A 144,179-nucleotide genomic window follows, 5' to 3' on the forward strand; every position below is an offset into this window, starting at 1 on the left:
GCAGAGACAGGCGGATCATTGTGAGTTTGAGGCCAGCCTGGTCTACATAGTAGTTTGAGGAAGGCAGGGCTACACAGCGAGACTCTGTCCAAAAAAAAAAAAAAAAAAAAGGAACAACAACCCCAAATTGATAGATATTTGCAAATTGTTCCCAAATATAATGGCACCAGTTTACTGTCCTGCCATGAATACATGAATGTTTCTATTTCTTCATAGGCCCGCCCCTCTGAGTTTGAGTGCCACCCTGCTTCTAGACCTTTGCTTATACGATAAACAAAAATATGATTATTTTAAGGTACACCAGTTTATTTGTTAATTAAATGTACATTTCCTTATTTATGGAGGAAGTTGGCCATTTTTCGTAGCTTAAAATTTATTTACTTATGTTTTTATCTTTTTCTAGGGACTGGTCACACATAGTTATCTTATGGGTTTTTCTTGAAGGTTTCTGGCTTTGGCATCTTGCAAAGAAACATTTTCTCAGCACCAAGGTGTAAAGGTAGCTTTCTACCAGGATGGAGGCTCCACCGCATCTCTGAAGTAACAGTAGCCAAGGTGACTCCATCTGCAACCGGGTAGCTTGTTCACAACTTTTCAGGGTTGCATTTCTCCCATTCATGTGTATGATTTTCCCACCCACAGACCTGCTTAGAAAGTTTGTTTATCCTTCCATGGGGCAATTAAAGATGGCTTCATTTCTGATTGTTTTGGCAGAGGGCAAGGTTCTTGACAGCCCTAGGCTGCCCAGGGTCTGGTGGAATCCCCTGCAGGACTCCCACTCTCTCCTTGATGTTGGTTGTCTCCCTCCCCGGCACCTAGTTGATCCTCTGAAGGCTGAAGGCGGCATTCAAATGCCAGCTCCACTGGGTCTTGTTAAAATACCTTATCAATGGCCATCTTTCTCCGCAGGGGTGACCTTTGCCTCAGCTTCCTGTCACTACCTGACTTGGATAACCTCCAAGGCAGGTTGCCATGGCGATTCTCATTCAGCCCAACCAAATCTGGCTTCTGTGTCTTATTAAATGTTCCCTAAAAAGGAAATCACACTGTGTGTGGAAAGAGGAGCGGCATTCACAAGGAGCAATAATGTCCTCCCCCTGTGTCCCACTCTGGGGCCGGTCTGTCCTTTGCCAGAGTTGACAGGTTGCCCCAACTTGTTTCTGTTCTTCCTAATCGCCGTTGTCATGGTAAGTACTTAGATTTTAGGGGTGAGAGGATGGTGGGGGGGCTATGGCAAATGTCAATCAGCCGTTCAAAAGACACTTTTACAGTTCCGTTCCAACAGCACTAACAAGCGTCAGGATCAGGTGCATAATGAGACCGCGCTAGCGACACTAATTGGAAGGGTCTTCTTTTCTTCTCAGTCTTCATTTTGTTGTGATGTTTCCCCCATCTTCTCAGAATGCAGTTTTTACAGTGACTCTCATTAAATCTGAGCAGATAATCTCCTTCAAACTACTGCTCCTTGCCCTGGAAGAGAAGTGGGCGGACCCAGTGGTTGCTGGGAAGTTCCATAGGGTTGCTTTGTGTATCACCCCTGGTTAGAATAGAGGGGAAGGTGAGAAACATTCCACACCCACAGCCTGCAGACGGGGCTGCGCTCTCAGTCCCCCAACAACAGGCTGTCTAGGGAAAGGGAACACTGGATGTCAGAGATAAAGTCACTTGTAGAGTGGGTGGGGGCTGCCACAAATCTCTGGGCATGTCAGTGGCCCTGATCTCTGTAGGCAGAGACCCAAATCTGCTCTGAATGGAGGGGAGGTCTGACTGGCATTCACTCACGACGGATCGTCCCTTTTTCAATTAAACCTCTCTGGAAATGCTACCTCAGGCATGTTGCAAATGCATCCTCTAGGTGATTCTAAACTGGTCAAGCTGACAGTGAAGATTGGCCATCACAAGGCATCCCTTTATGTGCACAGACCAGTGGGACCTTCTGAGCTGTGTGGACCATACTGCTTGATCCCGAGTTGTAGCTGCTGTGTGAACCTAGACTGCCCCCAAAAACCACTCACTGGACTACTCTGGCCATCTTCTCCCTTCTCTCCAGATGGCCGGGGTCCCGGGAGATGGTTCTTCTGTATGAATTTTTAACTCTCACACCTTGGAGGTCAAGATTGCTACAGAAAAATGACTTATCAGTTGGCCATACTCCAACTCCCCAAGTTGATAGAGGGACCCCAAGAGCCTTGGAGGGCCTGTCCTGCTGGTAGAGGAAAGTACCAGCAGCAAGGATTGGGGGTGTCTCAGAAGGCACAAGTGACTACACACTCAGACACTAAGAGAAGGACAGCACTGCAGTGAAGTGTGTGTGTGTGTGTACGTGTGTGTATGTGGGTGTATATATGTGTATTTGTGTGTATGTGTGTGTGTGTGCTTGTGTCAGGGTGTGTATGTGTGTGTATGTGTGTGTGGGTGTATGTATGTGTGCTTGTGTGTATATGTGTGTGTGTGTTTGTGTGGGGTGTGTATGTGTGGGTGGGTGTGTATGTATGTGTGTGTGCTTGTGTGGGGTGTGTATGTGTGTGTACGTGACTGTATGTGTGTGTGTGCTTGTGTGGGGTGTGTATGTGTGGGTGTATGCTTGTGTGGGTGTATGTGTTTGTGTGTGTATGTGTGTGCAGGCTTATATGTGGTTGTGTGTGTGTGTGTGTGTGCGTATGGGTGTGTGCTTGTATGTGGTTGTGTATGTGTGTGTGGGTGTGTGTATGTGTGTTTGTGTGTGCTTGTGTGTGGGTGTGGGTGTGTTTGTCCATGCAGGTACATATGTACATTCCTGCCTCTCATTTCAACTCTCATTTTGCATACGAGGGTGGGACCCTGGTTATCCCCACTGTGACCAGCTTCCTTGTCTACAGCTGGTCTAAGCTTGGCCCACCTTCCTGAGACTGAGTGAAAGCCAGTTTGTCACCTGGGCTCCTAGGGCCTCTCGTAGTGTGGCACCAGGCTTTTAAGGGCCAGGAACAGTTTAAATCCTTGCTAACTCCTGCTATCGCTCCCGCACGCCCGAGGTCATCCCAATCCTGCGGCAGCTATGAACGACTTCCACCCACAGCACCTAGCAAAGCCTGCCTGGATCTAACTGCATTTTCAGGAAGGGCAGGAATACCAAGCAGGCAGCATTTTAGAAACGACTTGGTTTTATTTTAGTTTGTGTGTGTGCATGCATGACAGTCGGCTTCAAGGACAAGATGGTGTCCCCACTACTATACATCATGTGGTCTTCAGGACTGGAGCACATCCCTGAGGACGTCAAAGAATTCTATACTGACTCAGACCGACTTCTCTTTGACATCCTTACAGTGAAATATGGCTTCACACCAAAATAAACTTGGCTTCTGATGCCGTGAGGCAATCTTTGTGACTAGTATTCACCATCGACAACTGTGATTCGGGCTGCACGCCTTACGATCAAGTTCTTTCCTTCAGAAGGCAGAGCCCCGGGCTTGTTTGCCAATTGGACATTGGAAAAGTGGGGAGCAGCTTGTCTTATCTAGAGATTTGGGGGATACAGACATGTATGGGGCAGGGGCAGAGTGTGACCAGAAGAAACATGCAGCAGAGGCTACTGTTTGGCCCCTCATCCCTGGAAGGGAGTAAGCAGACTGCTGTCAGCGTCTCAGCATAGGGTAAATTGCCATGGATGTGGGCTTTCTGAAGCCAATTTTCTTTTAAAAGAAAGAGATGGCTCTGAGTGTGGGCAGCCAGGCCCTCTTTCTGGGACCGGCCTGGCACTGTGTCTCCGACTTCACATTGCTTCTTTACTTTACTTTCACATCCATGCCTAAGCCACCTGCCTACATTGGCACTTGTCGGGTCAGTCACTGGCGAATTACTTCTCCGTGGAGAAGTGTGATACATGTGGGCTGATACAGGGGAACCAGAAATGAATTGTGCCAAGCTTCATACTGAGTGAGAAAATGAAGGACGAGAAACAACACACACACACACACACACACAGAGAGAGAGAGAGAGAGAGAGAGAGAGAGAGAGAGAGAGAGAGAGAGAGAGAGAGAGTTTTCTAGAAAGTCCCTGGTCCACTTTCTCATGGAATCCGCAGTTCATTCATTGTTTTTCCGTTTGGAATTTCTGAGTCAGGGTCTCACTGTGTAGCGCAGGCTAGCTTCAAGCTTGCAATCCTCCTGCCTCAGCCTCCTATGTACTGGGTAACAGGCCCACACCATCACGCTCAGCTCTCGTGGCTTGTTCCTTGTTTCCTGAGTGTGCACACGCCTATGTTCCCATCCCACACAGGACAGAGGTGAATGTCAGGTGTCTCTCCACCTTTGTTGCTCTCCACCTCACATTTTTGAGATAGGGTTTCTCATTCAGTGTGGGACTTGTTGATTCATCTAGACCAGCGGTTCTCAACCTTTCTGATGCTGCGACCCTTTAATACAGTTCCTCATGTTGTGATGACCCCCCCCCCCACAATAGTATTATCTCATTGCTACTTCATAACTGTCATCTACTGTTACGAGGCTGTCTGACTGGTGTGTACCAGGAATGACCTTGTCTCCACATCCCTAGTGTTAGAATTACAGGCTGTATCACCATGCCCAGCTTTAGATAATTTTTAAATCATGTATCTGGAAATCTGAGCTGAGGTCCACATGTTTATGTGATGAGCACTTTGCTGACTGAGCCATTTCTCCAGCCCCTCTGGTTTGCTATTTTACTCACCCTTTAATACACTTCTCCTTTCCTGTCCCATCTAGAAAGCAGCACAAAAAAAGTTTTTCACAACCTCCTGCAAATTCAGCGGTAAGTGAGGCACAACCACCTTTTGTATACCATGTGGTCTGCCATGGAAGAAAGTCCATGCCTGACTAGAGGTTCCTCTAACACTGCTTCTTAGAAGTGCAGCCTGAACTCCCTTCCACCCCTGGATACTACATATCATTTAATGCATGCCCTTAGGAAGATAATGTTTAACAGCAGGCATGGCGGGTCCCCAAAACAGCTCTGCTGTCTTAGAAGAAGCTGAGCACTAGGTGGCCGCGACGGAGTCTACCAGAATCTTTCCACATGTAAGGTGAAGATGGGTCTAAAATAGTGGGTTTCTGGTGATGATGGTAGGTGTTCTTAACTTCCTCAGAGTCTTAAGTGTTGGTTTTAAGTTCTGTTTGCCAGTTTCATTTGTGCAAGAAGGTTGCTGAGATAGGTCTAAACACCATGTAAAAACAAACAAGCAAGCAAACAACAACAACAACAAATCAAAACAGAAAAAGCCAGGTGGTGGTGACGCACGGCTTTAATCCCAGCACTCGGGAGGCAGAGGCAGGTGGATCTCTGTGAGTCTGAGGCCAGCCTGGTATACAAGAGTGAGTTTCAGGACAGGCTCCAAAGCAACATAGAGAAACCCTGTCTTGAAAAAACAACAAACAAAAAACACCATGAGATTAAACAACCCACAATGACCCCTAAGAAGCAACAGGCTTCACCCCTTAGGGAAGGAAGATTGGCAGGTTGGTGTGTTGTGCAATCTGGCCTGGTGTGGGGTTTTAGGACACTAGTATATTGGTCTGAGTCCTACCACAAGCCATTAAGGCCACAGTGCAGAGACCGTCTTCTCAGTCCTGACCCTGCTGGGACTAATGACACTGGACTTGGGGTGGAGCCCCATCCGTTGTTTTCCGCCAGTCCATCTGGGCTCGCTAGTAAGTCTCACATCAGCCCAACCTGTGTCCTGAGGAGAGATGAGGCAGTTCCGGTTGGTGGCATGCATCAGGGAAACCACGTCATCCTTTCCTGTCATCTCAGCATGGGCTTTGCGGCAGGGTCATCATAGTTTACGTCCTACCTTAGCGGTGCAGTTTGGACAAATCTGAATTCCAGCATCTTCTCCGTCAAGTAGAGTGCATGGTGCTTAGCTCCTAAGGGCGTCACAAGAATTGGAATCAGACACTACTTCACGTCTTTTGTATACCATGTGGTCTGCCACGGAAGAAAGTCCATGCCTGACTAGAGGTTCCTCTAACACTGCCTCTTAGAAGTGCAGGCCTGAACTCCCTTCCACTCCTGGATGCTACATATCATTTTTTTGGTTTATTTTTTATCTTTAAAAATTTCCATCTCCTCCCCATTCCCTCCCCTCCCCTCCACCCATACCCCCCTCCCTCCCTCTGCAGGCCAAGGAGCCATCGGGGTTCCCTACTCTATGTTAAGACCAAGGTCCTCCAAACTCACCCCAGGTCCAGGAAGGTGATCAGCCAAGCTGAGAAGGCTCCCACAGAGCCCGTCCATGCAGAAGAATCAAAGCCCAGCGCCATTGTCCTTGGCTTCTCAGTCAGCCTCCACCGTCAGCCACATTCAGAGAGTCTGGTTTGGTCTCATGTTCCATCAGTCCCAATCAAACTGGAGTTGGTGATCTCCCATTAGTTCTGTCCCACCATCTCCATGGGTGAACGCACCCCTCACGGTCCTGACTTTCTTTGCTACATATCATTTAATGCATGCCCTTAGGAAGATAATGTTTAACAGCGGGGGTCTCTCTGCTTTAAATTACCACAGCCACCATGATCGTCACCACTCGTGACTGAGCCTGGTGGTTACGTTCAGAGTAGTCCAGCCACCTGTTAAGTTGGAGCTGCATGTGACATTTTAGTGAAATATGCTACATGGAAGCTCAGTGTTGTCTCTCAAAGATGAACTCTCAGCTCACTTCCTTGCTGCACTCAGGAAGGGTGGGTGACAAGGGATCCTTGAAGGTTTATGGCTTTCTGCTAAGGCGTGAACTGGCTTCCCACTCACAAGGTGACTCCATTTGGTAAGTTTAAGAATGTTTTCTTGGGTTTCCTCTCCCAACATGAATGCTGTGGGCCATGAAGGAGGAACCAGCTCTGCCCGGTGTTGTGAACCTCTTGACGCCTGGCCCGTTAGAGAAGCCAGAGTGCTTATTGGATTCCCTGGGAGAATGGCTCCAAATAACTTAACAGAGAGTGACTTGAGAGAAGGGGAGAAAAGGCGTTTTGTTCTCTCAAGGAGCCTACCGAATGCTCAGTCCAAACACCCCTATAACTAGTTCATGACTTTGCACCACACAGACATCTTTTAAATCAGGCAGAATACAGATAAGTCTTGTTTTGTGCCATTAATTTCAATGGTTTTACACAATATTTGAATCACTGGCTTTTCTTCTTCTTTGGAGGCAGACCAAATCGGGCTGAGTCTCCTTGCATTAAAAGCCATTCACGAGACCCAGCCAGCTCCGTCTTGCAGATGGAGCACCATATGTTTTGGCTCAAACCCCATATGGAGCGGCAATATGCAATCCAGGGATAGAAAGCCCCGTTTCTTCCCGTTCACGCTCACGGTCACCTCTAACCCGCAAGCTCTCTCCATTCTGCACAGAAGTAGGCACATTCATCCCCAAGGGAGCCAAAAATATGCAGAACACTGCAAGGTCTGGGTTTTTGTTTTCTCTTGCCCTTTTACACTCAAAGACATCCGTACATCTGGTGCTTCCATGAGGTGGCACTTGGGAAGATTCCATTTTCGCGTTTCCAGGAATAGGTTAGGACTTTTTGCTTGAACACACAACACATAACTTTTTTTGTAAACATTGGGAGACTCTAGAAATAGTGACTTAGGGGTCTGGACCGTGCTAAAGCATTTGGATATAATCTAAGGCTTCCTGGAAGGGGTTTAGGGTGGGATAAAGGGTCTGTTGTCTGGGAGAGAGGAGTCAAATGGAATCTGGGCTTCATTGACAACTAGAATAAAGGCTCCAGGTTTTGGATCGTCTTCTAGGGAAAGTTGGGTTAAAGGTTATTGAGAAGTAAGGGCTCCTTTTCCCACGCATCCAGGGTGAGGAGTCCAAAAGAGCTGAACTGAGAGTCTGGCCTTTTCTCCATTATTAAGGAGCTTTTTGACCTTGATCAAATGCCAGTGTGACATTCCTTTACTTGTAAAAGGGTTTAGGACGATCTGGTGATGGCTACAGATCCCATCTCTCATCCCATCTTACACTATAGGACACAGCTGTGGGGAGGCTCAGCGGTCAGGGCCGTGACATGAAGTCGAGGCTGATTGGATAGTAGATGCGCTCACCACGTATTCAAATTGAGACGTCCCTCCCGGCAACAGCATTTGGGGAACCATGAACCTGTGTGCTGTTACTAACTCAGGAAGCGGATCTCAACTTCCTGGCATGTGGGCACACCACAAAAGCCTCTGTCGGCACTCTGTATCCACCTGCCTTTGGCAGTTTTACTTCCTCACTAGGGAAGAGTTAGCAGCAACGCAGACCCCTGGATGCCACAGAAACACAGGTGCTTCGACCCTGGAGTTTTGATTTTGATGTGATTGTAAACCGCAGGTAAGGAGACAGATAGCAGAATCTCGCCTTGTTTTGGCCGGCGAAGGCGAGGCCCACATCTTCTAGGTCTTTATGTCTCCATAAGCTCCAGTTGTGACTGGAGTTGCTAAATGTCTTATGCTCTGGGACCCTGGAGACTGAGTTCCAGGAAATCTAGACCTCTGAGATTTCCTGAGCCTTGTTAAATGAGTTTCCAAGCAGCCACCCATGTAGTTTTCTGTGACTGGAGGTTGCAAGGGGATGCTCTGAATCTCTTCTAGCTGAGTTATCAAAAAGCAAGGGCGAAAGAACAGCTATGAGCCCTCCCATTTCAAGCTCTGAAACCAAGCTTCTGTGCAGAACTTCCTCAGATTGACCTGACACCAGGGTCCCGACTCTTAGCCTACTAACTATCTCTTCGGTATAAAGAAATTGAATTTAGAAATTCAAGAAACAAAGGGTATGTGATGGGCAGGTTTGTGTGTGGGGTGACTCAGCCCCATCCGCACAGCATGGAACAGGAGGCATAAGGAGAAACACCCGGAGTTGGAGGCACAGCAAGCTCCCTGGGGTCTGAGCCATATCTGAGTTAGGCACGGGTTCTCAGAGAACTGGGGGTGCTGGAAGTCAATGCTGTGAGTTTCCCATGATTCAAATGGACCCGAGGAAGAGAACTGACCTGGAGATGTCTTAGAGGGAAGTTTGGGGAAGATGTACGGTTGGAAAAGTCACGAGCCCCTTGTTGAGAGTGTCCGGAGGGTGAGCGCTGGGTCCTCAGGGGCTAACACTGGAGACATCAGCCAGAGCAGCCATCTGCCTCGGCTGGGCTTGGGGGAGGTTGTGGAGAGCCAGGAGTGAGGGACATGGGAGAGAGGGATGCTGAGTGTCCCTTCTCTCTCCATTTCCTCCCAGTAGGCTAGTTCGTTTATAGTTTTAGGGTTAGAACCCAGAGTCTCTCCCATGTCTGGCAATGCTTTTCCACTAAGTGACAGCTCTAGCTCACACGAAGACTTGAAAGCAGTCAGGATAGGAAAGGACACCTCTAAATAGATTCACCTTTTTTTAATTGCACAGTTTTTTTTTTAATTGCAGAATAGCCTTCTATGGCAATGCTAGTTAATAATTTGCCTGCCCGCTCCCCTATTGATTAAGACACGGATTGTTTCCAGCTTGGGGCTATTAGGATCGGAGCTGCCAAATCCGAACATTCTTGTGCTAGTTCACCGTGGGGACACAGGTCTCCCTTCCCCTTGATGAGGTACCCTGGAGGGCTCTGCAAGTAACTGTTTCACTGCTCAGTGCAAAGGCCAAGATGTTTCACCCCGCCTTGTCCCATCTCAGTGCACACACTGACAGAGTGAGCTCTGCTTGGTTATTCTTGACTGCTCATTTTCTGGAAAACTTATTTGCAGAGAATCTTTTCTTTAATCTTTTCCAGACAAGAATGAAAGTGCCTTGCTTTGGAGAATATTTACTTAGGCTGTTGCTAGGGGCTGGGGCATGGGGGACCCTGCCAGCCTGGGATCCCTTTCAACTTCACTGTGGCTGGAGGTTTATTTTGGACACTGTCCAGGTGGCGCACATCTGGGCTAACCATCTTGTAAAGGCCAGCTGTGGTCACTCCACTCAACTCAAGGAGGGCTTTTAGATTTTTGTCTGTTTTGCTTCACTGGGCAGCAGGGTCTCTCTCTGCAGCCCTTAGGCAAGTAGGAATAGGTTTCCTTCTACCTCTGCCTTAGCTGGTTGGCCTGACCTTAGTCTGCTCACGAAAAATGGAGCTCAGTTTCACTTAGCATGACAAATAGCTTCAGGGAGAAGGCAACTTGAATTCACTCCCTCTGTCTTTACCTTTGACTTTACCGCTTCAGAGTGCTTTCCTTTAGGCTTTGGGGTGGGACATTTGCTACTCTCTCACCCCTGCTTGCACGAAGGTGTTTCTAGTGTTTTATTTAGGTTCTCTGTGATTTTTGTGGAGAGTTGGTTCACATCACAGTTGGAATACAAAAACACAGTAGACAGGTGAAATGCTGTCCCCTGGGAGCAACAACCACTGCCATCTTCACCTCAGCCGTCAGTCCTGACTCTGTGAATACCCTCAAGGTCACCCATAGAAGGAGGGGGTGGAGGCCCTTCCCTCACCTGAGATGTCAACCGCTTCATCTCCAATCCTGTTTCCACCTGGTTCCACCCAAGCAGTGTGTGATCTTGTGCTAGAGTAGAGAGGATGTGGAAGGCCAGCTGAAGGGGATATGCATCTATGTATGCTGGGGTGAAGCCTTCCATTGCTGCTGCTGCTGCTGCTGCTTTGGGGACATCCATACTCTTGTAAGTGACCCCTCACTCATTCTGTGTATGAGAGCTCTGTGTAAGTGACCCCTCATTCATGCTGTGGAAGTGAGCCTCATTTTGGTCTGTGGAGCTAGACTTGGTGACTCTGTTTGTCCGGTCTGTCATAGGTGTCTTGGAGTGAACAAACATTTGTCTGACCCTCCCAGAAAAAGTTCGCACAAGAGAAGTGTGTGTTAGCTCCTTTGCTGAGCCTTTTTTAAAGTATAAAGCTTTCTTCTATTTGAAAAATTATATTGAGTTATGTATTTCATAACTTTTTTTGTTTTCATTTTCCTTCAGTTTTCTCCAAAGACGGTGGAGATAATTATTTGGAAGATTGGCCATTTGTATCAATGCTCTAATTTTCTTGTTTTGTGTCCTTTCTTCCCCCATTTTGATCTTTTTGCCTCATTTTCTGGGAGAAATTCTCAATGCCCATTCAATGATTTTATTGAATTTTTACATTTTGCAATAGTGTTTTTAATTCTAAGAGCATTTGTTCTCATGGTTCTCTGAACAGTTCCCTCTCATCTAGCCCTTGTGGTCTGGTTTTCAGAGTGAGATATCTACTACTTCAGTGGTTTGGCTTCCCTGGCTGAGTCACTCTCGCCACAAACTGCCGTCTTCTACCGTCTCCTCTGTACGTAGGAAAGGACCCTTACGATGCCAGGTCTTCAAATGCTTATATTTTATACTAGGCACCAAAATGGTTATCGAAAACTGTATGTGTATGTGTGTGTGTGTGCGCACTTGCATGCACGTGCACATGTGTTTTTATGTATGCACAAGTATGTGTGTGTCTGTATGTATGTGTGCATGTGTATAGATGCGGACATGTGTGTATGGATATGTGTGCTCAGCCATGTTCCCCACCATGAGGATAACAAACTAAGTAAGCAAGCTCCAGTTAAATGCTTTCTCTCTTTCTCTCTCTCTCTCTCTTTATTTCCCTTCCTTCCTTCCTTCCTTCCTTCCTTCCTTCCTTCCTTCCTTCCTTCCTTCCTTCCTTCCTTCCTGCAGGGCTGGGGATTGAATCCAGAATTTCATGCATGCAAAGCAAGTACTCTATTGACTAGACCACATCTCCAGCCCTTCTACTATTGCTTTTATGATGTAGGAGTGTTTCTATCTATCTGCTGTTTCATTGGTTAATTAATAAAGAAACTGCTTGGCCTGATAGGTCAGAACATAGGTGGGCGGAGTAGACAGAACAGAATGCTGGGAAGAAGGGAAGTGAGACAACCGCCATGAAACAGTTGCCACGACTCTCCATGGATGCAGGCTAGAATCTTCCCGATAAGCCACCACCTCGTGGTGCTACACAGATTACTAAATATGGGTTAATCAAGATGTGAGAGTTAGCCAGTAAGAGGCTAGAGCTAATGGACCAAACAGTGTTTAAAAGAATATAATTTGTGTGTTGTTATTTCGGGTGTAAAGCTAGCCATGTGGGAGCCGGGCGGGATGAAAAGCAGACCTGCTCATCATATCACTACACTTTTATGTCTATGCTAGATAGTTAATAGGCACCTTGGGCCTATCCCTACATACCCAATTTCCACATTGTCTCCCCCTTGTCGGCAGAGGAGCATGGAGCCCCTCTTCCTGTGCAGACTTCCAGGTGCTTCTTGGAGAGGGTCTTGGACTCTATCCTGGCATAACAGAAAGTCTGTAATTTTTCTATGTTTCAGTGTGATTGTCTGTGTACTTCTGCTTGTGAGTCCTGCTGCTGCTGTGCTCTTTTATGCGGGTTTAGGGAAAACAGAGTCTGTTGTCCTATTTTTTTAAACAGGATCAGCTAGCTCAATAAGGGAATAACCATGGAGAGACTTCACGCAGTGACAGGGAAATGTCTCTTCCGTTGTCTCTTGACGGCCACTTGAATAGGGGTAGAGAGACTCAATGTCTGTGTTAAGTGTTCCATGGTCATTTCTCACTTCTGAGCTGTTGCTTTTCTTTGAGGTTTGAAGCACTTGCCTCTGCCCTAAGCCTGGTTAAAGATAGAGTGACTAGGAGGTGGGACCCAGGGCATTCCTATCCCTGGGTTTCCTAAGAAGAAAATGCTTCGGCGAGACTTGCGATGAGCCCAAGACCTGCCATTCTCTGGCTCATTGTACTGTTTCATATGGAAGAGAAGTTTCCAGAGAAGACATACGTTAAGACGGGACACGTCAAGTGAAGTAGAGGAGGAGCAGGCAGGTGGAGACCTTACGTCTGAAGATGAGCTCTAGTGAAGCAGTGGCTAAGGAGCTGGGAAAGAGTGGGCTCAGAGCTCAGAGGGCCTGAAAGACTACCAGAGACAGAGCTACTTGGTGCCAGGCTGGGCTGCACTTTTTGTGTGGCTTTTATTCATGGCCTTGGGTTCCCATGCCAGACTGCAGGCTTCCATCTTTAACTCCAACTCTCCACTGCTCGGTAGAGTTGATGATGATCTGGTATTTTGGAGGAATCATGCACAGTAGGATAAGTAACAAACATGTCTCTGCTTAGTAATGATTTAAGGGATTTGCGAAGGTGTAGTATGGTCTTTATGTGCGGTCATCATTTTGTCTGTTATGTGGTTAGAATAAAAAAAAAAACTTACATAGACCCGGAAAGCAAGTCCTGATCAATAAGGACTAGCAAAAAGGGAGGAGACTGGAGGGTGTCACAGAGCATAGCCACGGGTGAGGGAGTCCAAGAGCCCGGGTGTACACTGATTGTGGAGAATGTAGCCAAAGTCCCCCTGAGCGGGCCCCACCCACCCTGCACCCCATTACTATTGTTAGAGAAAGGGCAGGGTCCTTCTTAGAAATTTATGGAGCACCTGCTCCTTTCCCCACCAGATTTCCCCTTCTGGACTGTTGACTCCTGTGAGAATAACTTCCACCTTCCAGGAGAAAGACCAGGAACAACCCATGTGTGCATACATCAACAGACCAGGCAGTTGCCTGCCGTCCTGGGAAACTGCAGCATGTCCTTAAAGACAGACCTGGAGTCTGATGCTACAAGGAGAAGGGCTGGGAGGAAACCAAAGGAAGCTGATATGCAGCATTCAAATTCCTCTGGTGGTACCCTGAGGAAAGGGCCATTAGAAGAAGGACAAGTGTCATGGGAACGTCATCCGGTCAGCCAATGACATTTGGGGGTGACTTGCCATGGGCGTGGTTTTCTCTGAGCACATGACCTGATAAACTGGGGAAGGAGCATGTGGTCACTCTCTTGGTGTGGTGGTAGCTGGAGGAAGCTGTAGTTAGTGCTCTTCACCCCTGGGCAGAATGGCGGGACGAAGGCAGTTGGATCAGCTCATTGTCTGCTTTGTTCTGTATTTGTGAGTTTGTCTTTTCATTGCACCTTTTAATAAATTTGTTAATAGACTTCTGTGGATTCCTGCATCAGACAAGGGCAGGAGAGACAGTCTCAGAAGAAAATTTGCAGAAAGTGAGGATCTTGTGCATGCCACATAGGCACCTGGCTGTCTTTCCGTTTTGGAATGGCTGAGATCACTCTCTAAAGGTCCGGGGTCATATGAATCCGGTGCTGTGACCTCAGCTGGGGCATCATCAAGATCTGTAGGAGAGAATATATAGGTGATAGCGGGGCTAACTCCCTTGGTGGCTTTTGAAAATTGGTAGGAATTAGCTTCCGTGTGATAGCTGGCTGCTTGATTGATTTTCTTGTCCACTGCTGCTGCTGAGGAGGATAAAGCCTTCCCAGAGGGAGCTGGCTAGAGAGTCCAGGTCCAACAAGCAAAGTCCCACTCCATCTTCCAGGCCTAGCCCATCGGTCACCTCTCCCATGAATCCTTCTCTGAATATTCCCAGAAAATGGACCTACATTTCCTTTTTATTTTGTTCTGCCATCCTTTGTGTACCACTGTTCCTCCCATTACATTTAAGCCTTTCTGAGGCTGGAGCTATGTGTGTATGCTCCTCAGAGATAGCCTTAGTGCCTTGTGCCTTTCAATGAGGTCTGTAAAGTTGGATGAACAGACGTAGATATTCTAGAACACATAGAGACTCCACCTTCCCCTGCGTGGCTCACTGGTGTTTGCGGTTAGTCCGGAGCCCCATATGTGGAAAGGTGCCTGATCGTAGGGGTGGTCATGAAGACCAGGCTACCACAGTCTTCTTTCCCTTTGTGGTCATTGTGTCTGCAGAAGAGAGGAGAGGAAAGCTGCCTTCGAGGAGACATGGAGCTAATTTTTTCTTTACACGTTTTCCCTCTCTGGCTCTCTCCCCTCTGCAATGTCCCTAACATTGCCGTACCATATATCCACTTTCCCGATCATAGAAACCTCACCCACTCCAGCTACCGGACTATGGACCTTGCAAAAGCCAGGGCCCAGTGTTATGTGGCATGTCCTCCAGTGGCCATCCATTTTCTTGAATGAATGGCGAAAGAGAATTCTAGACGGAACAGTCTGTCCTAGTAAAACTTATGCGCTGAACTATTCCAGTACAGTTGTATGGAGGTCAGGCCTTTAGAGGGTAATTCTATCATAAGAGGACAACTTTTCTGATGATGTTAGTGTCCTTATAGAATGGCGCACGAAATCCAATTTCTCTCAATTTTCTCTCTGCTATGTAAGGGCATAATTGAGTGGTGTGTCAGTCAGCTCTCCACTGCTGTGATAAAATACTGGAGGTAAATCAATTTTGAGGAGAAAAGCTTTATTTTTGGCTTATGAGCTTAAGGTATCAGTCCATAGCCAGCTGAGTTGCTCTGCAGCCTACTGTGAGGTAGAACCTTGTGACGTTGGGAGAATATGTTAGAGGAGGGACCATTTCATAGGGGGCAGGAAGCTAAAAGGGAGAGAGAAGATGTAACTGAGGAAAAGATCCATCCTCCAAGGGCAATTCTGACGCCCTACTTCCTCTAAGTAGGTCCCATCTCCTAAAGTCTCCACTGTTTCTCATTAGCCCACATCTCAGTTACTTTTCTACTGTTATGACAAAAACACCAGGACCAAGACAATTTATAAATAAATGGAAAAAAGCATTCAATGTGAGGGCTCACAGTTTCAGAGGGTTAGTGGCCCTGGTTTTCATGGTGCATAGCGTGGCTGAAGGCAAGCAGGCATAGTGCTGGAATGGGAACTGAGAGCTTACACCTGTCTGATCCACAAGCAAAAGGCAGAGATAGAGAGAGAGATAGAGAGAGAGAGAGAGAGAGAGAGAGAGAGAGAGAGAGAGAGAGAGAGAGAAGCACTAACTGGGAATGGTGTGGGCTTTTTTTTTTTTGGACTCACTTCCTCTAACAAGGACACACCTCCTAATCCTTCCCAAATAGTTCCACCAACAGGTGGCCAAGCATTCAAATAGAAATATATGAACCTATATGGGGACCATTTCGATACAAGCCGCCACAGTCCATTAAGCTCCAGATCTACAAACAATGAACCCATTCCTGAGGCTTGCCTCATCGTATTCCCAGACCCTGAGTCAAATGGCCATTGTTCATGGAGGAAGATGGGAAGACGATGTTCAGCTTCTGGCCAAGTCCAAAGGCAGCAGCTGCAGTCATGGCGTCTGTCACCTACGCTGCACTAATGAGCATCTCTACTTGGTGCTTCTGGCTCAGCAGTCAGGAGCAGGAGGGGCTGGAAACTGAGCCCGGGGCGGGAAGAGGACTTTGGGAACCAGCTGCATCAAGTCATGGCCAAAGCTGATGCAGCCCTGGGGACCTGCGCCACTCTGGGATCATGAGAACTTGGGTTTAAACTATAGCTCAACCTCTTCCTAGGGTTTTGGCTTTGCAAAAGTTAACCAACCCCTCTGTCTCAGTTTCCTTGTCGATGGAACTGGAAAAACAACAAGCTACATGAAAGAGGTAGTTCTGAGAAATCGGAGTTAGTTTATGGGACCCATCATTCAGTCAGTACACAATTAATGATCACCTACTCCCGATCCTAGCCACTCCATCAGTTTCCAGTCCCCCTCCAGCACTCCCCTGTGTGCCCCAGATAGTATTTGAGGCAGCCATTCACCAGTTATCAGTCCTGACACACTGTCAGAAGATGCTTCTCTTTTTGTGCCTCTCAGTGCTCTCCTAATTGAATTTGTAACCTGTGCACACATGAGCTACACAGAACATCTGCTATGGGTCAAGGCTGTGTCCATGCAAAACCTGAAAGAGGAAAGCCTCTTCCTTCTCCAGGCATTTCTATCACAGAGACACCGTGGAGGGATTCTCTGGATTCCTCTTCCACAGTTCAAACACTGCCAAAATCCCTTCTGTCTCCTAACTTGCTTATAGGGCATGAGGGATAAATAAAATATTTGACATCCCAGTATGGCCTCGGATATGAGAATAGACCATGCCTACAGTGCTGGAGCAAGGATCCTGCCTAGAAAACACTTTCACACACATGCTGTGCATGTGGGTTCTGAATCTATACCCAGCACACTAGCGGGAAGAACCAAATCGGAACAGAATCTCGGAGACTAGGTCTGAGTAGTAGAGTCCCAACTTCTTCCCCTTCTGGTATGGGTTTGTGTAATGATCAAATATTTGAGAGGCGATGCAATTAGGTGGCCTTTGATGGCTTTGGGTAGGCTGGTGTGAACGGTGTTGGCAGATGGTGTGAACGGTGTTGGCAGATGGTGTGAACGGTGTTGGCAGATGGTGTGAGCAGTGTTGACGTGGCTTTCAGGCTATGCACTCATATTTATAAACTTTGGCATCTTGGACACATTTTTCATCTCAGAGGACCTTAGTAATCCAATCCAATTACAGCACACAGAGCTGTTGATAAGGTTGAACATTGCAGGAGGTTCTATGATTTGAGTCTTAAATGTCTCCAAAGGCCCAGGCATTAAAGACTTGGTTATCAACCTCTGGCATTTTTGGGAGGTAATAGGATGTTCAGGAGATGGGGCTTAGCTGGAGGAAGTTAGGTCATTGGGGGTGTGCTATTAATCGATGTGGAATGCTAGCCCTTCATCTTCTACCATCTACCATGAATGAGCGTTTTTTTCTCTGCCATGTGCCACAATGTTCTTTAGTGCTAGGCCAACAAGATTTGGTCAGGTTTCTATAAATTGAAGCTGGAAATTGTGAGCCTAAATAAACTTTTGGGTTTCTTTTTGGTTTGGTGTGCACGTGTATAAGCTCATGTTTGAGTGTGTGCACATGTGTGTGAGGGTAAAATGGATACATATAGTAATATAAGGGGCCAGAAGACAACCTTAGGTGTCATTCTTTAGACACTGTGCACTGTTTTTTTGTTTGTTTTTGTTCGTTGTTTGTTTTGAGACAGGCTGGCTGTATAGGCTAGGATGATTGGCTAGGGAGCTTCCGGGGCTCACCTAAAGCCAAATTTCCAGTATAGGCATTACAAGCACAAACCACATACCTTTTTCTCTTAGTCATCGGTTCCAGGGATCAGTCTCTTCATCCTTGTGCTTGCAATGAAAGCAGCTTATCCACTGAACAGTATACTGTCCCAGCCCAATTTTTGCCCTTTATAAATTATCTCAGGCATTTTGTAAGAAAGTGGAACTAATTTTTTTCTCCTCTTGAGGAAGTTCTGGCATTTTTTTTTCTAAAGGTAGGTGTGGTGGTTTGAAAGGAAATGGCCTCTATAGGGAGTGGCACTATTAGGAGGTGTGGCTTTGTTGGGGGTAGGTGTGGCCTTGTTGGAGGAAGTATGTCACTGTGGCGGTGGGCTTTCAGGTCTCCTTCCTCAACCTATGCTCAGAGTAGCACATAGACTGTTTCTTTTGCCTTCAGATCAAGATGTAGAATTCTCAGCTCCTTCTCCAGCCCCATGTCTGCCTGCATGTCACCATTAATGGACTAAACCTCTGAACTGTAAGCCAGTCCCCTTAAAATGTTTTCCTTTGTAAGAGTTGCGGTGGTTATGGTGTCTCTTCACAGCCATAGACACCCTAAGACAGTAGGCTTCCTTTCTCCCATTTCAGGGGGTCCATATCAGTTGGGTCCATATCTTTTTTCAAAGTATTCACATCCATATTCCACATTCTGCATTCATGTAATTTTGTCCATGCAGTGGGAGTCTGTGAAGCTCTCACTATGGGCCAAGCATAGTTTGACTAGAGATACCTCAGTGAACATGCCAGTCAAGACCTCTGTCTTCACAGAGAGTCAGACAATATGTCAGTCCTTTATTCCCTCTGTAAGCACACATTAATCCAAGTAGCAGGAGCTGGAGGGATGGTTCGGTGGTTCAGAGAGTTGGCTCCTCTTCCAGAGGACTTGGCTTAATTCATAGTACCCAAATTGTAACTCATAACTGATTGTATCTCCACCCTCTTCTGGCCTCCACAGGCACCAGGCACATATAATGCTATACAGACAAACATGTAGAAAAAAAAAACACCCATATACATTTAAAAAAAATTCAAACAGCAGCAGTAGCAGCAGCAGCAGAAAAATGACCACATAAACCAAAGAAGGAAAACCCCAGTAATCAGAAAGAATGGAAAGACCTCAAGCCAGGATCCAAGGGGAGGCCATAGAAGAATCCACAAGAGTTCAGGAGGTGGCTCTGGGTAGTGGTTCCTGGTGAGAGTAAGGGTGTACCCGAGTGTTCCATGGAAACTTCTAGAGATATCAAACCATAGCTTGGGGCCTGAGGGGGGAAAACATCATCTGTGAGAAAGTCAATGTTTGCCTGTGGCTCTTGAGAGTAGTCAGGAAATGGTTACATCGGAGACAGAGACATGAGCTACACCTCAGAGGGGGCTACTTCCTCATTCAGGAAACAGACCTATGTGACCCCTCTCTCCACAAATCCCCAGAACACTTGAGAAGAGTAGCAGACAATAAACAAGGGAACAATTGACACATACTTGTCCTATTTTATGTTTAGCTGTTGTTTATTTCTTATTATGCATAATTTATAAATTAATGTTTGTCATAAGTTGGCATGTATAGAGAAACCAGTACATATAGGGTTTGTACTGGCATGTGTCTCACAGGGATATGGGTGCAATTGCTGTAGTTTTTGAAGCCACCTACTAGGACAATTGAATTTATAATAGAAAGTGATTAGCTGAGAAAGACCAGGACTCCCCAGCAGGTGACATTCAGTTTCAGTCCTGAAAGGTGACGGTGACAAGGAGGCCAAAGGTGGAGAGGAATCAGATCTCCAGAGGGAAGAGCGGACACCAAATCCCCGAGACCAGAATAACTCAGAAAAGCTACAGGAAACCAAAACGACTGGGTGTCCTGAATGATGAGTCAGAGGTAGGAGAGGTCAAGAGTGGTATAGGGCTTGAGATTTTCTTCCCCGGGTGGAGGAGAACCTAGAAGGTCTGACCTGGGCAGGGACGTGTTTAGGTGTTGGTAGAAGCCTGAACGTCAGTCAGAGCTTTGCTCCACAGCGCTGTACTTTCCGACTCTTCCTCATGCCATTTCCCTATCTAGTGCATCCTTAATTTGTATTTTCACAACAACACCACAAAGGAATCATTAGGTGTCGTCTCTAAGTCACAGTGGCCCAATTCTGATGAACAGTGAATCCTGCACCGGCTGTTGAGCGGCTTCACTGTTACAACCTCACCTAAGCAAAGGGAGCCGCATTGAAGGGTGTTTTCTTGCACCGGCCTTGACTTGACTCATCATTGCCGTCTGCTGTCTGAGAACCTGCTTGCCTCTGTGTGGTTTGCACACCAAGAATAATCTTCCTACTCATTGGGTCTTTGTTTTCTAACAATTCCCTGATGATTGACTGCTCCTACCTGGTTCTGCACCAGCTCTGTAGAAGCCTGTTTTATTATTTGAAGCCTTTGGATCTTTCTTGACAGTTCTTGGAGGCCTGTTTCCCTGCTAGGTTTCTTGCATGGGAAGGTGTAATGGCTCAGGAAGACAGGATGAGACAGGCCACAAAGGTCCTTACGTGTCTGGTTGGGTGACTCTCCTGGGCTTTGGCTGAAGGTAACGAGAATAACTAGACAAGCCCTGCCTAGCGGCTGTATATGCACCATGCATGAGGATTCCCCCACCACCTGGACGGCTGAGAATGAAAACGCAACTGTCCTTATAATGCCCAAAGGCGACTAACACTGACTGTAGATGGTAACCATGGAAACCTCCCATTGTTGTGAACAGCCCACCACCAGAACAGGAACTAGTTTTTTCCTCCCTGAGGGATGGCATTAAGTGCTTGGCCTCCTCTTTTCCTCACTGCCATCTCTCAACACCTCGGTTACGGTTCAGGTATCCAATAATAAAAGCTGACACTCAGAGCCAGGGAATGGTTACTACAGAGACAGAGACATTAGCTATTACCTCGGGGGGGGGGGGTGGTGGCTGCTTCCTCATTCAGGAAACAAACCTGTATGACTCCTCTCCACCCGCCCCCCCCCAACATTGGAGAGGAGTGGAAGAAGGGAAGAAGGGAGGTGAAAGTCCGGGGATAGAGATGGTCAAGATGGCGTCCAGAGGGCTGGTGAGAGACAGTGGGTGGGGGTGGGCTGTTGGTTAAGGGCGTTTATGAGGGAGCATTCATGTCTGGAGTCCCATCAGACTGGCATCAATAAACGTCTCTGTTCCATTCTGGAAGGGAAGCCTTAATTAGGCATGAAGAGATTTATCAAACAGCGGCCTCTTGGAGCCATTGGTTTCTCTGCCATCTGGATGGATGGTTTCCCACCCTGCAACCACGGCCGTGGGAATGATGAATGAGGTCCCACATCTCAACGCCCCCGGGGTCTGAGAAAACCCAAATGGTGTTTGTCCTCCCCACAAAGAGTGAAAATCTGCCCGTGTTGATGGGCACGTGTGTTGGCGTTCATACTAAGCTTCGCCCAGGGAAGACCAAGGCCACATCCAGCTAAAGTCAATTTTTAGTTTGACGATGAGTGCTCCAACCATATGGACTTCTAGAAAAAGCCCTACAGTGAGGGCGGAACTGTGGTGAAAATTCCATGTAGGCCTCTGCCTCAGTTTAATGACCTATTTATTCTGCTTATGTCCTACCCACGTGACTTTTTGGAAGGTTCTTGTGATATGATACGCGCAAAAATGGCTTCGTCCACTACAAAGGCCTCTCTAGACACCCAGGACTTAATCCAACAAACATTTATTGAGCAACCATTGTGTGCTATGCACCGCGCCTAGCGCTGTGATGGATACAGATGAACAAAACAGAGCCCGCCCCCGGCAAGCTTCCAGTCTAAGAACAGGCCTCTGACAAGTGCACAAGTAGCTATAATACAAGGCAGAGCATGGTAAGTGCCATGGGAAAGGGACGAATAAAGTGCTGTGGTGGTCCTATGGAGGGAGAGAGCCCAGCCTCGGTGGGTCAGGAAGGGCTTTCATGGAGGATGCGGTCTCTGCATGGGCCTCCAGAGGAACTCAAGAGTGATCCAGAAGACGAGGATTACAAGGTCAAAGGCACAGAGCCAGGAAGCATGACACCTTTTCCAGTAATGACAACTCTTCTGGACTGGCCAGTGCAGGGCATGAAGGAACCTGATTGGGTGCTCTGTAATGTCAGGATAAAGACGGGCACATTTTTGTGGGCCAGGGGATCTTATCTAGGTTTGCGAAGGGCTGCAGGGACTGACCATTGCGCATGCTCGGGGAGGTCTGGGAGAGGAGATCACTAAGGGGTCCAAGGGATGAGTAGAGGTGAGGTCAGGACTAGTTTGAAAGCGTAATGACGGAATGCACGGAAGAGTCAGTGGTCACCTTAGGGTCCCAGATTATGTTGAAAGAGTCATTGGTGTTCTGGTGGGAAGATAAGGGGTCGTGCAGGGAAGATGGTCTACTGAGCTTCAGATGTGTTGAATTCAAGATGTCAGAGCAGACAGTATGTTTACCAAGCAGCGTGTCATCCGGGGGCTGGAGCATGAGCTAAGCGGCTAAGGGGAGTGGGAGGCATTCTGTGGGTGGTGGTAGCTAGGTCTGAAGGGAGGCGTGGAACTGCCGACGCAGCGGGCATGGGCCTGCGGGGCGGATCTTATTGGAAGGAATGGCTACTTTGTGGTACAGGGAGAAGGGAGGGGAAAATGGGCAGATCTTCCTTGGGTCCCTTCTCAGCTCAAGGTAGGAGGGCCAATAAATAACTCATAAATACATAAATAAATATATAAATAAATGGTCATAGAGGTTGGGATTGGGAAAGGGGTAAAATCTTAAGAACAGAGTGTCTTGCCCAGGAGAATCCACGGGAGAGCTTTGCAGTGAGGGTGGCCTTTTGAGTTAGCACTGAGATGTTGGTTCCAGGAGTGGGCTAGGAGGGGACACTAAGGTGTGGTCAGGGGGGTTGGTGACAATAGGGCCTGGAGACCCTGCCAAGGTCTGATAGTGGGGAAATTAAATGAGGCTATAGGAATCAGACTGAATGCAAGAGAGCCAGTAGAGAGACTGAGCGTATGAGCGGGGAAACACCCTGGCCCAGAGGAGGGACCTCACTCACTCAGGAATGGGAGAATGAAGGTTATAAGTGGGAGGGAGAGGCCTAGAGAGTCTGAGGAAAGCTCTCATGTCAAATGCCTAGTTGTTTTGTTTGTTTGTTTTCTTTTGTTTTTTTAAATTTGGTGACAGCAGAGGCTAAGGGTGGAGTCACTGGGGGCTCAAAGTAAATGAAGGTCTGTCTGGCAGGCTTAGGTGGGTGGACGGAGGAGGTGACTGATAGCTAAAAGTAGAGGGGACCGGCTGAGGCTGATGGGATGCTAGGATTGACCACAGTGGCAGCAATCAAGTCAAGAGTGCAGGCTGTGCCTCTTGGGGGCCAGCCAAGGTCAGCCAGCCTCTGCTAAAGACTTCAATGAAACCCAGCCCCAAATGAGTTCTCAGCAGGCAGTCAAGGGCAGTTAGCTGCTGACTGTGAATTTGGCTGGAGGAGAACAAGGAGAGGGGAAGTTAAGGTTCATAGAGTCCTTGCTGCTCTATGCCCGGATCATATTGATAGCCAAGGACTTGCTGAGTCAGGGAAATGGCATATCCGGGTAGTCCTGGGATTGCTGACTTTCCCTGGGTAGGTTACAGCCTGCTTAAATCCAGTTAGACAACTGGCCCTCTACCTCCTCTGCAGAGAGAGGATGCTGGGTGGAGCTTGGGGTCAGCTCCAGAACCTGATCTCTGGGCCCCCACATGGACTAGTCTGACATCCCAGGGCTTTTACTAATGCAAGGCCCTGCTGGTGACTTTACTGGTTCCTCCAGGGCACCGCAAACTTTAGAAATTAAATGTCTTCTGGAGCCTTTGAGATCTTTAAGATGAAAGGCTCCAGAGACATGTAAAATATGATGCTAATTATTTCCACTGCTCATGGGGAGGCTGAAGCACTCAGTTCCCCGGGTGGCTGTTAGGGCTGTTGCTTTTTTAAATATTCATTTTATGATGCAAATCCCAAACCAAATCACATGCTTCGTATTACAACAGGAACGAAGAGAGGAACATGGAGATGTACAATCCTCATCCTAGTTTGGGGCTGGAGGATGATGCACGGGGTTAATGGTTCTAGGGTGTCTCCATTGTTTCTGTTCATTTCCCATCAGCCACTAATTTAGAGCAAATGTTGTGTTCTGAATGGCTGTTGATTAATTACGTAAGGCCTCATAGGCTTGGGGACGGCTCCTGATTTCTTTTCGTAACTCTGTTCACCTTCAAGATAATACTTTTCTTTCTTATCTTTCAAACATGTTTTTAAAAAACCACTATTTATCAGGCCAGGGACTGCATCTAACAAATCAAGCTGGATAAGGCTTTGCTGCGTGTGACCTGTAAGTCCAACCCCTAAGTTACTGGCAGTGAGCCCAGATTTCCCCCTGGAGATTATGTCCTGTGTTTCTGTGTTTGGCTTTGGGCTTTTACAAGAAAAACAAGTCTTACGTGCGAATCTAAATAGAGGGGGGGGAAGGATTTTTGCCAAAACTCTGCAGTCATTGCTTGTGTAGGGAGGTGAGGGTGGGCAGGTGTGTAGAGTGGAATTAGAACCTCTCCCAGAAGAGTTGAAAATCTCCACGGTGGAGCTTAGTGTGGGCAGGTACGACTGTCAAGATGGGACAGGGATGAGAAGGTGACACCGACATGGCCGTCTGACTGCAGGGGACCCTCAGAGTGCAGGATGTGAACAGCAAACAGAGAGTGACATAGAGACCTAGAGCCAGTCTTCCAGGTGTCCCGGTCTGGGTCTCCGTGTGGCGCCTAGAAAGGCCATGGTGTATGTTTTGAACAGGATGAGACCTATTGTGACTGTGCCCTTTCAAGCATTTGCTGTGTCTTTCTGGCGGTAGACAGGACAGTAGAGTTCTCTCGTGTGACAGTCTTGGAAGATGGGATGAAGGCTAACAGGGAAGTTGAAGTCCCAGGATCACTTCTTCCTCAGTGGGCCTCAGTTGCTTTAAAGCACACCCAACAAAACGACCATATTTTGGACACTCTTTTCTTGTTTTCTGAGGTGGAGCAAACCCCTGGAAGGTCTCCAGCTTCTAAAACCATGATTTATAACACTCTACCTGTTTAGGGCCATCTGCCAATCCACCCTACGAAGTCCTGGGTGGTCCTTGTCTAGGATATGGGGCTGTCCAGTGGGTTTCCTGCAGCCTGTCTCCATAGCTTACAAGGTCTCTCTGGGACACAGGTGCTACCCATGTGTACTGTGGGCACTTACACTCTTAAGTTCATGAACAAGGTCCTCAGCTCTGTTGTGACCTCCAATGTTTGGTCTCCTTGTGCCTCTTTGCCCAGCGGAACTCTCCAAGTCTCTCCTCCATGAACTGCACCTCTTCAGACTGGTTCAAACTGTTCTCTCTGGGTCTGGGCTACCCAGAATCCACATCACTCAGAGGTTCGGGGAAGCTGACAACAGGTGGCTCTCTATTCATCCATGAGCCCAGAGATCCGTCCAACCCAGGAGGCGGGTTGTCATCCAAAGTCATGGGACTGGCTTCTTGGCCTGTCAAGTCCTTCTGCCCGCAAAGGTGGACTGAGTCTCCATCTGGTCCAGGTGGGTTCTCCACACCTTCTTCCTGTGGCTTATCTGCCTAACGCTAGATGAACACCACACAGTTATAAATACTCAGGTCAATATATATATGCAGGTATAGATATATATATTCTGGTCACTGTTTTACACTTTAACAAAGGAAACCACTAGCCTGCTTGTTCTATTGTTTGTGCCACCCCGACTCCCATCTGCCTGTGGTGTAGCTGGCAGGAAAGTGAGCCACTGAGTCCCATGGGTTGCCATCCTTACGTAGCCCCGTCACACTGGCCGACCGTCAGTTTCAATGCTCCCTGCTCATGCAGGCTCTTGAGGGCCTTGAATTCCAAGGGCATGGTGTGGGGGCTGGCCTGGGAGGTGTAGCCGTACTTGAGGCTGTCATAATAGTGGTACTTGACGGGGTTCTGATTCTGATCCAGTGGAAAGGGCCAGAAGCCATAGAGGTAGATCTGATTGCAGAAGCGTGTGGCCAGGGTGTACATCAAGAGGCCAGTAGTTGGTCTTTTTATGTGAACTTTGTTGGTCAGCCAGTATCTGGATAAGAAAAAAAAAAGTTAAGAAAGGTGATAAGGGGGGGGGGGGCTGGAGACTTGGCTCAGTGGTTAAGAGCATTGCCTGCTCTTCCAAAGGTCCTGAGTTCAATTCCCGGCAACCACATGGTGGCTCACAACCATCTGTAAATGAGGTCTGCTGCCCTCTTCTGGCCTGCAGACATACACACAGACAGAATATTGTATGCATAATAAATAAAAAAATATTTTTTAAAAAGTTAAGAAAGGTGATAAGATTGGGGAAGATGGCTCAGCTGGTGAAATGCCTGCCTTGCGAGGATGAGAATCTATTTGGATTCCTCAGCACCTATGTTAAAGAAAGGCATGGTAGAATATACCAGCAACCCAGCGGTGCAAAGGTAAAACATACATACGTATGCAATGTCTTGAACACAGACCTATTGACAACTGAAGCAGTGTTGGCAAAACTGTAACAGACAGGGCGATAAATGTTTTGGGTTTGCAAGTCTATGGCTTCAATTATGACTATGCAACCACGCTGTAGTCAGAGCATGAAAGAGCCACCACCAACATACACAAATGTGTCCAGGCTTGGCCCTGACCGCTCTTAAAGGGTGTTTGTTTGTATAGTGCCCACTGCCTCACAGACAGTTATTAGTCTTCTCCACATCATATAGGTAGATTTCTTTCCTCTCAACGTTCCCAGAAGCCCCACCCTCTGGGGCAGCTGACCTTCCCTGACCATGTATATAACTTCTCTGCAGAGCCAAGAAGCTCTGGATTGTGGGGCTGGACTCTGTCTACACATTAGTTCCAAAGATCTGTCACTAGATCTTACTAGCCATCTTGAATAGGGAGCCAGTGTTTCCTGCCTTTGGGGCTCTGTCAAAGAGAGAGGGGAGGAAACATGGAGAAGGGCAGAGAGCAGGTTGTTAGATGAGACAGCGCAGGTCAGTGGAGTATTGTGTGTCTCTGTACCTTAGCCAGAACCAGGGCAGGGAATGGGCCATCTGTGCTCTGGATGAAGAGCCATGCCCGGAGGATGGAGGTCTATAACTCAGATGGCTCTGTTACTAGCTCTCTGTGTCTTTGAGAAAGTCACTTCTCTCTGATGGACCTTATTTGTCCTCACACACAGTCCAGATACCTCCAGGTTCAAACATTCCACAAGAACCTAGAAAAATCTCTGCAAGTAAGAACCCTTCTGCTTGTTGTTATTCTTGCTTCTTGCTGTATGGATCCAGAGCTCACTCTTGAATAGTCCCCACCTGTTTATTTGTAGTTAAAGCTCTGTTTGACCCTGGCTGCACGGCTCTAATAGCCAGGCTCCTGTTCTAGTGCAAAGGCAGATTTGCTGACCACTGAGCTGTGCCAATGTGTCTAAACAGACCCAGACCACGATTTTCTGTCTTTAAACAAAACACCTACGTGGGACTGCATCCCATGGGCTCAAACTTGCCACTCCTCCGCTGAAGGGAAGGCCAGTACCTCAAATGAGCCAAATAAATTCATGCTGGAAGTGGAAGGACACTAGAACAAAACATTTACTTATTGTTGAAGGGTAAGATGTGTGTGTGTGTGTGTGTGTGTGTGTTCTTTGCAGTAACTTTAGCTGGTGAGGAGGGGTGGGGATATAAAGGCTTCCAAGAAGTCCAAGAAAACCCTTTATACATCATGGCTCCTTCTGCAGCTCAAAAAAGGAACCCAAAAGATTCCAGCGTCAACCCTAGAGGAGTTCCTTACGTCTCTGTTTGGAAGAAGCACTGGCTTCTGGATCAGATGAAGTCACAGATGCCTAGAAACCCATGCAATTACAGTAAAGTATGCAATATTTCCAAGGTTTGCTAAAATAAAAGGTGTTTTGAGAACTGCCACAATCTGCCCCTCCAACAGAACTGTCTGTCTGGTGTGATCTCAAAGTCACTTTGAACCTTGTGATAGAAGGCAGTGGTCCAGACAGTCACAACCAGACCTATGATTCTTCTGGGCACAGCAGGAGCTGGGCAGTTCGTTGGACAACCATGGTTGTTCTGTAGGTCTGTCACTTGGAGATCCTTGTCCTTGTGTCTCCTCTTATTTTATGCCGTATGAACCTAGAAACTTCTTAGCAACTGATTTTCCAGCAGGGAATCAGATGGAGTGACAACATGAGCCGAGCAATGGCTCTGGTAACTGCAGGCACAACACAATTGGAAAACAGCATGGAGCAAGTCTGTGGACACAATACAGACCTGTCCTTTCTTCTCCATACAGCTCACGTTTCTATGGTGATGGTTGGCCACTGTCCTCCAGCTCCCTCTCATCTCACAGCCTCCTGGGCATCTCTCAGAAACCTCTCCCTGTTCCTCATGCATTTAAATTCCACAGTGGGTTCTCTGCAGGACCCAACCTGGCTACACCGTTAGCTTCGCCTTTCCCTTGCGGCACCAGCCTTCCCAGTATGATTGGCCACAGCTCTCTTCCAAGGCCCTGTGCCCTGTCATAGTGTGTGCCCCCCCACATCAAGTTGCTGTTGCTCTTTTGTTCTGGCCTCTGGGCTGTAGCTGAGGTCACCTGCATAATGGTTTCTTTCCCAGGCTGCTGAATTCTCATGGGACTGTAAGGCACATGCTTGCTTTTCCATTATATGCTGGGTTCTCGGGGGGGGGGGGGGGTCATCTGTCTTGCTTGCTGCCTCTGTACTGAGGCGCCAGGATTGCTGAAGAGGTGTATTATCACTCAGGAGGAGGGAGGGCTGATTTGAGAATGGCGGGGGGAGGGCTGTGTTTAGTCTTTCCTCTCCTCACTCTGAGATTCCACAAGGCTATCTCCTACTTTCTGTGGGTTAGGGTAGGGGCAAGGGTTGGGGTGCCACTTGTCTGGAAGAAAATATACTGAGAATGTGAGGGGCAGCCTATGTGTCGTGAGTCCCGCTGGGGTCCTGGATGGCTTAATTGATGTCCCTCAGTGCCTGGGAACTTCTTCCCTCTGGTCACAGGGAGGCCTGGGTAGATTGAACACAGAAGCAGTATGCCAGCCTTTTGTATCTGCTCTGCTCCCCATAATGCAAATGGGGTCTCCTCCCTAGTCCTCTTGAGCATAAGAGGCATCAGCCAGGCTGAATTCACATTAAGACCCACACCGTGTGGTCCTGGACGTATCTGGTTCAGAATTGATGGGGTAGGTAACATCAGCCATCCTTACTGTAGATGAGAGAACTCTATGGGGGACTATGAAGCTGGAGATCATAAACCAAGTGGGGAATTATTACCACTATCCCAAGAATCCACAGGATACCTGAACCACTATTGAGGTTACTTGGGTGTTTCTAAAAGGCTGTGTTTTGTGATGAGGTTTTCTTCCAGCTGCCCCACATTGCCAAGAACTATTCCGAGTTCTTGAGAAGAATTACATGCTTCAAAGTGTCCATCTTGTGACCCTTACCCCTCCTCAACTATGATGACTGTTCTCAGCTGTCAACTTGACTACATCTGCAATTAACTAAAAACTGGAAGAAGGTTGTTTATACTCTTTATCTGCTTGTTTTCCCTTTGCTAATAAATCCATTCCTTTGGTGGCATTACAGTCTACTTCTTCAGGATTCTGGTGTATGCTGAAGACCAGCTGAGACATCCAGCTTATGAATTGAACAATTACTAGATGTTTGGACCTTTTATTCATAGACAGTCATTGTTGGATTAGCTGAACCACAGCCTATAAGTCATTCTAATATTCTAATAATAAACCCTTCCTCCCTCTCTCTCTCTCTCTCTCTCTCTCTCTCTCTCTCTCTCTCTCTCTCTCTCTCTCTCTCTCTCTCTCTCTCTCTCCTCTCTCTTCTTTCCTCTCTCTCTCCCCCCCTCTCTCCCTCCCCCCCTCCCCTACCCCTCACCCAGGGTTTCACATAGTGAGGCATTAGACAGGTCTCAAGGAACAGGCAAGGTCTTACTTGGTGAGGACTTGAAATGGGGCTCCCCTGGTCAGGTCCTCTGATTCCATATCCACGGTCTGGTCCAACAGTACATGGTTGGCCAGGGAGGGGGCTGGTGCTAGGGTGGGGGGGGTGTGCTCGTGACTACCTATTTATTCACCAGCTAACAGGAAGGAAGCATGGTGAATGGCCTAGGGACGCTTGATACTGAGGCTGAGGCTCCTTGGCCACCGTGGTACTCTCTGTGCTCAACAAGGCTATGAGGTGGGCTTGGGAGGGTCCTGGGGGGCAAAGGCAGGGAGGCTGTAAAGAGATGACTCCCAGTGGGACTGCGAATAGGTACCAAGGGGCTTTTAGTGGTGATAAGCATCTTTAAAGGGGTTGTACTGGAGATTTCACAACTGTATGTTTACAATTCATCAAACTGTCGTCATAGTATGTGAATTAGTAGGCGGTTTTTTGTTGTTGTGTTTTTATTTTATTTTATTATTATTATTTTTAAAGATGACACCCAAAAGGACAGCCAGTAATGGCAGGTCCTCCTACACATCCTGGGGAAGGTTCATCTGCCTTAACTGACACACATTCATACTGGAGAGCTTGCCCTTTGCTAAGCTAGCCTATTATAGTTCAACCCTGATGCCACGTTTCTTAATTAGTTGCCCACTGTAAACACCAGGAACTTCAGCAGATGCCTAGAGCCCACTCCCAGGAGCCTGCCCACTGAGATCCCTACGGTGCTCTCCATTAAATCCTGCTCTGACTACGAGGTGGATCTGTAGAAAGAGCCAAATATGGGTTGTTACATTTGGAAGGGAAGCGGGGGGAACAGAGTCAGTGTAAGGACAGATGAGAACTCAGCCAGCTCAGCATCCTGGCAGAAGTAAAATGGAGTAAACTGAGAATTGGGCTATAGGTAAGAAAAATGGGTGTGCAGTCTCAGTGTTGTCGAATAAAAGGGGGCAGTGGCGACAGTGGCATCTCCAGGAATGACCAGTTTATGGTTGCACTGAAGGCTGACACTAAGATTTAAGAAAAAAAATAGCACTGATATTTGGATTTTTTTCATATACATTCTCCAAATTTTAAAATGTTGGTAACTAATTAAAATGCCTTTAGAACACCGAGTGTATTCAATGGTAGAGCACTCGCCCAGCATGCATGAGGCTCTGGCTTTCACTCCCAACACTGTCAAAAATTTATTTCTTTAAAAATATCATGTGAGACCTTATTGGGTGGGTCAGATAGAATAGATCTGAGGTTAAGATAACAGCCTCCTGAATTAACCTGGTCTTCCTCTTTTGGTGAACAGAGGCAAACATAGTGGACAAGGGAGGTTTTCTAGAACAAAAGCCAGATTCATAAGCACACAATTAGACAGGGTTTGGTTATTAAAATGTGTGTTTCCGAGTCTTGGCCTCTGGGGCATTTTTCACCCTGTGGTGATTTCCTATGAGTCAGGGTTAGGGCAGCATGGCTGTAGCTACAATTAGCGTTAGCCAGAGGCCATCGAACTGTCCCTGACATTTTCCAGGGACACTGGTGGTGCCCTGCGCGTGGGTTTATTGATGCTTACTCCCTGAGCTGAAACTGCCAGATGCCATCCTAGGGATTTGTACTTTGTTTACTTTCTGATAGTAGGGCCTTAGCAGGGGAAGGCTTTCAGTAATGGATTTCTTTTTAGGTCAGTAGTGCTATGTCCAGAAAGGGGGTGGGGGAAGAGGTGAGTCAATGGGACAGTCACCCAGCGAGCAGGGGAGGGTGATGTAGTCACGTTGGGCTCTCCCCCACCCTGTACCTGTCTCCACCTCCGCCTAAGCTTAGTTTCCCCAAATTAAGCGCATGCATTTCACCTTCCTGGAAACAGTCTCTGTTCCCTTTGTTCCTCTAGCTCCTCCCTGGCTCTCAACCTGTTAATCACCCAACCTGATCACCATGAGCTTCCCTCCTACTCCTTTTCAGTGCTTAGCAACTGGGGCAAAGGCTTACATTCCTTGTAGGATTCAGTCATCCAGCTCCCTGCCTGCTGTACCTGAGGACCTAGACAGAGACCATAGCACTTCCCCCCCCCCCCCCCCCCCCCCCCCCCCGACACATCCCAGCATCCTTGCGACTAAGCTGGGTCATACCACTGGTTCTGTCGACAAGATAGGCTTCTTCTGCTTTCTCTTTCCTGATCTGGAGATGGGTTGCCTAAACCAAGATGCATCCATCACGGATCTCCAGACCGCTGATTGGAAGAGCGCCTTGAACAACTCTTATCACATTCGATAAAGAGTGAGACACAGAGACCGCTGGGAGGCTTTGTCGTTGTAGCGGGTCTGGAAATGGTGGTCCTGAGGTCTCTGTGTGCCATATATCCTCTATACAAATGAAATTGAAAAGGGGGAAGATGTGGGGAAGCAGAAAGGGGACGCTGGCAGTGCTTAAAGCTTTGGAAGTGTAAACAACGGGGACAGGAAGAGGACACCCAGCTCCGAAGATCCAGTGCCAGATTTTCCACCCAGAATTGCTAACTGGGGAAGGTGTTAATGGCCCACAAGTTTCCAGCATAAATCGGAAGTGTGATGGCTCTTGGCAGAGGGACCCACTTACTTCCGGCTCTGCTTCTAGGGTAAACAAGAACTGAGCCATGTCTGAAAGGGACACAGGGGCTCTGTTTAGTGAGCAGCTTGTAATAGGAGCTGACTGTGTTATGTAGGAACAGATCACTCTTGATTTCCTTTCTGTCTCCTCAGTCGCTCTGGCCAATGTAGAGACTGCGCATGGCTGACTTGCAGGGGATTCCGTTCCTTGGGATAACAACTGGGTGTTAAAACACAAGCTAATTAATTTTGCCTTCCCAAATGAGGGTTAGCTGGGTGCATCCAGAGAGTTGTATTGACAATGCACCTTTAATATCCTAGTCTTGAGATTTTAATTAGAAGGCAAAGTAATCTCAAAGAAGGCAGTAATTATTTTTCAAATTGGCCACCCCAATGACTGTGACAGTTAAGCACTGTATTTTATGAGCATGGACGGCAATCAATGAGGATTGCCAAAATCTTTTAATCTTTAAAGTGCCTCCTTCTGTCCCTGGATTTTTGGGTATGGTATGTGGTGAAAATAGTGGCTGCCATTGGTTAGCGGTTGTCCCCGCCAATATGGGACAAAGAGGGCTTTCTCCAAGAAGCTAGTAACACTGTGGGACCGGGCCCATAATGTCCTTGGGGGGTAGGAGTGTCTCACATGGAGATGGGAAGGGCACTTGGTGATGCTTTGTGTAAGCCTGGCAGCAGAACATGGAAGGGAATTCACCAGCTAGGCTACTGCATCCCCATCTTCTTCCTCAGCACCTTCAGCCCTGATCTGAAGGTACCACAGCTCATTGCTGTCCTTTCCTTGGGTATACACTGAGGTTTCTGCTGCACCCTGGTTTATCTCAGGATGAACCTGCCCATTCCGCATAACAGATAAATTCTGGCTTTTATCTTAGAATCTGGGGCTGTTGTCAAGAGTTGGTAAAAAGTTCAGTTGGTAAAGTGCCTGCTTTGCAAACATGAGAACCTGAGCTTCAACCCCCCAAAACCTAATCTTTAGGTTTTACCTAGAGTTAACCTAATCTTTGAGTCTTGAGTCCTGTGCTGAGACATTCTCTCAAAAAAAAAAAAAAAAAACAAAACAAGTAGGTGGTTGATACTCGATGAAAGGCACCCAAGGTTGACTTACGTACACACATATGGATGCATATTTACACACACACACACACACACACACACACACACTACTGAAGCCGTGAAAATGAGGGGAGGCTTCTGGTCTCTAAGTGTCTAGGTATCCGGGCTTACTTGCACTAATGTTCTACCTAAGCTCACGTATACCTGAAACATGACTGGACTACCAAAAGTTTCAGTGACCCTATGAGTACAGGACAAAAGCAATGACTAGTCAGGTTGGATACACCAGTGATCTGGGCCTGCAAACCGTTCTCATCACGACTCTGTACTACTCAACTGCCACTGAGGCATCTTGATTTCAGACAAAGCCCTTTCCTAAGGTTTTTTGGTCAACTGTTCTTGAATGCTCTCAGTTGCCACGTGTCTTCCTGCTGAAGCCTTCGGAACCTCCCTGAATGGCTTTGGCTCTGTGTGCTGCTTCCCCTACCACAACACTATGTTTGCCTCTTATTTCCTCCCTTCTCAGTTCTGTAAGGAAGTTGATTGACTTCCTATGTCGGTGTCACCCTAGATCCCAGCATAAGGTATGCATGAAGTGCACACTTCCCAAATCTCCAGTGATGACTGGCAAGCTGAGCTCATGGGTCACTGTGGGGGCACTGCCAGGAGAGGTGTGTGGGCTCACTCAGCTTTATCTAACGCATCCGGGTGGACCAGGACTGTGCATGCGACAGGCTGACACTAGTGTAGACAACACATTGTCCCAACAAAGGAGTAAAAAGCATGATGCTGGTTATTTGAGGGGTCCTTCCTGTTACAGAGTGGGCGCCTTGGGTGTAGTGAGACTGTTTTTCAGACTTGACTCTTACCTGTGGCCCTAGAAGGCTCTGGAAAGACAATTTGTTGAGCTTAAATTTGTGGTCAGACTCTAGAGTTTACACCGATGCCACCTACAAACAGATTTTATTCAATCTTGTTTGTAATCAAAGGAATCCAGTTCCAAACAATAATCAGCTGCCAGTTTTCAGTGGCTTGGTAGAGACGACAAATGTTGATAGGACATAGTCTGGAGAGGTTCTGGGAAAGCAGGTACCTTCAACAATTGTATGTGAAAGTAAATTGGTACCTGCTGCTAGGGAGGAGACTTTGGCGCTATCCATAAAAATCAACAAGGCATGTATCCATCTCCCCGTTTAGAAGACACGTCTAAAAGCAAGCCCACAGATGAATAGGTGTTAGCAGAACTCATCCTAAGTGATGGATGGATGCCTGATTACTGCAGCCAAGACTGGGAACAATGCCTTTGCCTACACAGGTGATGGCGCCAGATGTACCACGTCTGGCCAGGCAGCTTTGCGGGACCGTGAGGTGGTGGGCATCCATATGGAATAATTTGGGGAGTTTAGAAAGGTGTGAGGGAACACACATTCCCCATGTGTGAAAAGAGACATAGATACCAAGAGCTGGTTTCACTGCTTGCCTCCTAGAGGAAGACAAGAGATGAGTTTAACTTCCTATCAACCAAACTTCTCTCATATAATTTAGATTTTTCTTTTTAATAATGTGCACTGTTATTTAACACACACACACACATGCGCACGCACACGCACACGCACACACACACACACACACACCATTAAAAATGAATGAGGCTGGGAGATAGCTCAGTTCTTAGCATGGAGATGTGAGCCTGATCTCCAGAACCTGTGTTTAAAAAGTCAGGTGTGGTGGGACATGTTTGTAATCCCAGTGCTGGGCAGATAGAGACTGGGAAACCCCTGGGGTCTGCTGGTCAACCAGTCTAGTTTAATTGGTGAGCTTCATTTTCTAGTAAGAGACTGGGTATGAGGAAAAAATGTGGATGGCTCTTGAGGAATGAGACCTCTGGTACACACACACACACATACACACATATACACACATGCACCCACATACTTACACCATCACTATGAACCACCACACAAGCATATACATGTACACAAATAAATGCCCAATACCACAGACTGTCTTTTTCTTCTATAGACAGTACTTCCAGAAAGGTAACTCTAGTTCGATTACCTGTCCATTGGAGCAGACTGGGACCAGCCGGGAGAAGGATGTGGACTTGGAATGCACACTCTAGCCTGGGGTGGCATGCCTGGAGAGAGTGTCATCCCTGTGCTGGGGTGTCCCTTTGTTCTCTGAACCTTCCACCCTCTCACTCAGCCTGCTCTCTGGCCTTCAGGCTTCTGTTCACAGTGACAGGTGGCAGGGCCTCCTCCGTTGACTGTTCCTTCTAAGCCCTGGCAGGAGGGGACCTGACTCAGAGCCATCCCAAGACCAGGCAGGCTCAGCATGGCTGGTACTTAATTTGGCACCAATTCACAGGGTGTCTGATGTGGGATTTCCCGCTGTATGCTGTGATTACCATTAATTAATAAAGAAAACTGCTTTGGACCTATAGCAGGGCAGAACTTAGGCTGGGAAAGCTAGGCTGAATGCTGGGAGAAAGGAGGCGGAGTTAGGGAGTAGCCATGCAGCCCTGCTGGAGACAGACACCGGAAATTTGCCAGTAAGCCACTGCCTCCTGGCGATACACAGATTAATAGAAATGGGTTAAATTAATATGTAAGAGTTAGCCAATAGGAAGCTAGAGCTAATGGGCCAAGCAGTGATTTAAATAATATGATTTCTGTGTGATTATTTTCAGGTCTAAGCAGCCGGGCGGCTGGGAAACAAGTGGTCTCTCTTTGCAACAAATTACTAGTGGTCTCCCTTACTACAGGTGTCTGCTCAGGACCAGCCCTGCCCAAGGGGTGGCCCTCTCTGTGGGCCACAGCCCCCGCTGTTGTTGTAATTAAATTAGAACCATTCATGACCAACTTATTATGCCACACTCAACTGCCTGGCTGGCTGTCCACTCTGCTACTCTCCTCCCTGACCAACGACAGCTAGCCAGGGCACTGGGCCACTCTGCTGGCTCTCAAAGCCTTTGGGAGAACTGCTCCTCCTGAATCTTTCTTGGTATTTGAAGGTGAGCTCTGGCAGCTCGGGGCTTTCCATAGTGCTCTCTGCTTCTTGCAATGCCGAGTCACTATCTCAGCTGGGCTGGCAGCTGCCAAGTGCACCAATTCATTGAATCAAAGAATTCTGGAGTGGGGCATAACTGTTAGGGACTGAATTGTATTCCTCAAGATTCGTTGATTGAAATCTGTCCTAGCTCTCAATACCTTGTCATGTGACCTTATTTGATGATAAGATCTCATAAAAGTATCCAAGTTAAAATTAGTCATTAGAATGGGTTTTAATCCAAGATATCATATATCCTTGTAGATGGAAACGTTTGTGCCACTGAGTGTGAAGGCAGCCTTCCTCTGACAAAGAAGAAAGACCCGGATTCATATTTCAGAGCCCTCACAGGGGACCGACCCTGCCTGCATTTTAATTTTTGGGTGTCTAGCCTCTAGAGCTTTGAGACAACCCATTTCTACAGTTTGACCGTCTCAAGTTGGTACTTCGACCAGGCAACCCTCAATGAACAGTGAACTGAACAATTCTGTGCCAATGACATGGATTCCCCTCTCCACAGCCCCAGAAAGGGAACTCACTCTGCCCAGACATTTCAAAAGCTACTGAATTCATCATTTCTTAAAGGAGCTACCTTGTTGCCGAGGCTCTCGGGTGTTGGGATGTTTTTACCGTGGGCCAGATGGTTTCCTCCGTCCAAGTCCTTTCCCTCACCTGCCCTGCAGCTTCACAGGCTCAATCTAGTGGTCCCTCAAGGGCTCTATTTCACCAGCCTAAAGCACCCTGGGAGCCTTTAAGTGTCTGATGAGAGCCGCTGACTGAAGGAAGATATTCTCATGCTCCCTAGCTCCTTCTCTCCCCAAAGCGTTTCAAGTCCTTGATTTTTCTGCTATTGTGGTCCTTTTGCAGTTGGGCACCCTCAAGTGCATGTGACTCTTCAAATGGGATCTGGCCACGCAGAGTAACAAAGCGATCCCTGACCTCCCTACCACGAAAAAGATGTCAAAACATCCTCGGCTGGGCCCGGAGAGCATGGGAACCTTTGGGGGCATCCATCCATCCACTCAGTTTCAAGCCACCATTGTTTTCAGCCTAGCTGGAGAGTTTGGGATTTGTCAGGATTCTCAGTTTCATCCCTCCGATTGGCTTAGGTTTCACTCCGAGACTCTGAATATTGAGACGTTTGTTAAAATCATCTCACTTGTGAATTTGCTAAGTGAGCCACTGGCAAAAATGGAGACAGGGTCTGAGCCTGGCTGCCAGGGTCACAGAGGTCTCGGTAAGTCCACATAAACATATGTGACGAATTGGCATCCTCGAAGGGTCGGTGGTCATTAGAGAATGGTTGGTCGGTCTGGCATGGCTATAGGGAGGTCGGGGTAGGATATGTAGACATCTCAATCTTACATAGGCAGAGACCAACTCTAGCTCCTCTCTTCTCATCTGTAAGAGAGACACTTTACCTAACATCTGAGTCTTGATTTCCTTCTGGGTTAAAGGTATCCTATCCACAAGGCTGTTCCAGCAGAAAGCAAACATTTGCCCCTTTTTATTCTCCTGATTGTTAATCAGGCCGCAGCTCTTTAAGCTGCCACGAAGAGCCTCATCACCACAGCTTACGGACACCCTGTGTAAATAAAGGGACTACGCAGATCGAGCATACCTGTCTGCCCTCCCTACAATCAGGAACCGTGGGACAGCACACCCTGATATTTTCTGGTGAGCACGCCTACTTGCAATGTTTCTTTCTACCTCTCTTATGAACCCCTGGATGGATACTCTTCCTAAACTGGGCTCACGGGTGTCTGTAGTTTTCCCACATCCAAAAACAAATAAGAGTCAAGATGACTGCCCCCATTGCCCTTCTAGTGCGGCTCAGTTGAGAAGAGGCCACGGTCAGCGGCTCGTAGGGCCTAATTGTTGTGTCCACTGGTCTTCATGTATTGATGGCAACGGTCCTGAAATTTAAGCTGTGCGCCAGAATCAGGCAGACCTGTTAAAACATAGATTGGTGTGTGTTTTCCTACGCCTTGCGGTTCTGTGCGTCTGAGGTGATGGGAGCCTTCTGCCTCTCTCACAAACACCCAGGTGATGCTGATGCCATTCATCCAGAGTTTACGTGGAGAGCCGCTGGGGCAGCAAATGGACCTGCAGGTCAGGGATCAAAGATCCCCTCACTTTGTCCAGGCCACAGATCCACCACCACCGTCTTTGCGGAGAAAACAGGAGTTGAGGGTTTTGTTTTACCTCTGCATTCTGTTTTTATTGTGGTTTTTGGTAGTGCTGGGGATCGAACCCAGAGTTTCACGTATGCAAAGCAAGAGTACTACACTCCCAGCCTATCTTTGTCTTTTGTAGCCTCAGTGCCATCTTCTTCTATTGTTTGCCTGTTTGTTTTGTTGTTAGCCTGAAAGATAATGCTTTCTTTTTTGGTGCTGTTATTGCTTTTCTTACTACTTCTACAAGCTGAAGCCCGTTTTGGCTTTGGTAGCCTTGACTTTCTTCTTCCATAGTCCCTTTGCCATTTCCTGGTCATGTGCACTAGAAGTAAGCAGAAGCCGATGAAGAGCAATGGAAGAGTCCAGAATCTTTCCCTTACGAGGCGGCCTTGGGCAAACGGGTTACTCTATGAGGCTCAGTTTTTCCATCTTTAAAATGGGGATAGCGGGACTAAGTCTAGTCTTGTGATTACACGGAACAAGGCTCAGCATGGCATCTGGCCCCTAAGCGTAACTATGATACCATGCGCACATCTATTTTCCCGTTTTTCATTTCGGTTCCGCCACAGCACATTCGGAATGTATGATGGAACTGTTGACGTCTAAGAATGTTTGCTTCTCTTCAGAAGGCTGTCTCATGTGCAAAGAAACAGCCAGGTGAGTCAGGGAAGACAAACCCTTCTGGTCCAGAGATAAGAAGGTTTTAAGAAGATAGTATCCCACTAGATGCTATGTGTGTTGCAACTCTGAAGTGTTTGGATGGTTCACCTTGTCCTGCCAGTTGGGAAAGCTGCCCCAGGCCCTGGATAACTGCTGTGTGAACACAGAATCTCTAAGACAGGACAATGCTCCCAGGCCCACTGAACTTCTCTGGCCCCTGCAGATCTGGACATGAAGAGGCACAAATCCCCACTGCACCTGATACACTGGGAGGCAGATGGCATGGTTCTATTCTTGGGTGTGCGGCTTACTGGCTGGGTCACCTTGTATGGATCACCAGACGTTCCTGAGCCTCAAAAGTCGCCTCTCCTTGGAGATCCTCACCAGCGGCGTGAGAGTGCCAGATTCTCTGGGTCCTCACAGCCGTGTGTTGTCTTCTGGCCACTTTATTAATTTGTTTGATGACAGCTATGCTTCTAGGTGAGAAGTGGTACCCCGCTGTGGTTGTATGCTCTCTGCAGTCATCCGTGAAGCTGAATGGCTTGTCACATGCTAATTATCCATTTGCGTATCTTCTGTGGAGAAATGTCTATTCAAAACCTTCTCCCATTTTCTGAATTGGGTTGTTTGTGCTTCTGCTGTTAACGCTGTAGGAGTTCTTTTTTTTTTTTTTTTTTTTGGTTTTTCGAGACAGGGTTTCTCTGTAGCTTTTTTAGAGCCTGTCCTGGAACTAGCTCTTGTAGACCAGGCTGGCCTCGAACTCACAGAGATCCGCCTGCCTCTGCCTCCCGAGTGCTGGGATTAAAGGCGCGCGCCACCACCACCCAGCGCTGTAGGAGTTCTTTACAGGTCCTGGATGTTCATCCCTCACCAAACTCACTACCTCTAAATATTTCTGACTATTCTATAGGTTTTCTTTTTCACTTCCCCCAATTGATCATCATTTATATACAATTGGTCCCCTGCCTTCTTCTCCACCATCCCTTGGACATTTCTCTCACGATTTCACTCTGCACCCCTTGCAAATATGTTCCTTCATTTTCAGTGAACCCCAGATAAGGCCAGAGATGGAGGCAAGTCCTTTCCCAGGGACACAAGCTGCCCACCTTCTCACTGAGCTTAGGACTCCAGAAGATCGAGGGGTCTGTGTAAGAAAAATCCACCCCAAGGCATCTCTTCCTTTCCCTCCTCTCCTGGCTCAAAGCTGGAGGTGGGGCAGCCCACCTGTTGCTCCTGCAGTATTCCCTCTTGGACTGCTGGCAGAGAGAGCTGCCTTCTTCCCGGGATCAACAGCCTGTTTGTTTAAAGGGCTCATTACTGCTGCTTAATGCTATTTTGACAGATGAAAGTGAGTCAATTATAGCTAAAAATAGCTCTGGCTGCAGAGGTTTCTTCCAGGTGGCTGCCTGGCCCATCCAAAGGACTTTTGCTCTTGTTGCCAAAAGGGCAGTTGTCTGCCCTAGGTTACCTCCCTGAATCTCCAAATCAACTCAGGAGGGGCCTCCTTCCAGGAATAAAAGGTCTTCAAGGCTTGGGGGCTAAGCCCTGGAGAGCAAGGTTACTCTGACAGGCCCACTCTGACAGAACTCAGTGAAAACATGCTGACGAGGTTCCCTGGGGCCTCTGTGTCCCTCTGGAACCGGGGTCACTCTGTCCCTCCAGCCTCGAATGTGGTTACCCTTGTGGTTTGTTTCTTGAGCTCTGTCTTGGGACCAGGATGTTCCCTGTGATCACACATAACAAAGTGCGTCCAATTTTGGTCATAGCCATGAATGTCTTAGGGTCACCTTTTTTCACAAGCATGGGTTCGATGAAGGGGATTCAGATGGCTTTCCAGTTATTATATTGAGGTGCTACCGAGGAGCATTGCCATGTGCCTCAGTTGGCAAGAAATCAGTTCTGGGGAGCTTCCACTGTCTTTGGAGTAGGGCTGTGATTGGCCCGTTGGTTGGGTGGACAGTTGGATAGGTCAGTAGGTGACACATATTCCTGACAGACATGTCAAATTTATACCTAGGCAAGTACCCAATTCCTCAGAATCTACTCCTGCCCCACCACCCAGGCTTCCGTAGGTTCTCTTATATGCCAGAATATAGTACTACCATCCACCCATTTGCTTAAGCTCTGACCCCAAAATGATGTGACGAGAGATGCACTCAATACCATCTGTCCCCAGTGCTCTGTCCCCAGCCACCATCTGACTGCACCTCTGCCCAGAACCGTCCAGACAAGCGATTCCTGAGTTTCTGACTAACAGCACTTAGGAAAAACACAGGTACTGTTTTTTCAGGCTTCTAAGTTTTGGGGGTGATTTCTGACCCTGTGATAGATAACTGGAACCAAGGGAGTGAGGGCTTACCAGTCAGCTCTGCTGCCCGCTGTGACCCAAGGTGTGACCCCAGGAAGTTTCCTGGCCCAGATCCTTGGGGGGTGGGCCTGTGCCTGGTCTCACAGTTGGGAAGAAATAAGCAGGAAGTTAGGAATTACCAGTCTGGCTGGGCTGCTGAAAAGCCCAACTGGTTCAATGTGGATTTAATCAATTTTTAAATTTTTTTTTTCTGTTTTGAGATAGGGTCTCATGCAGCCCAAGCAGGCCTTGAACTCACTGTGTTGCTTAGAATGACCTTGAACTTCCGATCCTCCTGCCTCCAGAGCTTTCAGTCACCAAACCCTGGTTGTGCAGTGCTGGGGATTGGACCCAGAGCTTAGTACAAGAATCAAGGATGGCGGTGACAACAGTGTTAACAATGACAGTGTATCTGTATTAGTTGCTGTCCAGATGTTATTTCATTTAGTCTTCACACTCCGGCAATGTTACCCTTCCCACTCTTGGTTACTGATGAGGAAATGAAAGTCTACAGAGCTTTCAGGTGACATGTTGAAGTCAAAGCCATTTGTTCCTGCTGGAACCACCTACCTGAAATGGCGGGTATGTGACATACCTGTCACCATCTTCCTCCCCAAGTCCATTGCATCTGTTCCCACCGAGCCTCAAAACAACCTCCAATTACTTTCTTAAGAGCACAGGGAGTAGGGAGCTCACCCAGATGAAACTCATCTGCCAACCGCCCTCATTGCTGATAGAGCCTCCAGAAAGGCCAGGAAGCTTGCTAAGAGCATTCAGCTAACGGTGTGGAGGTGGAAGCGCATCTGAGAGGCAGCCCTGTTTACCACACACACCCAACCCTCAGCAACGATGCCGCACTCACCCTCGGACTGCGTGCAGCAGGCGCAGGGAAGGGTAGGCCGTGCGGACGTTGACGTGGTGCTTCAGGATGAGAGCGTTGACCCACTCCACACGTTCTTTGCCACCCCGGGCCATAAAGGCAGGTATCCACAGGATGCTGCCGTTGAGGCCATGCAGCCGCTGCAGCAGCTTCTCCCGCCACGTGGCGTTCACCAGGTCCTCAAAGGCCCGCTGGATGACTGAGGGGTTCATAGTCACTAGGTCTGTCTTGAGGCCCACGTCCCGGGCATACTCCTGAACTGGAGCCAGGTTGCACCTGAGGGGTAAATGGCAACCTGGTCATTTGGGATGGTCCTTCTGACAAGAACTTTACCCTGCCCTCTGCCTCTTCTTGCTTCTTTCTCTTTCTCCTCATAGATGCATCATGGGCACTTGACTGGTCCCAAGTATTTCCCATCTCTTTCTTCCTGTGTCAAGGTTTACTGAACCCCTGTCATATCCTTAAACACAAAACGCCACTGGAGGACAGTATCTAAAAGAGGAAGCACAGTGCTGGCCCTCAGCCCCACAATGAGGTCGCTCTTAGTAGGTATGCCTTGGCCCATTAGATGACACCTTAGAGTGGAGACTCAGAAGACGGATTTCCAGGTTCAATACTCAGATCTGACACTCTCTACCTGTGTGGTGGCTTTCTCAGCCTCTCTGCGCTTCCCGCGAGCTTCCATGACTTTGGCTCGTTCGTGGCCGAGACCACAAGAACAGTGGGTGCTCAGGATGCTCCTGGACCATAACGAGAACATAGCCCGTGTTCGCTGCTGTCATCTTTCTATCGGGGGTAGGGGACTATCGGGCGTCAGAGCGGGGAGGGAAATCTAAAGGACGGATGAGCAAAAGAGCAGTGGTGGATAGCAACAGAAGATCTCGTCTCCAGTTTGTAAAGTCAGAAGACTCCCACAGAGACTTGTTAAAAATAGGATTTTCCCCAGTCCTGATTCAGCAAGCCTCAGAGCTTAGGAATTGATATGTATATATGTATATGCATGTGCATACATACACTTTCTAAAAAATCTCTTCCTCTTTGGGTTCCAAGCAACTTTAATAAAAACACGATGCTATGGAATTTGAGGCACAGGGAAATTGCCCGAGGGCAGCGAATGTGAAGCAGCATGGGTGTTTTAGAGGAGGGACATGAATCGGTCTGACTAGCACGGATTCCATCCATGAGACAGGGAACAAGAGGGAAGCCAGATGAGACATCAGAGGTTAGATATGCGAGGACTTGGCTGTGAAGGCGGTAGGAAGCCATCTGAAGGGTGCTGGGGGAAAGAGCAAAATGGGCCGATCTGTATCCTGCAATCTCTTGCTGAACCAGTCAGCCTGCCTATTCCCTGAAGGTCCACCTTGGGTCCCTTCCTCCAGAGATCTGGCCCAGGTGTCGAAGGGCCCCTGGGACTGAGTGTGCAGGCAGGAAGCGCTTACTCTCTTCCCTGGAGACCTGGATGGGAAGAACAATCTTTGGATCCGTGGGAATTAAGGGAGAACCCAGAGCAAGTATGTGCAGTGTGGAGACTGAAGGTGTGTTAGTGAGGGGCCAGGCGCCATTGCTTCACAGTGTAATGCAGACACCATTTGCCTTTAAGCAACAACCTCTCTTCTTTGCCTGGGAAAGAAAGCCAGTTAAGTGGATAGCACACTGGTATCACTGAGTCCTGGGCTACACTGGCCACTTGGCTAGTATTTTCTCCATCCCACCGGTCAGTTTGTTTTTATTGTGAACCTGTATTAATTAGCCCATTTTAGAGACAGAGGAAGGAAGTGCTCAGCTACCAATTAGCTTGCCCAAACTCCCTGAGCCAGGAAGGGAACTATTAGGATTTGGAAGCTTGTGATCTCTTGGAAGCCTCACCCCACCCAATACCTCGTCTCCATCCCTTGTCTCATCTTTGCCTTCTCCGGCTATGGCTAAATATTATTGGGACAAGAAATGCCGGGGACCTCTTCAGATGCCCCTGCTCCATGCTACAGCGAGTGGGAGATACTTTCAGCACAGTGGCCTGTCTGGGGCCACCCATATCTCCCAATTACACGAAGGCCAGCTGAGCCAGGCTTCCAAAACTTGGCTGATTAAATCCCCCCGTCAGGCTCACTGGAGATCACCATTACTAACTGTAGCCAGGCAAAGGAGGCAGCACAGGTTGAGTGGGCGTCTGGCAGATTCGAGGGCTGCTCAGGTTGTGGGGAACACACTGGCTGATTATTATCATGAGGACCAAAAAGACCTCCACTGGAAGAGACATCAGGGTATTTATGCCCTCTGAAGTCAGTGCCATTCACAGCAGTGGCTTCACAACCTACATGGGGTTGGGGTGGGGATTGGGGGGGTGTCTGTGGGACTCAAGCTTGCCCAGTGATATGTCTTAGTGAGGACATTGCCACTAGGCATGTGGGGGGCGGAGGTGAGCAGTTAAACCACATGTGGCCTCTGGAAATGTTCCTTCCCACTGACATAGAATACATGAATTTTTTTTTTTTTTTTCATTTAAGTGGGGTCAAGTCCTTTCTGACTTTGGCTCTGGCAGAGACGCTCTTGTTCAAAGAGAATTCTAGGCGAAGAAGCTGCACTGTAGACGGGCCTGGCTTCTGGCAGGAAGGGAGCTGGCCCCTTTCAGAAATAACTGTATCCACAGGTACATGAGAGTAAGCCTCAAGGATGAGGGGGAAGTTACGGCTTCGAAGCCAGGCTGCCAGCTCCACAACCTAACCCTACTGTGTAGCTAGTCACCTGGATCTGGGCCATCCGTGCCTTAGTTTCCTAACTGGGAAGGACAGTGCTGAGAGTTAAATAAACTCATAGGTGTGCACAGGACAACACCAAATGCCATGAGCATGCTATTACTAACACGCTGAGGGGACAGCCTATCTAAAGGGTCTATCACCATCAGGTGATTTCCCTGTGTGTGTGTGTGTGTGTGTGTGTGTGTTGCTAAGAAGAAGGAAGCTGAGAATGGCATCTCCTCCTCATCCTGGCATTGTAGTCTTGTGTCATCCTCTCAGGCCTAGCTGTCCTGGCCATCTCTGTTCCCAGAAGCTGGCGTGCCACCAGCATCTGCTCAATATAGTTTCCAGGACTTGCTTCCCCATCTTTCCTCTTGTGGTCTGCTCTTCCCTGTGGGAGGTGTGGGGCACACTGCAAGTTCACCGTGTTCCATGTGTCTTGTGACCTACCGGGACTCCTGGGGTCCTGTTCCCCAGTAGTTTTCTGAGAAAGTGGCCATGTCCTGTGTGTCCCTCACATGGAAGGGGGCAGAAACATAAATGAGGAAAACTAATTTTGCAGACTTTGAGAGATGGAGACAGGCATCCGTCAGGAGGGACTGTTTCAGTGTTTGGCATTGGCGTGTAGGCCTGTGGAGCCCTGCTGTGCGCTAGGCACACCAGGACCCAGAGATCAAGGCACAGCCACAAAAAACTCCTATCATTTCAGGAGCTCGCTGTCTGGGGGTGAGGTAGTGCGGTGGAGACACAGGGTTTATAGAGAATGAATACTCAATGTCCCATCGTGTGGGGGACACAGGGCATGCCCACGTATGTTATTTCACCTAACATTCATGGCATCATGTTCTTCTGATTGTGTGTATGAGTGGAAGTGTGCTTGTGGATGGGGGGGGGGGGGGTCAGCAGAGCATGCTGAAGCCTAGGCTCTCTCTGTGCATCTTGCATACATTCCTTGCTGCATGTTGCATACATTCGTTGCTGCATCATGCATAACAACCCACCCCTCCTTATGGTCTTGTGGGAAACCCCAGAGACTCAGGCTTACTTCATATCTCACACCTCTGTATTTCAATAAGCCAACAGGTATGTCCACATTTAAAGTGTGGAGAAAGCTGGCTTAGCATCTGGAGAGGCTTCATCATGGGAGGACCTTAGAATCAGAGCTGCCGCCACCCAAACATTTTACAGATGAAATCAAGGCCCAGGAAATGGGAGTGATCTACTCCAGATCACTTGACAAATGACCACTGGAGTCAAGACTGAGCTTCAGAACCCACACTGGGAACTACGGGCTGACCCTGGCCATGACTTCTAGGCATTCTTTTTCATTTAGTTTGGGAACCCAGCTCATAGGAGAAGGCCAAGCGTCTTCAGGGCGAATCTTTTCTCCTCAGTTAGGAGTGGGCTTAGTGTGGCTTGGGAAGCTGACTGTCGAAACACATTACTCTGCCTGTCCGGCGAGAGTTGTATGAGGTTGGAAAGACCTCTCCTCCCTGCTGGCTGCACCCTGGAGGAGAGCCGACCCTGGGAGGAGGCTTTGCCCTGTGTCCTCCAGTTTAACAGCCACGCTCCTACCCCTCACCTCTCTGGCTTCCAATCAGACAAGTTCCACACATTTTCCTTTCTTTTCTTTCCCAGACCATCTCTTTACACTGGAGGGTTTGGAAATGTAGGGACAGAGCTATTGGCTCTGCTAGCCACAAAAGAGACCCGGTCAGGGGGAACAAAAAGGAAGTAACTGGTACCCAGGCTATTGTGGTACCTCCAGTCTCAGGGGATGCAGGAGTGATTATACTTCATTTCTTCCCATGTCCTCAGGTTCAGGGAACTCACTGGTCACGATGCTCCCCAAACCCCAGAATGAGAGATTCTCTTTGCACAAGGGCAGTCCTAACAGAAACGTGAGATGCAGCACACATTTCTGCCAGGGCTGGGAGCACTTTGGGATGAAACTTGAGGCACCATGCATCCTACCTTTGTCTAGAAGACAGCAATACCTTGTTTCTGAGTTTGTATGGCTCGAGGGTTAGGTGTCAGGTCTATGGGTAACTGTCACAATGTCCCCAGTGATGGCAAAACAAGAGCTGATGTCACAGAGAAAATGACTGTTGAGTTTCCTTAACACTCTTCTTTCCCCAGGTTTTGACTACAGAATACTAAAGTTACAGGTGGAATACGCCTTCCAGAATACTGAAAAGACTTTTATGAACCCCGGCGCAGGAACTACCCATCCAGATTTTCTTAATCCCCTTTGTGCCAGGCTCTGTCTAGTGTTCAGAGAACAAGCTCGTTCTGTAAGGGCCAGACAGCAAATATATTCAGCTTTGCAGGCTGTATGCACTCTGTATTGCTTTAGCAAAAACATCCCAGCTTTGCCCAGAAAGCTAAAAGGATGAGGGTGGGCTTGAGTGGCTGTGTTATAATAAAGTTTTATTTACAAAGCATACGGAGGGCCATAGTCTGCCCACCTATGAACTCTTCTTTCTGACTCCCAACCTTAGATATAATCCAGAATCACCTGGACCCTCTGGGTCACACAATGCTCCTGTCCTGTCCCCGAGGTGACTTAATTGATTAGATGTACATTCTGATTGGAAATAAGGATCCCTGTGATGAAATGAACCTTTATTGTCAATCTGATTGAATTTAGAACCCCCTAGGAGACACACCTTTGGATATGACTTTGAGGAACTTTTCAGAGAGGTTTGACTGAAGAAGTAAGCCCCGCCCCGAATGTTGTTGTTCCATCCTAAGGGCTTGGTCTCCAGGCTGAATAAGAAGGGGAGAAATGAGCTGAGCACAGACATTTATCTGTTTCTTAACTGCAGATGTGGTCTCACCAGATGCCTCATGCTCTTGCTGCCATGCCTTCTCCATCATGATGGACCCTCAGACCACACATGTGCAAACAAGCCCTTGCTCCTTTAAGGTGCTTTTGTTAGGTGTTTGGGTATAGTAATAAGATAGACAACTAATGCTCCCCAAAAGCAAGTATGATAAGCAGTGGAAGTTGAGAACAGGATGCACCTGACAAATATAACTTGTTTCAGTCACCTGACTTAAATATACCTGCTACTTAGGGCCCAAACCCTTGCCGCAGATGGTTGGTTACCTTATGACGAAGCTGTGCGTGTCAATCTCCTGCCCACAGCCGCTGTTCAGCAAGACCCCCGAGTTGCCCACGATGGCACAAGTCTGGAAATGCTTATTCTTCAGGGGTGAGGTTCTGGGAAGGAGTTCATAGAGGTTCTGGGAAACGTTCATTGTGCTGTCTCGATCAAATATATAATGAATGATGTCTCCGGGCTTCAGGGTCCCCTTAAGGACAGAAATATCCTTTTCTGCATCCAAGAACTTTAAAATCTGCTTCCTGTGGAAACCAAATGAAGAAAGTCTCCATGCTGCTAGATGCTCTTAACAGGCTCAGATGTTCTACTCCATGTCACCCTACAAGGATGCTACCACCCAGGAACCAGGTGAGCACACCTAAAGGTTCAAATGCCTTCAAGGATGCTCTCTGGCTTTGCAGAAGACTCTAGATGAAAGGGTGCTATTCCAACGCCAGGAAATCTTCAGTAGTGGGCAAACCCAGCCTTTTGGCTCAGCCTACATCAAGCTGCCTGTCTTAGGGGAACTTTCATCAAATAGGGAGTCAGAGTGCCATTGGCCTCTGCTTTTCCTAGAAGGCTTCTATGGGTGACCATAGTGGTGATGGTCGGGGTGGGGGGGTAGCAGAGGTGGCGGATATATAGATGGGTCTGTGGAACTGTAATGGAGAATTACTACTTCCACTTGTAAGATTCTGTGAGTGTAACCTCCTGGCCTGTGCCCTGGCCCATTTTGTGTAATGCCTCTTATTTCCCTAGTGTTGTCTGGTTGGGGTTGTAAATCATGACATCTCCTTGGTCCTACAGAGATGGGATCCTCTGTGTCTGTTCAGAACAGCATGATCAAAATACATCACATCATTCTCTAGGTTCTGGGGTAAGTTAGACCTAGAGGGAAAATTCTAGAACAGCACAGGGAAAGGCTGGAAGACACTCGAGTAGGTGTCTTCATGAAATCATGAGAATTTAGCCAAACGCAGCCTGTCTTTAGGAGCCTGAGCACCAGTGTGGCTCTACTTATAGAAACCTAAGGACTGGCAAGAATGACACCCATAGACTTGCTCACATGGAGGGAAGGGAGAACTCTCACAGGGCCTTCGACACTAGACAAGCAACTACAAACAACCAAGGAATACTGAAAGCAGGATAGTCTCCCCAGCTGGTTATCCAATGCCAAGTGGTCAGTCCTGAAGTCATACACACATATAAGCAACATACAGACCAAGTAGGTTGTGTTTATATATTTAAGACTATAAGCATTCATATATAGATATATGTGTGCATGTAGACACACATATGTAACAACGCTGTGAGTTTGAAATGGCAGCAGACACATGAGGGAGGCTGCAGGGAGAAAAGGGAAGGGGAAAATGGTGCAATTATATTTTAATTAAATCTTAAAAAGAACTGATTAAGGAGCTAGAGAGACAGCCGAGTTGGCAAAGTGCTTGTCATGCAAGCATGAGGGCTTAAGTCTCATCTCAGGAACCCACATTTTAAAAAGGCAGGCACAGTGTCATGTGCCTGTCATCCCAGGCTGGGGAGGTGAAGATGCACAGATCCCTGGGGATCCATTGTGAGCCAGTCTAGCCTATTCAGCAGGTTCTGGGCTAATGGGAGACTGTCTCCAAGACCAATGTGGACAGCTTGTGAGGAACAATGCCGGAGGGTGACCTCTGCCTTCTGCATGCTCATGCCTACATACACACATGCACCCACAGATGTCAGACAGACAGACAGACAGACAGACAGACAGACAAAACGCCTAAGCCACGTTTTCAGACATGATGGTGATTGTAGTCATACAGAGAAAGGAGCTGGGTACTTGGGTCAGCTGGTCTAGTTGTATCTCCTGCAGCAAGTCCCCATTTCCTCTTTGAGAACCAAGCCAGGGAAGCTTGTCTTCCATCCACAAGTGTTTGTGTGGCAAGCAAATGTGGGGCTCTTCTTGGATGTGCACATGGTCACACTGAGTCCTGAACCTGCAGAACACCCTGAGGCAAGTCCTAGGAGGTCACAAGTCTGTATACTTGGAAAGGAGGAAGAATCTGGAAGCTGTGACTGACACCTGAGGAAACCTGATTTTGTCGGGGTCTGGGTCAGATGATTAATATATATATCTAGATTTGGGGTGTTCTGAGGCAGCCAAGGGGGCAGCTAGCACCCCTTGGGCATGGCATGTTCCATCCACTAGCCAGTGCCCATTAGTGACTGGAGTCTCCAGTTACTGCACAGGGAGAAGCCACCTTGGCTGAGGACTTCTTACTTCTTAGCAGGAAACAAAAGCGACTTATTTACTCTACTTCACGAAAGACTATACAACTTGACACGCTAATATACTTTGTAAATTGCTAATATCCCTTGCAATTACTTACCCCAAAGTATTTAAAAGCAAAGAGAGCCCCCAGAAAGCTCATAAATAAATACCTCTGTGAGGGAATTAATTTCTAACTAATTATGAGAAATTACAATCAATTATTAAATATCATTCCAAATCACTCACAGAATCTTTTATTGTGAATAATTTTGGGAACTAATTGAGTAGAGGAAGATTCCTTTTCCCTCTGGGTGGAGGCATATTGTTCCTTCTACAGTGGCTGCTGTCTACAGGCTCCTTACAGAAGCAATGGTTTCCTCTTCTACACAGACAGGGTGTGTGTGTGTGTGTGTGTGTGTGTATTATGTGTGTGTACACGCATGTGAGAGAGTGTGTGTGTGTGCATGCATCCACAACTGTGTGTGTGAGTGTGCGTGTGTACATATACACATGTGCACCCATGTGTGTGAGTGTGCATGTGTGTATGTGTGCGCATGCACTGATGTGAGTGTGCATGTGTGCGCATGTGTGTGTCTCTCTATTCCTCACTGTCTTTTCAGAGTTCCTACAGAAAAGGGCCAGAAAGAGCTGACGTGGGTGGGTGCTGGCAGTAGGATTTTACCCTCAGGTGCTGTAAATGGGGAACATGAAATATGGTGGCCAACCTGAATATATGGCCAACTTTGAATCCCTGGAACCGGTGGATGTGATTTTACTCAGAAACGGCATCCTGGCAGATATGATTAAGGATCTTGAGATGAGATCATCTTGGATTCCCTGTGGGCTCTAAATCCAGTGACAGAGTCCGGTGGGAGCTGGAGGAATGAAGTTACACCGACTCAGATGAGGAGACAGAATAGATAGATATGGAGGTGATACAGCCATGGGGGCTTCCAGGGCCCTCAGAAGTCAGCAGGAGCAGCAAGGAGGACTCTCCTGGAGCTGCTGGGACAGCACTCAGAACTGCGGCTTCTAGAACCATCTAGGGAAGAATAACTGCTTGGCTTTGGCCTTAGGTTGGTGGGGGTTGCTGCTCTGTTAGTTCCATGGTACCCAGAGTAAAGGACGTGACTATCAGATCAGGGCAACAGGGATGGGTCTCTCTTAGGGGACCCCAAAAGAGGTGCTGAGAGAGACGGCCTGGTGGCAGCTCCTCCAGGTGGCCTCTCAGTTGTCGGGCTCCCAGATGGTAACGCGTTTTAGTCCCACACCCTTTTTCTCTCCCCATGAAGCATCTAGAGCTATGGGGTAGAGTCACTGGAGGGGACAACTCCCTGCTTTGTGCGATAGTGTGTGTGGTCCTTCACCCTCCCTGCACCATACTGATGGCCTGGGGAATCAAACCTTTCCTTACCTGGCCCTGGCTGCCTCATTCCCATTCCCCATTCCCTGTCTTCTCTTCAGTGCTCTTTCAGCCCTGGTCACAAATCACATATTCAGAACGTGTGGATGCAGGATGCACATGGCGCACCTGATAAACTCCCACTTACCCTTCATATTGTTATAGGCCAGCCTTACCCCGTAGCCTTCTTGGATCCCTTAGAAAATGAATGGCTCCCTTCAGTACAATCTCCTTAGCTTTACCTATTTGCAAGATATAGTACCGTCTGGTGTGAACATGCTACCGTGTTGTCCTGCCTCTGCTTATTTTTGTATTTTTCTGCCTAACTTGCCTATTTATGGGCCACAGATCAATGCTTGGAAATGAACAGCAGATGGGGCAGTCCTGACTGCATCTGAACCAAAGTCCAATGCACCAAAGTTATCATTGCTCTCCACGTCCACCACCCGAGGGTAACTGTTGTCTGAGGGTGCCAAGGCCGGGACAAAAACTTTTCTCTGACTTAGACAGAGCAGTCTCTTGGAGGTTGAGCAGATGTCAGGTCAGTTCTGTGTCTCTCAGCTGTGTTTCCATGCCACCTCCCTTTGCCCATATGGCTGCATATCCACATGGGTCAGGTGGCTGGGCTTGTCCCAGATTTTGATTTTTAATTGTCATTTAATAGATGGAACCTGCTTCCTCAGGAGGAAACATTCATTTCTTCTCCTGGCTTCTTTAGATAACAGAGAGTTGCAGTTTGGTGACTCATGGTACAGAAAGCAAGGCCTGCCCCCCCCCCCACCTCTCTCTCTTGTCCTGTAGGTAATGACCCATACCTGATCCTCAGAGAGAGCGTCTGGTTGTGTCTCCATTTGGATGAAGCCGGCTGGATGCCGTGTTTAATGCTCTCATTACTTCTGTCAACAACAGCTGGCAGTGAAGAGCCATTTATTACAACCTCAGCTCTGGAAAGGGGGAAAAAAAACACGAAGGTAGACATGATCTGTGAGCCTGCCCATGACAAGTCTAATAGCTTTGTTTTTGCACGGGCTTGAATGTAAACTTCACAAGAGCGAAATTGCAGTTATTACCTGAGAAGGGAAGTCTATTTATCTTCTAGAATGCACGAACTGGCTCCCTCAGGAATAGCCTGCAGACATTGGTTCTTAGAAGCAGGAAGTGGGGGCCCTACAACTGCTCTTCCCTCCTCCCATCTCTGAGCTTCCAGGGGGAACCGGCAGTCTCTGCCAGGACAGTGCAGTTTCCCTTCTCAGTACAGAGAGGAGCATCCGCAAGAGCAAGGTGCTAGCTGTTACATGGTGTCAGGCAAACAGAAAGAGATAGCTAAACCCCAGACAGGACAATGTCCTTTGAGCCTGTGGCTCCGCCCTCCTTCCTTCATTCCTCTCATTTTCTTCTTTGTAACACCTTTTCAAATACATTTGTGTTTGTATGTGTGTTGTGTGTGTGCACATATGCGTGTGTGTGTGCGCATGTGTGTGCATGCGTGTGTGTGTGGGGGGGGTCAGAAAACAATCGGCAGTAGTCCATTCTCTTTTTCTATTATGTGGGTTCTGGGAGTTAAACTCAGATTATCAGCCTTTGTGGAGTGTTCCTTTGATTACTGTGCCATCTCATTGTGCCCCCCCTTTCATTGCTCATAGGAAAAATACCCATCTATGACTGGATTATTAGTCTTGTATCTGCCTGTCTTACCAGGCTTCAAGTGTGGGATTTTTCTCCTATGTCTCTATTTCATAACGGTTTAGCATAGCAGGTGTCCTATAAGTAACCACTTGTTGAATTTGACGTTGAACTTGGTCCTGAGAAGCCTGGTGTGGAGGAAGGAGCTGGCTGGTTTTATATTCCTGAGGCAGATCCGTAGGCTGGATATAAACCATCTTCCTGTCCAACTCAGGGACAGCAGGCATGCGAGGGCTTTTGAACGCAGATACTTGAAATCTATGCTAGTAGGTTTCTAAGAAACCAGGCTCCACTGATAGCTTTGAAGGCAGTCTAGGAGCCAGCCTGCCTCCTGCCAACGCACACAGATATATGTGGGTCACGTCCCAAGTTCCTTTTGTCTAGCCGGCAGCACATTCTCTTGGCTAGAATGATAAGTGGCTTTGTAAGGCTGGATCCTAGAGCTTTTGAGAGTTCAAACCAAACACCTCTGTCCTCTACATTTATCTTGGAACAGCCAAGTTCAGAAAGACCAAATCCTGTTAGTGAAGCCCGAACTCAATACTCTGTTTTGCTTTATGCAGGCAGAGAAGAAATTCTTTTCAGGGGGCTATCCTGTATGGCACCCTCGCCGCGTCTGCCCACCTCCATCCCTCCGTATCCCTTACTCCTCTGGCTCTCAGCACTTGTAGCTTTGCAGGGGATAGACCAGGTAACTATGCAGAGGGACTTAAGGGATCTTATGGAAGAGAACAGAAAGTCCAAACTTTGGAATTGTTATGGTTTCATGGAAGGAAGCGGAATGTATGGTGAAGGTATTTCACAAACTGGGCATCTGTGGGCAAATCGCCTTACTGCTCCAAGCCACAGTCTAGGTATTTACAGAAAGAAGGGAGCTAAGAGGAAGGCACCAGGCCCTGAGGTTCTAGAGTTCTTAAAGGATGGCTATGTTTCCTACCACTTCTCAGGGGTCCAGGGAGGCTGGTATGGCTGCATCCTCTCTGGTACTGTTCCCTCTCTCTGTCTCTCTGTCTCTCTGTCTCTGTCTCTGTCTCTCTGCGAAGGATGTCAGGTTTCTTCCTCAATTATTCTCCTATTATTATTATTGTTATTGTTATTATTATTATCATTATTATTTTGGGTTTTTAAGACAAGGTATCTGTAGCTTTGAGACCTGTCCTGGAACTTGCTCTGTAAACCAGGCTGGCCTCGAACTCACAGAGATCCACTTGCCTCTGCCTCCCGAGTGATTGGGATTAAAGGCATGTGCCACCACCATCTGGCCTATCTTATTTTTTGAGATGGTGTCTCTCACTGAACCTGGAATCCATCTGGACTGTCTAACCAGCTGCTCCAGAGGCCTACCTGTCTCTGCCTTCCAAGTGCTAGGATTACAGGTGCACACCTCTGCACCTGGCTTTAATTTTGGTTTTGTTTAATATGGGTTCTTCAGCTTGAACACATCTCCTCAGACTTGCTCAGCAAACACTCTCCCCACTGAGCTATCTTACTGCCTCCTTCTGTGTGTCTTGAGGCAAGAACAGTAAACTCAGGACCATGAGTACAGTGGTCACATCCTAAGGCCTCCAATATTCACGGCAACTTCCATTAGTAGGGGTGAGTGACAGAAATAGTTTACTGTTTGGAATGGGACATGGTCTTAAGAGCATCATGGCTGCCATCTTGTAGTTTTAGGTGGATTTGGTCCCTGGTGGTGCTCCCTAAAAACTAGACATTTTGCATGGCATCAGGCATGCTCAGGAAGAAAGCATCTGCAGAGCTCTGGACCCACGGAGGCTTGTAATGGGGACCTGCTCGGAAATCTCTAGGTGGGGTCTCCAGGCTTCTCCTGGGCACAAGGTGGTAAAAGGAGGATCCAGGCACTGATAATGGTAACATGTCATTCTGATCCTGGCTCCTAGCTGTCAGTGAAATCTTGCATAGACATCCTTGGTGCTGAACTTCAACCCTGGCTCTGTGACTATCTGGCTAGAGGGCATGAAAAGGTAGCTTCAAGCTCCTGGCCTTCGCCTTCATGTCTATACAATAAAGCGGGCAGCTTAGCTATCCTCTTGGACGGCCTCTGTTTACAGGCTTCAGATATTCTGCGCTATCCAAACCCAGCTGGAGTACTGAGGGAGATTTGTTCTCTTCTGTGAATGTGCCCTTCAGGATCCTTCCCTCATCTCCCAAGTGCTACAGGCACATATTCGGATTGAGTTGCTTCATTTTCCACTCTTGAACTTTGCCCTTAGTCACCAATCTTCGAGGCTATCATCCAGTGACAGTGGCAAACATCTACTGAATGTCTTGGTCATCTCAGAGGATCGGCTATGTAGAGCCTTAGCATCAGTAGTTCAAAGCTGCTGCTTTATCAATGTTTGAAAGGGTTACTAAGACCCAGAAGGTGAATGTGCTTGTCCGAAGCTCTACCTAGAGAACCCAAGGTTTGAATCCAGGGCTGCCTGGTTTCTGCTCAGTTCTCAGACTCAATCTGGCAGTGCCTCTTCAAGTTACCATGGAGACCTGGGCCTTGGGGACAGGGTCGCCTTTCTCCAAAAAGGGGCATCTTTCCATAGTAGAACAGAGAGAAGTGTAGGACATGTGACTTTATTTCTGCCTTATTTGCATGTTAGCCAAAAGATTCACTTTGTTTGAAATGCCTTAGGGTTGAGGCCACTAGCACTATAGAGGCGATGAGATCAAGGGTAGAGGGAACAGTTTCTCAAGCCAGTTATGCAAGGTCAAGATCAGACATACTTTACAGGTTGGGTATGGTCAAAAGACCTAAAAAAAAAAAAAAAACCACGGAAAAGTAAATAATGAAACTGAGTGTGGCAGCCTCTGGCTGTTGTGAACCTCTCATTCCCAACAGTAGCAAAACAGGATGTGGAGGAAGTAACACAAGAACTTCAGCTTGAACAGTAGCCTCTGTTCATGGCAAGCATCTTGGCACTTGCCTCCCTGCTCCCTATATGTGGGTTTTGAGACAGAGGTCCGGGCTATGGTACACTCGTCATTTTGTGGAGAATGGAGAAGGGGAAACAGGGGGTATCTGCAGCACGCCTTGCAGAGTGCTTGTACGGTTCCCTGCACCAGTCTCCCCACCAGCTGGGGACTGTCCCAAAGACTTCCAGTCCCACAGTGTTAAGAGTGTGCTTCCAGAATTGAGTCTGCAATCCCACAATTAGAGTTAACATTACTTAGTTGACTTCCTACATATTTTAAGATGCCTCAGCAAAGTTCTTGAATGCTTCATCTCAACCTCCCAGACAAGTCATCAACTACAGTGAAATTGGATTAAAGTCCTGGCTTGCTTCCGGGCTCCACTGCTCAGCAAAAAATGAGGGTTCTAAGAAAGTTGGTGGGAGTTCAAGCTCGACGAAGTGGGTGGGCTCTTTGCCAGAAGGTAACTTGTGCCCACCTCTGTTTAGCATCTCTGTAGCCTCTCTAGCCCCATGGACCGTTTCATGTGATCTCCCACTGACAGCTCCCCTCGAAAGTGATTAAGGAAATGCAAAACCGAAGTGAAATGAAACAGATCTATTTGCTAAGTAAGAAGAGCACCACCCAGCAAAGAGGAGAGGCAGATTAATAGCTGCCTTACAGCAAAAACAAATGAACACAAAATCTAATTTACAAACCTATTAGATTTGCTATGTAAGCTGTTCACAGCTGATCTGATTGTACCTCTGCCTCCAGAATTCCTGCAAGACAAAGGAAATGCATTATTTATCATCGCAGCTCTTCCTTGCAGAGCCCTCTTCAATCACCAGGAGACCCCAGAGCTCACCTGGGGGACCACAGAAAGAGGACAACATCTGACTCCGGACTTTCCTTAATGGGCCATGTCTCGTTCTCTGCCATAGCCCAGGAATCTGATGGGATATTTGGGTCTCTCAGAGCCTCCCATCTCCCAGATGAATGCTTCCAACTGAGACACCCATTTGAGATTGGTGAGAGACTGCTTTGGAGACGCCTCCCTTGGCTAATCCTCCCTTGGCTAATCCGTGTGATGACGTGATTCAGCACAACGTGGCATCGGCACCAGCTAACTCAGCAGCGCTCACTCTCGTCATCCCTTGCTTTCACTCACGGGTAGTGAGATGTTTTTCCTCACATTCACCAGAAACAGAAGCCGCCTGAAATTCAACAGAGGCAGCAGCACTAACTCGGCAGTGCCTCTAACCAAATGCGGCAGCGGTCTATTTTTTTCGTGGCGGGATACACACTATTGTCAGTGTTACTGTGTAGCATGGATGGGACAGGAGGCAGGTGGGCGAGGAATGGGGTCCTTTGTCCTGGGGAACAGGCTCTTGAAAAGCTCAAGACTTTAGGTAGATCCCGAGTGAGAGCATGCTCTTGGTGCCCCACTCTGTGCCCTTGCTGCAGAAAAGTCACACGCAAGGCTAACTATTTTTCTTCATTAAAAATTTCCCCCCGAATTATAGGTGATGTGAGTAAGAAGTTATTTTGAATTTTATTTGTATGCTAAAGTTCTACTGGTTAGTACAGGGCAAAGAAACAATGAACATCCCTGGGAAGCTATGTATTGGGGGAAACTGTCATTAAATGAGAAATCTTTGGGAAGAAGTTATAGCAAAGCAGCACAGTGGATTTATACAGATATCGTCATATATGCATCTACATGTGTATACATACATACATATGCATATATATATAATATTTTTCTGATCTGTTGAAATGCAATTTCAACATTACTCTCTAATAGTCATTAGTCTTCTGTTTCATAGTCAGATAATTGGAGGTGGCATGAGGGTCTCTAGGATGTCCCCACCCTCGAGTTTTACCCCTCCAAGCCTAGTTCTTTATGGCACAGAGTCATCACAGTTAACTCTCCTTTATTGTCTAATATTTAATTCATTTGGTTTTATAGTCTTTCCATTCTCTTTGGAAGGCAGAGCTCTTGACCTTCCGACTGGGATTCTGAACACCTCCCGGGTCCCAGTTCTGAACCACAGTCTGGTTGACCCTGAGGGCTTCCTTCGGTGTGATGTTCCCACGATCACTGTCCACGCGCACCCCTCTCTCAGACCCTAGGCATCAAAACAGCTGTCCTCAAGGGACGGCAGAGCTGCTGGGCTGGGTGGTAAGTCAAACACGATATTTAAAGTGCAGTAATAAATAGTTCAAGACTAACAAAAGGTTGATGAAACTAAAGAGATTTCTAGCAATACCGCGTGCATAACAACTGATACGTGATTTTTAAAGCATTTTCAAAGGGAAATTAAGTAAATGGTTTGGAATAATTGACTAACAATCTTGGAAGAAATAACTTGAGCACCTTCCTGTGGATAGCAAAGCGAACTTTAAATGGGTTTTAGCTGGTTATGCTAGTTTCACATCCCGTCGCTGAGATAAAACATTGGCCCAAACCAACAAAGGTGGGGAAAAAAAAAGATTTATTTCTTCTTACAGCTCCCAGGTAAGTCGAGGCAGGAACTGAAACAGAGGCCATGGAGGAACTCTGCCTACTGGCTTGCTCAGCCTGCTTTCTTATGTAACTCAGGACCACCTACCAGTCCAGGGGCAGCACTGTGCACAATGAGTTGGACCCTCCATTCCATCATTAATCAAGAAATGTACCACAAGCTTGCCCACAGATCAGTCTGTTGGAGGCTCTTCTCAATTGATGTCCCTTCTTCCTGGGAACTCTGGTTCGTATTATGTTGACAAAACACTAACCAGCATGCAAATGTTCCCCAAACCAGTAATTCTTATATCTCTATAACCAATTTTCTTTGTCATCTAGGGTACCATTTATTTAAATTTTAAAATGGGTTCCTCTTTAAAAAGGCACCTTTGTCCTAAACAAGACCACCCAAGAACCAGAGGTATGAAGTTGGAGCCATGTGCTCATTCACAAAACCCACAGAACCATTGCTAGGAAAGTATTTATTCGAAGAACTCCTCAAATTATCTCACATGACCATGGGGAATAGTGGGGATACTTGCATCTCCCTCTGGGAACGACCAGACAAAAGAGGAAAATGCTTAGAAGGAAAAGCAAACATGAATTTGGAAGGACACGTGGCAGGCGGGGTCCACCAGGAGTCGAGCAGGGAGCAGAGAACATGTTGTACCCACATATGAAAGTACCAACAAAAGAAAGGTGAGAAACAGGTTAAAAAAAAGGGCAGTGTATTTATGAAGTGTTTGATGAGGGCCCAGGAGTATATGCGAAGGGTAAGATGAGATAATAGATTCTGGAGAATGCTCTGCCTTCATCAGAATCTAAAACGCTGATTACTTAAAAGGCAAACCCAGCTCACGGGGGCTTCCATCAAACTTACAAGGGCTCCAGGTGAGGTGAATGCTGCATCTGATTTAACTTTTAAAATTTATTCATTCGACAAAAATATTTGAATAACATCATAGCTGAGTTGCTCGCAAAGCTGAACACATACAGTTCCCGCCCTCAAGAAGTACAGGGATAACGCAAGCGTTCTTCATTCCCCTCCCTCCCCCCCCCCCACACACACACAGAGAGAGAGAGAGAGAGAGAGAGAGAGAGAGAGAGAGAGAGAGAGAGAGAGAGAGAGAGAGAGAGGCTTTGTGTCCATGGATCCTACATCTGTGGATTCAACCAATTTAGGATAAAAAAATTCCTGATAAATTTTGTGTCAGACAGGTGGTGGTGGCACATGCCTTTAATCCCAGCACTCAGGAGGCAGAGGCAAGTACATCTCTGAGTTCGAGAGCGGCTTGCTTTACACAGTGAGTTCCAGGACAGCCAGGACTGTTACACAGAGAAACCCTGTCAAAAAAAAAAAAAAAAAAAGAAAGAAAAGAAAGAAAGAAAAAAGAAAAAGAAAAAAAATTGTGCTTACTGAAGCTGAACAGACATTTTTCTTGTTGGTACCCAAACACTACACCATAACACTTATAGTGTACTAGAAATTAGCAGTAACAAAGTATAAAAAAGGATGTGCATAGGTCACAGGCAAATCCTGCACCACTTTATATAAAGGACTCGAGCACTTGTGGAATTTAGTAGCCGTGGGAGAGTCCTACAGTCAATTACTGAAGACTGAGTGTGTCCATCATGCCCATTGTGATGTCTTGGTATATGTATATATACATATGTATTTATGTATATGTATATATGCATACATTGTGAAATGATTAAGATAATTCCCATACCTATTACCTCATATAGTTGTCTTTTTTGTTGTCGTAAGAACACAGAAGATGAACATGATAGCAGTTTTCAAGAATACATTATCATTGTTGTTGTTGTTATAATTATTTGAGCAAAGTCCCGCCATGTTGCCAAGGTGGATTTGGATTTGTGATCCTTCTGCATCAGCCTCCTGAATAGCTGGGACTATAGGTGTGAGATAATTGTGTTTGGCTACTTGTGGTATTAGCTGTGATCACTGTGCTACAAAACAGAGCTTCAAATCGCTTCACTGATATTTGTGCCTTAGACTAACATCTCCCTCCTCTCTTCCCAGCCCCTGATTGACAAGTTCCGGGGGACCAAACACTTTACCAACACCAGCTCCCAGCCTTACTCCTTTTCTACCTCAGGCTAGGTCCCAGAGAACCTATCCTCAACTTTCCTGACATTCAGGTGGGACAGCTCTTTGTTGGTGAGGCTAGGAGTGAGACAGCTATCTCTATATTACATCCCTGACTTTTTTTTTTTTTTTGAGACAGAGTCTCACTATGACTCCTGGGACTCATAATGTAGACCAGGCTAGCCTCGAACTCACAGAGATCTGCTTGCCTCTGCCTCAGTCTCTGTTGGGATTACAGGCCCAGATCCATCCTTGACTTCTGTCTACTGCCTTCTAACAGTAGACTTCTTCCTCATCTCCAAGGTGTGACAATCAAAAATGTCTCCAACTATCGCCAGCATCCCCTGGGATGTGGGGCAGAGACTTGCTGCTGGTCCAGAACCTGTGTTGTGACTATCGTTTTCAGTCTAGTGTCTCCCAGGCAACCAGATCATTCTTATCATGCTTCCATGCTAACCTCCAAGCCCAACACCTGAGCCTCCCTCGGAGCTACCTGGGGTTTGCATCTTCAGCCACTCTTTCCTTCTCCTTAGAAAGCAGCTGCTTCTTTCTCAGCATCTTTTCCCATCTGCCATCTCTGACCTCTCCTCTTATAGCTGAGCGGCCAAGGTCTGAGTCTTTGTTCCGGTTTCAGCTTCCTTGCCTTCTGCACCCACTGCAGTGTGTGTCTCGTAAGGATGAACAGCAACCTTGTATTTTATTGTCCATGTTCTGGTGTTTTGACATTTGGGTCTTGCTGTCTTTGCAGATAGCATCCCTCCTAAGGCTAACTAACCCTGCAGATAACCAAGGCTTGCATGGACATGTGCCCTTCAAGTACCAGCCAGCCATGACATGACCCACTTGCCATCACCTCATTTATGCAGGTCCCACTAGAGGTCATTATTTCTTTGTGCAATAACCCTAAGAACAGATAGGAGAATCCCAGGACCACATCCTATGCTCCACAGCCTGCAGACATTATTCACCCCAACCTGCTCACCAGCCTTGACCATCACCTTCTTACAGAAACCACACTAAAGGCTCTTGCCAATCTATTCCTCTTACTGTGTCTCCCGGCTTACTCAGTCTTTTCTGTGTGCCCACATGGTCTGGCATGTGTGCCCTCTCCCCGTGGGAAATATTACCATGAAAAGCTAAACAGGGTGAGACCGTGTCCTGTTCAGTCCTGCAGCTCATAGAGTGCCTTGCCCCAGAACTTGGTGAACTAAAGTTAGACTTTAACGATGAGATGCTCATCCGGGAGTTCTGCACGCCTGATCACACACCTTCATTACACCCATTTAAGACACTGTGTTGTCAGTATCCCTAGGGCAGGGCATCACTCTCAGGGAGTCTGAAGGTATTCGGCTTGAGAAGGAAGAACACAAACTGATGAGAGGTTTGTTTTCATTTTATGGTATTTTGCCTCAAATGTTATTAAAATAAATTAATACTTGCTTAGTTAAGGGAAAAAAACATGATGATCGAGCGAAAAAATTGCTAAAAATATTCATAAAGTGAATTACAAGACCACAGATGCTTAGCCTACCCAGATCAATAACAACGACAACAGCAGCCACCCCTGAGAAAGTACTTTGTGTACCATAAAGCCTCAAAACCGAGGCCGAATATCAGCAATAACAAATGTCCACTTGGTCTTTCTACAATATTCTCAGCTAGAATGTTAACATAGTGTGGTCACTTGGAAGTTTTACAGTTTAGGAAGTGTTTCCTGCGACAGCTGTGATGTCCTCTAGCAGACACGGTGGTGACTAAGACAAAGAGAGATGGCAGGTTAGCAAGACACAACAAAATCACATGCGGTTGGATCCGTTCTGCTGAAAGCAACTAGGAAGCACACCAAACGGAATTTCTGCCCAGCTTCTACATCAGAACCCATTTATTTTAATATATCTATATCTCTATCTATCTATCTATCTATCTATCTATCTATCTATCTATCTATCTATCTATACAGGGTCTCTCACAGTCTAGGATAGCCTTTAACTCATAACCTAGGTTATCTTGAATTCCTCATCCTCCCGCTTCTATCTCTTGAGTTTGGGATTACAGGTGTGCTCTACACACCTGGTTTCTGTAGTGCTAGTGACAGAACCCAGGGTTCACGCTTGTTAGCAAATACTCTGCCCACTAAACTACAATCCCAGACTGTAAGTTCTTAAATTTTGTGCTAGCTGTTGTTTTCCCCTATAGACAAGTCACAAACATATCCATTAGTGAGGTACAATGTGCTGTTCTGGTATGTGCACATCAGGCGCCGTTGTTTATACTCAAGGTCATGCCCAGCGTCTATCTGTGTTAGAATTTCCCGCATTTGCAGTTCCTCACCGGAGAGTTGGGCTCGGAAAACCAACTTTCAGGCGCTGACAGCTTTAATTAAGAGTCTGGACCCAACTTAAACAGTTGATTAATCTTGAGAGTAGAAGATTAAACTGAAGAGCCATTGCTGAATTTGTAGATGCTTCACATTGTTGGGAGGGTACTGAGTGCCTTTTTCCCACTTCCTACACGAAACCCACTGAGCTCCTACCTGCTGGCTCCCAGGGGTACACTAACATATGGTCCTAGGGGCATATGCTAGGGAAAGCGGTGAGGGAAGGGGCAATTTGGAATTAGTCAGGTGAGCAGACCTGGGGTTCCTACTGAGGGTCAAGCAAGGGTTTTGATTTAAGGACGCCCTTTCCTCTGTATACCTGACACTCACCATTTTTGTCATTTGCAGCAGCAGAGCAGGGATATTAAAGCACTAATAAGGTTACTGCCCATCAGCATCCATCCCCAGGACATTTTATCCCAAAGAGAAACTACAGTCAATAAGCAATCCGCACCGTTCCCATAGCTTTGATTCCACAGTCTGTCTTTAACAGTCTTGTGGATCTGTCTATTCTAGATAGTTCAGGTGGGTAGAATCACATTAACATCTTGCTTCTTTGACTTCATGCCATGTCTTCAAAGTTTATCCACCTACCAGTGTGCCATGGAGACCTGGCATTTCATGACAGAGGTCTGGGAGGCAGGACAACAAAAAGATGTTCTGTATAGGGGACAGTCCCACCTTCCATGCTTGTGGCTTCAACAGGAGCAAAGGTCCTACCTGCTGACTCATATATGATGGCTCAGGGACACCATTGCCCAGAATTTTTTGAATTAGTTGCCAAAAATTAGCTGCCTTTCTCTGTCTTCTGAAAGGTTGGATATCCTTGCTCATATGAGCAAGAGACCCCTGACTGATTGATTCAGTACAGGTCCTGAACAAAAAGTTAGCAAACATAATGACTTTGCTTACTCTGAGTGGGAGGAGGTTCGTGTGTGCTTGCCTGGAGCTTTTGTAGTTTGGTTTGGGATGGTATGTTAGGGTTTCTATTGCTGTGAGTAGACACTATGACCATGGCAACTCTTATAAAGGAAAACATTTTATTAAAGTGCTGGATTATAGTTTCAGAGGTTTAGTTCATCGTCATGGTTGGGAGCATGGCGGGGAGCAAGGCATGTGTTGGAGAAGAAGCTGATACATGTTGATAATGCAGAAAACAGGAAGCAGACTGTCTCACTGGGCATGGCTTAAGCATATATGAGACCTAAAACCTGCCTCCACAGTGACCACATCCTCCTATGAGTCTACATTTACTCTAACAAGGTCACTCCCTTTGGGGATCATTGTCTTTCAAACATCCACCAATGGTCACATCAAGAAGAACACCTCCATTGGATTATGGCTTGGACCAGGGAAGACTTTGCTCTAATCCTGGCCCAAGGCATCTTCAGTGATCACCGTTGGAGAATCTTTGATGAAGGGCGTGCATCTGTCTGCCAGCTTGACTATAGTGATATAACTGCTGGCATCATCAGGAGACAAGAAGTTCAAGGTCCTCCTTCCCAAACTCTTAACTGTGGAAGCTCTCGTGGCCTTGCCCTTCACTGCCTTAAAAGTGGAACTGGGGAGATGTATCAGTGGGTAAAACTCTTGGTACACAGCCATAAGGATCCGAGTCCGATCCCCGGAACACATACAGAGCCAGATGCAGCACTGCATGTCTGTGATCCCAGGGCTTCTACTGAGAGACAGAAGGTAGAGACTGGAGGATGTCCAGGAGCATGTAAGCCGGCTAGCTCAGGATAAGGAGTGGTGAACCAGGCACTCAATCTCAAACAAGCTGGAAGGCAAGGACCAACACCTGGGATGGCCCTTTGATCTTCACAGGTGTACTCAGGTACAGGAGTGGCCAGACCCACCTTAGAGTTGGCTTTTCTAGTCGCATTCCAAGTAGAGGCTACTTCCGAGGTTTTGTAGCCTCTAGGGTGTGAGACAGTTAAGATTTCCTTTAAAGAATTAGACAGTAAGTATTTTAGGCTTTATGAGCCAAGAGGAAAAAATTAAAGATATGCACACCCTTCAGAAATAAGAGAGAAAAATTTTCCACAAATGTTTTATTGATGACATTAAAAATATAATAATTCAGTAGAATTTTTTATTCAAACGTTCCATCAGTCTGCTGATGAGAAGAACGTAATTCTTCTGGGGGGGGTGGGGCAGAATGGATAAGGTTTTGCTTAATTAAAAGTTAGTGTTCCTGCCATTGTTAAGGGTAGGAGGCCTCGTTCTCCTACACTCTTTCCATGATCCTCTGAGATCCTTTGTCTTTCCTCTGTGAACTCACGTCACCTTAATCTTTCTGTTGGAACTTAGGCTCTGCCCTTCCAGTAATTTTCTGATGGGGGGAACCATAGATGGGAGATTCTTCTTCATCCTGCTGGTCCAACTGGATGGTTTCTCTCCATTCACCTGGTCCCTGCAGCCGCTTATAAAATAACCACTCTGAGGCTTAATATCAGTTACAATTGTTTGGCCAATGCCTTAGGCTTCTTACTGGCTAGCTCTCTCTTATAAATTAACCCATTTCTATTAATCTATGTATCACCACGTGGCTGTGGCTTACTAGTAATGCCATGGCAAGTTACTTCTTTGGGGGCTTCATGGCATCTCTGTGACTCTGCCTTCTCTCTCTCCCTATCTTTGTTTTGATTTCCCGCCTAGGTATATTCTGCCTGGCCACTAACTGAATTAGCTTTATTCATTAACGAATAAGAGAAACACATAGTCATACATAGTATACAGAAGGACAAGGACATACTGCATCAGGAAACAAGCGAGAAGAGCAAGCTCTGAGGTGAAATTCCAAGTGTCTGATTTCTCCATGAACTAGTCATTAGCTGTTTGATCTTAGAGCATCCCTTGACTATCTAGAAGCTTCTATGTGCTTGTATGTCTATAGATTGAGTAATAGAATCTGGTTGGTATGATTGTTGAAAAGGTTACGTGATCTAATGAAAAGATCCCCCAAACGCAGAGCACACTGCAAACCATTGAACATGAATGTCATTCTTTTGACTCTTTTCCATCCTCGACCTAAGGACCATGTGGTGGTTTGGATAAGAAGGGCCCCATAGCCTTGTATATTTGAATACTTAGTCATCAGGGAGTGGCACTACTTTAGAAGGATCAGGAAATGTGGCCTTGTTGGAAGAAGTGTGTTGCTGGGGGTGGGCTGTGCGGGTTCAAAAGACCAAGTCAGGCCCAGTGGCTTTCTCTTTTCCTACTGCCTGAGGATACAGATGTAGAACTCTCATCCATGGCTCCAGCACCATGTCTGCCTATGTGCCACCACGATGGTAATAGACTAAACCTCTGAAACTGTAAGCAAGCCCCAATTAAATCCTTCCTTTTATAAGAGTTGGCTTATTTATGGTGTCTCTTCACAGCAATAGAACAGAGACTAAGGCAGAAACTGGTACCAGGGAGCTGGCCAGATTTTGACCTGCTGACTGTAGAATGTTGATGATCCCTATTGTAGGATACAAGATGCTCCTTATAGTCTCAGAGACATCATTGCCACATTTCCCCCTGAGGACTTCCTTATGCTTACATGTGGCATTCACAGTTCTAACATAGGTCATGAAATCCAGCAAGGCCAGCTCATCACCAGTGCGGAACCATCACGATCATGCTGGAATTGATCAGTGGTCATTTCAGGAGGTAGAGTGACAGCATGAGACATTCCTCCCAACCGCTTCAGCTTCACACAAGGCAACACATTTTGTCCTTGGCGTTGCCCATGCAGTCTGGCAGTTTCTCTCACGGTTGGTTCTCAGGTCGGGAATAACAGTTTTACAATGTGCTCGCCAGTATTTGAGACTCCTTTTCTTGTAGTGAGATATTTAAACCCCATACGCAGGGAGGCTCCACTGAACACAGAAAAGCTGGAATGTGTGTAGGTGTCAAATTGACAGTGTTACTTCTGTAACAATTGAGGTCTCTGGCACTGGGCTTCCAAGAGTGTGGTTGAAGCCGAAGGTTAACTCAGCTAACGAGGCTGTGCCCTTGAGCTCTCCTTCCCTGCTTCTCCACATTCTCCTTGCCATTCTGTCTTCTATTTTAAATACTAGCTTGATTTGATTTATACATTCGCTTTGATTTCAGCCAACTTTTTTTTCCTCATCAATCAGTTTCCCTTGCTGTACAAAAAGGTACCAGCTCACTCCTTGCTCTCCCCTCTGCTTCAGTTCAGAAAACATCCCTGGGAACCCAGAGCTTTGATTATGCTCCAGCCAATTTCCCCAGACTTTATATAAAAAGTACTTCTAGGCATCTGCACATCAAAATGCAAGTAAACAAGCCTCTTGGATGCCAGCATGCCACGCCAGGCTTATTCCAGGTCTTTCCTCTTTCTTACCTCTAGCCAGGGGCAGACAGTATGATTTATCGCCCCGGCCAGAGTGATTCCAGAGCGAATGGAGGTGCAGACCTGAGAAGATGCATAAGCTGGGGTTACCAATTCATGTTAAAGGAGACAGACTTTATACACTGCTAACTAAAATAGTGCTGCACTCTACAGTCCCTGCAGTTCTGAGACCCAGATAACAGCACTTAAAACTCAAAGGTGGAGGCATCTGTATTAATAATTGAGCTGAAACTGGTGAAGAATGAGAAAGGCTTATAAAAACATTCTGTTTTTACTTACATGTATGTGTGTGCTAGTTTGCACATTCACATGCCTGCGGGTGTCCACTCAGGCCAGAAGAGGGCACTGAATCCCCAGGAACTGCAGTGACAGGCTATGGGTGACCTACTGTGAGTGCTGGGAACCAAACTCTTGTCCTCTCTGAGAGCCAGAAATGCTCTTTAAGTAGCGGGCCATCCCTCTAGCCCCAGTGACTTTTAAATGGAAGGTATTATTGTGGTTTGACTATGAAGTGTCTTTCTTGGGTTCATGTGTTCTATCCTGTGGTCGCCAAATGGGGACACTGTTATGGAAGGTGTGGAACCTTGGGGAGGTGGAGCCTGATGAGAGGAAGTGGGTCACTGGGAGGAGGATCTTGAGGTTGTATAGCCTGCTTGCAGTTTGGTGACAGAGAAGGCAATGTGACCAGATGCCTTCTGCTCCTGCTCCCAAGCCTTCCCCACCATGAAAGGCTGTATCACTTTTATTGTGAGCCAAAATAAACTCTGCCCTCCTCAAGTTGCTCTGGTTGTATATTTAGTCAGCAACAAGAGCAACCAACATGATGTTCATGGCTACAAAGCCTTTTCTGAGTTCATGCATCCATATTCCCTATAAGTCAGGGCTCCCCTGCCTTCCTGTTCTAGTCTATTTGCAGCAAGATGCTCTCCACTCAGTTCCCAGTGCCCCCACCATAGACCATGGCCAAACACAGGTCTGGGGTCCTGCCCATGCCAGTATTTTCATAGGAAGCACACTTCCTGCATATCCAGTGTGTTCTAGGAATGAAGAAATGAGCCAAAACAGTCGCAGGTGCCCCTCTTCTCCAGAGAAGGCTCAGCTTCCTAGAGCAGGGCTTGGGGAGGAAGGATGGAGAACTCAGATGTCCTCCCGTGCTCTTCTAGCTGCATCTGCTGGGCATGCTCTGGTCTAGGGCTTCACGTTAGCTGTGCCTTCACCCTAGGATGTTTGCTCCTGGGAGATCCCCATGGAACACTTCCCCGCCTTGAAATCTGTGTGCAAATGTCATCTGTGTAGCAAGGCCTTTCCTGACCACCGTTTAAAATAGCATGGACTTTCTCTGTGCCCCCACTGTGCCTCTCCTTACTCCCCATCACCACACCCGCTTATTAAAGGCACTGTCTCCCTGTACAGTGGTAGCCCCATGATGGGAGCATGTCTGCCTAATATTGCCACCCCCAGTGGTGTTGGGTACATCGCCTCCAGGGTTCAATTAATATTCGTTAATGGAAGAACTCAGCCTCCCACCTTTCTCGTGTTACAACAGAGGAACCAGCTGTCTCCTTATCCAAAGCCAGTGATCTATCTATGTTCTGAATCACATCCCTTCTGCCTTGAGGCTCTCTATCCACCGTACCTTCCGTCCTCCTTGAACTCAACAATTCCCACTAGCTGCATAATTTGATATGTATCCCAGGGCTCTTGTAAGTCAGGCTAAGTTCCACAAATCTTACCTTACCTCACTGTTGCCTGCCTATAGCCCTTGAGGGAGGAACAGACGTTCATTTATACAGAAGAGGACTCCATGCCCAGGCACAGGGAACATGAGAATAGCATCAGAGCCACACAGCAAGTGAGGACCTCAGGATTTGAACCTAGAAAACTGGTTGAAGAGCTCAGCTCTGAATTACCATCCATGCTTTAGGCTCGCCCACACTCTTCCGTTCTCATTTCAATATCGATTCATTTAATCTTGCCTTAAATTTAAACGGCTCTTCATTCCCTATTCTCCTCAGCCAATTCTATATTTCTTCCTATCACTTTGCGAAGATTTTCAAAGTCTCCTCTCTATTAGCCGTCTCTTCCTTTCCACCCCGTTCTCTATTTGTCTCGCTCTAATCTCTCGTACTTCTAGTCAAAGAATTCTTGTAGGACCACCTAGCAACAGCATTTCTCAGTCCATATCTGTCTTGGTGTGCATGTTATTGCTATAATAAATGCCACGATCAAAGGCAACTCGGGGAGGAAAGTGATGACTTCGCTCACAGTTTATAGTCCACCATGAAGGAAGCCAGGGCAGAAGCCTGGAGGCAGGAACTGAAGCAGAAACCATGGAGGGGTGCTGCGTGTTGGCTTGCTCCCCATTCCTTGCTCTGACTGCTTTCCTATACAACCCAGGACCACCTGCCCAGGGGTGGCATCACCCACAGTGGGCGGGGCTCTTCTACATCAATCATTAATCAAGAAAATGCCCCTGCAGACTTGCCCACAGACACTGCTTGGGACATTTCAGTTGAGGCTTCTCTTCCCAGGTGACTCAGGCTAGTGACAAGTTGACAAAAACTGACTAGTGTGCCATCTTACTCGGCCTCCAGCAGGGCTTGCCAGCGGTAGCTGCTTCTCTCTTCCAGGATAGAATATTGGGGGTTTCCTGGGTGCAATTCTTACCCTTTGCCTGGCTCACTGGGTAGCCCTGAACAGACCCTCCCTCCCCTAAAAGACACACGAAAAACGCCATCCATGGGCACACCCTGGAGGAAGCTTGCTATTAGGAAGCGACAGGAAGCATTATTGCAAGGAAAGGCGTGCTTTAGAGTTCACAGGACATCTTCCTCAGTCCTTCTGGCTCAGAGATGCAGTATTTTAAATTGTTTCCTTTTAACGCCTTAAGGTTCTATCTGCAATGGCATAAAATCCCTCCTTGACACTTTCTGTTGCCCAGGCAGATGGTGTCCACATTGATTCATTTTTTTCTTTATATTCACACCCAAGCAGATTTGGCTTAGAATTACCCATCACTTTCCACAAAATTTGGATTTACATTTCCAAACAACAAACATTGTTAAAAGAGTGTGTAGGTACACACAGTCTTCCCTTCAGAGCAAGTGGTCTCCTTCCCACTACCAAAGTTCCCTCCCCAAGAGCCATGTCTTCATTATCGCAGGTGACAGGTTTTTGTCCACAGGGCCAATGGTCATGGCTTCTTGTGTGGCGTCTTACCCCATGCCAGACACAGTACCAGAAATACGGTATGTTCACTTCCTTATTTCTTACTGTTTAGAGATAGGATGTCCAAAGCTCCAAAAAGCTTCAGGATTTGCCCCGGATCACCCCGTGAATAATCCCCAGAACAAGGGGTTTCAGGACGTCACCCACGTGCAGCCAGATTCCATGCATCTGTGAAAAAGGGCCTTTTACCTCCCCTTCGTTGGCTGCGGGTAAGGATTGAGTGTGCAATCCCAGGGATGCTAGTGAATTTAGAAGAAGCAAAGGTTATTCCACAAACCGCAGTAGGAGAGCTAAGCAGGCAGTTCAGGAAAATATTCAAGTTAGGCTTCCTACTTGCCTTACACTGATTGGTAAGTGTGGTCCAGTTGTTGCAGGCTACGCTTGGAAATGGTTTGCTAGGAAAACACACTCGGTCTATGACCCAGTTGTTTTGCATCCATTATTGACGGCCCTTCCACTGCTTTAACCTTGGCTGTCATTCCCTTCTCTTTTATTGTAGAAAAAGCGTACTACTTCAGAACCCTAACCGGAAAGTCGACAGCCCTGAAAACGCATTTCATTCATGTTGTAGGGTGTGGATAAATCCATGCTCTTGAAAGAGGAGCAGAACGCCCGTCCGACGCGCCACACTTTGCTCTTGAACCTGCCGGGCGGCTACTTGAAAGGCCTCCATGTTCAACCAGGCTTTCTTCTTCTCCTTTTGTTCCTTTCTTGATGGCCTTGCATTCAGACGCAGCAGCGTCCCTATTAACGTCAGCTGCTGCCTTTTCATGACAGAATTTCTAGAGGACACCCGGACAGGGAAGACTTTGAAGGTGCTTTTCTTCTGGGGGCTTTGATGTGACTCCTTGTGACCCTGCCTGGTCCTAGGACAATGGCCATTCCCTCTTCCTCAGCAGCAATGCTGGTCAACACTCAGGAAGTCTTACTGTTAGCTGGAAAGAGGTAGAGTGGGACCACTGGGTAGGGGCCGAGAGCTCTAGCTCCCCGCGGCTTCTGCTCTTACAGCCGAATCTTTCTTGGTTTTGATATGCTTTTTGTAAGTCAGGTCTTATAGGGTTCAAATAGAAACCCCTGTGAGTGTTTGTTGCAGTGTTATTGAAGGTGACAGCCACTGTCCTTCAGAACAGAATAAACCAGATATTATTGCTTGCTGAGCTTAAGAATTCTCTTGGGACTGCTGTTTTTCCATAGTGCAATCCATTAGGGTACCATTAGAAGCCATGAAGGAAGAACAAGATAGTTAGCCATAGTAGGATCAAGCTTTCTAATGTTCTATGGCCTCCTCAGATGTGAAGCTGGGCTCTATCCAGAGGGAAGAGCTGCTGGAGATCGTTTTTGTGCATTTTTCTTTCCTTCATGTAGGAGACACATCTGAATGTCACATGCCCATAGTTCATGGGACTGTGCAGGACAGAACCCTTGTGTAGAGAGGCCTGATCCCACCTTAAGTAGGCACAGACTGGGCACAAGCCAAGTGTAATAGCTGGTGTTGTCAACTTAGCAGAATCAAGAATAACCTGGGTGAAGGGCGTTTGGTTGTGCCTGTACAGGGTTATCTTTGATTAATCCAAGTGAGAAGACCTGCCTGCTGTGAGTGGTGTCATTCCCTGACTGGCATTCTGGATTGTCTAAATGGAGAAAGGGGACTGAGCAGAAGCTTGCATTCATTGGTCTCCTTTGATTACCAGGGCACTGTGATCAGCTGTCTGAATCTCCTGTGGCCCTGAATTCCTAGTGGTGGGAGATGATAGACAGTAACTAACTGTGAGCTGGAGCAAGCTCCTCCATAAAGTTGCTATTGTCAAGACAATTTAACCATGGCAATGGGGGAAGGAAAGGAAGACACCAAGTGTCTGCATTGCCCAGGAACCAAGTGAGACTGAAACATCCCAGAGACCAGCCTCAGCTGTGGCAACGCTTTCTCTGTCTTCTTTCAAGAAACTTCTTTTTACCCATTTGCTTCCAGTCCTGCCTAGATATTAGGGATATTAGCGTGGCCCATGCACTAACCCCCAACTTCCTCTGTCTTCCTCTAAGTTGCCCGATTCACCCTGCAAGTTCAATCCTATTTTCAGACTTGTTGATTGTCGTGGCTGCTTCCTACACAGACCTTACATCTGATAGACCTCTCCCCTAGATCTCTCCCGCAGGGAAGGACAACCCTGCCTGGTTCATTCAAAGTCAGGGCGGCATCTCCAACTCCCCCATCTCTCCCCATGATTCTTCTCCTTCCAAGTTCCATCACCTTTGGGTTTCAGCTCACCCCTCAAAATGAGAGGAGCTGATGGTGCTCCCATCATTGTGATAGACATCTCTCCCAGGCGCACAGTCTGCTAAGTCTTCCCCAGGAGGGCATGGTTTCTATGATGCAGAGCTCAGCTGCTTCTCTGCCCCCCTGTAAACTCCTCAGGATTCCTTCATGGGCACTACCAGCTTTCAACATCAGGTTCAGATTTCTGAGTACATGATCCTTTCTGAACTGCCCTCTGCCCCGGTCTTCTGTTTTCCATTCCTTCTAACTCTGCCGGGCAACACAAGGGTGTTCTGGAGTGTGGGAGCTGGATCACATGGCTGTACCTTTGAATATCAAGTTCTCTCCCAGAAATGCCTTATTCTGTGTGTGTGTGTGTGTGTGTGTGTGTACTGAATTTAACATTTATAAATGGCCAGTGTCAGATGGTCTAAATGTGCATTTAAAGACTTGTATTATGTTGAACCTTTTTCTTTTCCTTTCTTTTCTTTTTTCCTCTCTCTCTCTCTCTCTCTCTCTCTCTCTCTCTCTCTCTCTCTCTCTCTTCGATAGGGTCTCTTGTAGCCCAAGTTGGTTATAAACTCTATGTAGCAGGGGATGACTTTAAGTTCCTAGCCCTCCTACCTCTACTTTTTGAGGGCTTCATTACAGGTGTGTGACATTACACCTCACACCTGGTTTTCTGAGGCGATAGGAATGGACTAAGTATTTTGAGCATACTTATTTTGAGATAGTGCCCTCTACCCCATCTAAGGTTAAAGCTTTGAAAATTCAGAGACCGATCTTTAAAACGGAACAGACCAGCCAGAGACTCATCTGGCTTCTTTTGAGGCTTCTGGGGATCTGGCCGTGGTAGTCTCTGGTTGGTAGGTCTCTGTGGTATTTGCTAATAAAGTCAACCGCGAGGAGGAAGCTCAGCCTTGGGGGCTTCTAGGATATGACCACTTGTCTGCTGCTCCCACCAGCATTCTTCAGGGTCCCTAAGGCTCTGGGAGGTACTGGGCTTGAAGAAGACTTCTCTGTCCTAGGGTCCTCCTGGCCACGTCCTTACTGCCTTTACGAGACGTCATGGGCATGCTCAGTGTGGAAAGCAGGAACTCCAGCCCTGTTGGTTTAGAGATCAGAAAGTGGCTTTCTGCGAGATAGGTCACTGTAACTCACAGCAGGTAGGGGTCATGTGGGAACAGCTCCGAGAGGACGGGAGTCTCCAAGGCTATGACCAGATGGAAGCTAATACCATGTATTTGAGTGAGGACTGGAGGAAGACTTCACTTTGACAGTTAAGGAGAGTCAAAACAAAACAAAGAAATAAAACACTACACACAGACAGACAGACAGACAGACAGACAGACACACACACACACACACACACACACACACACTCAAGCAAACATCCTCCTGGCCTTAAGCATGGAGCTGTAATTACCTACCCATGCCTTGGGTGCTACTAAGAACACACATAAGAAACAGGAATGGAAGACACCTCAGTGAAGTGTGTGTTTAGAGTGGACTGGGAAGGGCTGTTTTCTAGAGGACTAGGGGAGCCAGACTCAAAATGTACCCTGGGAAAGACTCTCTCAGGTGATTGACTAAAAGCCCAGTCCAGCCTTGTGGCTCAGTGCATTCCAGTCTTCCCTTCTGTAGATGGTGTTTCTATGCTCTGCCCACCCCAGTACGAGCTCACTGCATTGACCCTCCCTGTCCTCTCTCCCTCCCTGCTGTTTCAAGGTTGTGGCTCTGTCACAGGGCCTCTTGTGCTTTCTTTCTCTTCCCTCACGACCTTATTTTCAAAAAACAATGTATCTGTGTGTATATGTGTGTATGCATGCGTGCATGTATGTGTGTACATGTGTGTATGTGTGCATGTGTACGCGTGTGTATATGTGTGCATGTATTTGCATGTGTATATGTGTGCATGCATGTATGTGTGCGTGTGTGCATGCATGTGTGTATGTGTGTGCATGCTAACTGTCTTCCAAGATCCCAGGGATCTCCCTCTTCCCTCCTGCCTCCCATTGCACGGTAGGAGTGCTGGGCCTGCAGTCTCCTGTTGCCAAGTTTCCTGTGCAGCTCTGGTTTCATTCTGTTGCTATGACAAACACCATGACCAAAGACAACATAGAGAAGGAAAGGGTTTATTTGGCTTACACTTCTGGGACACAGTCCGTCACTGAGGGAAGTCGGGGCAGGAACTCAAGCAGGAACTTGAAGCAGAAACATGGAGGGATGCTACTTGCTGGTTAACTCCGTGGCTCACTCACAGGCTCATGCTTAGTTAGCTATTCTGTTTGTTTGGTTTTTTATTCTAACACAGCCTGGGATCACCTGCTCAAGGAATGAAGTGAGTGACAGGGGGCCTGGCCCTTCTATATTAAGTAACAATCAACATTCCCGAACCCCAACATGCTCACAAGTTAACTGGACCTAAAAGCTATTCCTTGGTCAAGGCTTTCTTCTCAGATCAAGACTTTCCAGTCAGATAACCCTAGGCTGTGAAAAGTTGAGAACTGAATCCAAGTAGACATATGTGTTCTGAGGATTTGAACTCAGGTCCTTACACTTGCCTGGCAAGGCTTCTTCCACTGAGCCATCTCCTCAGCCTGGCTTCTTTGGAAATCCACTTTTTTATTTGTAGACTGTTTCCCTTCTTCTGTCTCCTGCTTTCTCCTTCCTTCTCAAACCCCTGGCAAGGCCAGTCTACCGTCTGTAGAATCTCATTCCACCTGCCCACTCTAGTGAAAGCAGTCTCTCAAAGTCACCACACTTGATGATGACCCAACCCGAGGGTCCTGGGCACCCTCATCTTTAAAGGGTGCACACACTGGCAGCATGCCTCCCTTGCTCTCTTGTCCTGGCCTCCCTCATTGGCTACTCTGCCCTTTGACCTCTGCCACCTGGCTTCTGCTCCGACTCTCCAAGTTAGGCCACAGACCAAGGCTTATTTCTGGAGCCTTAGCTACTACAGAGGTTCATCTATACTATGGCTTTCATGAAAAATTGCTTTAGTCTCAGCCCCAATTGCTCTCTAAAATGCAATCCAATCAGCTCCTGATTCTTACCACTTAGGGGACTCTGGACAAGTCATTCACATCATATAATTGTTGCTATAATAATAATAATAATAATAATAATAATAATAATAATAATAATAATAATGTGGCCTCCTATGTCCCTCTTTGCTCTAATAGTTGGTGAACTTTTTTTTCTTTTCTGGCTATTTCTCAGGTGCCATTGCACTTTATTCTGGTTGACCCATCTTCACGACCACACAGATGGATACCTCTGTCTAAAACGATCAGGTGTGAAATCAAAGACCAAACCCACGCAAGAGTCATACAGAACAGCTTCTTTTCTCCATGCCTGAGCCTGCCCCCTTTGTCTGGATTATCCCCTGACTCTTCCTGTCTTTGCATGGACATCACCCCAGGTAGGCCCTTCATGCTGTGGCTCCCATTGGTAGTGTGGGTGGTCCTCTCAGCTCCCTTACTCTCCGTGCCCCCTAGTAAACGGCTTCTTGTTGGCACAGTCTTTTTTCAAAGCACTCAGGGGTCCACGGTGGTTCCTTTTTCTTTAAGACTCCTTTTGAAGCATATGGACCCTGTGCCTGTCATCTGGAGGGCTTCACAGAGCACCTAAGACCCACTACAGATTCTCTAGGGCTTCTGACTACTCCAATTTACATCAGAGACCTCTAACTTCCTCCAAATCAAATCATCCTTTAAAAATTATTTATTTTAGCACAGGAGCATTCACCACCAAGGTCAGGGGTTGCAGCTAGGCTGATTGCAGACCACAAGCATAGGCCCTATGCGATGAGTTTTTCCAATTGATTGCCAAATGAGGAAGGCTTCCCAAATCACCAAATTTAGCTATGTATAGTGGGAGCTTTCCTGTGTCTCATTACACACACTCATGCACTTCTCTGAAATGTGGTGTATGTTGATCATTATTTATCAAGAAGGCCAATCCTACTGTAATACAGTGTTTTCCCTGGTGACCCTGAGCGGTGACGGGAATACGAGAAGATGGATCCCCCCAGTTTGCAAATCTCTGAAGATGTTTCTCTGAGATGAGAAAGTGTCCCATGCCATAGTTGGCATGGTGCAGACACTGTAGCCAGTTTGACTTTCTTTTTCCTTGGGTGGCCCTCCCCCACCTTTCTACCCTCCACCTTTCTATGTGTAGCAGGTAGGAAGTGAAGATAGATCAGAATCTATTTACTGCACCATTCTAGCCTACGGGGTAAAACATTTAGACACATAACAAAGGACCTAGCTACCTCCAGGGAGTCTAAACTCTGTTCCAGGGAAGGTGTCTGTAATGGTCTGTAATGGTCACCCAATCCTGAAGATTCAGAACTAGGGAAAACCCTTGACTTTATCTAGACAGTGTTGCATGGATAGGGAAACCAGCCCTGAGAGGCAAGGGCCTGCCACTGAGGCGGCCTGTGAGTCTACAACCCGAATCCAGAACTCTAAAGGCTCCTCTCCTCTTTATCACACAACACCTCTGCTCAGCCAGATCACAGTTTCCTTGAGTCCCTCATCTGGGCTGTGTCCATATCTGCATGCCACTAGCATCTAGCGCAGAACTTAGAAGTCCCTGGGTACAGTGGGTCATGTGCACAGTGCACACACAACTATGTGATGATGTCACAAAGCTCGTGGAACTGTCACAGAAAGCAGGTAGCGGGGAGTTGACCCGACGCTTTCCTCCAGGAATGAGGAGAGAGCCATGGGAAGCTGCTGTGTGCACACTTGGTCAGAAATAGATGGCTTTTTGTTTCTTCTTCTTCTTCTTTTTGTCCCCAAAAGACAGGCTTGGGGTACATTGTCCTCACTGGTTTCTCTGAGACGCTGCCTTTGAAAAATAGTCACTGAACATATACAGAGCCATGCTCTGGGTCCACAGAGACGAGCAAGCACAGACAGGGACTCCTTCCCTCATGGAATATGATCTAGTGTGAGATGAAAGAATAAAAAAGAACGAGAATAAAAATAGACCACCCCTCATGCAGATGGAGCGAGGCTAATCCCTGCCTGCTTCTAAGAAAATAAAAACAACGCTGCACAATGAGAGTTAGATGAAGTCTAAAAAAAAAATCTAAACCCCAACACGCTTCACTCCATTTTATCTCAATAGATCTCAACTCCCAAATATCTGAGCTTCAAAAGGCAAGATTAGATACCATTAAGCCAGCCTGGCCAGCATTGATTTAAAACCCTTTTCTATGGCTCAGGATTGAGGGGGTTGTGGACCTCTGTTAATCTTCTTCTTATCAGCTGGATCTCAGCCTGCCAGGAGCCAGCATGCTTGATTCTCAATTCTGGCCACATCCCTCCAATCTTCTGGTTTCTGTATATGATGGCCGTGTGGAACCATGAAGCAGCTAGCTAGGAATACTAACTTCAACCGTGGGCTGATCTTTCTTCATGGAATTGGGAGTGAGTAGGTTTACTATATTAATAAGACAGAAATCAACATATGCATTAATTAGCTTTGTTGTGTTGTGAACAAAATATCTAACAAATAAAGAAGGAAAGATTTATTTTGCTCACTCTCTCAGTGGGTTCTGTCCACAGCTCGGCACAGGTGCTTATGCAGAATCTCATGGTAGTGCAAGCATAGTGAAAAACCTCTTCTCTTCAGGGTGGACAGGAAGCAGACTGTGAGGAAGGGCCTGGGCACCAGGTAGACCCATCAAAGGCGTGCCCCCTGTGGCCTGCTTTCTCCAGGTAGACTGTACCTCCTAAGGTTTCTGGTACCTCCCCAAATAGCGCCACCAGCTGAGACTGCATAATTAACAAACGAGCCTGTTGGGGGCATCTCATGTTCAAAAAGTAACGGTGAGTTTCATATCAGATGGCTGCAGAGCCCCATGTAATACCTCGCAGGTTTCCTCTTCACTGGCAACACAAAGGGGTATTTAAAGGATCCCAGAATGTATTTGACAGGGCCTTTCTGGACCTTCCTCAGGGAATTAGTTCCCTCTCCTTTCTTTCTCTGCCTTCCCTCTCCTTTCCTGGGTTTTCCAAACAAGCACATATTCTCCAGCAGGCACTGAATGGATAAGGACCTGGAAGGTCAACACAGCACAGATCTGAAATGGTCCTGTCTCTCTGTGAGATCCTGGGTAGCAGCCATGAAAACTACCACACGATAGATACGAAGTGGTACCCAGGAGAGGCAGGGCATTCCTAAAGAATGGCAGCCGGCGTTGGCCTGGTAGTGATGCAGAGAGAGGAAGGTCTTCTTTGAACCCAACTCATCCCGACCTTCCACTTGTCCAGATGGTACTGCCTGGAAGGTGATGGTGCTTGGAGGTTGCATGAATGTGCCAATAAGCATACACACACACACACACACACACACACACACACACACACTCACACACATCACTATTTAAATCACCTGCATGATTGTTTCCTGGGTACTTCCTCAAGTACAGTGAATGGACCATTTCTGTAACCAGGAATCCTTCTGGGGGAATTAACTCACTCTGTATAGAAATGCCTCAAGGAGTTGTTTTGGCTTCCCTACCTTTGGGTTGCTTAATGGCACAGGGAAGAAATCAGACTAGTGTGTTTCCTACATCAACCATAACATTTTTGGGGTCTATTCTCCTGTATTTTGCTAACTCAACTTTATTGACTCAACACTTGCCTTTAAATTGACTCACTTAAAAACTTAAATGAATTTATCACAAAAGACATCTTTATATCACTACCATAAATAGAATACCAATATCCCTCGCCCTAAATAGAAGGTAATAGCAAGAATAAATACAATTAAATTCTTGGCTGCCATCCTGCTCAGGGGCTCTCTTTATCAGGAAGAGCAGATGGGTTTTAAAAGTCTCCCCTATGCTTAGCCTCCATCACCCCTAGAGGCCTCCCCTCTCCGTTCATGACAGCGGTGTTTGGAATTAGACTACAGGCTGGGCAGGCCACCAGACCTGCTGAGGAAGCCCCAGACCTCTGGAGGAACTACTATGGTGTGTGTCAACTGTGAAGCCAGGCCATTTGCCATCTGAATGATCATAGCCAACCAACTCACCAGAGGGCTCAGTGAAGATGAGGACTGCTTTGCTGTCCAGCTTCTCCAGAAATTACCATCTGGTCCTACAGGCCTAGGTCAAGGCTGTACCTAGACGCACCGGAGCCTCTTTAGACTCCTGAGTCAGGTCAACCTTTGGTGACCATTCCTCCTGGCTTTACCTCATGGCCGAAGAACGCAGCCAGCTAGACTGAAAAAATCCAGGTCCCTCTTCTGGCTTTATGAAGCAATTACTGTACTCGGGTTTCAGTTACCAGTCAGGTTGTTCTTACAGGGTGTGTGTGTGTGTGTGTGTGTGTGTGTGTGTGTGTGTTCACCATAGCACAGCCATGGAGGTCAGAGGACAACCTTGGGCATTGGTCTTCACTTTCAGCCTTATGTGAGCTGGTCTTTCTGCTGTTTGCCAATGCATACCCCTGGCCTTCCAGGTTCTGGAGATTCTCTTATCTCTGCCTCCCAAGTTGCTGTAGCAGAATTGGGATTAGAGATGTGTGCTACTGCACCTAGTTTTACATGGGTCCTGGGGATTCAAACTCAGATCCTTGTGCTTGTGTGATAAGCAGTTTGCCCACCGAGCCATCTCCCCAGTACCTCCTGTAGTGTTTTTATAATAAATGTGTGGTCTATGTAAAAAGCTCTTCATATACACATGGGGATCTCACTTGTGCCTAGAATGAGTTACTTCTTTTGTTTTTACATCCATTGGAGAGTCACTCTAGGGCAACTCTGTTTTGGGCGGAGAGACATAGACAAATTCTCCCTGGCGAGTAGGCACAGGGTCACTACAGAAGGCAGGGAGGGCAGTTACACTGATGTATCCTTTAGTGACTGGGGCATGTCTGCAGAAATGCATCATTAAGCGATGTTGTGGGAATGCTACCAAGTGTTCTTGCAAACATGGGCGGCGCAGCCTTCTGTCTGCATGCTATGGCCTATTGCTCCTAGGACCAAACACCATGTTTCTATATTGTGTCCTACAGACAACTGCACACAGTGCTATGCATTTATTTATCCAAACACAGGAAGGGCACATTGTTTTTCAGCTCCATTACAAGCTTAGGGAGATGCTTTGGCATGTGCAGCTTGGGGTTGAGCAAAACATCATTTTGTGGAGTGTGACTATATTGCCGTGTGTGTGTGTGTGTGTGTGCGCACATTGCCTGGGGCCTTAGTACAAGGCAGATACAGACTTAGCAGGCCTGAGATTCAGCATGTCTTCCAGACCTCTAGGTGATGTCCAGAGTTGATGATCTAAGGACCACACTTGGAATGAAAAGACCCTAGCCTAGCATCTCTCAATTTCTCAGAGGGCCTAGCAGTGACAGGATCTCCCGGAACTTGTCCAAGATGCAAATTCTCTGGAGTGGAGCTTAGTGATCTGGTTTGGACAAGCCTTTGAGAATGTTTTTTTCTGGTTCAAGGGCCATTTTATGGACCTCATACCTCCCAGAAGCCAGACAAACTGCATAGTCCCATTTTCTTGCAGGTACTGTATGGTGTGAGCCTGACAAGAAAGGGACCATAGGACCCCAACTTTCCTAGTCTTGTGGTTGCCAAATCAGAAAATCTAAGGTTTTAGGCTCTTGTGGAATTCACTCTTGAGCCAAAGGGGGGGGGGGCAGTTTCAAGACACACCTCCCCCCCCCCCCGGCAGAGACAGAGCAAGGGAGAGAAGGAAGCTGTACAAGGCGTTGGGAGGGGTCTGAGTAGCTTTGGCCTTCCTCATCTCCACCACTGCACTGTGCCTTCCATGAACTTGAGTGTTTATGGGACCCCAGGGACCCCCTCCACTGAATTCAGACAGGCAGGCAAGCCAGCAAGTATTTACACAGTGGCCACACAGAAAAGCACGAGCCTGTACTTCCCATAGTCCTAAATCCCAAGGGTTAGGGATTTGGGCCACGTTCAGCAAGTCTAGCCAAACGCACTCATGCTATAGTGATGGTGTGCACTTTCAGATTCCCTGTTTCTGCCACTCCCTCACTCTCTGGCACGATTGCCTCCCTCCCATGCTTCTTGGCATCGTATTACCTTCCAAATGAAATAGTACCCTCATTGATGTTCCTTTGTTAAAACCACACCATGCTTTTAAAATAAACTAACATGCCTGAGCACCTGCCAGGCGTTCCCTCATTTGTGTGTGTGTGTGTGTGTGTGTGTGTGTATGTGCGCGTTTCAAAACTTGTAGTAAAACACGTGCAATATCTACTATTTTGAACTTGTTCAAGTGTTCTGTTCAGTGGTGTTTAGTACATTTCTGATTGCTGTGCAATCTTCACCACCATCCCTCTATAGAACTCTTTTCATCTTGCAAAACAGAAACTTTACATTCATTAAATAATAACTCCTCACCCCCCACCCCCCACCCCTGCCAACGGTGACAATCCCCATTCTCTGGAGAATCTGGCTGTTCTAGGAAGCTCCTGTCTGAGGAATCAGGCACCGGCTGTCTCTTACTGACTGCATTAATTTCACTTAGTTTAATGCCGTCAAGGTTCATCTGCACTGAGTGGAGCATTGTTAGACGTTCCTTCATTTTTAAGGCTGAATAGTATTTCATTACATGTGAAACACATTCTGATCGTCCATTCATCTGCCAATGGATACGGGCTGCTCCTACCTTTTGCCCATTGTGACTGACACCTCTGTGAACAGTGGTATTATTGGTATACCTATCTTTTCGAGTCTTGGTTTTCAATTTTTATAAAGTTTTGGGAGATTTTATTTATTTCCCTTTTATGCATATAAGTGTTTTGCTTGCATAGATGTTTGTGTACCACATGTGTGCTAACCCATAGAGGTCAGAAGAGGGAATCGAATTCTCTAGAACTGGAGTTGGAGATGGCTGTAAGCTGCCAGGTGGGTGCTGGTACTTGAACCTGGGTCCTCTGGAAGAGCAGCCAGTGCTCTCAATCACTGAGCCATCTCTCCAGCCCTTCTGTTTTGCTTTAAGCATACCCATTAGTGAGATTGCTAGACCGGATGGCATGGAGTCTGTATTAGGGTTTTGGGGAGAGACTGTTCTGTTGCTTTCCTTAGTGGCTGCAGCATTTTGTACCCTACTGTCTGTAGTCTGCATCATCACAAGGAGACTGTGGTTTAGGAAACTGAGGTTCAGAAAAGGGAGCCATTTCCTTGAGGGCACATGGGTAGCAAGCGTTTCTCCAGAAGCCAGCATTTCCACCACCCAATAATAGCTCCTTGTTGGTACTAAGGTGGAGCCTGGTGTCCTGCATCAGGGACAGCGAGCACAGCTCCAGCGAGAACATAGTTCAGAAGTGAGACTCTGGGTGGCATCAGGAAGAGATTCATAAGATGACCCAAGACCCCAGAGCCAGTTGGCACCATGGGTAGGAAGAGATTTATAAGAAGACCCAAGACCTCACTCTGTGGGGTCAGAGCCACGGTTGGCAGCATGGGTAGGCTGTGGGAAGGCCTGCGAGCCATGGCTTTTCCCACACTGTCCAGAATCTTTTTTGAAGCCTTCTGCAAGCATGTCCAGACACAGCCAGCAGCACTGTGGTTCCTCTCACCTGTCTCTTCGCTGCTCAGAAATAAACATTTTTGCTTAGGGCATTAGCTTGGACACCTTGCACAGTTCACTTAAAGTCAAGTCTTAGGAAGGCACTCTGAGTGCCTTCGTGACCTACAAAACAGCAAGCCAAAGCCACCGGTCCAGGCAAGCTCCCTCTCTCCAGACACCCTATGCCTTCACCTCTATTATTTAAACTGTCCTGGCAATAGTGTGAAAGAAGGCGTCAGTTACCTGAGGTATCGCTCTCCTGAGTGAGGCCAATGCGCTTAGCCTAGAAACTAGAGATTAGGAAACCCAACAGCAAACACTCAGGTCTTAGTGGGCAGAGAGTCCAGGAGTGTCTGCCCTTTCCTCAGCCTTGGCTGAACCACCAGACCCCAGCCCTGTCACTAGGCTGCTGGTCTACAGACCGTCCGTGAGTCTCCCCTACAGACTCAGAAGTTTCCAGTATCTTTTTGCAAACCTGCAGTGTGGCACAGACAACGGAACAAAGTAGAGGAGGTCCAGGGCAAGACTAGAAGGGCAGTCTAAACATCTTCAGTACCAAAAAGTAGCTAGGAGCAGCAAGCTGGGGCCAGGGCCAGATGAATGCAGCTCCTCTCGTGTGTGGTCACAAAGTCCTGGGACCTCTCTGAGCCTTCAGTACTTATCTGCAGATGGTCAAACAGCACAACTGGGGTACTTAGTGAGGCTATTAAAGTGAGCTCTCAGTGGGGGTCAGGCCCTAGAATGAGCCACCTCCCTGATGAAGCCCATTGTTTCCCTGCTGTGTATCTTCTTTACCAGGCTTCCCTGGCCTGGGGCAGTTGGCAATGTGAGCCCATCTTTTCTTCTCTGGAAGAAAATTCCTCCAGGCCTTCACTGTGTGCCTGGCTTCTCCTTCCCTCAGTGAGTCAGCCACCACCCCCCCTCCTTCCCTAACAAACATCTTCCATAGCTTGGGGGCAGAAGGCTGCTGGAGGGGAGGCAAAGGCAGTGGTGTTTCGAAGCTGCCCCCCATTCTGTATGGATCTTACCAGCTGTCATGGCCCATTATGTCCTGGGCACCAGCACCCCACTCCTGAAACCTTCCCCAGCCTTGGTGTGTCTGCACAGTCCTCTCTCACACAAATCTTGCTGTTTTGGTGACGACTCCCTTGGAGATAAGCGCATGCCCATTTAGTTACTGGTTGCCACTCAATGCACCACTTTCGCTTGGTTCTTGCCCTCTGGGGATGGGGTTCAGGTCTCACTTCTGCCCTTTACTATCCGTGTGACTCTGGATGAATTGTTTGATGACTCTGTGCCTTGGTTTCCTCGCCTGTGCCGAGGGGATGACAATGACATCGACCTTATCAGATTCCCGTGAGGCTTAGATAGCTAGCACTGGCAAAATGACTTAGTCCTTACTGTCTATCAGCACCTTCCCTCTGGAGAAAACAAAACCAAACTGTGTGTAGAGGTGGGTTGTGTCTTCCGCTGTGGTTCCCACCATGAACCGTTAGGAACCAGATCCCAGAAAGTAAGATTTTAAAAGCTCGTAGCATTAAAAACAAAAACAAGACAAAACAAACAAGCAAACAAACAAACTGTGGTTCGCAGACACTGGTCAAAGAAGAGGATTATTGGGCCATCTCCCAAGACTTTCTTCTAAGTGGGGTCAACTTAGTAGCCACAAGAAAAAGAGAGCAGCATCTCAGGGCATAGAGGCTCTGAAGCAATGGAAGCTGGGAACTGAAAACTGCCTAACTGTTCTGGATACATTGCACCTTTTCTTTCTTTTTTATTCTTCCCTTTTGCATCCTTTGTCCTTTCTGCACATTAGCATCTGGGGGACCACTGGTCTGGGGGATCATCTGGATCGCTAAGCTATGGATTAAGAAGCTACAGGAGCAGAAACTGCATCCCTGAAGTTTGGGGTGGGGGTTGGGGTAGTGGCGCTGGCACAGGGAAATCCCCTTGACAGAGTGGAGAGCCTCCCTCTTGCAATGCAGATTTACAACTCACACAGCAAGCCAGGCGTGATGCAGGATTTTCCAGGGAAACAAATCAGCTCCCCCCAGTGCTTGCAAGTGTATCAGGAGGAACACAGCTGCCTGTGTGTAGTGCAGCCGCGCTCTCTGCTCTCCTCCTCTGAAGCCATTCTCTCCGTGCTACTGTGCAGTAGGTGACAGCTGAAGCCGAGCAAATTCGGGGACAAACAGGTCCCGTCAGGACACTGGGCAGCCTCCTGGCTGGGTGATGAATTGCGGACAACTGGGGAGAATTTAAAACCAGCCCAGCTGCCACCTAAGAGAGTGACTAATCTCAACACTTAAGGACGAGACTAACACAGCAGAGATAGCAAGCCAGACCCAGACTGGCAAGAAGGCAGCCACTGGGGATGTCACCCTGACAGACCTCTATGGAGGGACCTGTCTCCATCACCCGCCTCCCCCCAGAAGGAGAGAGCCACAGCCACAGGCTCAGTGGGCCGTGGAGTTCCTGCTATCCGCCATCTGCCTGTCTAACTCAGTTTTGCTCTGGGCAGATGTGAGATCGGATCCTCCTGAGCTTATCTAGATCTATGCAGCATCCCCAGCCTTGACGGGTCATCACGATCCCCTTGTTCGACAGCACTTTAAAAAATAAATGCACTACTTTTAAGTATCCATAAAGAACATTTGGAGACGGTGGACATAAGGGTGGGGAACCTCGCATTTCCATGTGTGCCCTGTCTCAGAGATGTCACTTTCAGTGTCCTTCCCAGGCTGTACCTTTCATGCTGCTCATGGCAGACATGCCAGGGCTTTCTCATCAAGTGGGGGTGTTCAACTGTTAGTTGAACGGTAGGGCTCTTTTGAGCCAGAGAGACTAGGACCTGACTTCGCTAAACCTTAAACCTAGGTTTGTTCAATCAAAAAGGTCCTTCATGGGTTTCATTATTTCCAGCTAGGAGTCCTGGGCCACAAACACCCCAGGATAGCTACGAATACAGCTCACTGCAAACTAGCGCACTACCTTTTAAAAAAAAGTGATTTGTTTTAGTAACTCGATCAAGTGGCTCTTGAGGGTGAACTTGTAGATGGCAATGTCATGTTGCAATGTCAGAGGGTCAGGTATTCTTGGACCATATACTTCTCAGGAGGAGCTCGGACATAGGCTAAATAAAACACAATTGTGAACCCTGTCTTCATAGGGCACTTGCATGACGGGATGGTCAAGGTGCACACGGGATGAGCAACTAAGGAAGGTGGGGCTGGGAACGTGATGCCAAGGAAGTAATGGCAGAGCCGTGAGGAAACGGGACGTGGCGGGGGGGGGGGGCAGGGAGAGCAGAAAGGCTAGCGTGAATCAGAAGTCCCAGAAAGGAGGATGGGCATGTGCAAAGGGATAGAAACGGGCAATCATGGAACAATGCAGAAGCTTGTAAGCAGTATAGAAGGGAACAGGTAAAGCCGTGGAAGGATGAACGAGAGGCCATGAGCAGGTGGCAGCCACTTCTGTGCATTCTCTCTGTGAGAAGCTCTCTAGAATCCCACTCTTTGTGTCAAATAGTTATAATTTTTCACTTTTCACCATTCCCAGATTGTGAAACCTAAACAATTTTAAAACCTAGCAACTCTGTACTACAAGGGGAAAGAGGCCTTGCGCACTGAGTTGGTTTCCAAGACGGGTATCTATTTACAATTCAGATTTGATGCTGGAACAGTTGGCATCAAGGACTCAGAGCAAGGGAGTTAAAAGCAGAACGTCTTTCTCTTCTATTTTATCTTTTAATTGTGTTTATGCTTGGGTGAACTATACTAGAATGGAGGAGGAAAAAATATGAATGCCTCCCCCAGTGAAAAGGACCACCTTGAATAAACACAAACTCTTCTCACAGAGCGGAGGATGCAGCGGCCCAAGGCCATGTTCTTCTGCAGCCACCCAGACTCTTCCTCTAAGAAGTATATTTAACCTTGCTGGCCCTGGATGGCAGGAGCCACTGCCTGCTCACAGATGGGGTCTCATTGATGAGCAGAGCTAACTCCTCCTCCTCCTCTGTTACTTTCCTAGCCATGATTTGACATTTAATATGGTACTAGGACCCTGGCATGATGATTAGATGACATCAATCCTGACCACTCAGATAGCCATTCTAACACCATCAGTCCTCGAGGTGGATAGGTTTCTAAATATCTTCACTGTCACCCCTGCTCAGGATGCCTGGCTACAATCAGGGAAGTCTGATTCAGCTGCCACTGGAGTCCAGTTGGCAAGAGAACGAGAGCGCTACCTCCTGAAGAAGATTTAGCCCACAGTCTGCCTGACCTCCGGCCTATGTAGACCTAGGGTCAAGTACTAAGCGTTTCATTACTAGCGAATTAACTCACAGCTTCAGTTTCCTTCCGGATAAACTAGGGCTGGCAGCGGTCCCCACTGGAGATGGGTGGAGTGACGGGGTCAGTGAACAGATGCTCCCAGGTAGTCAGCGTGGGCCTGGTACACGGACCTCAGTGAACAGAAGTTCTTGGTGCCGCTGGTTGCTTGCCGTTGGGGCACCACAAGGACAGAATATGTGAATGCCTTGGACAGCCAAGAATAGCTCTCTGCTCACAAGTACTCCATTCATGCTACCCATCATTACCATCCCCCCTAGTGCCACAGCTGGGGTTGTTAGGGTCACCAGCTACGCATTTATCTTTTAAACCGGGTTCTGTAGTGCTCCTAGGCTTATAAAGGCTCATCTGGGTGACTAGAGCATTGGACGGCAAAGGTGGAGATCTGTATCAGGCTGCCTTACATGGAAGCAACCATGGTCTGGCTTAGATATTTGATATTACATCCAACAAAGCCTAACTCATAACCTAGGGAGCTGTTTCTACAGGAGGAGCCCTTTGGGGCCTGAGGACCTCCGAGTGCCACCTTGCCCAAGGATGTTGTGTGCCTACCCGTGACAAACTAGGAAAACCCATACTTCTTGAATGACTTCCGTGGGCCCATTGTGAAGACAATGTGCTTGACACAACGACCAAGAGCCACACTCCTACGGAGGTGTCACACTCAAGACCAGGATGACCCAGTCTGCCTAGTCGGTGTATCAGTGGTGCAGCCCACAGGTGCTATGCACACCAAAGGAGCTATGAACGTAGTCCAGCGCAAACTGTAAACGTATTTAAAATGTCGTAAAGTTTTTTTGTTTTGCCATTTCTTTTGGTAACCAGACAGCATATTGTGGACTTTGCAAAGAATAATGCCATGTCACAATATCTAAATGCTGAACATGCCTGATCCAACATGGGCCAGCCGATGTTTTAAAGCTCAGGAGGTGCTCCTGGGGCAGGTATGTATGTGGCTGATTCACCAAAGCCCCATTTGATTGCTGGTTCAGAACTCGCCTGTGTTCTTTGCTCTCAGGCAGGCCCTCCTTGGGTGCTTAGCAGAGAATTTGTCTTTGTACATGTTTTCCTGCCTGGTGCAGTCCCAGCTGAATGAGAACAAGAGTGTCAAGAGTGGAACTTGGGAGAAAATCACTCAGAAAGAAGAGATGTCTCTCAGACAAAACCTCTGAAAGAGAGCTTTACCCCTGGCCGGAGCATATGTAATGCAGGGGGCGGGTCAGAACCATGGAAGCCACTCATCTACAATATCATTTTCTGTCTCGAAAAACCAAAAAAAAAAAATATCATTTTCTAAGAAAGCATTGAGAGACTTAAAAAAAATGGGTCTCCAGGCCGTGCGTGCGTGCGTGCGTGAGAGAGAGAGAGAGAGAGAGAGAGAGAGAGAGAGAGAGAGAGAGAGAGAATTGCTTGTCTCTTTCACTGTTCCTTAATTCTTGGGAAACCTATCCCTAAAGTGATTCTCTGTCTTGCTTGCCCCATCACTAGATTTCAGGCTCCCGCTGTCTACTGCCTTCCAGAATCAGCATCCCCAGCACCCCAGGACCATGGTTCTCTCTGGCGGGTAATTGGTTATTCTTTCTAGCAGAGGTAGCAAGGGCTGGTACTAGAACACTATGGTCCTGAGTAGGATCCCAGGCTGTCCTGAAAAGCACAGGACATGGGAGAGAGTCCTCTTGACAACCTTCCCCAGTCTCTATGATGGGTCGGTTACCTACACCTTTACTATTCTCATCCGAGATGGTTCTAGGAGTCAGTGACTGTGGTAAAACCTCACTCCTTAGCTGAGTGAGGTTTTAACAAGGGGGATTCCCATCCCCCTTGCCCACATGGTTCTTCTCCATGAGTGGCCAATGCAATAAGCCTCCCCCCTCCCCCCAGGTTAAACATGGATGGGACTGACTGCAAATGGAACTGGTCTATCGATGCCAATCACGTGGCATAGATATAAGCCCAAGGCGACGACATCAAACTAGGAGAAAGTCATGATGACTGCCCAAGATAAATGTCAGTCAGCCCAGATGCCAGAGTCAGCACGCAGGGTGCTGCAGCAGAGCTCAGTGTGGGCTAGGTGGCGGTTTTCTTCAGGTAAGGGGCAAAAGAGAAAGAAGTCGGGATCCCCAGGTGAAACATATCACAGAGGATATGCTCACAGCACCGAGCCCCGAGTTTTCAGTATGCACTCTAAATGTAAACGCCCCTCTGGAAACTCCTGATGGCCTGCTGGAAAAATCTGACTGTGGAAAGTGGAACTTTCAAAATGCCTTTGACAGGAAAGGGAGACACTGTGTGTAACTGATCTTCTCATTACATTTTAAAAATTAAAAGTCCCTGGCAAAATAGAAGATACTCCGTAAGAAGTTCAGCAAATTGATGAGCAAGGGTGTTTGCTTATGGGAGAGGCAGCACATATTCTTATAACAGAACTAGTGGGCATCTGGGTCCTTCCTTTTCTCATCGCCAAAGGTCACCCAGTGGTCTGGGCCAGGCAGAAACCCGGAAGTGCAGAAGGCCCATCTTAGCATCACGGTATCTTCCGGTATCCCAGAATGTGACTTCACCAACTTTTGTTGCGACCGGTGGTTCTCTTGCAACACACCAGGAGAACAGCTATGGGAAAGTAGCCTGTTTCTGCTTGTGCTTAGGCGCCGGCGGCACATAGTGTGTTAACTGAACATTGGTGAAAGTTTTCAGAGTTCTTGGGGAAACCGAGGATGAGGAGAAGAATAACTCCGAAAGGGGCCCATGAAGCATAATGGAGTCCACAGGATGTATTGTGCTTTACAGAGAGGGATAGTGTCATAGCGAAAGCAGAGAGCGGGAAGAGACAGACACCTGCCTGCAGGTTAGGGTCCCCAGGGCTTCAGCATTTTGGATTCTGGTCGCTCTCCGTTTTGGAGGGGCCTGACAGCACGGCGCATCCTCTGTTCGTGTGGATAATGAAGTTGGACAAAGGAGGGGCGCACGCAGCATGGGACGCCCGTATGTTTGGCTCCTCACAAATCCCACAGAGGATCGGATTCGCCCACTGTCTGCCATCCTCTCTGAGACCTCACCCTTTTCCTGAAGGCCACCTCAGAGCCCTGCTTCCCACATGTCCACCACGCTTTGGAGGTTCCGGACAGGGGTCGGGCTCCGCGTGCAGAAGTCTGAAGGGCCGGGCGCCAGCCTCAAACCAGGGGGCACCCTGATGGTGTGACAGGCTCCTTCAGAGAGCGCATTCCAAGAAGTCCCGGACCAGGAGCAGCTCGAGGTTGTGGTCCCGCCCACCCATGAAGAGATGGGGACAAGCTGAGATCGTGCGCTCTTTGGGGACCCTGGAGCCCACCGGCCGGCAATGGAGACTTTCCGGCAAGGTCTCCATCTCTCTGCGCCCGCTGCGAGCGCACAGCAACCCAGGGTCTCCTGGGGGAGTCGCAGGGTTGGCTGAACATTCAAAGCCAGCAGAGAGCCCGGGTCTCCAGCCCCGCGCGCCACACCTTAAGCAGTGCCAACCCCCTACGCCGGGATCCTGAGCTGTCTGGCGGGAGGCGTGGGAGCGTGCCTGTGTGTATAGAGCATTTTTCCCTTCTCCGGAGTCGGTGCAGAGTCTACCTCACTCAGCTCCCGCCAGGGGATTCCCCTCCCCCAGCTCAGAGATCCCCGCGCGCCCCCTGCCCACTTTGCCAAGGCGAGAAAGCGGCCGAGCCGGAGACAAAGAAACTCCTGCCTCCCTCCACTCTCCGTCCTTCTACCCGCCCGAGACACTCCCCGGCGCCCTCCCTCGACCCCGGCGACACCGCGAGCGCACACGCCAGGGGAAGGGACCAGGGAACAGGGAACAGGGTGGGCGAGTCCGCTTTCTCCACGCCGTGTGGCTACAGCTGCCCGTGTACCCCGCCCGGGGACACCCCTCGGCAGCCGCGCCCCCATCATCCACTCCCCAAAGCGTCCCGGACCCCTGACACTGCCAACCCCAGCCCAAACCGCCAGCACCATCCCTCCAGCGGAGCGACAGGGGGGCGCGGCGCACACAAAGCGGATGGGGAGCGCGGAGCCTGGGGAGGGGAGGAAGAGATCCCGCCGGAGCTCGAGGCACGGGCCCGGGGTGGTTATTTACCCGATTTCTTCTTCGATCTCCGAGATGTCTGCGAAGATGAGGAAGACCACAAGCAGCGTGAGCGCGGCTAGCATCCAGCTCCGGAACTGCAGCTGCATGGTGGGGGTCGGCGCCCTCCGGGACCCGCGCGCGGGCCGGGGCGAGGAGCTGGGCTGGAGGAGCCTCCCGCGCTCCAACGCGCAGCGGGGCACACACCCTGCGCTCTGGGCGAGTCCGGGCCGGCAGCGGCCAAGGCGGACAAGCGGGCAGCGACAGACAGGGGTTGCTCAGGCGCGGGCGAGCTCTCTCTCTCTCTCTATCTCTCTCTCTCTCTCTCTCTCTCTCTCTCTCTCTCTCTCATCTCTCTCTCTCTCTCTCTCTCTCTCTCTCTCTCTCTCTCTCTCTCTCTCTCTCTCTCTCTCTCTCCCCTCCTCCTCTCCCCCTCTCTCCCTCTCTCCCTCGATTGCTCTCCCTGCTCCTGCCCGCCCCCTCCCCTTTTCCCCTCCCCTCCCTCCTCCTTTTCTTCCCTCCCCCTCCCCACGCCCCGCACCCGGCTCCGGGCGCAGTTTGACAGCTTTGCTCCGAGCCTTGCCTAGCCTCCTCCCACTAACTCCAGCGGCCAGCCAGCTGCCTTTGCGACTCCCACCCGGGAGGGCTCAGAGAGTCTGCCACTCCCGGCCTAGGCAGGCTGGGCTTGGGCTACCGAAAGCGATCCGGATACTGGCCTGAGCCCCGGGGTAACTCGGGGGACCGGGGCTGGCTGGCAAACGGCCTCCACCTTTCTCTCTTTGTCCAGCGCCCTCGCTTCCTCTCAAAGTTTTCTCGACACAAAGACTAACACCTGGGGACGGTCTCCAGCGCGCAGCGAGGAGGCTGCTTCCTCTGGGCTGTTTCAGCAGTTGACAAATTGGGAGGGGAAGTGGAAGAGAGGAGGGAAGAAGAAATGCCTAATACAGGTTAACTTCAGCAGAGATGCTCATGGTAATTTGTGAGCGAGGTACTCAGCCTGAAAAACATCAGCTCCTCTATGGGCGGTAATCTCCGTCCATTTATAGACCCAAACCTGGGATCCTGGAGGTCCCGGAGTTGTTTGAGGTCATGGCTAGAACCCTCGGATCCCCGTGTAGTACCTGTTCTACCTCCAATAGCAGGCATAGTATGCTCATTGTGACTGATGCTGTACGCCCATCTCCCTCGCTCTTGCTCTTTTCTGGTCTAATCAATAACCCTCTGGAGTCCTATCATGATCAAAGGCCTTCTAGAAAGATATGGTTCCCACGAAGGAAGATGCACTTTCCCACACACCATACTGGACTGTTCCCTCTTTCACACACTTTAGCTCACGTTGCATTTTGCGCTGCCGCATTAAGTGAAAGGACCCATTCATTAAGTTTTACTAGAACTAGATTACAACACACACACACACACACACACACACACACACACACACACACACACACACACGGCCCTACATGTAACTTTCCAGGAACAGGTGTCTTTTCCCAGAGGAGGGCTGTGCCCCTTGCACAGTACTCCCTTGCTTTCCCTCCCCCTTGCCGTGATCATGCATGTCTGTTCCCTTCACAATGAGTCCCTGAGAGTAGCACCCCCCCCCTTTTCTTTTCCAGACATCAGAAGAGGGTATCTCAGAGCTGAGGAGGTGGCTTGGTGTTCATGAAGCTTGAGGACCTGACACTGGATACCCAGCACCCAAATCTGCAGCTGTGAAAGTAACTGCGTCTCTACCTCCGGTGCCAAGGGGTAAAGGCAGAAAGAGGCAGGTCCTAGGGCTTGCTGGTCAGCCAACGTAGCTGAATCGACAAGCTCCAGATTCAGTGAGTGACTCAAAAATTATGTCTCAAAAATTAAGGTAGAGCATTACTGAGGAAGACAGCCAGCATTAACCTCTGGACTCCATATACCCATACAAACATATGTGTATGCATTTACAATAAATAGTACATTCCACATGAATATGAGAAATCAATACAACACACACACACACATACACACACACACACACACACACACACGGCTACCTTTCCTGTCCGTGTGACAGGATTTTCTAAGTACCTTTCTCTTTTTCTAATTTGATGGGCCACTCAGGAGGTGTGTGTTATTCTTGACAATATTTTGTCTTGTTTTTCTCCATTGGCTTCATTTGCCCAGCAGTAGTTATTGAACTGCTAACGTGTGCCAGGTTCTGTGCTAGAGACTAGAGATAACAAGAGTCAAGTCGTTTCCTGCCCTCTAGTAGCTGTCTGGGTTCAGAAGGAAGGCAAACATGCAAGTGTCTGATTGTGGCATAGGGTAGGAGCTGCAGGGGAGCGGTTGTCTCCTACTTGTAACTAACTGATTAATAAGATCACTCCAAAGAGCAAGAAGAAACCAGTTTGGCTCTGAATCTCTCTCTAGCTATACATTTTCCTTTTTTCTACTTTGTGTGTGTGTGTGTGCATATGTATGTATGCATGCATTTTGTGGAGGTCTGAGGTTGATGTTGGGAATCACCTTGTGTAACCCCACTTGGCTGGTCAGCTATTCAGGGTCCTCTGAAGGGGCGCTAACCTGAAAGAACATGGGCTGGAGAGAGAAATGGAGACCAAGCAAGATTCTCTTGTCAAGGTCTCGTTTATTAGGGTGATGGTTACAGCTTATATAGCCCTTGAATGAGGAACTTGGATTGGGGTTGGGGGTATGGGGTAGCAAAGGTCACCAGCTAGCAAACCCGGTGTTCCTTGTGCAAGCAGAAACATTCTTTTTGTGGTTCCCTTAACAAACAGTTCTCAAGATAGTTAGGATGTGAGGCAGGTTCCGTTGGATCAATCTTCTGTTTCGTGCAATGAGGCAGGGTCTCTCCATCAAACCCCAAGCTCACCGATGTAGCGAGCCTTGCCAGCCAGGTTGCCCTGGGAATCCCTGACTCTGCCTTCTGAGGCTGGAACTACAGATGGGCTCCTATACCCACCTGTAATTATGTGGGTTTCTGAGACTCTCATCTTCAGTCCTCATGCTTGCACAGCAAATGCCTTACCCGCTGCGCCATCTCCCTAGTCCCCAACGATTCTCCTTATTGTGACAGAACGTCATGAGCTAGTGCCATAGTGCTCAATTCATCAGGTCGGGAAACCTCACTACTGCGAAGGCCATTACAATGAAGTCTTTCCATTTTCTGTTTGGTGACTCATGTTCTCATTCCAGGCTCAGCAGTATTCCTCCTTTGCATCCACTAGAAAGGAACCATTCTGAGTGGCCAGCAAGCAATGGAAACTTGCATCAAATACCATTCCTTATAGAGAAATTCATGTGCCCAGGCTTTTGGAGAAGGCATCCAGGGCATATCTACTGGGGAAAAAGAAAGAACTTAACATTGTAGAGGCTCTCCTTCCAATGAGTCATTGAGGTGGGATTTGGCTTGTAGTGTAGTGTGGGACCTTGTGACTACTCACCATAGAATATTATTTAAGGCATTTAGGCACTCTTCTTGTGACCTTATCAGTGACCTGTGGGTTTTTTTTTTTTTTTTCTGCAACCTGAGTTCATTCCTGGGATTTGGAATGAGAATGAATGATCAGATTGGCAGCAAATGTTGATAGCTGCTGCCTTAGTTAGGGTTTCTGTTGATGCAATGAAACACCATGACCAAAAGCAAGTTGGGGAGAAAAGGGTTTCTTTGGCTTAGACTTCCTTATTGTAGTCTATCGTTGAAGAAAGTCAGGACAGGAACTCAAACAGATCAGGATCCCGGAGGCAGGAGCTGATGCAGAGGCCATAGAGGAATGCTGCTTACTGACTTGCTCATCATGACTTGCTCAGCCTGCTTTCTAATAGAACCCAGGTCCACCAGCCCAGGGATGGCACTGCCCACAATGGGCTGGGCCCTCCTCTATTTGTCATTAAATAAGAAAATGCCCCACATCTGGATCTTATGGAGGCATTTTCTTAATTGAGGTTCCTGCCATTCAGCTGACTCATCGAGCTGACACAAAACTAGCCAGCACAGCTACACAACACATGCTTGGTTGCTTGGTTTGACACACTGGTCCCTTCTCTTTTTCCATCTCATTTAAGCAGGTCCCCTTTCCTACACTGGATTTCCCAGGAAACCTGGATGTCCTACAACAATCTTTTTTTTTTTTTTTTTTTTTTTTTTTAGGCCAAGTCATTGAATACTTGGGTTAAAATGCAGGACTTATATGGGAATGTCAGCAAATTAAAAGTCATTACCACTCATTAACATTTTAATTCAAATTAATAGAGTATATTAGCTGTTCAGGCAACTCCGAGGGGCTGGGAAGTTTGTGTTAATGAGGGATAGCATAGAAGGAGGCCGTGCAGAAGTCTGGAGCACACGGCAGTCAGGCAGTCAGACAGCCCTTTGTCACTATTCAGGCTGAGGGTTGCAATGGTCCTATGAGACGCCAACCTCAAGAAGCAGAACTTACCCAGAGTTGGAATTCATGAGCACGCTTCAACTTTGCCGTCACTTACCTAACTAACCCTCTTAATACAGACTGGCTCTGGAAAATTGACACTTGAACACACTGCCTAGGGACATGTCAGCTGGGGGCAGGAGCGTTCGGTAACACACCGACATTCATGAGCACACGTGACTGCAAGGCAGGCTGACAGGCATTTCCCTTCGCTCTCTCAGACTCCCTCTTTCATAAAGAGCGTCATCTCCACTTTCCACCAGACAAACTCAGGCTCGGAAATGCTAAATTGTCTAAGTGGCTCAGTTAGTGGAGGGAATTCCAATTCAGACGCTTCCAACATGATCCTGGAATGCCAACGCTCCCCCGGGACTCCGGCAGTCCTAAGTCTGTTTGTAAACAGCTTCTCCTTTGATTTGGACTGTATCCCCTTAGTTTTGCCACGTCTGGGGCTTGGGGAGCAAATCCATCTTCACTTCCGCACAGACTCCATCATCGACGAGACGGTAACCATAAATCTCCATTTTCGTCTTTCCACACGGAAAAGTCCTTTCAATTGTTACAGAATAAATAATGATTATCCAATATTCGAACATTGTACCTAACACCCTTGGAGCCACAAAACACTGATACTTTTGTTTGGTCATTATCTCTGAAAGAGGAGAGAGAGAGAGATGACGCGACGGTTGAGAGAGACGATTTAGAGAGGAGAGAGAGCGAGGAGAGGAGGAGCGGAGGGAGGGATGGGGGAGGAGGGAGGCGGGGGCGAGGGAGGGAGGGAGGAAGGGAGGGAGAGAGGAGAGAGGGAGAGAGGAGAGGAGGGAGGAGAAGGGAGAGGGGGCAGGGAGGGGATGAGGATGCCGAGAGAGGGAGGAGGGAGGGAGAAGGGAGGGAGAGAGGGTGAGAGAGGGAGAGAGAGGGAGGGAGGAAGGGAGGGACGAGAGAGAGAGAGGGAGGACGGGCGGGGAGAAGGGGGAGGAGAGAGAGGGCGAGGGGATGGGAGGGAGGGAGGATGGGGTAGGAGGGAGGGAGAGAGGGAGAGGGAGAGGGAGGGAGGAGGGAGGAAGGGAGGGAGAGAGAGAGAGAGGGAGAGGGGAGGGGGAGGAGGGGGGGGAGAGGAGAGAGAGAGGGAGGGAGGAGGGAGGAGGGAGGGAGAGAGAGGGAGGGAGAGAGGAGGGAGGAGGGAGGGAGGGAGGAGGGAGGGAGAGGGAGGAGGAGGGAGATCAGGGAGAGGAGGGAGAGGAAGGAGAGGAGAGAGGGAGAGGGAGGGGGGGAGGGAGGGAGGGAGGGAGGGGGAGGGAGAGAGGAGGGAGGGAGGGAAGGAGGGAGGGAGAGAGAGAGAGAGAGAGTTGGGAGAAGATAGACTGGGAGGGGAGTGGAAAGAGGCAAGATATCATAGTCTGGGTAGATTAATAAGTTAATGTGTTTCTGCACCTTCAATAACTGAAAGAGCCTGCCTTTTCATTTGGAATTTACACTACATTTGAGTGTTCTCAAAAAAAACGCCACGCTTCCCCCTTCCAAATCCGAATCAGAGCGGTGACTTTATAGAAACGGGAAGGGGTTCATTTGCATCCCATCCATAACTTTCCTGCATAGTAGAATTGTAGTTTAGCCAGGGAACGGAAAGAAATATACTCAGGCAATTGCTGCAAATGTCTCTGAAATGATCAGCCAGCGACGTGGGGAGGCCGTGGGGACACGCTCCACATTGAGCTGGGAGGAAGAGGAGTGTGCATGTTGAGGGGTGTTGTTGCATTTTTTTTTCCCCTTTGGGATTTTGACAAACCCTTCGGTGGAGGTGAAAGACATCTCAGAACCGAGCCATGTAGTCCAGTACCAGGTGGCAGAGAACAGAAGAGAATATTCTCTCATGGTTCTATAAGATGACCGTGACTTCTGAGTCCAGCCTCTCAGCCTGTCAGCTTTCCTTGCCGTCCAGCGTGACATCCCCATCCTCAGGCATCCAAGGCTAGGCGATGCTGGCCATCCTCGGGTCCATTTTGCATCTCTTCCCTTTGCTTCCGTTTGAATGGTGGATCTCTCATTCATAAAGTGGGAGTGTTTGCAGCAATCACAGTCCCTCTCCATTCACACACAGAGTTTGTTTCGTCACTGTTCTGTGACTGACAGACAGCTGGGGTGTGGTGACTGAGGCAGGTGGACTTCTTCCTCATGGAAAGTCTCGTGGGCTTTTCCCGATCTCCAGGTGTTCATTTCGGCTTGCTTGTCTCTGATCAAATGCAGTATTAGTTTTCTCTCATATACACCAGGTTCTTTCATCTTTTTCATGAAATTTCAATGAAATTAGAAACTTCCAAGGGATAAAGATATATATTACTTTCTGGTTCCACACTGTGATGTACGATGGACGAGCAATATAGTTTTTTTTTTTTTTAAATCATGACCTTCTTCAAACCATCCTACCCATGTGGTTAAAGTCGTAGTTGGAAAAAGATATGAGTGGCAGGCACACCATGACAGAGCATGTCTACCATGCCTGAAAGTAATGAAAACACCTCAAGAATACAGAAACTAGTAAAGGGTTAAAAAAGGAGAAAGTGATAGGTTCTAAGTGCTCACTGTTGCTGTTTCTGGTACAATTTATTGAATTGAAAATTTATGCATTCCATGTATGCTAGTATTTAATATTATTTAATATATTTAATATACTTAAAAATCCATTTCCATTACATTTATCATTATAATATAGATAATTAATACATTACATTGCAAATGTAATAATGCTTATTATTACATTTCTATTACATGTGTGCATGCCACTGTGTGTATGTCGAGGTCAGAAGGCAACTCCTGTGAGTTGTTTCTCTCTTCCCACTATATGGGTCTTGGGGATTGAACTTGGGTTTGTCAGCCTTGGTGGTAGTTGCCTTTACCTTCTGAACCACCTTGTTAGCCTCATACTTTGATTTTTCCATGACTGCACCAAACAGTGAGAGCAAGCTGTTTCTAGCATAATATTAGTTGCCAGGGGCAACATGGAGTGGCCACACTTCTGAAACTTGAGAGGCATTCTTAATGAAATGCCATCTCTAACACAAACCCCAGAAGGGTTAATCCACAATTGCATGTCACTACTGACCGCAATGCTGACCTGCCAGCATGAGAACATACAGCCTTGCGCATCTGACAGAGGTCCTAGGCTCTAGTTTGATTTCCGCTATCATTCCCTTTGGGAATTCCTTTTCTCATCTCTCCTGCTCAAACAGAGTCTGTAAGACAGCACATCAGCACTTGCCATTCCCATATTTTACTTGACAAATGGCAGATGGAGGACTACAGAAAGATCTAGGGATGAGTCGGTTTGCTTGCATGATTGTTTTAATTTGAATGCAATGACTAGTTCCCAAACCTTGTGCCATTCCTAATAGCAAGCCCTCTTTTTCATGGCTCATTTCATTCAATTTCCAGGTAATAAAGTGGGGGAAGAGATAAGAAAGAAAGTTCCTTCTGTCTGGAAAGCTTAAGCTGCACAGCTAGCTGCAAGGGAAGCGGGGAACTCGTGTTTATTATAGGTTTTATGTACTCAGCTGAGATTCTATCAGGGGAGAAGGGATACATAGGTGGGGACAGCCACTGCAGTTTGCCACAGTGGGAGAATCAAAGGCAAATTTTACACAGTGCAATCTTATTATTCTTGCCTTCTGTTTGTGTGGAGCAAGGACTGATCAGAGTCACAGACCATAAATAACTGAGCTATTTGTGGATCTGGGCATCAGTGCTACAGTGTCTTCATAATCCTTTACCATCCTTATTTTGCTGTTTTCACACATGGGGGTGGGTCTAGTGATTTAAAGCAATGCTTATCAAGAAATTTGTGGAGAAGAAACAGGTCGTTTGTTCTCAAACGTTTAGCGGGTTGTAGAATGGTATGTGTCTTAGGACAGTGCCCAAGCTTCACCAGTAGGAGTCACTGATTCGGGAAAGAGTCTTGTGAAACTCTTCAGAGGCTTCCAAATGCTGCTCAGTCTTCTTATTCACCTCAGAGTCGATGCACGGTACAGGGCTCCAGTGTAGATGAGTCCCGTACAGATCACACCTGAGTGCTGGACCCTGGGCCGCACATTGAACTGTTCCCATTTAGACTCACTCGTTCCTGAGATCATACGCATTGGGGGTTCAGAGCCCTCTTACTGTCTGTTCTTGGTCTAAGTTTCAGTCTCCTCGATGTTAAATGGAGAAGATTGTAGTACTTAACTCACAAACTTCAGTAAGAATGAACTAAAATCATATATCCAAACTGTGCATGAAACTCACATCGACTAAGTGTGCGGCACAAAGAGCTACATTTGTTATTTAGTACAATACAAAATATAAAGGGCATGTTTATACACGTATATATGAGCAAATAATATCTACTGCATATGCAGTATATGTGTAACAACAGGTACCTCTATTCAGTGAAATTTGGAATGGTCTTGATTTTTCTTCACACTATTTTCTGCCATAAAAATTTTCTCCACTGTTCACAAATTACTCTCTAATCAGAAAAAAAGCCATTAAAATTTGTGGTGTCTATTTTCTCTGCACCGATATTTTTTTTTGGCAGGGTTTAATGCTCTCTCTCAATAATCCAATATAAACACACATATTTAGTAAAATTGGTTTTGCAAACAGTTTGCAACCTTTCTTCGCTATTTTGTAAGCATCTACCTTAGACTTCACAGTGCGATTTCCAAGGGAGAAAAACACAAAACCTCCTTCTGCTCAAATGACCAGTTCTGGAGGGTGCTTCAGGGTTTCCTGCTGCTGTGTCCTCTTCTCAGCCAGTCTGACTGTCGTCCGACTTAGATTCTTCTGCTGCCGGCTTTGCAGGAGAGTGGGCCCCATCCAGAGGGCTGGGGTTTTCTCACTGCACACCGCTGCTTAAACGCCACCTTGGTGATAGTGCAGGGGAGAGGCAAGAGCCTCGACTTCTCAGATTGTCAGCCGTAGCGCCTTTCTTGAGGCCTCCAGGTCATCTTGCAGGCCTTGCCGTCTTCGAGAAGAGTAACCCTCGTGGCGAATATAGCTTTGAAACTACCATTCATTTAGAATAACTTCTAAAAAGATTGGCTAGGAGATAAAAAGGAAGACTACCGTTTTAGTTTCCCCAGATAGCTTGTTGGAGATGTATTAAAAAAAAAAGGCCAAATTATCCTAGCCTTTCCGAATTCGAAGAGGACAATATGGCTCCTTAACTTTATTATTGTTAACATGTCTGGGAAGGCTGTTTTATGACCTGGTAGTGTCACAGGCTCTTCTGTTTCAAATGTTCTTTAGAGGACATTGGAATGCGAAGTGTCACCGAAGCTTAGAGTAAATGTTTACTAACAGGGAGATAATTTTGGCAAATCTGAGTGATTACGGAGCTCTGTGGCTGTGTGCGTCGGCCTTTATGTCAACATGTTATTGCTAATAGCGATGATTTATTTACTTCCAAGTCCTCGGCCAGTAGCAGCGCCTCCAGTTAGAGCCTGAGTCCAGTGAAGAACGCGCAGTCTGTTCCTGGAAATCTACCACGATGACAAGAGAGCGCTGGGCTGCTCCTCTCTCCTGAAAGCAATTTAATACAATTTCCTGAGTGGCTCTGGGAGACGCTGTGGCCTCAAGCCATTTAACATACCCAGGGTTAGCTTGAGCCTGTCACAGCAGCCCCTTGTAGTATTTAAGTTACTCAAACACCGAGTTATCAAAAACACATGTAGTTTTCCAATGCAGCAGATCGTGGGGCTCAGGGATGGGAAATTCCACTGCCTGGACCCCAGGGGCCCATAGTCTAGATACCTGTCCCCAAGGTGGTATTATTGGAAGTCCTGTGGAACCTTAAGAGGTTTTTTTTTTTTTTTTTTTTTTTTTTTTTTTTAAAGAGGTTTGTGCGAAGTCCTGAGGTTATTTTGAAGGTGGCTGTGCAAGAGGTCATGGGACCTTGGTCCTTCTTAGTCTAGCTCCTGATTCCTGCTGCCCACTGTGGGTATCTAGTAGCTTTGCCAGAGGCACAAAGCAAATAGGCAGGCCGGTATCTCTGATGGAAACCTCCAAACCCAACAACTTACCAGCAGTTTCCTCTTTTTAAATTCATTGCCTCTTAGCTCATTAATGCAGCTAGTTCGGGCCTTTTGTTTTCTTCTGGAGGGAAAGTTTGGGGCAGGGGAGTTCAGATGTAGGGAAAACATCTTTAGAGGACTACCACACCTACTTAAATAAACCAGATTTTTTGGGGGGCAGAACTCTCTAAATTTTATCGGAGTGATCCACTTCCTGAAGTCCACTGATTTTTATAGATTGAGGCTATTGGCTGTGAGCATGGAGGTCAGAAGGAGTGGAGAACCAGATAGCTAGGGCACTTGGGGTGACTGACCATAGATTCTTCCTTCTCCCTAGTAATAATTTCTATTTGGATCGTTTAGGATCCTAAGTTGCTTCTCTGTGGCTTCAACCAAAAGAATAGCGAAAAGATTAGAGGGAAACAGTTGACACATGGACCAAATGTGCACAGACCTTTCCTTCCTCCTTGCTCCTCCCTAAATACCAAGTAACAAACCATGTGCATTTATGTTACATTGTGTCAAGTTCTTGTCATCAAGAGATGACTGAAGGAATGGGAGAGGATTTGGGGTGCTGTACCCATAGCACAATGTTTCCTAGAAGGAATTTGAGCATCCACAGACCTTGGCAACTACGGAGGGAACTGGAACCCATCTCTCATGTATCCCAAAGGGTAACTGTATTTACAGTGTGGTTTGTGGTGTGTGTGTGTGTTGGGGGGGAGATATCCACTCTTCATCTGTCATTTCCTGGTGACGGTCCAGGTTTCCAGCATTTTCTTTCTACCTTTTCAGCTGGATAAGTAACTCTCTAGCCCTCTTGCGTTTTTCTAGAGCTTTCATCCCCCCTGTCCCGTGGCTCATTTCAAAGGCTGCTAACAGCTGATGATCCATGGCCTAGCGGAAGAGGTGCGTTCTCCCTTCCCCTTTTTACCTTCGGTTTGCCAGCCTGTGGGAGGGGCTGCCTGCAGCCCCAGGGCCCCTCAGCGCACACCACAACCGGCCTCTGCCAGAGGTGTGCCAACAAAAGAAAACAAAAGCTGAGCTGCAGTCATTTCAAGCTCCATCGGGGCATGTGTTGGGCAAGGAAATGAATGGGAAAAATGAAGCTGGCAGGAAAAGCACTTTTCCCCCCCTCTGTAGAATGGGATTGACCACAAATAATGATAGGGCAGAAATCACCAGGCAAGAAGTGTTTTTTTTTTTTTTTTTTTTTTTTTTTATCACATTCAGCAATTTAAAAAAAATGTATTTCTGAAGCTTAGGGGCAAAAGAAATTGCCACTTTGTTTAGTGTTTTTCTTTGCATGACCAAGTAGGAGCTGGGTCCCAGGATAGCCACACACGGCTAGCCCCTGCAGATGGGTGCTTTCAATGAAACAGGAATTGCCCTTCTGCGCTACAGCAGCCATTGGAAAGGATAAACTCTTAAGTGTCAATAATATTGATATCCGTCCTAATGTGTGGCTAATCGAAGACCATTTTACAGCTTTGCTTCCAGAAGCCAGTCAAGAGAAGGGCTTCCACAGGGACTTGTTAACTCCAAATTCATCCCCATCCTCTGACAAAATACCATAAAGCAGGTATTTCGAGAGAAGATGCGGGCAGGAACGTAGTTGTGGTTTTCGTAAATAGTCTATGGAGAATCAATTTTTATTCTGTCACTCTGTTTTCATATAACTTGGGCACTTACAGGAAGGGTTCCTTTCCTGTCATTTGATTTCTTTGATAAACTTAATCCTGGGTTTTTCAGTTTTCTCTGGATAGCGTTTCTCTTTGTTGTCTTGTTGCGATGACTGGGAGTTGCCACCAGGTGGCACTGTGCCAGACGAGGCTCTCGGAGCCCGGAGAGGGAGATTGCCGGGTTTAGCTCCCGTCAGGAAAATTCCTAGCTAGGGAAGACTGAAGGACTAGTCTGGGACACGAGGAAATGGAGGGGAAGTGGATAAAGCTGCCTGGTGCATTTTGCCCGTGGACTGATCTTGGTGAAACTGACGGAAGCCACGTAGCTGGAACTGAGATGAAAAGGGGGTCTGTGGAAATCAGTATTCAAGGCAAAGGAATCAGGGCGAAATGCTCATGGATTACCCAAGATCGGTCGGAGAGTCCCGGGAATCGCTACAGAGAAGCCCTTTCATTTACACTCCATCTAGTCTTAGTGAAGAAATTAAATTTGAGCAGTTCTTTAAATAATCAATACCAAAATCAATAACAGATTGACACCTTGCACTGTCCCCGATATGGGCAAGGCTATAGTAAATGTGTGGTTCTGGCTGTTTCAATTTACAAGCTAAAAAATAAAATTGTCTCCACTTAGTACTGTTATTTATTTATTTTGTAATTAGACCAAGAGTCCTTTCCTTAATGCCTCTCACCCCATGAAAAATATACAAACCAGCAGATCCACTTCTCCAAGGGATGCCAGAAAGGGCAGCATTAATATGGCATTTATATACTTGAAGCCCACACACCAAGCACCAGGGAATTATAAAATAATGAAACACCTTCCCCTATGTGCCCAGCCCCATGCCCAGCAATTGGGGAGTTAAGTAATAGAAACCATAGCGCCCCAGGTTTTTGCAAAAAAGCAAACTCTCCTGACTTAATTCTGGGGTGTGCCCATCACACGTTGCACAGATATAACTGTACCCCATCTCTCATTAACTTAATGGATTCTCATTGTCAGTCCTCTGGGGATGTGGAGTTGAAGCCCCTAAGTTTCGTGGCAAGTGTGGGTGTGTTTGTAAATGTGTCTTCCTTCTCCCAGGCTCTGAAAGCCACAGCGCTCTCTCTGCTCAGGAAGTGGGAAAGGAGAAAGTGGATACGGTGGCAGGTAGCTGCCATCATCCTCACCTAGGCTTTCAAGTAGCCCCAAATGAAAGCTGTGCACTCTTTGTCCATCTCGGCCTTCCTGCTGGCCCTTGGCTCGGACTTCTTCTGTAGTACAGACTGATCACAGGTCACTGATGAGGCAGCAAGCTTCGCTTAGGGAAAGCTTTTTTTTTTTTCTCTGTTCAAAGTCGGAAACTCACTCTGGGTGAGGTGGTACATGCCTGTGATCCTAGCTCTTGGGAGATTGAGGCGCGGGGATCACGACATTAAGACTGTTTCAAAAATCAGATAAAAACATAGCCAATAATTTAAATTTTTATTGGCTGTCTCTCAAGGGTGATCATGAGCCACGAACTTATAGTTCAGACTTGTTCATTATTTCTGTGTGGGTTCATGTTTATGTGTGTGTTCATGCACATGTGTGCACATGCATGCAGTGGCCAGAGGACAGGTTTCATTTCTCAGGAACACCAATCCAGTCTAGCCAAGTTTTGAAACACGTTCTCTCATTGGCCTGGGGCTCTTCTCATTGGCTGTGCGAATCAACCTGATCCATGTGACTCTACCTCCCAGTGCTGGGATTGCAGATGTGTGCCATCACATGTAATTTTTTGCCTTAGGTCCTGTGGTCCCAGTTCAGCCCCTCTCATGTCTGCAAGGCAAGTACTTTGCCCAGTAAGCCATCTCCTGAGCCTTCATAGCACATGTTAAAAACACACAGCTGCTTTCATGGAAACCACAGCGTTTAAAGATGCACTGGAATCTGAAGGCTTCCAGTGGGCCACAGGCATCTCAGTTCTCCACAGCTTGGTATTTTACATTTGGTCTAGCTCTCATACTTGAGATCTCTGGCTGGCTCCTGTGGCATCCAACAAGTGGATCAGCCTGACACACAGATGTCTGTACTTTGCTGGGGGTAGGTGTAGAAGGAGCAGCGGGCTGCATTCCCACCCGGTTCCCGGCTGCCTGGCCAGTTTATGTCCCGAAATAACAACACACCAATTGTATTCATTCAAACACTGCCTGGCCCATTAGTTTCAGCCTCTTATTGGCTAATTCTCACATCTTGCTTTAACCCATATTTAGTAATCTGTATGCCACCACGAGGCCGTGGCTCACCGGGAAAGATTCAGCATGTCTGACCTGGCGGCTGGATCCATGGCATCTGTCCCCGAGAGGAGAGGCATGGCGATTGACTCACTTCCCTTCTTCCCAGCATTCTGTTCTGTCTACTCCACCTATGTAAATCCTGCCCTATCAAAAAGCCAAGGCAGTTTCTTTATTAACCAATGAGAGTCCTCCATCAGGTAGGCACCCTTACTCATAAAAGATTGAAAGTAAGCAGGGGACGAATCCCCCACATCGTTCACACAAGGGCAAATCGGAATGACGTCTGTCAAGGAAACTTTGTCAGCATGAAAGGAATCTTGATATGTGAGGACCTGGTCTATAGGGTGATTTGGTAGTTGGTGAGACAGGAATCTTCTAGAACTGTGAGGAGGAGGTCTGCCCTTCCTGCCCCTCTGGTACACTCTGGGTGTGGGCCTTTCCCACTGGGAAAACGGGGACTCATGACCATCTAGCCTATAAACAGAGATGGATTCAAACTCCTCACCCCACCGTTAGAAGTTCATCTAATTGTTCTGCTTTTCGGTTTGCACAGGGAATGACACTGGGGCAGGCAAGGATTTTCTGAACAGAACACCACTAGAATGGGAGGAGCCCCCCCCCCCCGTTCTCAACACATAGGACCACATGAGACAAAACTGTCTCTGCTGAGCGAAGGAAACTCTCAGTACAGCATGCAGCAGCCCACAGAGCAGGAGAAAAATCTTACCAGCTCCCCTTAGACGGGAGGATAATAGCCAGAATTTATGAAGAATTGTGGAAAGTGAATACCAAGGAAATAAAACTGCAAATCAACAAACGGGCTAATGAAAAGGCAGTTTTCAATAAACAGAACAGAAACGGCCAATAGCTATCTTTAAAAGTGCCCAACATTCCTAGTCGTTAGAGAAATGCAAATTAAAACTACTCCAAGATTCCTCCTTGTCTATTTCAGAATGTCTTCGATGAGGAAATCTGACAAGAAATATTGGAGAGTTTGTGAGAAAGAAGGGATCCCTTCCTCACTGTTGGCGGGGGTTCAAGTAAACACAGCTGTTGTAGAAACCAGTTTGGAGGTTCCTCAAAGAGTTCAAAGTAATACTACCCAAAGACCCAGCTATTTCACTCCTGGGTCTGTACTCAGGGGCCTCCATACCACAGAGATATTTCCACCCCATTTTATTTCTGCCTTACTCACTGTGGTAAAGAAATGGAGCCAACCTAGTTGGCCGTCAACAGTTGACCGGGTAGTGAAAACATGATTACTGCCTTCGTTTGTTTTCTAAAAGCCGTGGTAAACACCATGACCAAAGTAACTTGGGGAAGAAAGGGTGAATTTGGCTTAAACTTCCATACCACCAATTTGTCATCAAGGGAAGCCAAGCAGGAACCTTGAGGTAGATGCTGGAGCAGCGGCCGTGGAAGAACACTGCTTACTTGCTGCCTTGCTATTCCTGGCTTGTTCAGTTGGCTTTCTTAACAAGGCAGGATCACCTGTCAAGGCAGGATCACCTGTCAAGGCAGGATCACCTGTCAAGGCAGGATCACCTGTCAAGGGGAAGCACCGCCCACGGAGGGCTAGGCCCTTCCACATCCATCATTAATTAGGGAAATACCCTCACAGACTTGCCTACAGGCCAGTTATGTAAAGGCTGGTCCCTCTTTCCAGATGGTTTTAGCTTGAATTAAGCTGAAAAAAACAACAACAACAACAACAACAAAAAAAAAAACCAACCAGTACAGGTACATATGCAAAGTGGAATAATAAATACTATTCAGTGCTAAATAACAGTGAAGTCACAAAATTTGTGTGAGAACAGATGGACTTAGAATGTATACTATTAAGCGAGGTCACTCAGTCTTAAAAAGGAAAGAATGAACATTCTCTCTCATACTCAAATCCCAGCTTATAATGTATGCATGTGTATATGTACACAAACGTACATCTGGGTAAATACAACACACAGAGAACAAGAAAGGTTGAGGAAGATGACGAGGAAGGACAGAATGCAGGTTAAGGACATGTGAGCCATGAAAGAGGATATATTAAGTCAATTGTTTTTCTAGTTTTAACTCTCATGGATTTTTTCTCCCTTTCTTTTATTTTTGGCAGGTAAGTGCATAAAATGTACTAGTAGCTAAAAGAGTAAAATCCAAAGCAGCACTCACGGACTTAGAATGGCTCTTCTAACTGCATAGAGATTCATCTTGGAGATGGATAGACTTTGGGTCTGGCAAGTGCTTATTTGAGTGGTGATGTTACTCTGTCTGTGTGATATTTTTCATAAGCAATCTCTTAACAATAAAGTTATAGACAACACACACACACACACCCCAATCCACAAAGTAGTACAACTCTTAAAATCACAACAACATGCCTTTCAACCCAACAATTCCACCGTCTTTAGGACCTTTTCCATAAGAAAATGTATAAATGAGTAGGGAAATGTTTAGATACAAGGATATTCATAACAGCATCATCTTTAGAATTATAACTGAAAGCTGACATTCCAGCAGTAGGCTTTGTCAATAAATCACCTGACAGCCTTCAGTGGGATCCTAGGCAGTCATTACAAATGACACACTGTGATCTTCTGGGATGGAGACTACTTGCGTTTTTCTAAGCTAAAGAAGACCCAAGTGTTTTGTTCGCATTTGTATCTGCATACATACTTATGTGCATATTTGGAGTGATGGGCAGCCTCTGAGCTGGAACTGAGCGATGCCTGGCCGCTGCATCCCCGAGCCCTCTTCCCTTGAGTAATTTGTCTCTGTCTGATAGAATACAGTAACATGGAGCTGTAAGCTCACTCATGATGAGGTTGTGCACGTTGTGGCTTCCACTTTGCTCTCTGTACTAGTTATTTTATTTGTCATGTGACAGAGTAGCAGACATAGGAGCTAAGAGAGAAGACTGATTCTGGTTTGTGGCTTGAGGGTATAGTCCACCATGATAGGGAAGAACAGGAAAGCCATGGTAATGGGAGTGTCTCTCAGTTCTGGTGGCAGGAATGTGAGGATGCTGGTTCCCATCCAGGGAATCAAGAAGCAGAGAGGGTGACACCAGGACTCTCTTGGCTTCCTGCTTTCTTCCATTGTTTTTTGAGTCTGGGCACCCAGCTCATGAAATGATGCCTTCCATGTTCAGGGAAAACATTTTTTATTTAAACTTCTCTAGAAATGCCCTCACAGCCTTTCTTTGATGTGAGTTCCCTAGGTGATTTTGAATCTAGCCAAGTTGGTGATGAAGGCTAATCATCACACCATGGAGCTCTCCCTACTGCCTTCTTGGTTACTTATTTTAATGAAACCAGCTTCCACGCTGGAAATGCCCATGTGGCAAGGGTCCGAGGGTGGTCTTCAGCCAACAGCCACAGGGACGCTAATGTCTGTTGTCTGTCCCATAGCGGAAGGGAACTGAATTCTGCCAGCAATGGAATAAGCTTTGAAGTGACTCTTTCCTGGCTGCATTTGGATGAGAATGGGCTCCAGTCAGCACCTTGTTTGCATCCCTCTGGACCCCCTGAGGAGACTCCAGCCTTGTTGTGCAGGTTTCTCGTCCTCAGCACCTGGGCTGAGCTCTAAGTTGGTTGGGTCCTAAATGAGGACTCACACTTAAGGCAAGAGGTTCGGAGTTCTAAACTATAATGTATTAGACATTGTTACATCTGGGTAGCACAAATATAGCATTCTTAAAATGTCTGGGGCCTAGAGATTCCTTCAGTGTGGCACTGGCTGTCTTTTACATTTTATTCTAATGAGAACTTGCGATTTGACACTGGCATTGACTAAACAGAAAGGTGACTTAACAGCTTACAAATGTATCTGTCTGATTTCATATACTTAAGACAGAGTTATCGCCGCTCTGAGACACACCCTGGATCTATGGATTATTTAAGACACATAGAGTGTGTCTTAGGCTTTCTATTTCTCTGATGAAACACCATGATCGAAAGCAAGTTGGGGAGGAAAGGGTTTATTCGTCTTACACCTTCACCTTGTGATCCATCATTGAAGGGAGTCAAGACAGGAACTTGAACAGGGCAGGAACTGATGCAGAGGCCATGGAGGAGTGCTTCTTACTGACTTGTTCATCATGGCTTGCTCAGCCTGTTTTCTTATAGAACTTAGGACCATCAGCCCAGGGGTAGCCCCACCCACAATGGGCTGGGTCCTCCTTCATTAAATACTAGTTAAGAAAATGCCTTACAGCAGGATCTTATGAGTACATTTTATCAGCAGAAGTTCCTGCCCCTCTTTTCTGATAACTCGAGCTTGTGTCAAGTTGACATAAAACTAGCCAGCACAGGGGTTGTTATGATGTATAATTTGAGGTGACTTTGATTCACAGTTTTCTCTCTCTTTTTGTTGTAGGTTGGGCTCTTGGGAAGCAGACTCGGATATTCATGGGCACCACCAGGTGTGAAAGAGGCAGGCAGGGAGCAGAATGGAGCCAGAAAAGCTGCATGATGGTGTCCCCTACGACTCTGCGTCATGATGGTACTCCCTACCACTCTGTGTCATGATGTTGCCCCCTACGACTCCCTGTCCTAAATAGTCAGGCCTCTATAGTCCTGCCTCCTTCAGCCAGTGGATGCTGGCTGTTCCCAGAAAGGGAGTGACACTCTGCTCCTGAGACAGTCCTGAGATAACCTGGCAACCGAAGACTGTCTTCTGACTATACTTCCTGCTCTGGGCAGTAGGTCTTTATCTGAACATGCCTGTGGGCGCTTCATTTCTGAGTAGACCTCAGTGGAAGAGACACTATAAATTCAGAGCTTGGCTAGCGGAGGATTGAGCTGCTCTTCAGACCTAACAAAAGTTTGTCCATCCACACAGGGAAGTCTGGAGCATATTGGACCCAGGTAAGTTTCTTCTCATTGAGTGTAAACCCTTTGCAGTGGGTCAGTGTGTGCTCATAGCCATCAGAATGGGCAAGCCCGCGGGGGAGTCCAGTTTCATTGGCAAGGCCGATCCAGAAGGATCTGGCAGCCAGACCCCCACCACCGCTACAGAAAATCCTTCCTCCTATAAGAACCTGGGTGGACATTTTGGTTCATAGTCTGCCATTTTTACGTCTGCCATTCTTCTGTATGTGTGTTCTGCTGGTATCTTCTCTAGGACTGTAGCAAGCCTCAGCCTTTTTTTTTTTTTTTTTTTTTGATGGATAGAGAAGATGAAGAGTCTCAAAGGGACAAAAGCCAATATCCTATTACTTCCCTCCATAGCACTGTGAACTCCCTGTGGGTTGGATTATGTTGGGCTGTGCTGCTCCCCTGATCCTTACTGTGGTATTATGTCCATCTGGCTTCAGGTATTTTATTGCTCCTGGTGCTACCATGCTCACTGCCTTCAGGAAGCTTAGCTCTGAAATAGCCCCTCCTACCACCTTGGCTCGCAGTGATTCTGGTGCCACGATCTCTGGCCCCAGGCAACGACATTGTCCCTGAACTGCACTGAACGGTGGCTCTTCTACTGAATGTGCTGGCTTTTCCTGGAGCCTGGTGTCTCCCAGTGTCCCTCCTGGAAGGCTGAGCACCTCAGCTCTCCTTTGCTTTCACTGTCATGAGTTCTGTGCTTTTAGATGGCATCCTCCCAGCCACTTTGCATCATTCCTTGGGGTCTTTGACAGAAGGGATCTTGGAAGAGAAATCTCAAATCGATAACCCCTCTGCCCGATCCAGTCTTAAATTCTGACCCTATTGATCAGCACTAATGAATAATTCCTGGGTCTTGTTGGCCCAGGAGGGCTAGGCTTGCAGCTTTGGGGTGGTATGGTCTTTCTCTTTTTGTCAGGCACAGTTGGTCCACAGCAGGTTATGTGGTAATTTAGACAAAATAACAGCCCTAATGGCAAGAAGGAGACACATGCATGATGTCTTGTCCAGGAGCTAACATCTTCACTGAGCCCTAAACCATATCAGTGAGGGTGAGGATTTTTCTGCGGGCTGAGAGAGTTCAGAGGAATCTGCAGATTCAAAATTGCAGAAATATCTGCCTAAGTATTTTCAGTGTTAAAGTTTGGGTCTATTTATTTAGTCATCATTTGCTCCTATTTATTCACTCATTCACTCATTCATTCATTCATTCATTCACTCATTCATTCATTCATTCATTCATTCTTTAGGTCCTTGAACTTGACATAACAGAGCCGTATAGGTTGGAGTCTGGATTTCTCATGATTTTTTTTGTCTCTCAAAAGACTCACACACACACACACACACACACACACCCTGGTGTAGGTATGTATACAGTGTGCATGCAGTGTTCTAAGAGGTCAAAGAAGAAAATCAGATTCTCTGGAACTGTAGTTATAGCTACTTGTGAGCTACCCAGGGTGGGCACTGGGACTTGAACCTGGGTCCCCTGGAAGGCAGCGGTGCTCTTAACTTCTACGCCATCTCTCCAGCTCCAGGAGTTCACCTTTTCTTACCATGACGTCCTGAACCTATTTCTGCTTCTTTCTTCCCAGCTGAGGCTATAAAAACCTCTTTATTAAGAGCCAGGGAGGTCTCGTGGCTCTCACGCTTGCCTTCCAATTTCCGATCTAAGTATTTTTTCTAAATATAAATGGTGCTTATCAGTAGTCGTTCAATACACCGTTGTTAGAGTTACAGCCTTGTGGAAAGCCGATGAAGTCCTGAGAGAATGTGTCTTGTTGACATGATCATGGCCATGTCATATTGAGCACCCCCATGCATGCCTAAGACCCACAAGAAAGCAAAGCCTTCCCCTGGTCCATGTGCAGATGTTGACAGAGTGTGCAGATGTATGTGTTCCTCCCCCTGGATGTTTACAGACTGAGATTGCTCCCCTAGAGAGACCTCAAACTGAGAGATTAGTTAAGCCCCTCCTTGTGCTGTATATCACAACCTTGCTGAGTTTCTGGGTTGTGTGGTAGGCACCCTCCATTAGAGGAAGCACAGCCTACTGAATCCCACATTTTCTGTATTTGTGTCTGTCATTTCTTCAGTGTCTGTCATTTGTTCATTCCTGTGTCAGACCCGTCAGATTTCCAGGATCACACCATGCTGGACAAGGCATACCCCCACACCACTCCAGGACACATTTCTGATAAATTGCACCAGCTATACCATTCCTTTCTACCAGCATGCCATCCCCAGCTTATCAAGAATAAAAGGTTTAACAATTGAATTCTCATCTTATGCCAGAGGCTCTTCACAGCCCACCTACCACTGAAGATGGAGTCACGAACAGTCAGCCGTCAGCAGGTTTTCTCCCTAGTCTCCGTCACTGCCTCTTTCTATGACCTTCCAGTAGAATTATTCCTCATTGGACAGGATGGCTGGCTTCTTGTCAGCTTGACGCAAGCTAGAATCATCTAAGAGGAGGAAGCCTCGACTGAGAAAATGTCTCCATAAGATCAAGCTGTAGGCAAGTCTGTGGAGCATTTTCTTAATTAGTAATTGGTGGGAAAGGGCCCAGGCCATTGTGGGAGGTTCCACCCCTGGGCTGGTGGTCCTACAGTTTATAAGAAAGCAGGCCGAGCAAGCCATGGGGAGTAAGCCAGCAAGCAGCACCCCTCCATGGCTTCTGCATGAGCTCCCGCCTCCAGGAGGAGTCTGAGTTTCTGTCCTGACTTTCTTCAGTGATGGATTGTGATGTGGACGTGTAAGACAAATAAAGCCCTTTCCTCCCCAACCTGCTTTTGGTCACAGTGTTCTATTACAGCAGTAATAACCCTAACGAGGTTGCTAGGTTTTCCAGGAGCAGATGATGATATGGGAGTTTTTATGGTGACAAACACCAGTGAGAAGGTTGAATAACTGGGCTAAAGAGGGAGTGGAGACAAGCGTGTAGCCTTGACAAGACCTTAGCCCAACTCCTGGGGAGCTCTGGACTGAAGAATTTCCTGCCTAGTGTTGGGAATGACAATCCAAATTTTTTTATTTCGAAGTGAAATTCAAACCACATCTCCTTCCTCAGTTTGCTTTGTGGGAATGCAGCATTTGGTTCTAATTTGAATCCATAGCATCTGTGTTTAGAAGCTAGCTAATGGCCAAACTGATGTCCCAAGCTCTGGTAAGTCAGGTTATCAGATGTCCTTAGCGAAGACAAGGAGCAGCCTTCTCCTGATCCCATCTTGGTGCTTGGTTGACTGACTCATGTTGCGCTCACTTTTCGAGTTATTTCTTCTCCACTAGTTTAGATTTGCGCCTCCATTGAAGTTGATCCATCCCCCAAAATGCTGGCTTATTCACCTGCAATGATCAGGAGAGAGTGTCAGTCTTTCTCCCCCTCCTCCTCTCTTTGAAAGTTCCACTTCTGTGAAGGTGCTTATGGGAGGGAATTAGTGATGGCTTTTGATTTTGAAGCTATAAACACCAGCCCGAGGCCTCATTCCCACTTCTGTCTAGTATCATCCCTTTTCCCATAAGAAAAAGTCTCCTTTTGACAAGAGGCTTTGAGACCATAACTAAAGAATTTAGTTTCTTTCCTGTAACTTGGAGAAAGCAAGCCCACACAAACGACAACTTGAAACTTGTAAAAGGTCCGCAGGAGAGAAGACAACATGGGGTCGGGTGACAGCCAGCCTCGGGGGTGGATGGATTGAAAGGCTGCCTCCTGCTATAATCTATCATTATATAATAGAATTATATATATATAAATATATATAAATAATATATATAATATATTATTTAATCATATATATTATATTAATATATAATATATTATTTAATTATATAATAAATAATATATATAATATAATATATATAATTTATTATATATATAATAAATATATATAAATATATATAAATAAATATATATAAAACTCTCTGGACACTCAGTTTCTTCAGGTAAAGATCATAGCCCATTTTTTTTGTCCTCTTTGTAGTGATGTCCTTGAATGGATTCTGTCTCTTACGCTCATGCATTTTCCTAACAATCCCAAACAGCTCCATCCTCATGGTTCCTCAGAAGGCCCGTGTTGACCTCCTGCTGTGTGAGATGGTTTCCTAAGGGAGACACAAATGAATGTCTATAAAGACCTAATGGACTGTAGACAGTGTAATGATTCTATCAATGTCTGACTTGGTGAACCAATGAGTTTATGGGGTTATGTACAGGAGCCTGGACCACTCAAAAGTAGCCCTATCATCCAAACGCCCTCGTCGGCTTGTGTATCCAAGCATGGAAAATAGAACCCTGGAGCGCTCTGCATGTGATGTGTCTTTCCCCACCAGTCCTTAAAATATGCTTATATAAATGCATGTATATATGTATATATATATATAATGTGTGTGTACATGCATATGTATATGTATATATATATATGCTTATATATTTGGAGGAAGGAACCTTATGAATTTGGTAAGTTTCAGGGATTTGAGATTTGTGAGTTATTTATTTCCTGAGTCTTAAGGAATCTCTCTCCAGTGAGGCTTGTTTCAACTCAAAGGAAACTGCTCCGTATCTTGTGGGACCGATGACCTCCCAGCTGCATCTACTCAGGTCACACTCTCCCAATTCCTGGTTTCCAAGCAACCGCTTCATCTAAGACATCTCGTTCTTCTCTGGATCCTTGGCTCTTGTTTCTTCTCTGGCCAGAGCTGAGTCTCTAAGTATCCTGTAACTATATGTCTGTCTGACGCTGTCGTCTTGGGACTCCGGGGTTTTTGATGCCATCCATGTGCTGAGGACCCTCGCATTTAGATCTCCAGCCTGACCTTGCTCGTGACGTTCAGTCTCAGAGAGTCAGTCATTTATGTCACGTCCCCTTTTGAGGGTGCCATCTGCACTCCTTACTCCTCCACTTCCTACCAACAGCACCATAAAGTCTGTTGGAAAGCCGATGTTTTTCTTCCCTTTCACGCTCTGTCCTTTCCTCTAGGGACTGGAATTGACCAAATATATTTCTCAGAATCCCTGCCTGTGTATATCCCGTTTCCTCAACACCCTGCGATACTCCCCCTCTCTGCCAGGAGAGCAAGCTGGCACCAGTGCCCTCCCATGGCTTGTGCTCCTTCCCTCTTTGAGAGGCTTTTTTTACCCCCAACCTCAAATGCCCAAAACGTTTGCATGAGCTTCACTTCCGAGCTACCCTCTACATCCCTGACCCCTGTGTCACCTTGCACCTAAACAGAAGGATGGGAGGCACTGCTGTGTTAGCCCAAGATCCAAACCCATGGAACTAAGCCTTTTCCATACATCTATGGAGCCTCTTACGTCAAAAAACATAAGGATAGTTGATTCCTGTCCTTCATCATCAGAATCTCAGTTATTTAAACGATACACCTGAACTTCTGAAGGTTTAAATAACCTGGGGGAGGTCCCATATAACTGGTGGCACCACGAGCCACTTATCCCTGAGGCTGAATGTCACCAAACACATGCTGTCTCTTGACGGAACCTGACTGACAGTGTTTTAACAGGGAAAACAAGCTCTTATATGCATCTCGTTCTCAATGAAGCTTACAAAGAAGTCTCTGGCTGAGAGAAATCAAAGGTTTATCAAGTGCAGGGCTGGCATGCCTGCCATGTGCAGGACTCGAAGGCCCTGTGTGCTCAAGGAAGGATAATTGGCAGGGTTGGGGTGCAATTTTGAGTTCTTCTGGGTTACAGTTTAAACCGAGCCTAATCTGTGCAGGTGTAGATTTTTTTTTCTTCAGCAACATATATACTGCCACTGTCAATTTTGGACAAAGTCCCAGGAGTGGGATTATGTACATTCTACTCTGTGGTAGCCATTGCCAAAAGAGAGGTCAAAGCGAGAGAGGACGAAGTACATCAAAATGTCTGGCCAATGATCTCCTGAGTATATTGGGAGCATGGGGACCATGTGAAGAGGAGGGGAGAAGAAGGGAGGGGAGCAGAGAAAAATGTATAGCTCATTTATATAAATATAAAATCAATTTTTAAAAAATATAAATCAATTAAAAAATATAAAATCAATTTAAAAAAAAAGGTCTTCCATAATGGTTAACCCAGCGTCATTCCAAACGTCTTCATTATCACCATCTGCTGGGGGCCAGAAAGCTATTCCATGGCGTATGAACGAGGAAACCTTTTCCTGTGCTGTTTCTGTGGACTGCCTACTTGTGATGGGGCTTTCTTATAAAGTAAGGATAGACTACAGGGGAATACTCTTTGTTCAAACCCACTGAGCGAAAATACAGACATTGAGTTGGAGGTCCTAGCACCCTAAGGAAAGATTTTAAACACTGGCATCAGAGGAGGGTGTTTTTCTTTCTAGAAAACGTGGCCTCCTTTTGCCTGCTGAGGAACATCCCATTGAGGCCATCGCTCTGCAGAAACACCTCCACCACACTCGGTGTTGGGCACCTTCCTTCCTGAGGTTTGTCCTCGGGTTCCTAATCCTCACCACTGCAACCCCATATCCAATCGCATGCAGTTTTACCTGTGACACGGTGCTGAGAACCACAGAAGCAGAGGCAGTGAGAAAAACCGAAATGATAAAATAGATCCTCTTGCTTATGGGTTCAGTGGGAACTGTGAGTCAAAATTATGCATTTGGCAACACAGAAATGATACTAATGAATGCAAAACATATGAATCATATGCTTTTCAACCCATCAAACAACTCTTCAAGTGGAAACAAGACTCCGAAATCTAGTAAATTTGTCTAAGCCGAGATCCATGGTGTATTCATGCATGCCTACCCCTGGCACTACTCCAAATTTTTAACCCTGAACATGAAAGAAAGAAATCTTTTGGATTTTTAAGGGCGTGATATCTCACAGGTTATGTTGAGAGGAGACTTGAGGGTCAACCTAAATCCATCTATGGGGATGTAGTCCTGGCACTGATGTCAGAGAGGGAGCTCAGGGCATTGGGATTAAAGGCTGGTACAGGTGCAAGAGAGTGGATGTGGCCCCCCAAAGTCCACCTTTCCTCAAGAGTCTTTGAGTGTGCGGTAACTGTTGGCTTTCTATTGTAGTGACAAAATCCCTAGGATAAACAAAAAAGGAAGGGTTTTTGTTTGGTTGTTTTTGTTTTTGTTTTTTGGCTCACAGTTTCAGAGGGCTCAGTCCATGGTCAGCTGTCTCTATTGTCTTAGGTTTGTGGAATGCACAGACATAATGACAGGAAGCTGTGGTGGAGGAAAACAGCCCACTTCCTGGTGGCCAGGAAGCAGAAAGAGCCAGAGAGGAAGTAGGGATAAGATACACTTTTCAAAGGCATGCCCCAGGGGCTCACTTTCTGCTCAGAAGCCCTTATCAGCCCATTTGGCTATGAACTCACTAATAGATAAGACAGTTGGTGGAGTGGGCACCCTTATGATCCAATCATTATCCAGTAGTATCACCAACTGTAGTCCAAGCCTTCAACATGTGAGCCTTTTCAGAGGACATTTTTAATTCAAATCCTAGCACCATGTCATCAGATGCACGCTCCTTCTGTAGGATTTCTAGACGGCATGATGGAAATGGCACTCAATAGCTGCAGTAGAGAGGTATCAGATGAACGGCAGTTGAGCGGCGCTCTGTGATTCCCGGGTATGGGAGATGCAGACGGAAGGGCAGTTCTGTTCTTATAGCCTGTTCATTTGGTGCTTCTGTCTGTGAAGTGGCTTGTTGGGGGGGGGGGTGTGATCTAAGGTGTCTCCTGTAATGATTCTGTGGGAGAGAGACCTTGGCAGCGGGTGGGTCCAAACCACTGCAGGCAAGAGCCCAAGGCAGATGAGGGACAGATATGATATTCAGACAGAGCTTAGTGGGGAGTTTTATTGACGTAAAGAGTGTGGGGGAAGGGAAGGGAGAGAGAGATAGACAGACAGAGAGAGGGGAAGAGAGAGAGACAGAGACAGAGATAGAGACAGAGAGGCAGGCAAAGACCCACTTGCCTCCTCAGAAGAACAGCAGGAAAGAGCGAGAGAATGGGCAGAGCTTGTCTCTTAGAGGGACCTTTTGCGCCTGCCTACAGACTACATAGTGACGTAGCAGTTGTGGGCTGGCCAGGGTACTGTCTGAGTGCATCCTGCGAGGTGACAAGCAGGATAATTCCTGAATCCCAACATCTCCTACGTGTCCCATGTTGAGAGCTCTATACTCTTTAGCTCAGATAATTTTGACAAATATCTAAGAAGTCTCACTATATTTGACAAATTTGAGACTCAGAAAGGGAATGAGCCTCTCTCCCATCAGGCCCCAGCTAAAGAATAGTATGTTTAACTGAATCCCACCCTAACCCCTGTGTTGAGATCCCAGCCCTCCATGTGATGGTATTGGGCCGTGGGGATTCTGGGAGATGATATTTAGGTGAGGTCAGGAGAATGGAGCCTTCATGATGTGATTTGTGTCTTTTCGGGATATCACTGGAAAGTTTACTTCCTTCTCTTTGTCTCTGCTGTATGAGGCCACATCGAGGTCACAGTCTATAAGCCAGAAAGAACATTACTTAGCACCAGAACCCAGCCATACTGACACTGTGATTTAAACATTTCTATTCCTAAATCTGGCTAGCCTGCCCTAGAATACCCCCACGACATTATCTGACTACCGGAGCTAGGATACTGAATTTCAACACAGGTCTGTTGAAATGCAGCCTGTCCAGCCCGGAACACTGTTGACATCTCTCCAGGGCCATCTATAACTTTACCTTGTCTTTTAGCTGCTAACCACATAGTGCCGGTGAAGTAACTCACAATGAAGCACACACAAAATTCCTCATCTGAGAAGCCCGTAGCACTTAGGGGGGTTGTTTGTAGTGTTCAATTATGACGTCGGGGTACTGTTCAAAGGCAGGTATTTAATTTTCTTCCTTTGAATCCATCATCTCAGGAAGCCCAGGAACACTGCACAGTCCTGGGTTCTATGGAGCTGTCTCTCACAAAATTACAAAGTCCAACATAGCAGGGGGCACTCCCTCAGAGAAGCTGTCCTTCCAATATTCACCAATTTTTGCCTTTAGAAAACAGGCTTGACTGAAAGGAACACTAGGCTCGTTCTGAGTTGATCAGACATCTGTCAAAACATCTAAAAGCGAAAGCCATATTAAGGGCTTCTCAGAGAACACAGCAGTTCCCAAACACCTACAAAAAGCTGAAAAGTGCCCCTTGTAAAAGAAAGGGGACTGAGCGTGTACCAAGTTCATGTTCTGCTTCTCTTCTAGAATGATCTCGGGTTGAGACCTTTGCCCCGGGGTGGTTTCACCATTGGTCATTACTTCAGGGTTCTCTGACCACAGGGGTCCTTGGCTCTCAACTGTGAAAACCTACCTTAGTTTAGGTCCAACCTTTGTAACTTCCCTTTGTTCTCTAAGTTACGGCTTGAAAGACCAATTCCGTTCTCTGTCTAGCCATCAAGGCACTGAATGGAATTAAAGATCTGTGTTCTCAGAAGATGTCCTTCTGTGGGTAGAGGAGAGATGTAAGTTTCCCTTTGAACAAATGTGTTGAATGCATGAGCGCCATGGAAGTCATGGGCTATCTACCTCCACTATGTGGGTCCTGGGGCTGAAACTTAGGCTGTCAGACTTGCTGGCTATGCTTTGCTGCCTGGGCTGTCTTTCTGGCCCAGGAAATTGCTTTGTTGTTTGTTTGTTTAAATATATATATATATATATATATATATATATAAATAATATATATCTATTTATATATGATATATAAATATATATTATATATCTATTTATATATGATATATAAATATATATTTAATATGATATTTAAAATATATATGTGTGTGTATGTGTGTGTGTGTGTGTGTGTGTGTGTGTGCAGGACAAGGATGATGTCAAATGTGATCAAATGTGAGGAAGTTCAATCACTTCCCACCTTATTTATTTTGGGTACAAGGTCTCTCACTGAATGTGGAACTCAACAATTTGGCTAGAGTAGCTGGCCTGCAAGCCCCAGCGATTTTCTGTATCTCTCTGTCACCCCAGTGCTGGGATGATTGCCAGACCACATACAATAACCCGGAGACTTATTATTGATTATGGAAGTTTGGCTTTTAGCTTAGGCTTGTCCCCAACAAGTTCTTATAATTCAAATTAACCTGCTTTTATCAGTCTACATTCTGCCATGTGTTGGCTACCTCTCCTCTGTACTCAGTGTATGTCTGTGTCTCTGTCATGCCTGGATTCACTCAAAGTTCCTCTCGCTGCCTGGAAGTCCCACCTATTCTCTCCTGCCTAGCTATTGGCCATTCAGCTCTTTATGAAACCAATCACAGTAACACATCTCCACACAGTGTAAACAAACTTTCTGTAAAACTCCCCCCTTTTTTGTCTAAATAAAAGGGAAAGAGTTTAAAACAGTAAACTATATATAATAAGAACAACTATCAGGTAAGAATTACATTCAAAATGTCCAGCCCTTGCGTATTTGGCAATTTTGGAGAAAAAACTCCATATCTATCCTATCTTGATGAGTCCAAAGTTTTATGCCTAAATAATTTTCTGTTATAACTTGTATTACCCTCATAAAAATATCTTTTTAGACCTTAAAACATTTTTTTAGGTAAACAGCTTAAGCTTTTTGTCTCTCCATCTTATAGACTTTGCATCTCTTTTGTAAGTTTTTTTTAAATCTTGTATCAAGGAAAACTGTAACTCGAACTATCTTTTCTTCAACCCCACCCCCAGAGACCTGAAAAGGCAAACTATTACTTGAGTAAACAGGAAGTACAGAGTAAACACGTTCCCAAGCTATAGAAACAACTGAAACATCAGGCTGTTTGGGTAGTCACCCAAATTTTCTCTTCAATGTTGGGTCACCCATCTTTTACTTAACAGACCTAGAATATCTGATAGACTTTTCTGTGAAGCAGAAATTTTGAAAGACTGTCTTACTTTGTCTCGGTGAGGTTCAGCAGTTGCTTTCTTTGGTGTCTTGCTTGTTCAATTTGGATAGCATTCTGTCAGCAGTTGAGGCAAGGGCAGTTTCTTGCCTGGTGGCAAGATCTTTTTTAATTTTGAAGAAATCCATAGCTTTTTAGTTTTTTTTTTGTGGAAACAAAGGCATAACCTTTCCCCTAATGCAACATATTTCCTGACTTCCATTCTGAAGTTAAGACATTCTTAACATATATAAGTTGGTTTAATTTAGTGGTTTTTCTACAATCCAGTGTTTCTCAGCAGCATTTGCCCTTTGCTCATCAGTATTCCAAAAATTAAATTCAACAAAGCAACATACAGGATCCAGGTACCCTGTGTAGTTTACATCCTTATGTAGCTATTATAATTACTATTATTATTACTACTACTACTTTACTCTTTCTTTAAATCTTTTCTTACTTTTAAACTATTTACTTAATTTATTAATTTACCTTTTATGACTGACTATTTGTCCCCCCCCCCCCCCCTTTAGCACTTAAGAATTTTTTTTTTGGCCTAGACCTGGACTTTTTTTTGGTACATTGGTAACATTTCTATGGCTGCTGCATGGCTGCTAAACACATGATGCTGGCGGCTGGTTTTACTCCCTTCAGGTCCTGCAGGCAGTGGCAGGAGCTGCACCTTATTGTCCTGGCTCTGGGAAGCTGCTGTGTTGGCACCATGGCAGAGTAGCACATTGGCTGCTCACAGCAGGGACTCTCAAATGAGCCATGCTTCTGTATCCATAAGCACTGGGCCTACCTGGTGGTTGCCAGGAAGCCATACCCAATTCTGTGTTCAGAGCTTTTTTTCCAGCTTTCCCAGGCCCTATGTGGATTTATATGCCATACGTTGGGCACCAAATGTAGCAGTACTTTTTCTGTCGGGACTGCCAGCCCACAAATAATGACCCAGAAACTTATCAGTTATGAAAGTTTGGTCTTTAGCTTAGGCTTGTCTCCAAGTAGCTCTTGCAACTCCGATGAACTTTCTTTTTTTCTTTTTTCTTTTTTTTTTGGTTTTTCAAGACAGAGTTTCTCTGTGGCTTTAGAGCCTGTCCTGGAACTAGCTCTTGTAGACCAGGCTGGTCTCGAACTCACAGAGATCCGCCTGCCTCTGCCTCCCGAGTGCTGGGATTAAAGGCGTGCGCCACCATCGCCCGGCTGAACTTTCTTTTATTAAGCTACATTCTGCCATGTGGCTCTGTACCATATATTCAACTTCTTCAGAGGCTCACTGACATCTCTCCACCTGTCTTCTACCTAGAGTTCTCTCTGTCCTTGGAAATGAGCTGAGCTATTGGTCACTTTAGCATGATTAATAAAAACCCAGAGACAGACATTGGGGTTCAACCTGAAGGTCAGAAAAGCAAAACAGCCAGCCACTGGCTCTTACCTCTACCTCAGTCCAAAAGGGCGATCCTGCCTTTAGGAATCCTCAGAATGGAGACTGCGTCTGAGAGCTGTCTTATAGTCCTCTCTAGGGCTGGGATTAAAAGCATGCACCCTACTGCCTGGTTTCTATGGCAAACTAGTGTGGCTACTGGGATTAAAGGTGTGTGTCACCACTGCCTGGACTGTAAGGCTGGCCAATGCTGCTATTTTACTCTCTGATCTTCAGGTTAGCTTTATTTATTAAAAGACCAATGAAATATCACTCCAGGTTGTTCAGCTCCTTATTACATTAATCATAGCAATACATTTTCACACAGTGCAAATATCCCACAACACCTAGCTTTTTATATGGGTGCTGGGGGGGGGGGGTCAAACTTGGGTCCTCACACTGATATACCAAGCACTTTACCAACTGGAGAGTAACCCCTCCAGGCCCTTTCAAATATTTTTTAAGGCACTTAAAACATCTACAGTATGAATCGATGACACATGCATGTTTATTTTCTAATTTTTATGAAGCACGTATGCTTTCCAGATTATTATAGAGACGTCATGCTGTATGTTTTAATCACTGCAGAGCCAGAGAAACAAGGACATCCATTATCAAGGAGGATACAAGGCTTAAGAATCAGATTTGTCTTCAGCTAGATGCAACCGCTTAACAGTTGGCATGACGTATTTTCTCTTTGGGCCTCAGTTTGTTTTTTTTTTTAAATTTTTAAAGTGAAAGTATTGTTTACCTCTTATGGTCATGGTGCTTCGCTGCCATTCCCAGCATAACTACAGAGTGGAAGTGTGGTGGGGAGTAATTCTGTAGTTCTTGGGTGTTCTGTGTGGTGTGTCTTCCCACTAACTCCTGCTTAGCAGGCTCGTGTTTCTCTGTGACGTTTTCCTGGGGCTTTAAGGAGCTGGCGGGATTCTGGTTGCTGCCTTAGTCATGGCACTTCTGGGCAGCTGTTAAAGAGGTAATCATGAGAGCAAAGCCCTAGGGACTCAAGGGGCAGCTGGCCTCTTAAAATGCTCCAGGAGAGTTTGATGCTGAGAACGATGCCTCTGGATTCTAGAGGGACCAACGAGCAGCACACGTCAATTTCATTCTCCTGAAACAGGTCCGTCAGAAAATCCAGTATGCTTTCTGAGGGGGCAGGCTTTGCTCTAAATAGGGAAAAAGACTAGATCCCTGATCTTGATAGACACCTGGAAAGCAGAAACCAAATCTATTTCACACAAGCTCAGCATTCAGGAAGTGGTGAGAAGCAGAAAGGGTCAGAGGGCGAAGGAACAAGAATGGGACATTTTGCACTGCAGGGCAGCCAATCCCTGTGCTACCCAAGACCAAACCAGTCATTTGGTTAGATTGTTTCAGAAGAAACAGGAGCACCAATGCTACTGGGAAGGAAAGTAGATAACACATTTAGGATCTTTCCAGGTGGAGGAAGTTATGGCTCCTGATGGAGAAAAAAGAAGCAATCTGAGCCAGTTCAGACTTCCAGGTTGGGTAAGGGTAATTGAATCATCCATCCATTCATCCATCCTTCCTTTCTCTTCCTTCCCTCCTTCCTCCCTCCCTAACTCCTTCCCTTCCTTCCTTTCTTCTGTCCCCTTCCTTCCTTCCTTCCTTCCTTCCTTCCTTCCTTCCTTCCTTCCTTCCTTCCTTCCTTCCTTCCTTCCCACTCTTCCTTCCTTCCCATGCTTCCTTCCTTCTTTCCTTCCCTCCCTACCAATTCCTTCTTCCTTCCTTCTTTCTGAAGCAGGTAAACACAGGAATAATTTAGTAACCTGGCCTTTAAGTAAACTTCTAGAAAGAATCTCTTCTGCTTATGCATAATTAGGTATAAAATCAGATGCATTTGGAGAAGCAGAAAAATGATTATCATGACCTAATCTATTAATCAAAGCAAAAGCACCTGCATTGTGCCCCCTCAGGAACCAAGCTCCTCCTTCCCTTGGCCCCAGATGCTAACCAGGGCCCCTGAGTAATTTCGCTCTTCTGACCTTCCTCCCCACTGCAGTCTATTCTGAGATCTTCTGTCGCTTTGCCTTAAAAACTTTTGCAAATTTGTGTGGGCTTTTATCTCAATTAATAAAACAAGAGGACTTACCTCACCACAGGTTACAGATAGCTCCATTTTTCCTTCCTTCCCAGCTATTTCTCTCCCTACTTCTCTATTTCCTTTCTCTTCCTTTGTTCTTTTTCTTTTCTTTATAAATTTAAAAAAATATGTGTATGATTGCTTTGCCTGAATGTAAGAATATGTACCACGAGGGTGCCAGGTGCCCCTGGAGGTCAGAAGAGCACATCAGATCCCCTGTCATTGGAGTCACGAATGGTTTTAAACCACTAGAATGGGGTCCAACCATTCACCTCGGTCTCAGACTTGCTATGAAACCAGCCTGGCCTCAGCCTTGTGATCTCCTGCCTTGCCTTTCTGGGCACTGGTATTATAGATTTGTACTTTGACTCTGTGATCCCTGAAAATGCTTCCTGTATAATTTCACTGGGCAGTCAGGGGTTGAAACTATCAATCTGGAGCATCCCCCCTTTAGCTCAGTAGTCAGTTGGTGATTCTTTTATTTGTATAGGTATTTCTTAAAGCCCGTTCCTGGACCCTGCATGGGAATACATTCTTGGGTCCTACCCCGGACCTACTGAGTCAGATTCTATAGAGTGGCCAAAGGATGTATTTGAACACACACTGTCTTAGATCATTTGTAAACTCCCTTAGATTTTTGAAAGTCTGACTAAAAGATCAACTGACTCCCATTTCATGCCACCCTGCACTGATGATCCTTCTATCTTCTTAATAAACGCAAGCTCCTTCTGCTTGCCATTACAAGCTTGAGACTTTAAAATGATACAGCGAAGACCTTGGAAGGAAGAATCTCATTTTGATTTAATGCAGGCGGTTGGGGGAAGCCATTTCTTTTAGTTCCGACACTCTCTGATTTTATACCATTAGATCTGTCATTATGATCTGTGAACCACAGGTATGAATTGGTTCAAACTGTAGCTACTGCAGACAGAAGGGCAGGCAATAGCTTCAAGCAGGGTTCACATATCCCCACGGGTCCTGCCTTGGACTTTAAATCAAGCTGACCAATGGAGCTATGGACTGAGCTTTGGACTGAGCTGTGTCTCCACCAGGCCATGCACTTGTAGCTGCCATTATGGATCATTGTGGCTCTTGTTTCTTGGTTACTTAATTGCTGTTAGCATATGTCTGTTGTGCAGACTGATGGGCCTTGGTATGACATTCTCACATTCGCATGCCGTATGCTTTGTTCTGATTCAATGTGTGTCCCTTAGGTTTATCCTCCCCGGCTGCTAGCCATTGTTTGAACCCATGTGCTCCTTTTCTCAGCTCTTGGCTCTAAGTCTGAACTTCTTTCCTACTCCTGATCCTTTGAACTTGAGGTTAACATTTGTTTCCCCCTGAATGTTGATCTTATTTCTTCCTGGTGGACTCTTTTTTACCTCACCTGCGGAGTAAGTACCAACCCTGGGTCAGGTTGCCTATGGAACTGTCTCCACAGCTCCATAACAACCATAGGGAGAGAAAATTCCATCAGAGACTTTTGAAGTGGGCCAGAGGTGTCAGATCTTTTCCCCGTGCTCCCTAGGGGATCCCAGCGGGCAGCAAGGGTTGACAACCACTTAGAAGTAGACAGCCACACCTCCCTGCGGCCCGCAGTCCCCCACCTCATCGCAGCCCCAGTTATGCTTCTTCTGCTTCTTCCGCTTCTTCCGTCACTCCTCTGGGCCATGGAGGGACTCTTAACGACTGCCCCAAGCCAGTCGTTGTCACTCCTCCCTCCAGGAGGAGAACCTGAAATGTGCCACCAGTCACGAGGATGCAGGCTGAGGGAGAGGCAGCTGACCAAAGAGAATAGAACGCTCATAGGGGAGACTCCCAGGCAGAGAGCTGGCAGGCCACGCGGAGCAGGAGCAGACCGAGGAGCCGTTTGCCATAATGAGTAACCTGCGGTGGGTGCTTTGCAGAGCAATACAGTTGATAAATACTCGGTACTTAAAGTGAACTTTAAACAAATGCAGGAGCAGAGATCGAGTGCTTTGTGCAAGGAGCAGCACATTAAGGGCTTGTTACAAAGAAACCGTGTCCCTGCCGCATAGGCCGAAGTGGAATAATAGCCAAGCTGGGGACTCTGAGACGACTCAGTGGGTAAGAACATGTACTGCTCTTACAGAGGGCCCAGAGTTCAGTTCCCAGCATCTTTGTGAGGCAGCACACAACTACCTGCAACTCTCGCATCAGGGGATCTTCTCTGGCCTCCACAGGCGCTTGCACCCAATGTGCACATATATGTGCACACATACATAATTAATTAAAAATAAAATAAAATTTAAAAAGTAGTTGCAGACTCAATGGAAGTTGCCCAGAAGAACTCAGGCAGAGAAGTACCTTTCCTCATACCCTGATGACTGATGTTTCTGGAACGTATCTAGTGATACTGAATTGGTGGGTCACAGTGTTTTCAGGGTGAGATGGTGATGGGGAAGCTCAGCCAATCACTTTGTCTGTGGGGTATGTCCACCCCCTCCCCTCCCCCGCCACAAATAGTCTATAAAACATCCGTGTGCGTTTGTTTTTTCTCTTTGTTTGCGCTCCTCGCTGGAACCTTGGCTTTTGTAAGTTCCCTTTTCTTTCCTTTATTAAAGCTGAATATTATATATTAAAGCTAGTCTGCTTAATCATAACTGCCGATCGACCACGCCCCTTCAAGATGGAATTGGAGGTTCCTATTGTGAGCGCACTGTGGGTTATTTGTAATTTGTGGGCCCCACCCAATTTAAATTGTCTGTATAGTAAGTTCTTTATCCTTTTAATTCCAGAGGACATTCATCATTTTTAATTAATTCTTTTGCTGTTGCTATGCATCCCAGAGCTAAGGAATCCTATTATGCTCTTTTATAGAAACATACATGGGCAAGAGAGTTTGGGTGCCCAGCTTGGTGACTGGGAAGGGAAGGAACTCCTGCCATGGAACTGGTACCTCAGTAGCATTCAAATTTCTCTCTAGGATGCTACACACAGTGCTAACACCATCAGGCCAGAGCATACGCATCAACTGTGAGGCCCAAGAAATTGAAAAGCCATGGGAATCGTGCATCTGGGAGGTTCTGTAATGAGACAGGAGCCGGAAAGATGTGGAGAGCATTCCAGCTGTCAAACTGGAAAGGTTGGGGGATCAAGTGGAGCGGTTCAAAGCAGTCATCCCTGCTTTTCATTAAGATGAAAACCCGGATACACTCGTCCCTCACAGAGTCAACTGATCTCCACAAGACAGCCCAAGCTCGTCGGCTCATCACTTCCTATGGTGGCGTGCCAGCGAGAATAAGATCCGGCTCCCTTCATCTGCTGTGTCTGAATGTTGATGGTAGTTTCTGATGGGAAGAAATCAACTGTGTTTTTTCTCTGTGATTTCAACGGACCTGCTTGAGAAAGAACCATCAGAGCAGAAAGTAAACCCTGGCAGCGGGAGAATACACTGCCTTCTCTCCTTCCTCTTTTTTCTTTACTGGCCAGGAGGCACCTGATTCTTAGAAGTCCCACCCCCTCGTGCTTCTCTTTTGGAAGAGCTTGTTTGGAAACTCAGCAGAGGAAGGAGTTCAACTACATTGCCACTGAAACCAGATTAAAAGCCAGTGATTACCTGGGAGCTGGGTGGATGCTGAGCCCACCCTGGCAATATGCTCCCGATAGCAGCAGGCAGACACATGTAAGGTTTCCTTGAATCTCCTCAGATGAGGGCAGATTAAAAGTACACAGAGGGATAAAAAGCCCAAACCTTAAACAGCTAGAAAAAAGCAGGGTGGGCCTTTGCCAGGTCCCATCTCTTGGAACTTTGTGGCCAAATTCCATTTCACACCAGATTTAACAGATAATTTTTCTGAAGGTCAAAACTCTGCCCAGTGCCTTTGAACATCTTCCTCTAAAGCTGTGTTAATGAGCTTGGCTACTTCAGGACCACGGTCCCTCACTGCGGCTCCTGCAGGCTTGAGTCTACCCAGGACCTGGTCAGGAATTCTCTCATTCGGAGTTCCAGTTTTATTGCGGACTTCTCTATTCCTTTATCTGAGAAGAAAGAAATATTTAGACATGTAATTGGCATATAATGAGATAACTATAACAAGTTAATTAGTTCTCAATTAAGTTGCATTTGCCATACTTCCTGGATGTGTTCTCAGCAATTAGGGACATCTAATGAACTTGGAGGAACTGCTCGGCTTCTCACAGTCAGCAGGAAGACGAGAGCATCTCTCTTTGAGTCGGAGGCAAGCAGAGCTTTTCCTTCTTGAAGCCAGCATCAGGGGATGCAACCAGCCTGTCTCAAGATCAGCTAAACAGTAGAGCCAGCCAAGTCAGTGAGACAGTAGGCTGGAGCAAGAAAACATGTCAACAGAGTGACGGATTAGTGCTAGTGTACTGTAAGGATCTTTGCCTGTGGGAGCCCAGAGTTATGGGTTCAAGTCCTTGCTATTGCTTTTGAGTTATGTGATCGTCATAGTTTGTTTTCTATTCTAAAAATTCTTGAGAATGAGTAATCTCCAAAGAAGAGGATTTTTTAGTCCTCAGAAAAACAGAAATGAAATCTGCATTGAGAGTCCATCTCTCCCCTGTCAGGATGGCTAGGATGAAGAGAATGAATGATAGTAGTTGCTAGAAAAGATATGGGGCAAAAGTTAGTCACTGGGGTAGGGAATGTAAGCTGGTGAGCCACTATGGAAATAAACAATCAAACTGGAACAGCACGATCCAGCTATGTAGCTCCTGGGTATATAACCCAAAGGAAGTTAGGTTAATACACCCCAGAATTATTCACACATCCACAGTTATTGGAGTTTCCAGTAGTCAAGATACGAAACTAAGATAGATGTCCAGTTAACGGAAGAATGGATAAAAATGTGGTATATACACAAAATGGAGTTTTATTCAGCTGTGAAGGGCAAAATTAGTTTATATGATCTGGAATAAAACTGGAAATCATCATGCTAATCTAAATAATCTAGGCTTAATAAGACAGATCTCATGTTTGTCTCTTAGATGCAGAATCTAGATTTAAACAAACACACATATACACACATTTACACACACTTATACACACATACATACACATATACATACCTCACACACAAATACACACATATACACACAGATATACACATACATCATAAACACACAGACACACACACAAACCACACGTACATACATACATATATACACACACAAATACACATAAACCATACACACACACACAAACACACACATACACATACAAACACACATCATACACATACAAACATACACACACACACCATGAAATGAGCTTGGAAGTATTACTATTTGGCGAGAGAAAGGAGACCAGTGAGAGACGGCAGGAGGAATGATGGGGAAAGAAAGGAAAAGATGAGCAAATAAGAACAAGGTCCATGATGTCCATGCACGAAAGCACCATAGCGAATCTCATCATCTGTGCACTAAAAGTCCTCTTAATAATACACTAAACTAGGACGGTGTCTCTTGGCAGTGTTCCTCTCAACAACAACAACAAACAAATAAAAAGATTGTGCCCCCAGTACCTGTTGAGAGTCTTCTTACCACACCATGCTACAGTGGAAGGCATCACATGATGAGAAAGTACAAGCAACACTGGAGCTAACGTTTTTATGATGAAGCCACTCTTGAAGAAACCAAATACCCCACCCATTAGCCTCCAAATGAATGAATCTGCTCACCTCCCAAAAGGTCTCTTCTGAAATGCCATTAATATATACATGTGGGGATGAAGTTGCCAATGCATGGATTGTGGAGGACACTTTCAAACCCTAGCAATGACTTGGGAAAAGCCCCTCAAATCCTCCAGCCTCCATGTTTATGCTAGATATAACAGTGCAGAACTCACACAGTTGCTGCGGAGACTGACCAGAGCATGAAAGTTTAAACCCTCTGTTTTCCACACACAGGAAACTTTGTCATTCACCTCTAGACGTTTCTCTGTGACTTCTGTCATTCGGAGGGTTTGACAAAGACTTTACTTGGATAAGTCCCAGAGGAAGGGGTCATTTGTCATAGTTGGAAACCGCTCCCCCTGCCCCCCTCCCCGGGCAAATTTCAATGCAGTGCCAAGAGGTGAAGTCTTCAGGAAAAAGCATCATCAGTACACAATGAGGTGCCCAGGTAGCCAAGAAATGTACACGGAGAAGGTCCATCAGTCATTTCCCCATTAGGATCACGCCATGCAATGAGATTGAGATAGGAAAAGCACTGAGTTTATCTATGGAGCATCTTGTAAGAGTAGTAAAGTGATCCTCTCTGGGGAGGACACAGGTATGGTAGGGTAAGGAAACAGGCGTAGTAGGGTAAGGAAGGGGTTAAGCCTCCATAGCAGCGTACCCTACTGAGGGTGGCTCTCCCTAGATATTCCTTTCTGTCCTCCCAGGGCTCCCCTCGTCTTTCGCACCAGCTATGATTAAAAAGCCACATCGAGAAATCCGTCAGAAGGAGGGGAAAAAAATTTACAAACTAATTTGCATTTTAATGAATTTTTAATTGAACCCAAATCTGTTGTTTCTGTTTAAAGATGCAGGGCCGACTCCGTGGTCTCTGCGGCTGAGGGCCAAGTGGGAGCTCCGTGTGATAAAAACAATAATAACGCTAAGCTTAATTAGCTTTGAAGACTTGTCTGGAAGGGCTGTGTGGAGTCTGGGAATGTGTTTTCCAGCAGTGGGTTAAGAAGCAGGATTGGATGGGTGGATGCTTCCTCCCCACAGATCAAGATCTCAGCTCGGAGAAGCCACGAGCCCTTTGCGTGAGGCAGCCTACTGGGGTGCTGGCGATGGTGGTTTTTGTTTCTAGGCACAGGTACCTGCCAAATTAGTCAGGGGTAGGTGGGTCATAAAATTCTACCCTGCTTTGGTGGTGTGGTACCCCCTGCAGCTGCTCCTTTTTCTTCTTCTTCTTTCCCTATTTATTATTTTATTTCTTTCTTTTTTATTAAGAATTTTTAAATACAGTCTTTTCTCATTTTACATAGCTATCCCCATTCCTACTCCCTCCACTCCTCCCACCCAGCCCTTCCCCCCATCTAATCCCCATCCACTCCTCAGAAAGGGTAAAGCTTCCCATAGGGAGTCAACAAAATCTGACACTTCACTTCAAGGCAAGACGAAAGCCTTCCCCCTATATCTAGGCTGAGCAAGGTATCTCTCCATAAAGAATGTGCTCTTAGATGCCAGTTCAAGCACTAGGGGTAAATCCTGGTCCCATTGCCATTGGCCCCATAGACTGCCCAAGCCCCACAACATCTCCAGTATTCAGTTTGGTCCTATGCAGGTTTCCTGGCTATCAGTCCAGAATCAGCGAGCTCTCCTTAGTTCAGGTCAGCTGATCCTGTGGGTATCACCATCATGGTCTTGACCCCTTTGCTCCACCCTCTCTTGGATTGGTCTCTAGCAACTTGGCCCAGTGCTTTGTTGTAGGTCTCTGTATCTGATTCCATCAATTTCTGATCATCATGAAGGTTCTATGATGATAATTAAGGCAGTCATCAATCTGATTGCAAGGGAAGGCCACAGAGAGAAGGTGTCCTCTCCACTGTTGCTTAGAGTCTTAACTGGGGTCATACTTGCAGATTCTTGGAAACTTTCTCTAGTGCCATGTTTCTTGCTAGCCCTTTAATGGTTCCCTCAATCAAAACATCTCTTTCCTTTCTCTCCCTCTCTGAACTTCTCCATTTTTGAGCATCCTGTTCCCTCATGTTCTCTTCCCCCTCCCCTCCTCTTCTACCCTCCCTTTTACCCTCCACGCTCCCAATTTTCTCAGGAGATTTTGTCTGTTTCCCCTTCCCAAGGTAATCCATGTATGTCTCTCTTAGGGTTCTCCTTGTTACCTAACTTCTCTGGGAACGTGGACTATATGCTGACTATCTTTTGCCATAATATTCTCTTATGAGTGAGTACATATCATGTTTTTCTATCTGAGTCTGGGTGACCTCAGTCAGGATGGATTTCTTTCTAGTTCCATTCATTTGAATGCAGATTTCAAGATGCCATTCTTTTTTACCACTGAGTTGTACTCCATTGTGTAAATGTACCACATTTTCTTTATTCATTCTTTGGTTGAAAGGCACCTACATTGGTCCAGGCTCTGGGTACTATGAATAATGCTGCTATGAACATAGTTGAGTAAATGTCCTTGTGGTATGAGTGTGCATCCTTTGGGCATATACCCAAGAGTAGTATTGCTGGGTCTTGAGGTAGATTGATTCTCAATTTTCTGAGAAACTGCCATATTGATTTTCAAAGAGGTTGTAAAAGTTTTCATGCCCACCAGCAATGGAGGAGTGTTCGCCTGACTCTACATCCTCTCCAGTGATCTTAGTCATTCTGATCACTATATATTATATATATATTATTATATCTCTATATAATGGATATCAACTGATGATCACTGCATTTTGGAGAAGACCTTGAAACCTTGAGAGGCCACCATTGAGAAGAACTGTCAGTGCCTGCATCTTCATCCTACGTGGCAAGATGGTCCGGGTTGTTTTCCTCTTACATTTGGGTCAGAGATGGTAGATTTTATCACCCAGTACACAAATCCACAGCAGGGATCACAGAGAAATAATGGAGCTAACAGATGTTATGACTCGAGTAGAGCTAATAGACATCGATAGAACATGTCACCCAAACACATAAGAATATGCCTGCTTCTTAGCATCTCATTGAGCATTCTCCAAAACTGGCCACCTCCTTGGTTACAAAACAAGTCTCAACAGATACAAAAAAATTGAAATAACACCCCGTATCTTATCAGTCCACAACAGACTAAAGCTGTATTTCAACAACAACAGAAACAGCAGAAAGCCTACAAATTCATGGACACTGAACAACTCTCTACTGAATGGTGCTGGGTCACGTTGGAAATAAAGAAAGAAGTTAAAGACTTCCTAGAAAATGAACACACAACATACACAAACTTATGGAACACAATTGAAGCAGTGCTAAGAGGAGAGTTTATAGCACTAAGTGCTTTCATAAAGAATTTGGAAAAAAAAATCTCATACTAGCCACTTAACAACACACCTGAAAGCTCTAGAACAACAACAACAACAACAGAAATCAAACACACCCAAGAGGAGTAGACGGAAGGAAATAATCAAACTGAGGGTTGAAATCAATAAAATAGAAACAAAGAGAACAGTACAAAGAATAAATAAAACAAACAGTTCGTTCTTTGAGAAAATCATCATGATAGACAAATCCTTATCTAAACCAACTAAAAGGCAGAGAAAGACTTTCCAAATTAACAAAATCAGAAATGAAAGGGCGGGCATAACAGCAGACATGGAGGAAATCCAGAAAACCATCAGGTCATTTTTCAAAAACCTGTACTCCGTAAAACTGGAAAATCTAAAAGAAGTGGACAAATTTCTTGATAGATACAACATACAAAAATTAAACCAGGATCATAAAACTCTTTAAACTAACCCCTGTTAAAATCTGTTTATAATTTAAACCTATAAGGAAATAGAAGCAGTCATCAAAAGTCTAACAAACAAACAAACAAACAAACAAAAAACCAAACCAAAGCAAACAAAACCCGGTTCAGATGATTTCAGTGGAGAATTCTACCAGATTTTCAAAGAAGAACTAATATCAGTACTCCTCAAATTATTCCACACAATAGAAACAGAAGGAACATCGCCAAAGTATTTTTTATTTTTTTATTCAGCTATATATTTTCTCTGCTCTCCCCACTTCCTCTCCCCCCCTTCTGCCTCCTCTCTGGTCTCCATGCTCCCAATTTACTTAGGAGATCTTGTCTTTTTCTACTTTCCATGTAGATTAGATTCATGTACATCTCTCTCAGGGTCCTCTTTGTTGTCTAGGTTCTCTGGGATTCTGAATTGTAGACTGGTTTTTCTTTGCTTTATGTCTACAAGCCATTTATGAGTGAGTACATATGATATTTGCCTTTCTGGGTTTGGGTTACCTCACTTAATATGATGTTTTCTAGATCCATCCATTTGCCTGCAAATTTCAAAATGTCTTTATTTTTTCTGCTGTATAGTACTCCATTGTGTAAATGTACTACATTTTCTTTATCTATTCTTAGGTTGAGGGGTATTTAAGAATGGCCAAGATCAAAAACACTGATTGCAGTATAAAAGCAACACTCTTCCATTGCGGGTGGGAGTGCAAACTGGTACAGCCACTTTGGAAATCAGTATGGTGATTTCTCAGAAAATTAGAAAACAACCTACCTCAAGACCCAGCAATACCACTTTTGGGTATATATCCAAAGGATGCTCAATCATACCACAAGGACATGTGCTCAGTTATGTTCATAGCAGCATTATTTGTAATAGCCAGAACCTGAAAACAACATGAATGACAAATTCTTTTTATGAGGCTACAGATACCCTGATAGCCAAACCACACAAAGATGCAACAATAAAAGAGAATTACAGACCAATTTCTCTTATGAACATTGATGTAAAACTATTCAATAAAATACTGGCAAACTGAATCAAAGAATACCATGATCAAGTAGGCTTCATCTCAGAGATGCAATGATGGTTCAACATATGAAAATCTGTCAATGTAATTCACCATATAAAAAAACTGAAAGAAAAAAAAATCACATGATCATCTTATCTTTGACAAAATCTGACACCTCTTCATGATATAAGTCTTGGAGAGATCAGGGATACAAGGACATACCTAAAAATAATAAAGGCAATTTACAGTAAGCCTGTAGCCAACATAAAGTTAAATGAAGAGAAACTCAAAGCAAATACATAAAAACCAGGAGAAAGATAAAGGTGTTCACACCCTCTGTATCTAGTCAATATACTTTGCAGTTCTAGCTAGAGCAATAAGACAGCTAAAGAAGATCAAGGAGCTTTAAATAAAAAAGGAAGAGGTCAAAATATCACTATTTGCAGATAATATGATAGCATACACAAGTGACTCCAAAAATTCTACCAGGGAACTCCTACAGCTAACAAACACCTTCATTGACCAGCTGGATACAAGATTAGCATATACATGCTAAAATATATATGTATATATATCACATATACCAGTAATCCTCTTATATACAAATGACAAGTGGGCTGAGAAAGCTATCAAGAAAACAAGACCCTTCACAACAGCCACAATAAATTTAAAATATCTTGGGGTAACTCTAACTGAGGTAAATGATATAATAAAAACTTCAAATCTTTGAAGAAGAAAATTGAGGAAGATGTTAGAAAATGGAAAGATCTCCCATGCTCATGGATTGGTAGGATTAACCTAGTAAATATGGTCATTCTACCAAAAGCAATCTACAGATTCAATGCAGTCCCCATCAGATTTTTAACACAATTCTTTACAGACCATGAAAGAACAAGCTCAACTTCATATGGAAAAAAAAAAACCTAGGACAGTGAAACTAATCCTATACAATAAAAGAATCTCTGGAAGTATCACCATTCCCAATTTCAAGTTATATTACGGAACTGTAGTAATAAAAACTGCATGGTATTGGCATAAAAACTGGCACGTTGACTAATGGAATGGAATTGAAGACCCAGATGTAAATCTACACACCTGTGAACACTTGATTTTTGATAAGCCAAAAATATACAATGAAAAAAAGAAATCATCTTTAACAAATATAACTAGAAATTAGTATCTAGAATAATGCAAATAGATCTATATCTATCACTGAGCACAAAACTCAAATCCAAGTGGACCAAAGACATCAACATAAAGCCAGATACACTGAACCTGCTAGAAGAGAAAGAGGGGAATAGGCTTGAGCACACTGGCACAAGAGACAACTTTTGAGCAGAACACCAATAGGGTAGGCACTAAGATTAATCATTAATAAATGGGACCTCATGAAACTGAAAAGCTTCTGTAAAGCAAAGGCTATCAGCAATGGGACAAAAAGGCAGGTCACAGAAAGGGAAAAGATTTTCACCAACTCCACATGTGACAGAGGACTAATATCTGAAATACATAAAGAGCTCAAGAAACTGGGCATCAACAAACTAAATAATCCAATTAAAAAATAGGGCACAGATCTATCTATACCTAGAATTCTCAATGGAGGAATCACAAATGGCTGAAAAACAAAGAAATGTTTACCATCCTTAGCCACCATGGAAACACAAATCAAAACAAGGTTGAGATTCCATCTTACATCTGTCAGAGTGGCTAAGATCAAAAACACAAGTCATGGTTCGTGCTGGTGAGGCTGTGGAGCAACCTCCACTGTTGCTGGGGGTGCAAACTTGTACATCTCGTTTGGAAATCAATATAGTAGTTTCACAGAACATTGGGAGTCCATCTACCTCCAGACTCAGCTATATCATTCCTGAGCGTATACACAAAGGACACCCCATGTAACCCCCGCTTGGCGGGTCAGCTATTCAGGGTCCTCTGAAGGGGCGCTAACCTGCAAGACATGAGCTGGAGAGAAGAAGGAAACCAAGCAAGATTCTATTGTCAAGGTCTCCGTTTATTGGGGTGAATGTTACAGCTTATATACCCTTGAATGGGGTGGAGGTAGGTAGGCAGGAACTCTACCGGGGTAACTGAAGGTCATTAGCCAGCACCTGGAGTAAGCCGAAGCATGTGATCCATTAACATTGGAGTAAGGGGCGGGTTCTGTTAACAGATGTGATCCATTAGCATTGGAGTAAGGGGTGGGTTCCCTTAACAGAATGTTCTCAAGATAGTTGGGATGAGGGGTGGGTTCTCCGTAAATATCCTTAGGGCAATGACCTCTGCTATCCCTGTAAGGATGATGGTCCCTGACAAATCTATCCTTAGGAAAATGGTCCCTGATAACCCCACCCTATCACAACACTTGCTCACCTATGTTCATAACCTCTTTAGTCATAATAGCCAGAAACTGAAAACAACCTAGATGTTCCTCACCCGAAGAATGGATAAAGAAAATGTGGTATATTTACACAATGGTGCATTACTCAACTGTAAAAAGCAAGGACATCATGAAATTTATAGGCAACTGGAGGGCACTAGAAAAAAATCATCCTGAGTGAGGTAAGCCAGACCCAGAAAGACAAACATGGTATAATTCCTAGGTCGTTATTAGCTGTAAAGTAGAATATAATTACACTGTGCTCCATAGACCCGGAGAGGCTAAGTAACCAGGAAGGCTTAAGAGGGACACAAGGATCCCCCTGGGAATGGGAACTAGAACAAATTTTAAGAATGGTCTTGGGAACAGGAGAAATCAAGGGGGGGATGTAGAAAATACTGGGAGAAATGACTGGAATTGGGGGTGCTTGATGGCCAAGGTGGAACCCCCCCAGTGCAATGGAAACTCTATGGAATCTATAAGAGTAACTCTAGCAAAGATTCCTAGCAATGGGGACACCAAGCCTGAACATCTTTTGTAACCTAGCAAGACCTCAAATGGAGGGACTTGGATACTAACTCAGTTACAAAACTTTTGACCTACAGTTAGTCCTGCTCGCAAAGTATTCTGGGACTGGAACCTAGCATAATCTTTATTAAAGAGACCAGAGAGACTTCATCCAGTAACTAATGAGAACAGATGTAGAGTCCCACAGCCAAACATTAGACAGAACTCTGGGAGTCCTGAGGAGAAAGGGGAGGAAGAATAGGAGAGTCAGAGGCATTAGGTACACCATAGGAAAACGACCCACAGAATCAATTCACCAGGACTCTTAGGAGCTTGCAGACATCAGGGGGCCTGTAGAGATCGGACCTAGGTCCTCTGGATATATGTATATGTCTGAGCAGCTTGGTGTTATTGCAGGATTCCTAACAGTGGGAGTGGAGGCAGTGGTTGACTCTTTTCCCTACTTTTGGAACACGTTTCTTTCTACTGGGCTGCCTCGTCCAGCCTTATGTCATGATATGTGCTTGGTCATATTGTAGTTTGTTTCACTATGTTTGGTTGATGTGCCTGGAAGGCCTGCTCCTCTCTGAGGGAAGATGGAGTGTGTGGATCTGGTGGAGAAAGTGGGTAAAAAGAGGAGAGGATGGGGGCGGGGATGGAGGGGAAATTGTGATCTAGATGTAATATATGAAAGGAGAAAGAGGGAGAGAGAAAGAGAGGGAGGGAAGAAGCGAGGGAGGGAGGGGGAGGGAAGGGACTTATCTCAAGTATGAACATTTTTCATGGTTTTTTTAGATTCTGGTATTATAAACCAGGGAAAAAATTAATTTTTTCTTCACCCCATAGTCTGTTCTTCACTTTCTTTCATATTCCTGCTTGAGATAACAAAAGCACATAGGTTCTTGTGTTTCATGAGGCTCCTGGTATGTCTTCAACCATATGTTGATTATGGCTTACCCACAGTGACTCACTCCTAATTCATGGAGGAAATCATATGCATAGAACTGAGAACCACCTGTCAAATGCAAGGATTTTAGAAGACCAACAAAACTTAGGGTGCATATAAATGTATGTGTTCTTTTTTTCAGTCAAAGAAATCACTTGGACACTTCAAAATCAAAACTCATCAGCATGACCCAAGATATAACTGGATAGCATACAAAAATAGGAGGCAAATTACATAAACCTTAAATTATGCTTAGTAATTAATGTTTCATTATTCCTTCTTACTTTGTAAAATATCTAGATATCTAAAAATACATTAATTAACTTGGTATTTGTTCAAGGTTTCAATCCACCTAACGATGTTGGAAATTGTATCTAACCTAGTTCAATGTGAAGCATAATTACTGTTGATAAAGTTCGTCAGACTAATGATTCAATTTGGTTGAATACAAATTTATGATTCTCATCACGTTAAACATCATTTATGAGTAGCATTAGCTTACTTGATTAGTAAACCTGTATAAATTTAGTAGACATTTTTTCTTGAGCAAACAAGCCCAAGGAAAATAATGCACACCACTGTATTATATTTAACATTTAAAAAAATCAGAAAAATGTAGCTGCTTGTTCCTTAGATCAATGTGATTGGTCAAATTTTACTTAAACTATGAAAAACTGGATCCTTTTCAGTGATAACCAAATGACTAACATGTAAGACAGCTTGCCATTCCTACAGCAAATACCTGCAGTGCTCTACTTACCTGAAGCAAACAGTCATTTGGCTCATAGGGTCTCAGAGGTTCTAGTACAAAGTTCGCTGGCCCTGTTGCTTAGGCTCTGTAGTGAAGGGATATATCATGGCAGGAACATGTGCTAGAGGAAATGGAAGAGAATACAGGGTCTCCAAAGGCATGCCTCTAACTATCTAAAGGCCTCCCACACAGCCCCACCCACTACAGGTTCCGAGGCCTCCTAACACCACCATGCTGGAGACCATCCCTTTAACATATGGACCTTGCAGTGGGGGCATGCAATGACCAAATAATAGCAGTTGAGCTATAAAATCAAATCTGTAATCTTTAGTGCTAGCATGGGGAAGCAATTTACTAATTACACATCAATCAAAGACCACCCAAATGTACCAGGTCAGTAGAACGGAAACGGCTTCTCATTTTGCCTTTCTTACTGACTAGCCCCTCTGTTCATAGCTTTCCTATTGCTGTGCTCTGGGTCACACAGGCAGCTCCAGGCTGAGCAGATGGTTCAGAATGGCCCTTCACTGATGGACAGCAACGTGGCGAGTTGGATGCTGTTAGTATGACATGCCAACACCAAAATGAGAGCTAATTGCCACATGCCTGAGACTTGAGGCAATTGGGAGGGTAGCAGGGTTTGCCACAGATGCAGGTTTGGATGAGATCTTAGTTATCTGCCCAACCACTGTTCTCACTCACTAGAGGACAAACTCAATCTCTATGAGGACAAGGGTCTTGCTCAGGATTCTACAAGAAGTTATTGGCAGAGCCAAGACCAGGAATGGAGGCCTTCCGCCTTCCAGCTTCTACAGTGGGTGATGTTTACAGTAAGCTGTGCCTTACGCCCGTTCGATATCTGATGTTGAGTTGTGAAAGCTTGCCTAACTTCTCAGCGTGCTAGTGAGCTGTCTTCACACTTTTTTTTTTTTTTTTTTTGGTTTTTCGAGACAGGGTTTCTCTGTGGCTTTGGTGCCTGTCCTGGAACTAGCTCTTGTAGACCAGGCTGGTCTCGAACTCACAGAGATCCGCCTGCCTCTGCCTCCCGAGTGCTGGGATTAAAGGCGTGCGCCACCACCGCCCGGCCTGTCTTCACACTTTTGTCACAACCATGGCTTTGACTCTGTCTCTGTAGAAGGTTTTAAGGAAAGCAGGTTCCACGTATTGAGAAGCTGCCTCATTTTTACATCAAGGCACGGTAAAGTAGACACTCTAAAAACAGATGTGCTCATAGATGTTGACAGAGCATCGTGCTTGGCCAGTCAGTTTGATATCCCTTTCATCATGTCTATGCTGACTTGTGCATATAACTGTGACCGAAGTCAAGGATGTCCAGAGAGAGAACCCGTCAGCTCTACTGCTGGATATTTCATAGGCTGGCCCTCTAAATCCTCACAACAATTTGAACCATCCCCTAATTCTGAGGTGTAGATGAGGGCACAGATAATTATCCAATGCCACAGAGCCAACCTTTCAGGAAAGAGTTGAAACCTGTGTTTCAAACCTGTGTTTGGCTGCAAAGTCCGGAGCTCATTGCCAGACATCAAAAAGCTTCATTAAGCCCACCTACCAGGGACAAATCTGTGGAGGTAGAAGTCACACTGTGAAGGGGATTAAGACCCCAGGAGGTACCGAGACTGGTTGTGGAGGGACTGAAAAGGGCAGGGAGTGGTTCTCATGACAGGGAGAAGGGAAGAGGGACTGGGAAAGATGCCTGTGGTGACTGCCCTTTGCCAGTGAGCCTGTGATTCAAATGATGAGGAGTTTGGATATAGGGAGGTGGGGAAGAGAGGGTATGGCAGGTGGTCAGTGCTTAGAAATTTGGATGCATATGGCAGAATTTGGAGGAAGACAAGCAGATTGGTTATGGTGAGTCACAGTGAGTTATCAAAGGGACTTTAAAAGATAATCATAGTAATAGAAATTCATCGAGCCCTTTTCTGTGGGCTGCATTCTCTACTGTGGGCTGTGCACTTGTTATCTCATGCAGTCCCTTCAACCACAACCCTTCAGACAGATGTCATTACCACTTGTAGCTAGGGAACTTGTAGTACAGAAAAGAATAGAAATGAAGCCAAGGCTTGATGCTACTATATTCTAGTGCTGGGATTTGAACCTGGATCTTGAGCCTTATCTCTTAACCACTATATGTTTCATTTCATTTGTATTTTATTAAATAAAGTTTGCCTGAAGATTAGAGAGTAAAACAACCCCACTGACCAGTCTTACAGACCAGGCAATAGTAACATACACCTTTAATCCCAGAAACCACACTAGTTGCCATAGAAACCGTGTAGACATGCCTTAAATCCCAGTGGTGCACGCCTTTAATCCCAGCCTGGACAGCTCTCAGTCTGAGATTCCTGGAGACAGGATCACCATTTCAGACTGAGGTCGAGGTAAGAGTCGGTGGCTGACTGCTTTGCTTTTTCTGGTCTTTAGGTTGAACCCCAATTTCTCTCCCTGAGATTTTTTTTTTATTAATCATACATCAATTATAGCTACTATTGGAGAACAATGTTATGGTAGTATTTTAGAAGGTTTTGAAGAATACAAACTTTATGTTCTCCAAAGGGGAGACAGACAGACAGACAGACAGAGACAGAGAGACAGACAGAGAGAGACAAGAGATTTGCATACATTCCCTAATGAACATTCTGGGCCCCACTCATCCAGATTGCCAGGGTGTCTTCAATCTTCATTCAATTAAAGAAAGTAATTGTCTTGAACCGTCTCTTAGGACAAAGCGAAGTGCTGGGGTTTGTGGTGGTCTAGGAAGAGGAATGGCCTCGAGAGACC

The 144,179-nt window shown here is 46.4% G+C and overlaps 1 protein-coding gene across 2 annotated transcripts; it reads right to left on the minus strand.

The window, feature by feature from the left end:
- Positions 1–25,777: 25,777 nt before the first annotated feature.
- On the minus strand, positions 25,778–92,779 carry St8sia2 (ST8 alpha-N-acetyl-neuraminide alpha-2,8-sialyltransferase 2). 2 transcript variants are annotated; one of them, XM_038314086.1, is made up of 6 exons: positions 92,682–92,779; positions 57,527–57,589; positions 53,036–53,164; positions 48,567–48,824; positions 42,702–42,995; positions 25,778–26,063 (listed from the first exon to the last, which is right to left on the minus strand). In XM_038314086.1, the coding sequence occupies exons 1-6, from the start codon at positions 92,777–92,779 to the stop codon at positions 25,778–25,780; spliced, it is 1,128 nt and encodes a 375-aa protein (XP_038170014.1). The 2 variants fall into 2 exon arrangements, with proteins under 2 accessions (XP_038170014.1, XP_038170015.1); XM_038314087.1 differs by lacking the exon at positions 57,527–57,589.
- Between the last annotated feature and the right edge of the window lie 51,400 nt (positions 92,780–144,179).

This window comes from Arvicola amphibius, chromosome 12 (genome assembly GCF_903992535.2).
Source record: "Arvicola amphibius chromosome 12, mArvAmp1.2, whole genome shotgun sequence".
NCBI classification, from domain to species: domain Eukaryota; kingdom Metazoa; phylum Chordata; class Mammalia; order Rodentia; family Cricetidae; genus Arvicola; species Arvicola amphibius.

What these genes read in the sequence shown, in the direction of transcription:
- St8sia2 (XM_038314086.1), bottom strand. Translation starts at nt 92,779, where the DNA reads ATGCAGCTGCAGTTCCGGAGCTGGATGCTAGCCGCGCTCACGCTGCTT. An exon ending in GAGATCGAAGAAGAAATCGG is followed by an intron (nt 57,590 to 92,681) that starts GTAAATAACCAC and finishes TTTGTCTTGCAG; the next exon opens with GAATTCTGGAGGCAGAGGTA. An exon ending in ACGCTCTCTCTGAGGATCAG is followed by an intron (nt 48,825 to 53,035) that starts GTATGGGTCATT and finishes TGGTTTCCACAG; the next exon opens with GAAGCAGATTTTAAAGTTCT.